At 41.9% G+C, this 144,179-nt stretch overlaps 1 protein-coding gene and 1 long non-coding RNA gene across 2 annotated transcripts; one reads left to right on the top strand and one right to left on the bottom strand.

Moving 5' to 3' along the window:
* The first annotated feature begins 27,866 nt into the window (after positions 1–27,866).
* Positions 27,867–98,743, top strand: abhd5b (abhydrolase domain containing 5, lysophosphatidic acid acyltransferase b). The gene is made up of 7 exons (XM_084131918.1): positions 27,867–27,919; positions 29,214–29,299; positions 29,379–29,787; positions 80,414–80,562; positions 97,587–97,698; positions 97,800–97,986; positions 98,061–98,743. Exons 1-7 carry the CDS (start codon positions 27,879–27,881, stop codon positions 98,145–98,147), a joined length of 1,071 nt encoding a protein of 356 aa, XP_083988044.1. The 5' UTR covers positions 27,867–27,878; the 3' UTR covers positions 98,148–98,743.
* A 15,412-nt stretch (positions 98,744–114,155) lies between these two features.
* LOC311094221 lies at positions 114,156–116,746 on the bottom strand. The gene is made up of 3 exons (XR_014608607.1): positions 115,224–116,746; positions 115,010–115,179; positions 114,156–114,650 (listed from the first exon to the last, which is right to left on the bottom strand). It is a non-coding gene; the product is annotated as an uncharacterized lncRNA (long non-coding RNA).
* Positions 116,747–144,179: the final 27,433 nt, after the last annotated feature.

Raw genomic sequence — 144,179 nt, 5'->3', positions numbered from 1 at the left:
TAAACGCTGATGGCGTTCACATGCCCATTTAGAATTGGTTCTATAGTTATGTGCGTTTGAATATATGTGCGCAGGTTTGGAAATCCCTACAAGCCAAGCCTAAACAAAGTACTTGTCTTTCCTTATAAATTTTGATAAAGAATTTTATTTTATTTTGTCGCTTTGGGGTAGGAACGCGAAACGGATTTTCGCGACAACGCCTTATCTGTAGAGTGGTAAAGGGATCCTCCATAGGGAGAGACTAGTTGGCACTTCAGCACTGCGTTGTCATCGGGTCCAGGCGAAGGTCCTTCGTCAGATCTGGATACGGCCCGGATCCGGCAGGCTGCAGGAAAACCTCAGGATAAACACAGACACTAAAATTAGCGTAGATGCCATTCTTCTCATGATGTAACGAGTACATCAGGATTTATGGGAAGTGTTCCCGGTTCTGGCTGACCTAATCTATGCAGCCTAACATTGAATTATAGAAGTCTATAATGTATTATGTGAATGCTAGGTCAAAGAGATGTGTCTTTAATCTAGCTTTGAACTGACAGAGTGTGTCTGCTTCCCGGACAATGGTAGGAAGACTGTTCCAGAGTTTTGGTGCTAAATAGGAAAAAGATCTACCGCCAATAGTCGATTTTGATATTCTAGGTATTATCAACTGGCCGGAATTTTGAGATCGCAATAGACGTGAAGGACTATAATGCGTTAAGAGCTCGCTCAAGTACTGCGGAGCTAAACCATTTAGTGCTTTGTAAGTAATCAGCAATATTTTAAAATTGATGCGATGTTTAATAGGGAGCCAATGCAGTTTTGACAGAACTGGGCTAATATGGTCATACTTCCTGGTTCTGGTAAGGACTCGAGCTGCTGCGTTTTGGACCAGCTGTAGTTTGTTTATTAAGCGTGTAGGGCAACCACCCAGTAGAGCATTACAATAATCTAGACTTGAGGTCATGAACACATGAACTAATTGTTCCGCATTTGTCAATGAGAGCATATGTCGTAATTTAGATATATTTTTAAGATGGAAAAATGCAGTTTTACAGATACTAGACACATGACTTTCAAATGAAAGATTGGTATCAAAGAGCACACCCAGGTTCCTAACCGACGACGAAGACTTAACAGAGCAGCCATCAAGTGTTAGACAGTATTCTAGGTTATTACGTGAGGAAGTTTTTTGTCCAATAATTAGAAACTCTGTTTTTTCAGAATTTAGAAGTAGGAAATTACGAGTCATCCAATTTTTTATATCAGCTATGCATTCCGTTAATTTTGTGAATTGATAAGTTTCGTTGATAAGAAATATACAGCTGAGTATCGTCAGCATAACAGTGAAAGCTAATTCCATGTTTCCTAATGATATCTCCTAATGGTAGCATGTACAGAGTGAACAGCAGCGGTCCTAGTACTGAGCCTTGTGGTACGCCAAACTGAACTTGTGGTCGATGAGACATCTCATCATTTACTGCTACAAACTGATAACGGTCAGATAAGTATGATTTAACCCTCTGGGGTCTGGGGTGTTTTTGTGGTCCTTGAGATGTTCTGACATGCCCTGACATTTGTGCTTTTTTCAGTTGCTTATAAACATATTAATGGCAAAGGTGTAAATTCACTCTATATAGCACAAACAGGACTTCCATAATATGTGAGCCACATGTATGTACATGTTTTCATTTTTGAGAGAATAATGTTTATGCAAGGTTATCGAAAAAACTAAAAATTAAAGTTTCTGAAATAAGGCCACAAAACACATACTAAATATGTGGCAATAAGACTTTTGACTAATGGATGTCATCGCCTAGAGTTTTTTCTTCAAAATGATGTGAAAATCATCCTGCCTAATCATTCACATAAAACGATACATTGATTTTAGTTTTGTGAAACACTTTTAGTTTGGAAAGCCAATATGCGGATGGGGCGTAAACGCTCCAACAGCATCATGCATATTTAGTAGTTCACACCTGGTGAGACAATGTCCCTGCATACTTAATGAGCCATTCATTCAGGTGTGTCACCTATAGCTAACTTAAATATACAAGCTTCATAAAAATGATCATTCTAGAAGAAAATTTCAGATGGCATTTAGAGGCTTTTGCATCTGAACTCTTCATATATACACACACATATATATATATGCATGCACATACATACTTTATAATCTTTTCAAAACTAGTCAATATCTTTCAAAACTAAAGTATACATTTTATCATACGTATTTCAAAGTAAAGCATTCATTAGTTAGTTGATGACTTTATTTTTGACAAAACACATACAGTATATATTCCTCATCTCAGTATAGCAATAGAGTTTGCTAAAAGCTGTTCAATACAGCAGTATTTGAAAATCGATCATATTTTGTAAATTACATTTATATTTGCATTTATGTCAAAACCTAGACACTTTTAAACATCAAAAGGACATTTATTAATATGTATTCGTGTCAAAATGACATATAAACAGATTTTCCTATTCAATTTTACATGGAAACGCTTCCAAGACGCTTGCGTGTCGCGTGAAAAATAGGCGTCGGTTCTATTTCTAGAATGCACGCGTTTTCCACGCGGCTTGTGCAGCGCCTGAGACGCGCGTCTCACACAGGCAGTGTACAAACTCTAAACTGTTAACATGGGAGCCAAAATAAAAACAGACACGCCACGCAGCTGAGACGCTTACGCCACGCATCCAGTGTTTCACCGGCCTTATCCAGCGTGTGGGCGTTTCACAGGTTTGTATGGATCGCCTCACATTTGCGTTTGAATAGCGCGGTCTCCGTAGGCGGAGTCACATTAAAACTTAATTAGCTGAGATGAGAACGACTGACATCTCTCTCTTTACATACATATTATATAAACTGTGAATATTTGTTTTTTATAAAAATTACTTCATTTAAAAGAAGAGAATTCAAGCTTCATGCCTGTGTGTCGGTATGCCTGTTTGACTGAGTATTCGCTGAGTTACAGTTCATTTTCGGACGCGTTTCAGAATTGACTTCACTGACGGAGAGTAGGCAGAACTCGCATCATGTTTATTTTTCTTTATTTGGCGAAAAGCACAACACTTTGTTTTTATTATGAGCATACACAAAAAAAATACACACTAAACAGGATCGATTGATGTATAACACAAGCATATAAGATAAAAATTAATATATATATATATTTTTTTTTTTTGCACTCATACGGAAAAAAACGAGCCTATCGCGCCGACCCCAGGGGGTTAAACCATGCTAGTGCATTTCCCCTAATGCCAACATAATATTTGAGTCTATTTAAAAGAACGTTGTGGTCAATGGTGTCAAATGCAGCACTAAGATCGAGTAACACTAATAGAGAGATACAACCACGATCGGATGATAAGAGCAAATCATTTGTGACTCTAACGAGAGCCGTCTCGGTACTATGGTACGGTCTAAATCCTGACTGGAAATATAGATATCATTTATTTCAAGAAAGGAACACAGTTGTGAGGATACCGCCTTTTCTAGTATCTTTGACAGAAAAGGTAGATTCGAGATCGGCCTGTAATTGACTAATTCTGTAGGATCAAGTTGCGTTTTTTTAACAAGCGGTTTAATCATAGCTAGCTTAAAGTTTTTTGGTACGTATCCTAGAGACAAAGACGAATTAATGATATTAAGAAGAGGATCTATGACCTCTGGAAGCATCTCTTTCAGTAGCTTAGTCGGTATAGGGTCTAACATACATGTTGTCGATTTAGATGATTTAATGAGTTTAGTAAATTCTTCCTCTCCTATAGCAACGAATGAATCAAATTTTTCCTCAGGGAGACTACAATGCACTCCCTGATGCGATACTGTAGAACCGTCTACTACAGCATAGTTATAATTTTGTCCCTGATATTATCAATCTTATAAGTGAAGAAGTTCATAAAATCATTACTGCTGTGTTGCTTGGAAACTTCGGTGCTTGAAGCTTTATTTTTCGTTAGTTTAGCCACTGTTTCGAATAAATACCTAGGATTATGTTTATTTTCTTCTAATAGGGTTGAAAAATAAGCAGATCTTAAAGCCTCTCTGTAAGTAATCGAGCTCTCCTTCCATGAAATGCGAAATACCTCTAGTTTTGTTTTCTTCCAGTTGCGTTCCATTTTTCTGGCTGCTCTCTTAAGGGCCTGAGTGTGCTCGTTGTACCACGGCGTTGGACTATTTTCTTTAATCGCCTTTAAGCGCAACGGAGCAACTGTGTCTAAAGTGCTGGAAAAGAGAGAGTTAAACGTTTCTGTTGCAATATCTAGTTCTTCTAAGCTATCTGGGATGCTGAGATGATGAAACTGATCAGGAAGATTATTAATAAAGCAATCTTTAGTGGCAGAAGTGATAGGTCTAACATATTTGAAACACGGAGTCGGCTTTGCAGCCTTGGCTAAATGTAATTTACACGAGACTAGATAATGATCTGAGATGTCATCGCTCTGCTGCAGAATTTCAACGGCATCAACATCTATTCCGTGTGATAATATTAGATCTAGAGTATGATTACGACAATGAGTAGGTCCTGACACGAGTTGTCTAACTCCAATTGAGTTTACAATGTCTTTAAATGCCAATCCCAATGCATCTTTTTCATTATCGATGTGTATATTAAAATCACCAACAATTAGTACTTTATCTGCAGTCAATATTAATTCTGATAGAAAGTCCGCAAATTCTTTTATAAAGTCTGTATGGTGCCCTGGTGGCCTGTATACAGTAGCCAGCACAAATCTCAAACGTGACTTATCGTTTACACTATATATTTTTACATTAAGCACCAATGCTTCAAAATAATTATATTTAAAACTTGATTTCTTAGTGGTTTTGAAACTATTACTATAAATTACAGCAACACCACCCCCTTTGCGTTTCAGACGAGGCTCATGTTTATAACAGTAATCTTGCGGGGTGGACTCATTTAAAGTAATGTAATCGTTTGGTTTTAGCCAGGTTTCTGTCAAACACAGCACATCTAGTTTATTATCTGAAATCATATCATTAACAATGAGTGCTTTTGAAGTAAGCGATCGAATATTCAGCAACCCAAGCTTTAGCATTTGCTCATCTGTATTATAGCTGTTTTTTATTTGTTGAACATCAATTAAATTTTTAACCTTAGATGGGTTTAAACGTTTTTTGGATTTCCAAGTTCGGGGAACAGACACAGTCTCTATATGATGATAGCTAGGTGAAAGAGGCTCTATGTGATGGGATTTATCTGACCTTGGTGACGCGAGGCCGCTAGCAGACGGTCGGTTTAGTCAGTCTGTCTGCTTCCTGACCTGAGCCCCAGATTGTCATGTTTGAGCTCTAAGACTATGAGCCATATTACTAGAGAGAAGAGCAGCACCATCCCAGGAGGGATGAATACCATCTCTTTTCAACAGGTCAGGTTTGCCCCAAAAACTTTTCCAATTGTCTATGAATTCTATATTGTTTTGCGGACACCACCACAGCCAGCCGTTAAGCGAACACAATCTACTAACTATCTCATCACTCCTGCGAACAGGAAAGGGGGCCAGAGCAAATTACAGTCCTTGACATCGTACTTGCAAGTTCACACACCTCTTTAATATTAATTTTGGTGATCTCCGACTGGCGAAGTCGAACATCATTAGTGCCGACATGAATAATGATCTTAGAGAATTTACGATTAGCATTAGCCAGCACTTTTAAATTTGCTTTGATGTCAGGCGCTCTGGCTCCCGGCAAACATGTGACTATGGTGGCTGGTGTCTCTATTTTCACGTTCCGTGTAATAGAATCGCCAATAACTAGGGCACAATCATTCTCAGTGGGTGTTTCACTGAGCGGGGCAAATCGATTTGTTATGGTAATCGGAACGGAAGAGTGGTTTTTAGATCCGCGACTAGAGCGATCCCTTACTGTCACCCATTTGCCCGGCTGCACAGGCTCTACTTCAGCTGGAACCGACTCATGTAAAGAGTTCACTATGCTAGGCGCATCCAAAGCATCTAAAGCTCTAGCACTCTTACTATCCTCAATTAAGGTTTGGATGCGTGTCTCTAATTCTGAAATATTCTCCGTCAACCTAACTGTCTCCTTACATTTATCACATATAAATCCTATATTGCCGACAGAGAAGGCTATGCTAAACATGTGACATGAAGTGCAGGTGACAATAACAGGACAAGACATTACTCACCGTGTTTGTTGACTGATTCTTACTCACCTGAGCTTTTTATGAACTCAAAGGCGCGGGCGCGCGAGAGAAAAATAAATAAATAAAAATAGCTGAGCGCACGGGTGGCGCGTTAACAGGCTAGCGAATTACTAGCGTGTTGTGCTAGTAGTACTAGTAACGGAAGCTAGCGATGTCAGGTTAATCTGAGATGTTGGGTAAGATGTATTTTAGTAGTATAAACAACTATAAATTGTAGTAAATGATGGTTCAAAACAAAGAAATACGAGGCTTAAACGGAGCTTACAGCACTGAAGCAAACACACTCACAGCAGGCAGCGAGGCAGACAGGAGCAATCGATCAGCGATGGGGCAGTATTTCAAATGGGGCAGTATTTACTACCAATCAGCCGCACTCCACTGACAAGCTGCGCATAAAATAATCGCAGCCTTTGCCAAATCGCGTGCGGTTTTATTGCGATTAATCGTTCAGCCCTAGATCCAAATGCAGCTTTAATTAAGGGGCAATCCAGACACGTAATCCAGTATACAGGCAATAGGTCAAAACACAGTTAGGCCGTCCAAATGTGGTAAGCGGTTATTGTTACAATTTGCCTTTTAAAGTACAGATGCATGTTTTGCTATGTTAAATTGTTCTTTTATTTACCACTGTCCATTGGTATTAATTCAAAGACATTGTGAATAAATGCAGAGCACTATCAGGCGCAGGTTGGACAGCTAGAGAAAGTTTCCCGGGGTCCTGAAGCACCACGAGAGAGGAAGTGAATGAGATGCATTGAATGTGCTCTGTTTTGATTTGTGTTGTTTAATAAATACGAATTTGATTTTCATTTCATCACGCTTGTCTACAGTCTCGTACTTAAAGTGTGCAACAAATATTGGCGAGCCATAAGCCTGGAGAGATCTCAGAGAAAAAGTGTAATTTGAGACGAAACAATAACAGCCGGAGCAGCGCGAGGAAACTAGGCGGAGCTGAAGCGCGAGTGAGAGGCGCGATCGGGAGACGCGATCGGAAAAAGCATGGATCTAGAACAGATGCAGGATAAATTTGCAGAGAGTTTAGTCCAGCTGGATTTAAACCAACTGAAAGAGGTATGTTTCTTCATGAAAATTCCTGTAGAGGAAGGAAGAAAGAGACGTGCATTAATAAGACTGATGAGTGAGGCACTGGAAGAAAGTGTTGAAGAGGAGGAGGAAGATGTTGCAAAACACTATCTTGCAGAATTGTTAGCCTTGTGTGGTCAGCTGAAAAAAAAACAAAGAGGGGGATGCTCAAATAGCTGAACAGAGTTTGGAGGGTGACATGACTGAACTACAATGCCTGCAAATACAATACTCAGAGCTGCAGATTAATTTCCAATCAGCCACCAAGCTTTTGGAAAAGGAGATGAAACGTCTGAGTGACAAAGTGAGCAGACATAAAAATAGTCAGCCACAACCACAACAAAATGTCTCTCCCGAGCAAAGAGCACCTATACAACCACCAGAAGTGACAATACGACGTGAATTCAGAATTTGTGGCCAAATCGGCGAGAGAGGGCAGAAAGAAAAATTATCATACACAAATCTCATGCATCAAATGAATGTTGGCCTCAAAAAGGGACACAGTGAAACTGAGATTATAGAGGCAGTGGTGAAAGCAAAGCCCTGGATTGAGTTTGAGAGACATGCTGGAAATCAAGAGTGGGTTGACTCTCTCACAACTAAAGACAATTTTGAGAGGCCACTTTAAGGAAGACAGTTCAACTGATCTGTACCACAGATTAGCTAGTATTACTCAAGATGTTCGAGAATCCCCTCAGAATTTCCTGTTCAGAGCAATTGAGCTAAAGGAGAGGCTCCTTGTTGCTGCTCGAGAAGTTGAGTCAGACGAGCAGTATAGTCCAGAGCTAATTCAGAGGAAATTTTTGAGATCACTGAGTACTGGACTTCTGAGTGACCAAATCAAGTTCCAGCTGAAGAGTTGTCTCGATGATCAAAATACTTCGGATGAAATTCTGATTGACAAGATGAATGAAGCAGCAAGTTTTGATTGGGAGAGACAACAAAAATTAAAAAGAAACACTGGTGGTAAAGGGGTGAAAGTAAATGAAATGCAAATGGAAGCAGGTGCCTCAGCACACAACACATTATTGGGGGCTGCAAGCTTAGTAGAAAAAATAGCACCAACTAAAATTAATGTCAAAAGTCAGAAAACAACACACAGAGATGCTGAGTGGATGGAAATAGTGAAGGAGCTGAGAGAGGAGATGGCCGAATTAAGGAGGATAGTACAAAGTGCATCACAACCTTTTCACACGCCCCCCTGCACTACAAAAAAAAATAGTACAAGGCCTGCCAGGAAAGTAGCACAGGTGAACCATGTGACCACTGCTTCAAATGTGGCCAACAGGGTCATTATTCCAAGGGCTGCCGCATGGCCAGAAAATCAGGGGGGAAAGTCAACATCACCAGTCACACAATAACTCACCTCCCCACAGAAAATCTTGAGCTCACTGAATCCATTGAGGTATCCAAGGAAGACCAGCTTAGTGCAGTGACTGGGCTAGGCTCTACTTACATCAGTCACATCTCACCCAAACACCACTCAGAGCTGTTGGGCCTCATTGGAAAAAGATGTATGGTGAGTTGTTACCTTGAAGGTGTGTCAACCCAAGTCTTATGGGATACTGGGTCTCAAGTCTGCCTTCTGAATGAGAATTGGAGGACCGAACATATTCCCCACATAAAAGTCCAATGCCTAGAAGAAATCCTGGGACCTGGCACACTTGTGGGTAAAGCAGTCAACCAGACAACCATCCCATTCATAGGCTGGGTTGAAGTGAGATTCCAGCTTGGAGCAGATAGGACAGCCCCGTTAGAGCTCAAGGTTCCCATGCTAGTCACTGCAGAGGCTAATATAGCAGAAGAACCTGTAGCGACAATGACAATGACATCCGGTCAGCTGCTGTTCAAATTAGTGTATCCTGATCTCGCAAACACATTCTTCGTTGTCTAAGAAGACAACGAGTCTGTTCATGGTGCCTCTAAGTCTGCTTGAACGGTCAAAATTGCATCTTTGTGGCTCCCCAGAGAGACATTTGAGTCATACATTGCCGAAAACAGAGGGAACCCTGTTGTTAAAATCCCCCCTCTCTGTAAAAAAAAACGCACGCCTGTGAATCACGTGACAAGCCTCAAAGACATTCCAGATACTCCACACACACACACACACACACACACACACACACACACACACACACACCATTCATGGAACTTTTCAGAGAAAAGTACCCCTAAAATGTTTGATATGTATTCCTTTGTTTCTCAAGTGTCGTCACTTGCCATAACGGAAACACTGTCAATTTTATTGTGTGTTTAATCAAACTTTATTTGTGTGAAATTATGCATATGAATGTAACGTTATGTTTCTCCTATCTTTACCTGTCATCCTTGGTATCTGTCTGACCGTCCTGTTTTAATTCAACCAGTCACACATAGGAGATTACAGTAAAATGTATTGTTCTGTGTGTACAATCTTAAGAGGAAATATGAATTCTATCGCTCATAAGACATATGGTCAAGGTAGGCGTTTCTTCACAAACAAAGAAACTTTTTCCCGCTTCAGATCAGAAGATCTGATTTGCTGTTGTCCCAAAAAGAGGGAGTAAACAGATGTCTTTTAAAAAGAAGAGACCTCCACTTCTCGCTCTCTCTCATCTCTCACCCCGCTCTCTCTCATCCCGCTCGCTCTCACCCTTCCTCCTCTTCTCCCCGGCTTCAAGGAACATCTGAAGAAGGCTCCGGCCTTCTCTATCGAACGAACACATGTTCGAGTCGTAGCTGCCGTTTTTACAACTAAGATATATATATTTGCCTCTTCCTTCACGGGAGATGAATCTTATTTTCCGGTAAACGTTACATTCAGTGAGCCTTTCAAGCTTCCCGCGACACCAGAAGACGCAGCAGCACTCGAACAGAGACCAAACTTGCAAGTATATTTATCTGTCTAAAGCTGATTCCCGGTGTCTCGTGAAATTAGGTTCTGTATGTAATAATTACTAGCTTTTCCCTTCTCTCTATATCCTTCTTCCTTTCTTTCTTTCATTCATTCTGATCATGTATGTTCTTGTTTGGTTAAATGTTTGTTTGTTTTATTGTTTGCATTTTTACGTACGTTTATATTTGTAGCTCATATAATCTCTCTAGTTTTGCATTTATTAAAATCCATTTATACTTTTCACTGTCTCTGTGTTTGAAAACCCACCTTATAAAGTCAATGAAATTAAAAGATCTAATTAAGCTACAAGCTCGATATTATAGACTACATTGAGTAGTTTTAATTAATAAACTCAGAAAGTTTGATGTTCGTGGCCAGAAGATAAACTTTCTTGGAGTTTGTAAATACCCCTTCCTAACTGTGATAATCTTACATTTATTCGCTGGACGAATGACTGATGACCAGACCAGTTACGGAACAAGGTAATCTCGATAATTGATAAAGTAAATGTACATGCGATTTCTGAATTATGACCATGAGTTATGATTATTAATATTTCCAAAATCCCTATATCCTTGAGCTAATTCGCATTTACCCAGAGTCGTTTATGTTACATGTTTGGTGGAGTCATTTTAGGCAGTTTCAAACTTTATTTGGTGGACAAATTCAGTTTCAGTTGAATGTGTATTATGGCTATTAATAATGGTGCACGCGCGTTTTGAATTGTGAGATAAGTCGCTAAAGCGAACTCACTCAGCTGACGGTAGGCACAAAGCCAGCTCAGCTCTGCAAATTAACAGTCTCAAAAATGTCTAAGCATTTTTATCACTGTTAAGTGCTAAAACTGCAGTTCATAATATTACATTTGTCCCTGTAAAGACGAAGCAAACTCTTTGCAGTTGGTACATGTAATATGATTTAAACCGACTAAATAAGACGAAGAAATCTCTTTTTAGTGCGAAGACGTAAATCTGATCTGAGCAGATGCCTCAGTTTTCAGTCGTAATAGGCCTTATTATATCGTTAGCAACGATAAAACTCCTGGTCAAAAGTTGGCCTAGCTACCCAATTTTGTAAACCTAATGCATTTAAATCATAAAGTGCTATTTTGATTAATGTTTATGGGAGGTGAAACAGATGCATAATTCCTGTTCACAGCTGTATTAATTAAACAGAAGAATAATCCCTGTTTTGCTCACATCTCTATTAATTAAAACAGATGATAATCCCTGTTTTTATTTAAACCGTTTCATGTATAATGTGTAATTAAACAGAAGTTTAATGCCTGTTTTGCTCACATCTCTATTAATTAAAACAGAAGTTTAATTCCTGTTTTTATTTAAACCGTTTCATGTATAAGGTGTAATTAAACAGACGTGTAATTCCTGTTAGTCACATGTTGTGAAACTCGCGTCATTTTTCGCATGCAACCGAGCGCAAAATGAGCCCATGTATTGTGATTCCACAGATAAAAATCTGCCGTCTCAATTGCTGAATCACTCCACTCACTGACCAACACTAGAGGGCAGCCTTTAGGTGTGTGGCAGTTCTCAAATTACGCGCCCCCACCGACGTCATCCTGCGTGAGCGCCACCTCCCACTGACGTCAGCCTGCATGAGCGCAATAACGCCACCTGGTGGACGCTCTCAGATAATACCTGCTTTCATTTTTTTTTTCCTGCATTAATTTTCTCTTCTTTTCCCCGATTATAGAATGAACGGTCTAACTCTCAGATACTTACCTGCATTCAAAGCTTAGCTTATGCTGATATTATTTGGAGTTAGACAATTCTCTTTTCTGTTTTTGACTGTCACACTTTAAGTGAAGTTCGAAAAAAAAACTTTTCGAATTAAAGCTTAGATTTGATTCACTCAGTTCATTGATAGTCCACCTAGGAAGAAGCACGCCACCGTGTGGCCATCTTGGGTCGACTTATCAATATCTGTTTCACCCCCAGTCTCATTGAAGTGTCTCAACATTGCTACCCTTCTCGTTTGATTATTTTATAATCAATACTAATAACTTCAGTGTTATTGTAAGGATTATAGGAAGTCATTCTGAATTTCAGTTTTAATTATTTTTAGTATTGATACTTCACTGTTATCATTCTAATTTTCTTTCCTTCCTTATTATTATTATTTGGACCTCTCCTTGCATGCTTATTTGAATTTTAATTTAAAATTGTGTCTACTCAACCAGGTGGACCACTGAGAGGAAATACGCCCCTCACCCTTGTGGCACAAACCCACTGCCGGGGCCTATCCCTCTGCCTGCGTCTCAAGCCTGTGTTGTTTATTCAAATTTTATTTCATTGATAATTTTGTTTTCTTCCCTCTTTCTCCAGTCTCTTCAAGGGGGGGTAGGTTATTCCGATAATTACCATCAGTTATCATAATTCCCTTTCGTTGTATCATTATTTTAGTAAAGCCTTTGCCTCTGACTCCTGCATACATATTTACTCAATTTGATGAAACCAGAAAGCCTTAATTTACTTTAAGTCTAACATCTTAATCCCTTATTGTGTATCTATTGGCAGGACTCAGTCAGTGCACTGTGGTGATTGAGACGTCATCACTGGTTGGTTTCCGGTGGGCGGGGATCATCTGTCCGGCGTTACTGACACTGCGCTCCGTCTGGTGTTGGGACCTTCGGAGGGCCTGACCGCGCCCGCTGGTTTCCACCTGGATGACCTCTATTCACCCCAGGTAAACTAAAATTTGATAGAACCCATCCACTTATTATGAACCACGGAATACTAGATATTCCTCCGGGTATATTTTAAGTGTTTGGCCCACCTTTCTCTCTCTAAGACACACCTTCTTCCGAGGTCCTGTCCCGATTATCCACGCATCTCCTGGCCCTATCAGGAACTCTAGCAGTGTTAATAGGCTTAGGCCTCTTTATTTTTTTATTTTTTATTTTTTATAACGCTCCCCGTGTTATTGTTTGTGACATTTCATTGCAGACCAATTCACTTCCTTGTGTTGTGTTTCCCTTTGATCTTCCCGACCTTCAACTTTGTCTTTTTCTCCATTCTGTTGTGATTTGTTTCTCTCATTTCACTTAGAGACAGAACCTAAGAGAGACCCCAGGAAAGCTGAATAATAGTGACGATCAAAGCCGGCGTCACTAGACGACCCCCAGGCTACCGCCTGTCAAAATCTCTATTCTCATACCCACGAAATTGGCTCCGCTAACTGTCGGCAACAGTTAGCCCCGAAATTCTCATAGACGGCATAGCCCGTATGAGTATAGCTCATTAACCCTAAAACAAACTTGCATTTTGTCTCTTTTTGTGTGTGCTGTGCTTCTCTCACCACAGTAAGCCGAGATGTCGAGCTCACCCAGTCCCGCAGTCCGCTGGCACGACCTCGAGACATGGCTGCGAGAAATGACAACAACCGTTCTACCCCAGGACGCCGCTGACCCACAGTACCTGGACCAGTTTGAGACCTACGATCCAACCAAGTACGACCATGAGCAGCTGGCCAAAATCCTCGGAAAACTCGCACTCAACCTCGTCACCAAGGCCCGGGCCAGCGAAAGGACCAACCTCGACCTGGAGCAGAAGGCAGCCGCACTACAGCTCCAGGCCACGGAGGCCCGGAAGGACCGAGCACACACACAAATCCATCAGCTCGCTCAGCAGAGACACGATCTCAGAGACGAACTTGACATTGTTCGCAGAGAACTGAGACATTCTTACAGACTTAACAGTGACCGGGAAGGGGAAGAACATCTCACACCATTTCCCCCTTCCAGCGAGTCCGCGCCTTTCAGCCACACACCCAGAGCTGAAAAGGCGGGCGAAAGCCCACTGCACGAAACCACGCCTGTCAGCCATTCTCTGACCCAGAATCAGACCAAGGGTTTATCACGGCACTTGACGTAAAACAGGCCCGACTTGAACACCCACACTCCTATTATGGCCGACTCCGACAAACGTTCTTCGGAGCAATCAACACACCAGATATGGAAGAAGATGTAAACTTTAGAACTTTGTTTCTGTGGAATCTACATAACACCGTGAGTGGACATCTCGGTGTGCTCGTCTGCCCACGAACCATGTCTACTCGAAAACTCAGAGACTTAGCCCACAAGGCTTACACCAAGAAAAGGGCTATGGATGAAAAGACTGTAAAAACACACACAATCTACTCCGTCTCTGAGCACTGCTCAGAGCTAGACACAGAAAGTGCCCAACAACCCCTCAGTCACAGACCTTACCACAGAGAATCAAAACCGTTCCAGGCCAGCAGATGGCAGCACGACTGTGACGGTGCTCATCCAAAGCATCGGACCGAGCACTCGGAAAGATTCTGGAACCAGCATCACTCGCCGTCCAGAACTCCAAGCCCAGACCGTCGAACCTGGAACCACTCTCTCCAGGACACTGGTGAGCCCAAGTCTTCTTACACAACAGATGAAGACAGTGCAGCCACGTCTGACACAGACACAGAAAACAAACACTGACACCTACTGCTTCAAGGTCATGACTGACCTGCAGTTGAGTAACCAGACCAATGTCTGTGCCACATACAGACCAACCACCCTCACGATTGCAGTGACTACACAGCACAAACAAACTTTTACCAACTACACTGCACGCCTCAGAGCCGCTTACGCTACCTCCGCTGTGTACAAACAAGGTCATGCGGGCCTCTGACGAACAGACTTTTCCTATGCCACCAATGACGCCCCATGTGCTGAACACCGCAGCACCAAAGCCACGCATGGGACATCAAAGCATGTGGCATACCAACCTCAGCGAAGCAAAAAGACTGTCCTAGCCAACCAAGGACATCCATCGCTGAAATTTTTCCTCCCTTTCTCTCTCTCTCCCTTTTGCCTCTAACAGGATGCTGTGGTGGTTCGCGAGAAAGCAGCCACAATCGGACATCACCAGGTCCGGCATCCGGCATCGCATTGAGGGAGAACACCCCCGACTCCTGATTACCAAGGCAGGACTCACACTCAGATAGTCTAACACTGTGATGTGCATCTCCACGGTCACCGACCACGCCCCGACACTCGTCTTGGCTTTCATCCTGTACCAGACTCAACGAGACGTGAGCATCCACAGCCAAGCTCACAAAGCCGTGTCTGGCGGTTTCCTACGAACCCTGGAAAAGGGGGTCCCACACGGTCCACCGGTCCTAGGGTACCCTGACTTCGATGCTCCATTTGTGCTTCACTGTGATGCCTCACAGGACGGGCTGGGGGCCATCCTCTATCAGAGACAAGAAGGAAGGTTAGTAGTCATTGCTTATGGCTCTAGAACTCTTTCCGCTGCCGAAAAGAATTACCATCTTCACTCTGGCAAGTTAGAGTTTTAGTTATGAAATGGGCAATCTGTGAGAGGTTTCGAGATTACCTATATTATGCCCCTTCCTTTGTAGTATACACTGACAATAACCCCCTGACCTATGTCCTCACCACAGCCAAGTTAAATGCCATAACACACAGGTGGGTAGCGGAGTTAGCAGACTTCCGGTTCACAATAAAATACAGACCTGGAAAAACAAATGCAGACGCTGATGGGCTGTCCAGGATGCCTCTGGACATGGACAAATATATGCTGACCTGTACCCAGGATGCTCCAGCCGAGGTAATTTCCATTGTAATGAAAGCAATATCTGTAAAGAGAGATGAAAGAGAGCCATGGTTGTGTCCAGCAGTCATTACAACAGTAATGTTATACAACAATAACACAAATATCCAGTGAGGAACTGAAAACCGAGATGTGATGATCTCGAAGATCTCGCAGTATCTGAAGACAAACCAGTGGCCTAGGGTGAAGAACAGTGATGAGACCATAAAGGCATTCTTGCGGGAGAGAAGTAAATTGTATCAGGATGATAGTGGGGTCCTATACCGAAAGACTGCTACACGCTCACAGCTGGTACTGCCCAAAAGTTTTCATAATTTAGTCCTCCAACGAACAATTCACCTAATCAGGGAACGGTTTTACTGGCCACACATGCAGCGAGATGTAGAGCATCATGTCACTAAAAAGTGCTACTGCCTGAAAAGTAAGAGACCGAATAAACCTACCAGAGCCCCACTTACCAACATCGTGAGTACATACCCCCTTGAGATAGTGTCCATTGATTTCCTGAGAGATGAGATGATTTAGAGAGATGTAAGGGAGGCTATGAGTACATACTGGTCGTGATGGACCACTTTACCCGGTTCGCACAGGCTTATGCGTGCACTAACAAAGCCTCCAAAACTGCAGCTGAAAAGATCTTTGGAGAATTTGTCCTTAAATTTGGATTTCCAGCTAAGCTCCATCACGACCAGGGAAGAGAGTTTGAAAATCAGCTGTTTGCCAAGCTCCAGCAATACTGTGGGATTCGTGGCTCACGCACCACCCCTTACCATCCACAGGGGAATGGTCAGGTCGAAAGATTTAATAGAACCCTGCTGGCCATGTTGAGGACATTAAGGCGAGACACTACAGGTGAATAGGGTAAAAAATTTAACTAGCAGATATCACCATGAAACTTTCCCAGTTGATTACCTACATTAAGATGAGAAAAAAATGTATTACAAGTTTCCTGTAATTTAATGTTTAAATATGCAAATTAGGCAATATCTAATTAAATATGTGCTATTTTGCATATATTTTAAAAAATGAAATCTGAGTATTGGATAAAGCCAGGTTAAAAATTATTTTTTCATTGTGTTCACATATTAGATGGGAAAAAAATACAGAGGGATTTATGCATGTCTACTTCTGTTATCCTGTAAATCAGAATATACTGTCAATAGCCTTAAAAAAATGATTTTCGCCATGTTTTTTGGAATAAAATGTTATATAAATCCGGCTAGGAATAATATATTTACAAATCCCTCTGTAAATGTCTTCATAATATAACTAGGTACAAGACTGGAAAGTTTGGTGTATATAGGTGCTACTGAAGTGGAGATTTCGGACTTGGAGTATGAGAGAAAGGTCATTTTGAGAAAACGGGCTTTAAAGATTTATCATCAGCCAGTGAGATTGCGCATTCAGCCCTTTTACTTTCGCAATTGGTTGCTGATAAAAAGGAAATTACCATATTTGGATCCGACAGCATTGTACAGTGAAGAGAGAGCTTTCCAACGGTGCCTGTGATGACAGAGAGCAGACAGAGATCGCGGATCGGCGGGATGATTTACAACGACAACTTTTGTTGAATTTACGCAAAATCTACAGACACAAACAGACAAAGTGTAATAAAATAAAGACCTAAATGTGTATTTCAGACTTTTTTTCACCACAGTCTGAAAGAAGACATGTTATTGAAGACAAATATCCAAAAATCTCAAAATTGACCAGTAAAAAAAAAACAATGTTTTTGCCTGCCGTGTCTCGCCTTAACAGAGGATGAGAAATCAGATTGGAAAAGTTCCCTTGCTAAGGTGGTACATGCATATAACTGTACATGAATCCACAAGCTTCTCGCCATACTATCTCCTCTTTGGCCGTCACCCGAGATTCCCAATTGACCTCATGTTCGGTTTGAGCCCCAATGATGCAAGTTCTTCACCTCAGGAGTATGCAATCAAGTGGAAAGAGAGAATGGAGGAGGCGTACCAACTGGCTTCCCAGATGGCTCGCAAGAGTGGGGACAGAGGGAAAGAGAACTATGACAGAAAGGTATATGGCGCATCCTGGAGTTGTATCCAGGATGCAGAGTCCTTGTCCGAAATCTCACAGAGAAAGGTGGCCCAGGTAAACTCAGATCTTTCTGGGAGGAAAAAGTTCACATAGTAACTTCAAACAAATACCCAGGCAGCCCAGTGTATGAAGTACAACCAGAAAATGGGCAAGGGCGAAAACGAGTGCTTCACAGAAATTTGCTGCTACCATGTGACTTTCTGCCTATGGAAGAACAAGAGACACCAAGAATGAGGAAAAGACAGGAAAAAAAAAAGGCCACACATAAGTATAAACTGTAAGGAACCTGAACTTACCAGTTCGGATGAAGAGGATGAATGGGAATACATTGATGGAGTTCAGCTTGTGTCAGCTAATGAGCCTGAGAGAAGAATTCTCAGACCAGACGCAGAGGAGTTCCAGCCACAGAAGGAGACGACAACCCCGGAACAGTATGACTGGGATAGGAAACAGCTCCAGATGCCATCGGAGGTGGACACGATGGAGGAGCATCCTGAAAGGGAAGAAGAGGAACTACAGGAGGACACTATACAGACCGAACAGGTTGAAGAGGATTTGCAGCTGAAACTCACCTTGAACCAAGAAGAAAGAGAGAATACAGAGGATAAAGAGCTGACCAGTGATGATATGCACAACGAGCACCATCAGCAGCGAAAGTATCCTTTGAGAACTAGAAAAAGCACAAAGACTTTCACATATGATATTCTAGGCCAGCCTACACTCACTTAAGGTTAGAATGTAGGACTTAAGTACTTAACCCTCTGGGGACCACAAACGCGCCTGCGCGTTTTGCTCGTTTTTTTTTTTTAGCAATGAAAATAAACACTAAATGCTCTGTTAATTTTGATCTTTCATTTTCGTGTAATACATCAATCGATCCTGTTCAGTTTCTATTTTTTTTCTGTATACTCACAATAAAAATAAAGTGTTTTGATTTTTGACAAATAAAGAAAAATTAACATGATGCGATTTCTGCCTTCTCTCTGTCAGTAAACTCCCATTTGAAACGCGTTCGAAAATGATCTATAACTCCGCGAAAATTCAGTCAAACAGGCAAACAGACCCACGGGCATAAAGCTTGAGATCGCATCTTTTAAATGAAGTCATTTATATAAAAAACAAATATTCTCAGCTTCTGTAATCTGTATAAAAAGAGAGCGACTCCTGTCGAGCTCATTACGAGCTAATTCACAGTAATGTGACCACTCCCCGGAGAGCGCGTGCTATTCAAACGCAAATTCTGAGAACTATTTCAGAGCTGTGAAACGCCCACATCAGCTGTAAACAAAGCGCGTCGCGACTCCTCGCGAGTGAGACATTATAGCCTACCTTATGGAGAAAATATTCCTCAGAACAGTGCTGATGAGGAGCAATATCTCCTGAAATGAGGAGCAGATTCCGCTGAGGAGTGAGGTAGGCTGTTTTCTTTTCTCACGTGTGGAATAACGTTATGGAATAACGTTAGTGTAGGCCTATGTAAACCGCAAAAAGATGAATCGCATTTCTATAATATGACTCGCCTTTCTGTGAGATGAATGAAGGGGACATATTTGTAAAGACTGTTTAGCCTAAATATGAATCGCGCGTCTGTGTGTGAAAGAATAAACTGCTTTGCTATAGCCTACTGAGATGAGTAAAAATCGACTGGAATATGTTGAAATAAAATGTATTTGTATAAGCAACGTATTAAACTGCAAAAAAAATTAATATTTTTGTCAAAAATAAATTCATAGACTAAGATGTTAGATGTTCCAATGTTGGCTATATTCAAACTAATGAATACATATGATAAAATGTAGGCCTATAATCTTTTTTTTTTTTTTTTTTACAAAGAAAGAGTACACTTGAAATATTGTTGAAATTGTAATTATTGTTGTAATTGTAACATTTTGAATAAAATAGCAAAACATATTTACAAGAGAGATGTAAGCGAAATCTTAAATGGTCAATATAAGTATTATTCTAAATACATCTTTTGTCCTTGCATTGTGGCTCAGTCAGTTTCACACCTGAGTGAATGGCTCATTATGCAGAGTGGGTGGGACATTCATAATCTAAGGTGTAAACTACTCCTCCCCCTCGCATATTGGCTTTCCAAGCAAAACCTGTTTTACACCATTTAAATCAATGTATTTTTTTTTGTGAACGATAAAGCAAGACTATTTTTACATCATTTTGAAGCTAGAACTCAAAGGGACAACATCCATTAGTCAAAAGTCTTGTGGACACATATTTAATATGTGTTTTGTGGTCTTAATTCAGCAACTTTCATTTTAATTTTTTCCAATAACCACGCATAAACATTATTCTCTTAAAAATACAAACATCTACATACACGTTGCTCGCATATTATGGTAGCCCTGTTTGTGCTATATAGAGTGAATTTACACCTTTGCCATTAACATGTTTATAAATAACTGAAAAAAGCACAAATGTCAAGGCATGTCAGAACATCTCAAGGACCCCAAAAACAGCTTGGTCCCCAGAGGGTTAAAATAGAAATGTGTGAAAAGTAGTCTTTAAGTTGGGGCATTAATAGTTATTGTTAGGTATGGAAGAGTTATGGGATGTTCAGGTATTTGTATTTTTGTAGAGGTAATTGTAGATAAAGTGAAGTTGCTAAATGAAAATACCCCGTTTTTTGGATGCAATTCAGTTCCTGTAGGTGAACAATTAGGCACAAACTCAAGATGACAACGTGGAACAGAAGGAAGAATGATTTATAATGGACTCTGGCAGAATGTGATTGTATGTTGTTATTTGGAAGATTGAAAAGTCGTGGCCAGAGGTATTCTTCATTGATGTATTCTTGAGGAAGATGAATATTCAGGTAAAAAGGTTTAAACCTATTTTCAGTACATTACCTGTGAGTATTCCAGAGTGAGTGGTGGTTTATCATAGTGCACAATGATTTCTACTACGGCCATGTTATGTTGAATAGGGTTAAACGTGATATGTTAAAATTGAGATGAATCAGTCAGCAGTACTCTAATTGACCCCTGAATCTGTTTATTTCATTCATTAGAAATGTCAAGGACATGGTGTGCTCAGAAAATTGTACAGTAATGTCGGGGCGACATTTAATTTTTGAGGGGAGAGTGTGGTAACTATAGCGGTTATTGTTACAATTTGCCTTTTAAAGTACAGATGCAAGTTTTGCTATGTTAAATTGTTCTTTTATTTACCACTGTCCATTGGTATTAATTCAAAGACATTGTGAATAAATGCAGAGCACTATCAGGCGCAGGTTGGACAGCTAGAGAAAGTTTCCCGGGGTCCTGAAGCACCACGAGAGAGGAAGTGAATGAGATGCATTGAATGTGCTCTGTTTTGATTTGTGTTGTTTAATAAATACGAATTTGATTTTCATTTTATCACGCTTGTCTACGGTCTCGTACTTCAAGTGTGCAACACAAACAAACAAATAAACAAACAAACAAATAAACAAACAAACAAAACAGGCAGGGGTCAGAGGCAAAAGAGTAATCCACGGAACAGGCAAGAAATCCAAAAACCAAGAGACATGAAACCAGGGAAAACGCTCGGAAATGCAGTGCAACGACATACAAAACTTTGCAGTGAGTGAATGAGTGAACATGGTATAAATAGGCTGAGACTAACAAGGTAATGAGACACAGGTGAATGCAATCAGTGATGATCAGTCTGGGCAGTGAGTTATGGGAAATGTAGTTTGTGAGGGAGTGATAATAGTCTGGTGTGGAGTGCCAATTCTCTCCAATTCTTTTGTTGTTTTTGTTTGTTTGCTCTGTGTTTAGTCATTCTTCTTCTATACGTTTTACCAGAGACAAACGTGTGGTCAGACTGGTTAAGCTTCGCGACCGCTGCTTTTGCCCTGCGCTCTCAAGTATTCATCTTCCGAATGTCTGATCCCTTCCTAACAAAAGGGATGTTCTCCTCACAAGGACTATTAACAAGGACTTTTCAAACTGCTGGATTGTGCTTCACTGAAACCTGACTGAGTGAATCTATTCCGGACAACGCACTATATCTGCCGGTCTTCCAGCTGTTCTGAGCATATCGCATCACAGAGTTAACGGGGATAACGAGAGATTAATCTAGATTAAAGAAAGTTGGTGTTGGCGTTGTTAGTAGCTCTTCATAAATAGCAAACCTTTCTACTCGCCGCAGGAGTTTTTCCTCTTTATTTCTCGTGAATGTGTACATCCCTCCAGATGCATCTTTGAGCGTGGCGCTGCAACAACTTGCTGAACAAATAACTGAAATGGAGCAAAAGTGGGTACCCAGTTTTAATCATTCTTGGGGATTTTAACAAAGCAAATCTCTCCTGTGAACTGCCAAAATACAGACTGCACATTACATGCACGTTACACCTTAAAGGGATACTCCAATTTAAAATGAAAATTCTGTCATCATATACTCACCCTCATGTTGTTTCAAACCTGTATGAATTTCTTTCTTTTGCTGAACAGAAAGGAAGATATTTAGAAGAATGTCAGTAACCAGACAGTTTCTGGTCTCATTGACTTCCATAGTAGGAAAAAAATATACTATGGAAGTCAATGAGACCAGAAACTGTCTGGTTACTGATATTCTTCTAAATATCTTCCTTTCTGTTCAGCAGAAGAAAGAAATTCATAAAGGATTGAAACAACATGAGGGTGAGTATATGATGACAGAATTTTCATTTTAAAGTGGAGTATCCCTTTAATAAAGAATGCATATCACTCTGTCCCAAGTGCAGCTTTGGGGCTCTCTGATCACTGACTAGTTCATCGTATACCGGCCTACAGACAAAAACTGAAATCAGCTAAACCTGTAACAAGGACTGTAAAAAGATCAGAGCGGGATTTACAACCCTGCTTCAATAGCACTGACTGGAATATTTTTGAAGCTGCTTCCACTGATCTGGACGAGCTCACAGAGACTGTAACATCATACATCAGTTTCTGTGAGGATATGTGCATTCCTACCAGGACATTCTTATCATTCAGTAATTATAAACCATGGTTTACTGGGAAATTAAAACAGCTTCGTCATGCCAAAGAGAATGCTTACAGAAGTTGGGTTAAAATTGTGTATAACCAGGATGAAACAGACTAACAAAGGAGATCAGAGTGGCTAAAAATAACTACTCTGAAAAGCTGAAAAAACTGAAGTCAGGTGAAGTCAACAACCTGGCGTCAGTCTGGACAGGCCTGAGGACAATCCCAGAGTACAAGTCACCATCCCCCCTGATTTGTGGAGAATCAACAAATGGCTAAGGATCTGAATGCATTTTACTGCAGGTTTGAGAAGCCCATACTCACACCCCTGCTGTGATCTGCACTTCACACATACACATACATAAACATCTCCTGCAACCCCCCTGCTGCCATCCAACCTGTGCTTAAGGTTTGTGTGGAGGACGTGCGCTGAGTCTTCAAAAAACAGAAGAATAGGAAAGCTTTAGGCCCAGATGATGTCTCACCTGCTTGTTTAAAAGCCTGAGCTGTCCAACTGGCCCCAATCTTCACGCAGATCTTCAACAGATCACTGGAGCAGTATGAAGTTCCCTGCTGCTTCAAATGCTCCACTATCATCCCAGTCCCCCCAAAAATCCAATTCACTGGACTTAATGACTACAGACCTGTCGCTCTCACATCTGTGGTCATGATGTTGTTTGAAAGACTGGTGTTGGCCTACCTGAAGAACATCACTGGACCTTTGCTGGACCCCCTGCAGGTTGCCTACAGAGCATGCATATCTATATTAAGCCTGAACAATTAAACTCTCACAACTGTGTATTTTTTTACCATAACTGTACATTTGTACATAACATTTAAAATTGTACATGTGTAAATTACATCATAAACTGTACACTTGTAAATAACACATCTGTATATTAATTAAAACAATTATATAAATATATATTTTCTCTATATTTCTACTACTGTATTATATTGCATTATTTAAATATGTGTTTCTTATATTATTGTTATATTTCATTTCTACTGTGTACTATTCCTGTCTGTCTGCACTATGTCTGTACTTTCTTCTGCACAAACTGCGAACACATACTTGATACTTGGCAAATAAAGTTCATTCTGATTCAGTTTCTGATTCTGTCAACTTGTGCAAGAAATACAGACAGTTCAGGACAGTGGAGACAGCACAGCCAATAAAAGGGCGTTATATAGGCCTACTGTCCCTCTGTAGAGGCAATTCCTAAGGAGCAGATTGGAGTAGATTAAAAAAGAAATGACACTGGGCTTGTGTTTTTTTAGTGGTTGCTTTGCTAAAGTATGTGAGTGCAAAAGTAATAGGCACTTGTGAAAAAACACGATGTGAGGATGTTTTAAAAAATAAATGTATAGACTAGTTTTTACTAGTTTTTAGAAAATAACTGGAGCAGAAATATCCAGAATCCAGAATCGGTCTGTCTTCGCCGGCCAAAAGTGGTCAGCGCAGACCACAACGATCTGCCCAGGTCTGTCGGTCCTGGGCGAGCCTCATCCAATTGTGTCCCAGATCTTGTCGTAGCGAGTCGCGCCATCGTGTTGCAGGGCGTCCACGTGGCCGCTTGATGTCGATCGGCAACCAGACGGTGACTTCGCGCGTCCATCTTTCGTCCGTCCGCCGCATCAGGTGCCAGGCCCAGCGCTTCTTGGCCTTGTTGGCCAGGTCCACCGCGTCGTCCACCCTGGTCATGGCCCGCAACTGCTCGTTGCGGACGTGGTCGGTCTGTTGGACCCCGATCATGCGGCGCTCGATTGCGCGTTCAGTCATGGCCAGCTTTAGCCGGTCGGCCGCCGTCATTGTCCAGGTCTCAGCCCCATAGAGCATGGCCAGCAGGACGGTGCTGTTGAATAGGGCAGCCCTGATGTCCGGGTCAATGGCTCTGTTGTTGGCCGTCTCGGCAATTGAGCCGAAGCTGACCCAGGCTGCTCGGCGTCGTCGTGCCAGTTCTCGGCCAATCTTGTGGTCGATGGTCAGCTCCTGGCCCAAGTAGATATAGCTATCTACTTGCTGGAGCTGATGCTGGTCGACATGGAGGGTGGTGTCGGCCACCTGGTCGTTGCGCATCCACTTAGTTTTGGCCAGATTGATTTTGAGGCCGAACCGGGCACCAGCCTGGTTGAGCTGGTCAAGCCACTGCTGTACATCGACCGCCGAACAGCCTATCAGCACGATGTCATCGGCAAAGCGCAGGTGATTGAGCCAGCGGCCGTTGATCTTGATGCCGACCTCGTCCCAGTTGAGCTGCCGGAAAATTTGCTCGAGACAGGCGGTGAAAAGCTTGGGCGAGATGGTGTCTCCCTGCTTGACCCCGCGGCCGACCTTGATATTAAGCGGCCGGTCGAACAGGGTGATGGTGGTGGCGCAGTTACTGTTCAGCTCCTGCAGCAGGGCCACATGCTCGTCACCGATGCCTTGTTGTTGGAGGGCGAGCAACACGGCGTTAATCTCGACCGAGTCGAAGGCCTTCTCGTAGTCGACGAAAGCCAGGACCAGCGGCATCTTGTACTCCCTGGTCCGCTCGAGCAGCTGGTTCAGCACCTGCACATGATCCATGGTGCTAAAGCCAGATCTAAATCCGGCCTGCTCGACGGGTTGTTGTTCGTCTAGCTGCTTGGCCAACCGATTGAGCAGCACCTTAGTGAAGATCTTGTACACGGCCGACAACAATGTGATCGGCCGGTAGTTGCTGAGCAGCTCGCGGTCGCCCTTCTTGAACAGCAGTACTGTCTTGGCCGTCTTCCACTGTTTGGGGATTTGACATTGTGCCATGTAGCGGCTGAATCGGGCCGCCATGGCCATCCAAAGTGAGTGGCCGCCGGCTTTGAGTAGCTCGATCTCAACGCCGTCCAGGCCAGGCGCCCGGTCTGCCTGTGCCTGTTCGACTGCATGTCGGACCTCACTTTCCAGTACTGGCAAAAAGGACGGCAGCTGGTCGAGCTGAAGGTTAGGTGGGGGGATGGGGATCTTGCTGGCAAATAAGTCACTATAGAAGCGCCTGCACTCGGCCTCAATACCGGACCGAGTCCTGATCGTCCGCCCGTCTACAGTCTTCAGTGCTGGTATTTGGCCGCGCTGCTGTTGCATTGCCCGCCTACACTTTTTCAGGCTCTTGCGGTCCTCGGCTGTTACCAGCAGGCGCCTCTGTCTATATTGATCGAGGTCGGTCTTGAGCTGCTGCCGGATCTGCTTGCACAGCAGGCCGTACTCGACGTGTGTGGGTCCGTCAGCGCGCATCTGCCGCCGCCTCTGCATCAGGGCCTTGGTGGCGTCCGAAATTCGGCTGGTCCGGCTGTTGGTCGGCACTGCGGCTGCATCGCGGCTTGACTTGAGCAGGCCAATGAAATGGTCATAGTCCTGGTCGATGTCCGTTTCAAGCTGGGCCCAGTTAGTGTGGTCAATCAGAGTGTGGAAAACGGCCGGATCAGTGGTGACCGGCTGCTTTGCCCGGTTGCTGGCTGCCAGTGCACGCTTTTCAGTCCTGCCGTTGATGACCAGCTTGGCCCTTACCGGCCGATGGTCGCTGCCCGTGTCAAAGAACTTGCGGCCGATGACAGTGACGTCCTGCAGGACATAGTCGATCTCGTTGGTTGTCTCTCCATTGGGGGACATCCATGTCCATCGGCGACCAGGGCGCTTTTTGAACAGACTGTTGCCGATGAACAGCCGGTTGGTCTCGGCCATTGCAACCAGTCGCTCACCCGGTCCGTTCCTGTTGCCGCAGCCGAACGGGCCGACAAAGCGTTCGCCATCCAACCCCTTGCCCACCTTGGCGTTGAAGTCGCCCATCAGGACGAGGTAGGTGGCACGGGGGGTAGTGGCTGCCTCGACGGCCTCGTAGAACTGCTCAAGCACATCCTCCTCTTGCTCGGCCGCAGCTGCTGCTGTTGGTGCATATATCTGTACGATCCGGATGGTGGTTTTATTGTGCAGGCGCAGGGTGAGCACGCCGACTCGGGGTTTGGTCACGTCGACCAGGTCAATCATCGGCGACCATCGTTTGGATACAATGAAGCCGACGCCACCGACAGGCCGCGTCTCTTCCCTGGCGCCCAAGATGACCGTCCTGCCGTCGTCATAGCGCACGTGCAGCGGCTCCCGGCGCTTGGTCTCGCACAGCCCTAGCACGTCGCAGTGGATGCTGTTCAAACCTTCCAGGATGGCAGCCAGGTTTGCCTCACTCGATACAGCCCTGGCGTTGAAGGAAGCAATGTCGAGCACCATGGTGTTAATAGTCCGGTCCTTTAGTCGGTTCCCAGATGGCGGCCTGGTACCTGAGATTCTTAGCAGCCTCTCGTCCCTGGCCGGATCGTTCCGCCGCCGTAGAACGGGCACAGGGGCGTGCAGGGTACTGAGGCCCTTGTTTGTCGTTGTCGTTGCAGTTGGGTTCAGACCTCGGCTTGCAAGGCCACTAGGTCTGTGCCCTCGTCCTTAGCCAGGCGTCTGTCATCTTCTCAGCATGGTTTAACCTACCAGGAATTTGCTTCCCGCTGTGTATCGATGACAGACTCCTGTTTCACCCCCCCGCCACGGTGAGCAGAAATATACTTTAAAAAAAAACTAAAAGTGCATAAACTCAGAACTGTAAATAAAATATCTAGAATCAGTAATATATCATTAATTAAGTGTTAATTTATATTGTAATATGCCATTAGCAGCATTAATTTCAGTAATGTGAAAATCTGTTTTTTGATTAAATTTTTTTGATGATTAAAACATAATTCACAGCATAAAATAACAACCTTAATTTCTTGCAAAAGTGAGATTTTAACTGGGAACCTTGTGATCAACTTTACTCCCATATTAAATAGAGGGGGAAAAAATTATGATAATTTATGATAAACGTAGACTTTCAGAAACATTAGTGTTGGAGGACACAAGTTAATAATAGCAAATGCATAATAGCAAATGGCCCTTGTGGCCCTACAGATATGTGACCTCTATCCGCTATAAATGAAAATGAATATGTGTTTTAATCAAGAGTGGGTGAAAGGTGCTTCTTTGGCCCTTGGGGATCTTCTTTGACCACTTCCCTATTTGCACTGCCTGTGTAGCAAGATCACATTCTCACAAAAATAATATGTCAGTGATGAAAGAGGAACAATGAGAACAAATCAAGTGGAATTTGTACTTACAGATAGGAGGTAAGCTGTGCATGTAAACAACTCTGTATATGTGTATGTTTCTGAAATAAATAGATTCAACAAGACAAAAATGTTAGCTCATGCAAGTAGAACTAACAATAGTAGTAGTAGTAGTAGTAGATGCTTTTTGTGCATCCAAAATATAATTTCTTATATATTTTTTTATACATAATACATATTTTCTTAAATTATTTAACATTTTTAAATTACTTTTTCCATTTTGTTATATATATATATATATATATATATATATATATATATATATATATATATATATATATATAACAAAATGGAAAAAGTATATATATATATATATATATATATATATATATATATATATATATATAACAAAATGGAAAAAGTAATTTAAAAATGTTAAATAATTTAAGAAAATATGTCTATTTAAAATGTTTGATCATTTTAAGAATTTAGATTTTAGTAGTAAAAAACTTGTTCTCATCAATGAGAACAGATAATGTTACACATTGTTAGATTGGATGGATCTCCACATCAGAAATATCAGATATATTAGATCAGATAAAAAAAAAAAAGAGCAGAATTTATTGAATAAACTTATGTGCATATGTGTTTCATTGCTAAGACTCTGTCTGGTTGTTTCAATGCTCAGACTTCGCCTGAATGTCTCAATGCTCAGACTTTGTCTGGATGTTTCAATTCTCAGACCTCGTTTGCATGCACAAATCTAACAAGCTTTACCACAGCAAAAACAATGGAAAATTACTGCTTGTTTACTGCACAATCATAAGATTATAAGACAATCATAAGATTAAACAACAAAAACATTGCAAGAGCAAGTAAAATAAGTAATATAAAATGTAAAAACATAAAATTACATAAATCAAATAATAATACAAATAATAATATGAATAAATTATTAAATGATGAACCAAATGACAACATAAATGACTAAAGATTGTAAATGATTATAAAATTAAACCAAAGAAAACAAAGAAAATAAAACACAATACATATGGTCGCTCTCTTAAAAGACAGACACAGGTTGTTACTGAGAATCCTTAGATCCTTCAACATTTAGGTTCAGGATTGTCATCATGACATTTGTAAAATGCAGATAAATAAAAGTAGGGATCATGTAAAAACCCTTGTGAAATACCAGAAGGGCATGTCTTAGTTGCCTGTTGGACAGAAAATGTTCTGAGACAAGAGCCAGAGGGATGATGAGAAAGTCAAGGGAAATAAACTAAAAACGGAATAGTTCTAGGCTTCATTATGTCTTCTTGTCAAATGGGCATTTGTTCACTGTATATTATAGATCAGGGTGTATCTCCAGTTGGCTGCCGTCCTGGTGTCCCACCTCACTCTCCCATCTTATAAAATCAGAAGACAGAATCCTGAAACGTAAGTATATATGTGTAAGCGTGTAACTCTAAAAAGATTCTGATCTCCATACAAACTATTCAACATATTGTATTTTCAGCCATCAAACTGAAGTTTACTCAAGGACATGTTCCAATTTCGTATGGCAACTACATTTGGACTCTGGGCTTTAATGAAACAGAGAGCTCATCTGACCTGTCAGCCTCTGGGGTGCAACACCTTCAGGTTCCTTTAGTGCTGCTACATGGTTTTGGGGGTGGAGTGGGTCTCTGGGTGAAAAACCTGTCTACCCTTGCAGGGGAAGGAAGGCCTGTGTACGCACTGGACATGCTGGGTTTTGGACGCAGCAGTCGACCAACCTTTGGCAGGGATGCCAAGGATGCAGAGGACCAGTTTGTAGAATCCTTGGAGGACTGGAGAAAGGCAGAAGGTTTGGAACATATGATTCTCCTGGGCCATGATCTTGGAGGTTATGTGTCTACTGCCTATGCCCTGAAATATCCTAATAGGTAAATGTGTGTGTGGTTTTTAAGTAAGGGATAATCCACGGCTATCTGTTTTAACTATTTTAATGCACAATGTGTTGGGCAGTTGCCTCCATGGAGTGCATTCAAATTGTTTAATTCACAGTGAGCTTTGGATTATCATGCTTATACCATGGTCATTTGCCAGCACTGACAAGTTAATACTGTCATTAAGTTGGCTTGAGAAAGCCAACTTACTGATATTGTATTTAAACTTATTATTAAGTTGGCTTGAGAGAGCCAACTTACTGAAATCCTATTTAAACTTATTATTAAGTTGGCTTGAGAGAGCCAACTTACTGAAATCCTATTTAAACGTATTATTATTAAGTTGGCTTGAGAGAGCCAACTTACTGATATTGTACTTAAACTTATTATTATTAAGTTGGCTTGAGAGAGCCAACTTACTGATATTGTACTTAAACTTATTAAGTTGGCTTGAGAGAGCCAACTTACTGAAATCCTATTTAAACTTAAGTTGGCTTGAGAGAGCCAACTTACTGAAATCCTATTTAAACTTATTAAGTTGGCTTGAGAGAGCCAACTTACTGAAATCCTATTTAAACTTATTATTATTAGTGGTGCTTGCTGAAAGCAAGGCATCACTATTGTTATTGCTCATACTTATTATTAGTGGTGCTTGCTGAAAGCAAGGCATCACTATTGTTATTGCTCATACTTATTATTAGTGGTGCTTGCTGAAAGCAAGGCATCACTATTGTTATTGCTCATACTTATTAGTGGTGCTTGCTGAAAGCAAGGCATCACTATTGTTATTGCTCATACTTATTATTAGTGGTGCTTGCTGAAAGCAAGGCATCACTATTGTTATTGCTCATACTTATTATTAGTGGTGCTTGCTGAAAGCAAGGCATCACTATTGTTATCCTCCATACTTATTATTTTTATTAGTGGTGCTTGCTGAAAGCAAGGCATCACTATTGTTATTGCTCATACTTATTAGTGGTGCTTGCTGAAAGCAAGGCATCACTATTGTTATTGCTCATACTTATTAATGGTGCTTGCCAAAGGCAAGGCATCATTAGTGTTCTCTTGCATACTTATTAATGGTGCTTGCCAAAGGCAAGGCATCATTAGTGTTCTCTTGCATACTTATTAATGGTGCTTGCTGAAAGCAAGGCATCATTAGTGTTCTCTTGCATACTTATTATTATTATTAGTGGTGCTTGCTGAAAGCAAGACATCACTATTGTTATTGCTCATACTTATTATTAGTGGTGCTTGCTGAAAGCAAGGCATCACTATTGTTATTGCTCATACTTATTAGTGGTGCTTGCTGAAAGCAAGGCATCACTATTGTTATTGCTCATACTTATTAGTGGTGCTTGCTGAAAGCAAGGCATCACTATTGTTATTGCTCATACTTATTATTAATGGTGCTTGCTGAAAGCAAGGCATCATTAGTGTTCTCTTGCATACTTATTATTAGTGGTGCTTGCTGAAAGCAAGGCATCACTATTGTTATTGCTCATACTTATTATTATTAGTGGTGCTTGCTGAAAGCAAGGCATCACTATTGTTATTGCTCATACTTATTAGTGGTGCTTGCTGAAAGCAAGGCATCACTATTGTTCTCTTGCATACTTATTAGTGGTGCTTGCTGAAAGCAAGGCATCACTATTGTTATTGCTCATACTTATTATTATTAGTGGTGCTTGCTGAAAGCAAGGCATCACTATTGTTATTGCTCATACTTATTATTATTAGTGGTGCTTGCTGAAAGCAAGGCATCACTATTGTTATTGCTCATACTTATTATTATTAGTGGTGCTTTTTTAAAAGCATCACTATTGTTATTGCTCATACTTATTAGTGGTGCTTGCTGAAAGCAAGGCATCACTATTGTTCTCTTGCATACTTATTAGTGGTGCTTTTTTGAAAGCATCACTATTGTTATTGCTCATACTTATTATTAGTGGTGCTTTTTTAAAAGCATCACTATTGTTATTGCTCATACTTATTATTAGTGGTGCTTTTTTGAAAGCATCACTATTGTTATTGCTCATACTTATTATTAGTGGTGCTTTTTTAAAAGCATCACTATTGTTATTGCTCATACTTATTATTAGTGGTGCTTGCTGAAAGCAAGGCATCACTATTGTTATTGCTCATACTTATTATTATTCTTCTTTTTATTATTATTCCACACAAAGTTTGGCGCGTAACTCGTCCCGCACCGTTTGTCACAGATTCATGAATGAGGTGTCAAATCGACCGGCTCATTGAGGAGAGGTGTGCTATGACTTTTATAAGCGATCGGGGGGGCGGTGTTCGCCCCAGGGGTGAAAAAGTGGCCCAAAAAGTCCCAATGACTTAACATTGCGACGACCTTTGAGCACTCGTAGCTCGGAGCGAGGATTTCGCAGAAACGTGTGATTTGCCACATTTGAAGAGGCTAACAGGCTCTGTAAGAGCATACCTCACAATGGGGTAAAAGTTGCACCCCTGGGGGGCAGGAGCTGCCCAAAGTTGCCCCATTGACTTACTATGGGGAAGGAACGTCCCGTGAAACACACATGCTTTTCCTACTATGGTAAATTGCATAGGGATTTTCTATTGAACGTAGCTCTGGATCACAGTGTCATAGAGACAAGGGGGCGGGCTCATTTTACTCAGACGACCAATCAGTCTCTCAGGCTCATTGTGAAGCTATCAAGCCACGCCCTAGCAACCATTTAGAGAACCTTAGCAACAAGTCCCATAGACTTCCATTGAAATAGATCAAAGGGATATCTCCAGACTGAATTGTCATACAAACACGAGGGTGGTCTCATTTGACTCGGGGCAGCAAACGGCCAATCATGAATCACCTCAACACTTCCTAGCCCCTCCATAGCAACCATTGTCGAGCACCTTAGCAACCAAAATCCAAAGAGGGATATCTTCCATTCTGAATGTCACAGAGGCATGGGAGTTGGTTTATATCATTCAAAGTGTCAAGAAGCCTTTGCAGTTTCATCATTGGCAGCTGTCAAGCAACTCCATAACAACCAAAAAGAGTACCCTAGCAACCGTTTAGCAAAACGTATATCTCTGCATCAAAACATAGTATAGAGATGGGACTTGGCTCTTTTGACTAAATCATGGTAAACTATGGTAAATCATCCTAGAATCATAGTAAATCATACTAAAACATGGTAAATCATGGTATACTATAGTAAATCATAGTAAACTATGGTAAATCGTGGTAAATCATGGTAAACTATGGTGAATCATGCTAGAATCATAGTAAATCATACTTGAACATGGTAAATCATGGTATACTATAGTAAATCATGGTAAACTATGGTAAATCATGTTAAACTATGGTAAATCATGGTAAACTATGGTAAATCATGCTAGAATCAGTAAATCATACTTGAACATGGTATATCATGGTATACTATAGTAAATCATGGTAAACTATGGTAAATCATGGTAAACTATGGTATATCATGCTAGAATCAGTAAATCATACTTGAACATGGTAAATCATGGTATACTATAGTAAATCATGGTAAACTATAGTAAATCGTGGTAAACTATGGTAAACCATGCTTGAATCAGTAAATCATACTTGAACATGGTAAATCATGGTATACTATAGTAAATCATGGTAAACTATGGTAAACTATGGTAAATCATGGTAAATCATGGTAAACTATGGTAAATCATGGTAAACTATGGAAAAGCATGGTAAACTATGGTAAATCATGCTAGAATCAGTAAATCATACTTGAACATGGTAAATCATGGTCTACTATAGTAAATCATAGTAAACTATGGTAAATCATGGTAAATCATGGTAAACTATGGTAAATCTGGTATACTATAGTAAATCATGGTAAATCATGGTAAACTATGATAAATAATGCTAGAATCAGTAAATCATACTTGAACATGGTAAATCATGGTATACTATAGTAAATCATGGTAAACTACGGTAAATCGTGGTAAATCGTGGTAAATCATGGTAAACTATGGTAAATCATGGTAAACTATGGTAAATCGTGGTAAATAATGGTAAACTATGGTAAATCATGGTAAACTATGGTAAATCATGCTAGAATCAGTAAATCATACTTGAACATGGTAAATCATGGTATACTATAGTAAATCATGGTAAACTATGGTAAATCGTGGTAAATCATGGTAAACTATGGTAAATCATGGTAAACTATGGTAAATCGTGGTAAACTATGGTAAATCATGGTAAACTATGGTAAATCGTGGTAAACTATGGTAAATCATGGTAAACTATGGTAAATCATGCTAGAATCAGTAAATTATACTTGAACATGGTAAATCGTGGTATACTATAGTAAATCATGGTAAACTATGGTAAATCGTGGTAAATCATGGTAAACAATGCTAAATCATGCTAGAATCAGTAAATCATACTTCAACATGGTAAATCATGGTATACTATAGTTAATCATGGTAAACTATGGTAAATCGTGGTAAATCATGGTAAACTATGGTAAATCATGCTTGAATCAGTAAATCATACTTGAACATGGTAAATCATGGTATACTATAGTAAATCATGGTAAGCTATGGTAAATCATGGTAAACTATGGTAAATCATGGTAAACTATGCTAGCCACATGGTAAAAGCATGCTAGCATCATCCTAGCAACATAATAATCATGCTAGCAATATGCTAATCATGCTAACATGGTGCTAGCATTATGTTAGTCACATGCTTATCATGTTAATTTTGTTATCATCTTGCTAAAATCTAGCTAACCGCACCCTAGCAACCGAGTGGCGAGTTTTGCCACTGCAAGCACCACTTCACATTTTCTTCAGGAAATGTACATTCTAGTTATTATTATTATTCTGGACAAAGTTTGGCGCGAAACTCGCCCCGCATCGTTTGTCACAGACCCCTGAGTGAAGTGTCAAATCGACCGGCTCATTGAGGAGAGGTGTGCTATGACTTTTCTAAGCGATCGGGTGTACGATGTTCGCACAGCGGACGAAAAAGCGGCCAAAAAAGTCCCCATTGACTTTACATTGGGCATTCTAAAAAAATTCAAATCCCAACCGACGTTTTCACACACACACCACTCCAAAGGGCCTGACACCCCTGCATCTCTCCCTCTCTCTCTCCCTCAGAGGATTTATATTATCAAGCAGCCAATAAGTAATGGCCTAAAATCTTCATAGCCACACCCTAGCAACCAGTTTCAGCACCCTAGCAACCACTAAGAGCTCCCTAGCAACCACCCTAAACCAAAAAAAAACATTTTTTTACATTTTTTTTATTTTTTAAAGCAATTTTACTCTCGTGGCCTTGCGATAACGCTCCATGCTTGTGCCTATTCGGCCATAGGCACGAGGCCGCAGGCCTCGTGCCGTACTGAAGGCACTCGTTATTAAAGATTTTAAGAACTCTATAAAAACTCCATAGTAACCATATTTGACAACTACCAACCACCTAGTAACACCATAGCAACTAACAAAAACACCTTAGCAACCACCCTGAACACCCTAGCAACGTCTAGAAATGCTCTAGTAACCACAAAAATCTCTAGCAAGCACCCAGAACACCCTAGCAACTGCCTAGCAACCACCTAGAACACCTAGCAACTGCCTAGCAACCACCCAGAACACCTAGCAACCACCCAGAACACCCTAGCAACTGCCTAGCAATGCCCTAGTATCCACCCAGAATACCATAGCAACTGCCTAGCAACACCATAGCAACCACCCAGAACACCCTAGCAACCACCTAGCAACGCCCTAGCAACCACCAAGAATACCCTAGCAACTGCCTAGCAACCACCCAGAACACCTTAGCAACTGCCTAGCAACACCATAGCAACCACCCAGAACACCCTAGCAACCACCTGGCAACAGCATTTTGCTAAAAACATGCTGGCAACAAGCTTATCAAGCTAGCATCATGCTAGCAACATGCTAATCAAGCTAGCATCATGTTAGCAACAAGCTAATCATGCTAGCAACATGCTAATCAAGCTAGCATCATGCTAGCAACATGCTAATCATGCTAGCATTATGCTACCAACATGCTAATAAAGCTAGCATCATGCTAACAACATGCTAATCAAGCTAGCATAATGCTAGCATCATGCTAATCAAGCTAGCATCATGCTAGCAACATGCTAATCATGCTAGCATTAGGCTACCAACATGCTAATAAAGCTAGCATAATGCTAACAACATGCTAATCAAGCTAGCATAATGCTAGCATCATGCTAATCAAGCTAGCATCATGCTAGCAACATGCTAATCATGCTAGCATTATGCTAGCAACATGCTAATCAAGCTAGCATCATGCTAGCAACATGCTAATCATGTTAGCATCTAGCTAAAAGCATGGTAGCAACATGCTAATCATGCTAGCATCATCCAACCAACATGCTAATCATGCTAACAACATGCTAATCCTGCTAGCATCATTCTAACAACATGTTAATCATAGTAAATCATGCTGGAATGTGTTAAATCGTAATAAATCATCTTAGAAACATGGTAAATCGTGGTAAATAATGCTAAAATGTGGTATATCATGGTATCACAACATGTCAATTGTGTTAGCATCTGCCCAGTGGCGAATTTTGCCACTGCAAGCACCACTTCACATTTTCTTCAGGAAATGTACATTCTAGTTCTTATTAGTGGTGCTTTTTTAAAAGCATCACTATTGTTATTGCTCATACTTATTATTAGTGGTGCTTGCTGAAAGCAAGGCATCACTATTGTTATTGCTCATACTTATTAGTGGTGCTTGCTGAAAGCAAGGCATCACTATTGTTATTGCTCATACTTATTATTATTCTTCTTTTTATTATTATTCCACACAAAGTTTGGCGCGTAACTCGTCCCGCACCGTTTGTCACAGATTCATGAATGAGGTGTCAAATCGACCGGCTCATTGAGGAGAGGTGTGCTATGACTTTTATAAGCGATCGGGGGGGCGGTGTTCGCCCCAGGGGTGAAAAAGTGGCCCAAAAAGTCCCAATGACTTAACATTGCGACGACCTTTGAGCACTCGTAGCTCGGAGCGAGGATTTCGCAGAAACGTGTGATTTGCCACATTTGAAGAGGCTAACAGGCTCTGTAAGAGCATACCTCACAATGGGGTAAAAGTTGCACCCCTGGGGGGCAGGAGCTGCCCAAAGTTGCCCCATTGACTTACTATGGGGAAGGAACGTCCCGTGAAACACACATGCTTTTCCTACTATGGTAAATTGCATAGGGATTTTCTATTGAACGTAGCTCTGGATCACAGTGTCATAGAGACAAGGGGGCGGGCTCATTTTACTCAGACGACCAATCAGTCTCTCAGGCTCATTGTGAAGCTATCAAGCCACGCCCTAGCAACCATTTAGAGAACCTTAGCAACAAGTCCCATAGACTTCCATTGAAATAGATCAAAGGGATATCTCCAGACTGAATTGTCATACAAACACGAGGGTGGTCTCATTTGACTCGGGGCAGCAAACGGCCAATCATGAATCACCTCAACACTTCCTAGCCCCTCCATAGCAACCATTGTTGAGCACCTTAGCAACCAAAATCCAAAGAGGGATATCTTCCATTCTGAATGTCACAGAGGCATGGGAGTTGGTTTATATCATTCAAAGTGTCAAGAAGCCTTTGCAGTTTCATCATTGGCAGCTGTCAAGCAACTCCATAACAACCAAAAAGAGTACCCTAGCAACCGTTTAGCAAAACGTATATCTCTGCATCAAAACATAGTATAGAGATGGGACTTGGCTCTTTTGACTAAATCATGGTAAACTATGGTAAATCATCCTAGAATCATAGTAAATCATACTAAAACATGGTAAATCATGGTATACTATAGTAAATCATAGTAAACTATGGTAAATCGTGGTAAATCATGGTAAACTATGGTGAATCATGCTAGAATCATAGTAAATCATACTTGAACATGGTAAATCATGGTATACTATAGTAAATCATGGTAAACTATGGTAAATCATGTTAAACTATGGTAAATCATGGTAAACTATGGTAAATCATGCTAGAATCAGTAAATCATACTTGAACATGGTATATCATGGTATACTATAGTAAATCATGGTAAACTATGGTAAATCATGGTAAACTATGGTATATCATGCTAGAATCAGTAAATCATACTTGAACATGGTAAATCATGGTATACTATAGTAAATCATGGTAAACTATAGTAAATCGTGGTAAACTATGGTAAACCATGCTTGAATCAGTAAATCATACTTGAACATGGTAAATCATGGTATACTATAGTAAATCATGGTAAACTATGGTAAACTATGGTAAATCATGGTAAATCATGGTAAACTATGGTAAATCATGGTAAACTATGGAAAAGCATGGTAAACTATGGTAAATCATGCTAGAATCAGTAAATCATACTTGAACATGGTAAATCATGGTCTACTATAGTAAATCATAGTAAACTATGGTAAATCATGGTAAATCATGGTAAACTATGGTAAATCTGGTATACTATAGTAAATCATGGTAAATCATGGTAAACTATGATAAATAATGCTAGAATCAGTAAATCATACTTGAACATGGTAAATCATGGTATACTATAGTAAATCATGGTAAACTACGGTAAATCGTGGTAAATCGTGGTAAATCATGGTAAACTATGGTAAATCATGGTAAACTATGGTAAATCGTGGTAAATAATGGTAAACTATGGTAAATCATGGTAAACTATGGTAAATCATGCTAGAATCAGTAAATCATACTTGAACATGGTAAATCATGGTATACTATAGTAAATCATGGTAAACTATGGTAAATCGTGGTAAATCATGGTAAACTATGGTAAATCATGGTAAACTATGGTAAATCGTGGTAAACTATGGTAAATCATGGTAAACTATGGTAAATCGTGGTAAACTATGGTAAATCATGGTAAACTATGGTAAATCATGCTAGAATCAGTAAATTATACTTGAACATGGTAAATCGTGGTATACTATAGTAAATCATGGTAAACTATGGTAAATCGTGGTAAATCATGGTAAACAATGCTAAATCATGCTAGAATCAGTAAATCATACTTCAACATGGTAAATCATGGTATACTATAGTTAATCATGGTAAACTATGGTAAATCGTGGTAAATCATGGTAAACTATGGTAAATCATGCTTGAATCAGTAAATCATACTTGAACATGGTAAATCATGGTATACTATAGTAAATCATGGTAAGCTATGGTAAATCATGGTAAACTATGGTAAATCATGGTAAACTATGCTAGCCACATGGTAAAAGCATGCTAGCATCATCCTAGCAACATAATAATCATGCTAGCAATATGCTAATCATGCTAACATGGTGCTAGCATTATGTTAGTCACATGCTTATCATGTTAATTTTGTTATCATCTTGCTAAAATCTAGCTAACCGCACCCTAGCAACCGAGTGGCGAGTTTTGCCACTGCAAGCACCACTTCACATTTTCTTCATGAAATGTACATTCTAGTTATTATTATTATTCTGGACAAAGTTTGGCGCGAAACTCGCCCCGCACCGTTTGTCACAGACCCCTGAGTGAAGTGTCAAATCGACCGGCTCATTGAGGAGAGGTGTGCTATGACTTTTCTAAGCGATCGGGTGTACGATGTTCGTACAGCGGACGAAAAAGCGGCCAAAAAAGTCCCCATTGACTTTGCATTGGGAGTTCTAAAAATATTTGAATCCCAACTGCCGTTTTCACACACACAGACTCCAAAGGGCCTGACACCCCTGCGTCTCTCCCTCTCTCTCTCCCTCAGAGGATTTATATTATCAAGCAGCCAATAAGTAATGGCCTAAAATCTTCATAGCCACACCCTAGCAACCAGTTTCAGCACCCTAGCAACCACTAAGAGCTCCCTAGCAACCACCCTAAACCAAAAAATTTTTTTTTTTACATTTTTTTGTATTTTTTAACGCAATATTACACTCGTGGCCTTGCGATATTGCTCCATGCTTGTGCCTATTCGGCCATAGGCACGAGGCCGCAGGCCGAGTGCCGTACTGAACCACCCAGAACACCCTATTCGGCCATAGGCACGAGGCCGCAGGCCGAGTGCCGTACTGAAGGCACTCGCAACCACCCAGAACACCCTAGCAACTGCTTTTTTTTAAAAAATTAAAGCAATATTACACTCGTGGCCTTGCGAAATTGCTCCATGCTTGTGCCTATTCGGCCATAGGCACGAGGCCGCAGGCCGAGTGCCGTACATAAGGCACTCGCAACCACCCAGAACACCCTAGCAACTGTCTAGCAACCACCCAGAACACCTAGCAACTGCCTAGCAACCACCCAGAACACCCTAGCAATGCCCTAGCATCCACCCAGAATACCATAGCAACTGCCTAGCAACACCATAGCAACCACCCAGAACACCCTAGCAACCACCTAGCAACGCCCTAGCAACTGCCTAGCAACCACCAAGAATACCCTAGCAACTGCCTAGCAACCTTAGCAACTGCCTAGCAACACCATAGCAACCACCCAGAACACCCTAGCAACCACCTGGCAACAGCATCTTGCTAAAAACATGCTAGCAACATGCTAATCATGCTAGCATCATGCTAGCAACATGCTAATCAAGCTAGCATGATGCTAGTAACATGCTAATCAAGCTAGCATCATGCTAGCAACATGCTAATCATGGTAGCATCATGCTAGCAACATGCTAATCAAGCTAGCATCATGCTAGCAACATGCTAATCATGCTAGCATTATGCTAGCAACATGCTAATCCTGCTGGCATTATGCTAGCCACATGCTAATCAAGCTAGCAACATGCTAATCATGCTAGCATTATGCTAATCATGCTAGCATTATGCTAGCAACATGCTAATCAAGCTAGCATCATGCTAATCATGCTAGCATTATGCTAGCAACATGCTAATCAAGCTAGCATAATGCTAGCAACATGCTAATCATCTTAGCATCTAGCTAAAAACATGTTAGCAAAATGCTAATCATGCTAGCATCTTGTTAAAAGCATGCTAGCAACATGCTAATCATGTTAGCATCATCCAACCAACATGCTAATCATGCAGGCAACATGCTAATCCTGCTAGCATCATTCTAACAACATGTTAATCATAGTAAATCATGCTGGAATGTGGTAAATCGTAGTAAATCATCTTAGAAACATGGTAAATCGTGGTAAATAATGCTAAAACGTGGTGTATCATGGTATAACAACATGTTAATTGTGTTAGCATCTGCCCAGTGGCGAGTTTTGCCACTGCAAGCACCACTTCACATTTTCTTCAGGAAATGTACATTCTAGTTAGTGGTGCTTTTTTAAAAGCATCACTATTGTTATTGCTCATACTTATTATTATTCTTCTTCTTTTTATTATTCTGGACAAAGTTTGGCGCGAAACTCGCCCCGCACCGTTTGTCACAGACCCCTGAGTGAGGCGTCAAATCGAGCGGCTCATTGAGGAGAGGTGTGCTATGACTTTTCTAAGCGATCGGGTGTACGATGTTCGCACAGCGGACGAAAAAGCGGCCAAAAAAGTCCCATTGACTTTACATTGGGAGTTCTAAAAATATTTGAATCCCAACCGACGTTTTCACACACACACCACTCCAAAGGGCCTGACACCCCTGCGTCTCTCCCTCTCTCTCTCCCTCAGAGGATTTATATTATCAAGCAGCCAATAAGTTATGGCCCAAAATCTTCATAGCCACACCCTAGCAACCAGTTTCAGCACCCTAGCAACCACTAAGAGCTCCCTAGCAACCACCCTAAACCAAAAAAAAACATTTTTTTATTTTTTTAATATTTTTTAAAGCAATTTTACTCTCGTGGCCTTGCGATATCGCTCCATGCTTGTGCCTATTCGGCCACAGGCACGAGGCCGCAGGCCGAGTGCCGTACAGAAGGCACTCGTTATTATAGATTTTAAGAACTCTATAAAAACTCCATAGTAACCATATTTGACAACTACCAACCACCTAGTAACACCATAGCAACTAACAAAAACACCTTAGCAACCACCCTGAACACCCTAGCAACGTCTAGAAATGCTCTAGTAACCACAAAAAACTCTAGCAAGCACCCAGAACACCCTAGCAACTGCCTAGCAACCACCTAGAACACCTAGCAACTGCATAGCAACCACCCAGAACACCTAGCAACCAACCAGAACACCCTAGCAACTGCCTAGCAATGCCCTAGTATCCACCCAGAATACCATAGCAACTGCCTAGCAACACCATAGCAACCACCCAGAACACCCTAGCAACCACCTAGCAACGCGCTAGCAACCACCAAGAATACCCTAGCAACTGCCTAGCAACCACCAAGAATACCCTAGCAACTGCCTAGCAACCACCCAGAACACCTTAGCAACTGCCTAGCAACACTATAGCAACCACCCAGAACACCCTAGCAACCACCTGGCAACAGCATCTAGCTAAAAACATGCTGGCAACATGCTAATCAAGCTAGCATCATGCTAGCAACATGCTAGCAACATGCTAATCATGCTAGCAAACATGCTAATCAAGCTAGCATCATGCTAGCAACATGCTAATCATGCTAACATTATGCTACCAACATGCTAATAAAGCTAGCATCATGCTAACAACATGCTAATCAAGCTAGCATAATGCTAGCATCATGCTAATCAAGCTAGCATCATGCTAGCAACATGCTAATCATGCTAGCATTATGCTAGCAACATGCTAATCAAGCTAGCATCATGCTAGCAACATGCTAATCATGCTAGCAACATGCTAATCAAGCTAGCATAATGCTAATCAAGCTAGCATCATGCTAGCAACATGCTAATCATGCTAGCATTAGGCTACCAACATGCTAATAAAGCTAGCATAATGCTAACAACATGCTAATCAAGCTAGCATAATGCTAGCATCATGCTAATCAAGCTAGCATCATGCTAGCAACATGCTAATCATGCTAGCATTATGCTAGCAACATGCTAATCAAGCTAGCATCATGCTAGCAACATGCTAATCATGTTAGCATCTAGCTAAAAACATGCTAGCAACATGCTAATCATGCTAGCATCTTGTTAAAAGCATGCTAGCAACATGCTAATCATGCTAGCATCATCCAACCAACATGCTAATCATGCTAACAACATGCTAATCCTGCTAGCATCATTCTAACAACATGTTAATCATAGTAAATCATGCTGGAATATGTTAAATCGTAATAAATCATCTTAGAAACATGGTAAATCGTGGTAAATAATGCTAAAATATGATGGTATCACAACATGTCAATTGTGTTAGCATCTGCCCAGTGGCGAATTTTGCCACTGCAAGCACCACTTCACATTTTCTTTAGGAAATGTACATTCTAGTTAGTGGTGCTTTTTTAAAAGCATCACTATTGTTATTGCTCATACTTATTAGTGGTGCTTTTTTGAAAGCATCACTATTGTTATTGCTCATACTTATTATTATTAGTGGTGCTTTTTTGAAAGCATCACTATTGTTATTGCTCATACTTATTATTATTCTTTTTATTATTCTGGACAAAAGTTTGGCGCGTAACTCGCCCCGCACCATTTGTCACAGACCCCTGAGTGAGGTGTCAAATCGACCGGCTCATTGAGGAGAGGTGTGCTATGACTTTTCTAAGCGATCAGGTGTACGATGTTCGCACAGCGGACGAAAAAGCGGCCAAAAAAGTCCCATTGACTTTACATTGGGAGTTCTAAAAATATTTGAATCCCAACCGACGTTTTCACACACACACCACTCCAAAGGGCCTGACACCCCTGCATCTCTCCCTCTCTCTCTCCCTCAGAGGATTTATATTATAGCAGCCAATAAGTAATGGCCTAAAATCTTCATAGCCACACCCTAGCAACCAGTTTCAGCACCCTAGCAACCACTAAGAGCTCCATAGCAACCACCCTAAACAAAAAAAAAAACATTTTTTAATTTTTTTTTATTTTTTAAAGCAATTTTACTCTCGTGGCCTTGCGATATCGCTCCATGCTGGTGCCTATTCGGCCATAGGCACGAGGCCGCAGGCCGAGTGCCGTACAGAAGGCACTCGTTATTAAAGATTTTAAGAACTCTCTAAAAACTCCATAGTAACCATCTTTGACAACTACCAACCACCTAGTAACACCATAGCAACTAACAAAAACACCTTAGCAACCACCCTGAACACCATAGCAACGTCTAGAAATGCTCTAGTAACCACAAAAAACTCTAGCAAGCACCCAAAACACCCTAGCAACTGCCTAGCAACTGCCTAGCAACCACCCAAAACACCTAGCAACCACCCAGAACACCCTAGCAACTGCCTAGCAATGCCCTAGCATCCACCCAGAATACCATAGCAACTGCCTAGCAACACCATAGCAACCACCCAGAACACCCTAGCAACCACCTAGCAACGCCCTAGCAACCACCAAGAATACCCTAGCAACTGCCTAGCAACCACCCAGAACACCTTAGCAACTGCCGAGCAACACCATAGCAACCACCCAGAACACCCTAGCAACCACCTGGCAACATGCTAATCAAGCTGGCAACATGTTAATCAAGCTAGCATCATGCTAGCAACATGCTAATCAAGCTAGCATCATGCTAGCAAAACATGCTAATCATGCTAAAATCATGCTAGCAACATGCTAATCAAGCTAGCCTCATGCTAGCAACATGCTAATCATGCTAGCATTATGCTACCAACATGCTAATAAAGCTAGCATAATGCTAGCATCATGCTAATCAAGCTAGCATCATGCTAGCAACATGCTAATCATGCTAGCATAATGCTAGCAACATGCTAATCAAACTAGCATCATGTTAGCAACATGCTAATCAAGCTAGCATCATGCTAGCAACATGCTAATCATGCTAAAATCATGCTAGCAACATGCTAATCAAGCTAGCCTCATGCTAGCAACATGCTAATCATGCTAGCATTATGCTACCAACATGTTAATAAAGCTAGCATAATGCTAGCATCATGCTAATCAAGCTAGCATCATGCTAGCAACATGCTAATCATGCTAGCATAATGCTAGCAACATGCTAATCAAACTAGCATCATGTTAGCAACATGCTAATCATGCTAGCAACATGCTAATCAAGCTAGCATAATGCTAACAACATGCTAATCATGTTAACATCTAGCTAAAAACATGCTAGCAAAATGCTAATCATGCTAGCATCTTGTTAAAAGCATGCTAGCAACATGCTAATCATGCTAGCATCTAGCTAAAAACATGCTAGCAAAATGCTAATCATGCTAGCATCTTGTTAAAAGCATGCTAGCAACATGCTAATCATGCTAGCATCATCCAACCAACATGCTAATCCTGCTAGCATCATTCTAACAACATGTTAATCATAGTAAATCATGCTGGAATGTGGTAAATCGTAGTACATCATCTTAGAAACATGGTAAATCGTGGTAAATAATGCTAAAATGTGGTATATCATGGTATCACAACATGAAAATTGTGTTAGCATCTGCCCAGTGGCGAATTTTGCCACTGCAAGCACCACTTCACATTTTCTTCAGGAAATGTACATTCTAGTTAGTGGTGCTTTTTTAAAAGCATCACTATTGTTATTGCTCATACTTATTATTCTTCTTCTTTTTCTTATTATTCCGGACAAAAGTTTGGCGCGTAACTCGCCCCGCACCGTTTGTCACAGACCCCTGAGTGAGGTGTCAAATCGACCGGCTCATTGAGGAGAGGTGTGCTATGACTTTTCTAAGCGATCGGGTGTACGATGTTCGCACAGCGGACGAAAAAGCGGCCAAAAAAGTCCCATTGACTTAACATGGGGAGTTCTAAAAACATTTGAATCCAAACCGACGTTTTCACACACACAGACTCCAAAGGGCCTGACACCCCTGCGTCTCTCCGTCTCTCTCTCCCTCAGAGAATTTATATTATCAAGCAGCCAATAAGTAATGGCCTAAAATCTTCATAGCCACACCCTAGAAACCAGTTACAGCACCCTAGCAACCACTAAGAGCTCCCTAGCAACCATCCTAAACCAAAAAAAATAAATTTGTACATTTTTTTGTATTTTTTAAAGCAATATTACACTCGTGGCCTTGCGATATCGCTCCATGCTTGTGCCTAATCGGCCATAGGCACGAGGCCGCAGGCCGAGTGCCGTACTGAAGGCACTCGTTATTAAAGATTTTAATAACTCTATAAAAACTCCATAGTAACCACATCTTTGACAACTACCAACCACCTAGTAACACCATAGCAACTACCAAAAATACCTTAGCAACCATCCTGAACACCCTAGAAACGTCTAGAAACGCTCTAGTAGATCATATAAACACAAAGTTGGTCTCGTTTCACTCAGGGCATCAAATGGCCAATCATGAATCACCTCAACACTTCCTAGCCCCTCCCTAGCAACCATTGTCGAGCACCTTAGCAACCAAAATCCTAGAGGGATATCTTCTATTCTGAATATGACAGAGGCATGGGAGTTGGTTTATATCATTCATACTGAAAAAGCAGCCTTTGGAGTTTCAGCATTAGCAGCTGCCAAGCCACTCCATAGCAACCAAACAGAGTACCCTAGCAACTATTTAGCAAGACCTATATCTCTGTATCAGAGCATCGTATAGAGATGGGGGTTGGTTTATAAAATTCATAGTGACAAGAAGCCTTTGGAGTTTCATGATTGGCAGCTGCCAAGCCACTCCCTAGCAACCAATCAGAGTACCCTAGCAACCAAAATCCAAAGAGGGATATCTTCCAGTCTGAATGTCACAGAGGCATGGGAGTTGGTTTATATCATTCACAGTGACAAGAAGCCTTTGCAGTTTCATCAGTGGCAGCTGTCAAGCAACTCCATAGCAACCAAACAGAGTACCCTAGCAACCAAAATCCAAAGAGGGATATCTTCCATTCTTAATGTCACACAGGAATGGGAGTTGGTTTATATCATTCATAGTGACAAGAAGTATTTGCAGATTTATCATTGGCAGTTGCCAAGTAACTCCATAGCAACCAATCAGAGTACCCTAGCAACCAAAATCCAAAGAGGGATATCTTCCATTCTGAATGTCACACAGGCATGGAAGTTGTTTTATATCATTCATAATGACAAGCAGCCTCTGGAGTTTCATGATTGGCAGCTGTCAAGCAACTCCATAGCAACCAAACAGATTACCCTAGCAACCAAACTCCAGAGAGGGATATCTTCCATTCTGAAGGTCACAGAGGCATGGGAGTTGGTTTATATCATTCATACTGACAAGAAGCCTTTGGAATTGCATCATTGGCAGCTGCCAAGCCACTCCCTAGCAACCAAAAAGAGTACCCTAGCAACCAAAATCCAAAGAGGGATATCTTCCATTCTGAATGTCACAGAGGCATGGGAGTTTGTTTATTTCATTCATAGTGACAAGAAGCCTTTGCAGTATCATCAGTGGCAGCTGTCAAGCAACTCCATAGCAACCAAACAGAGTACCCTAGCAACCAAAATCCAAAGAGGGATATCTTCCATTCTGAATGTCGCAGAGGCAAGGTAGTTGGTTTATATCATTCATATTGACAAGCAGCCTATGAGTTTCATGATTGGCAGCTGCCAAGACACTCCCTAGCAACCAAACAGAGTACCCTAGCAACCAAAATCCAAAGAGGGATATCTTACATTCTGAATGTCACAGAGGCATGGCAGTTGGTTTATATCATTCATAGTGACAAGAAACCTTTGCAATTGCATCATTGGCAGCTGCCAAGTAACTCCATAGCAACCAAACGGAGTACCCTAGCAACCAAAATCCAAAGAGGGATATCTTCCATTCTGAATGTCACAGAGGCATGGGAGTTGGTTTATATCTTTCATACTGACAAGAAGCCTTTGGAATTTCATCATTGGCAGCTGCCAAGTAACTCCATAGCAACCAAAGAGAGTATCCTAGCAACCGTTTAGCAAAACGTATATCTCTGCATCAAAACATAGTATAGAGATGGGACTTGGCTCTTTTGACTAAATCATGGTAAACTATGGTAAATCAACCTTGAATCATAGTAAATCATACTAAAACATGGTAAATCATGGTATACTATAGTAAATCATAGTACACTATGGTAAATCGTGGTAAATCATGGTAAACTATGGTAAATCATGCTAGAATCATAGTAAATCATACTTGAACATGGTAAATCATGGTATACTATAGTAAATCATGGTAAACTATGGTAAATCATGGTAAACTATGGTAAATCATGGTAAACTATGATAAATCATGCTAGAATCAGTAAATCATAATTGAACATGGTATATCATGGTATACTATAGTAAATCATGGTATACTATAGTAAATCATGGTAACCTATGGTAAATCGTGGTAAATCGTGGTAAACTATGGTAAATCATGGTAAACTATGGTAAATCATGCTAGAATCAGTAAATCATACTTGAACATGGTAAATCATGGTATACTATAGTAAATCATGGTAAACTATAGTAAATCGTGGTAAATCATGGTAAACTATGTTAAATCATGCTAAAATCAGTAAATCAGACTTGAACATGGTAAATCATGGTATACTATAGTAAATCATGGTAAACTATGCTAAATCGTGGTAAATCATGGTAAACTATAGTAAATCATGGTAAACTATGGTAAATTATGCTAGAATCAGTAAATCATACTTGAACATGGTAAATCATAGTATACTATAGTAAATCATGGTAAACTATGGTAAATGATCCTAGAATCATAGTAAATCATACTAAAACATGGTAAATCATGGTATACTATAGTAAATCATAGTAAACTATGGTAAATCGTGGTAAATCATGGTATACTATAGTAAATCATGGTAAACTATGGTAAATCATGGTAAACTATGATAAATCATGCTAGAATCAGTAAATCATACTGGAACATGGTAAATCATGGTATACTATAGTAAATCATGGTAAAGTATGGTAAATCGTGGTAAATCATGGTAAACTATGGTAAATCATGCTAGAATCAGTAAATCATACTTGAACATGGTAAATCATGGTATACTATAGTAAATCATGGTAAAGTATGGTAAATCGTGGTAAATCATGGTAAACTATGGTAAATCATGCTAGAATCAGTAAATCATATTTGAACATGGTAAATCATGGTATACTATAGTAAATCAGGGTAAACTATGGTAAATCGTGGTAAACTATGGTAAATCATGCTAGAATCAGTAAATCATACTTGAACATGGTAAATCATGGTAAACTATGGTAAATCGTGGTGAACTATGGTAAATCATGGTAAACTATGGTAAATCATGGTAAACTATGATAAATCATGCTAGAATCATAGTAAATCATACTTGAACATGGTAAATCATGGTATACTATAGTAAATCATGGTAAACTATGGTAAATCATGGTAAATCATGCTAGAATCAGTAAATTATAATTGAACATGGTAAATCGTGGTATACTATAGTAAATCATGGTAAACTATAGTAAATCGTGGTAAATTGTGGTAAACTATGGTAAATCATGCCTGAATCAGTAAATCATACTTGCACATGGTAAATCATGGTATACTATAGTAAATCATGGTAAATAGGGATGCACCGATGCATCGGCTGAACATCGGTAACGGCCGATATTTGCCTCGTTAACTGCCATCGGCCATCGGGAAATAAAAATGACATTCGCCGATGTCACATGGGCGTCAGTTTGGTTTGATATGCTGGGGACAGAGACGCATTCGGAAGTGCATTTTCAGAAGTGCTGGTTACAATGACGCATTTATTTTATTTTTTTTCTATGAGAAAACTCCTTTTCTCGAGAAAAGAACGACCATGGTGTGTAGCAGAAAAAGCGGCGGAGTATGCACGATCCGCAAGTGCTGAAGACGTTCTGCACGGCTTTGATGGGTGCGCAGGAGGGCACAAATGGGCGGCGACCGCTTCTTCCAGTGGCGGGAGCTTTTCCCTCAGCGCCGTCAACAGATAGAGCGTTAACTGCACACACCGCCGCCGACTTGAGCTGCAAAGAAGCTCTGGCCTCCCTGTCAAGGACGCTTGTCAAAAAGTACGGGGAAGCTTGACCGCTCTGAATAGTGAGTGACAGCGCGCGCGCCGTCGGGCGGGGCTCTCTCTCTCTCTCTCTCTCTCTCTCGCAGAAGAGCGCGTGCGCGCTTAAAATTTAATATTTTGGTATGAACATTCACCCGTGTTTTTTCCCTCATAAATGCGAACACGAAAAATAAAATGAATATTATAATGTTTTTTTTGTTGGGTCAGACAATGATTACCACATTTCTCTCTCATATTGCTCCTCATAACAACTGAAAAAGAACTTATAAATAAGGTTATAACTGTCAACCAGAAAGTGACATTAAAGGTTTTTTTTGTTTCATAAATTGGTCTGATTGAATTTGTGCTCATTCTAGGATAGTGTGATCAAGAGCCGAAAGACTTGTATGTTTCCGTGGCACAAAAGGAATAAATAACAAAAAGAAAAAACATCGGCATCGGCATCGGCCATCGGCCAAGTTGTTATGTTAAACATCGGTATCGGTATCGGCCCAGAATTTCCCAATCGGTGCATCCCTAATGGTAAACTATGGTAATTAGTGGTAAATCGTTGTAAATCATGGTAAACTATGGTAAATCATGCTAGAATCAGTAAATCATACTTGAACATGGTAAATCATGGTATACTATAGTAAATCATGGTAAACTATGGTAAATCATGGTAAATCATGGTAACTATGATAAATCATGCTAGAATCAGTAAATTATACTAGAACATGGTAAATTGTGGTATACTATAGTAAATCATGGTAAACTATGGTAAATCATGCTAGAATCAGTAAATCATACTTGAACATGGTAAATCATGGTATACTATAATAAATCATGGTAAACTATGGTAAATCGTGGTAAATCATGGTAAACTATGATAAATCATGCTAGAATCAGTAAATCATACTTGAACATGGTAAATCCTGGTATACTATAGTAAATTATGGTAAACTATGGTAAATCGTGGTAAATCATGGTAAACTATGGTAAATCATGCTTGAATCAGTAAATCATACTTGAACATGGTAAATCATGGCATACTATAGTAAATCATGGTAAACTATAGTAAATCGTGGTAAATCATGGTAAACTATGGTAAACACCTTAGCAACTGCCTAGCAACCACACTGAATACCCTAGCAACCACTTAGCAACGCCCTAGCAACCACCCAGAATACCTTGGAAACCTCCCAGAACACCATAGCAACCACCTAGTAAAACCCTAGCAACCGTGCCGAATTTTGCCACTGCAAGCACCACTTCACATTTTCTTCAGGAAATGTACATTCTAGTTATTAGTGGTGCTTTTTTAAAAGCATCACTATTGTTATTGCTCATACTTATTATTCTTCTTCTTTTTCTTATTATTCCGGACAAAAGTTTGGCGCGTAACTCGCCCCGCACCGTTTGTCACAGACCCCTGAGTGAGGTGTCAAATCGACCGGCTCATTGAGGAGAGGTGTGCTATGACTTTTCTAAGCGATCGGGTGTACGATGTTCGCACAGCGGACGAAAAAGCGGCCAAAAAAGTCCCATTGACTTTACATTGGGAGTTCTAAAAACATTTGAATCCCAACCGACATTTTCACACACACAGACTCAAAAGGGCCTGTCACCCCTGCATCTCTCCCTCTCTCTCTCCCTCAGAGGATTTATATTATCAAGCAGCCAATAAGTAATGGCCTAAAATCTTCATAGCCACACCCTAGCAACCAGTTTCAGCACCCTAGCAACCACTAAGAGCTCCCTAGCAACCACCCTAAACCAAAAAAAAACATTTTTTTACATTTTTTTTATTTTTTAAAGCAATTTTACTCTCGTGGCCTTGCGATATCGCTCCATGCTTGTGCCTATTCGGCCATAGGCACGAGGCCGCAGGCCTCGTGCCGTACTGAAGGCACTCGTTATTAAAGATTTTAAGAACTCTATAAAAACTCCATAGTAACCATATTTGACAACTACCAACCACCTAGTAACACCATAGCAACTAACAAAAACACCTTAGCAACCACCCTGAACACCCTAGCAACGTCTAGAAATGCTCTAGTAACCACAAAAATCTCTAGCAAGCACCCAGAACACCCTAGCAACTGCCTAGCAACCACCTAGAACACCTAGCAACTGCCTAGCAACCACCCAGAACACCTAGCAACCACCCAGAACACCCTAGCAACTGCCTAGCAATGCCCTAGTATCCACCCAGAATACCATAGCAACTGCCTAGCAACACCATAGCAACCACCCAGAACACCCTAGCAACCACCTAGCAACGCCCTAGCAACCACCAAGAATACCCTAGCAACTGCCTAGCAACCACCCAGAACACCTTAGCAACTGCCTAGCAACCACCCAGAACACCTTAGCAACTGCCTAGCAACACCATAGCAACCACCCAGAACACCCTAGCAACCACCTGGCAACAGCATCTTGCTAAAAACATGCTGGCAACATGCTAATCAAGCTAGCATCATGCTAGCAACATGCTAATCAAGTTAGCATCATGCTAGCAACATGCTAATCAAGCTAGCATCATGCTAGCAACATGCTAATCAAGTTAGCATCATGCTAACAACATGCTAATCAAGCAAGCATAATGCTGGCAACATGCTAATCAAGCTAGCATCATGCTAGCATCATGCTAATCAAGCTAGCATCATGCTAGCAACATGCTAATCATGCTAGCATTATGCTAGCAACATGCTAATCAAGCTAGCATCATGCTAGCAACATGCTAATCAAGCTAGCATAATGCTAAAAACATGCTAATCATGTTAGCATCTAGCTAAAAACATGCTAGCAACATGCTAATCATGCTAGCATCTTGTTAAAAGCATGCTAGCAACATGCTAATCATGCTAGCATCATCCAACCAACATGCTAATCATGCTAACAACATGCTAATCCTGCTAGCATCATTCTAACAGCATGTTAATCATAGTAAATCATGCTGGAATGTAGTAAATCGTAATAAATCATCTTAGAAACATGGTAAATCGTGGTAAATAATGCTAAAATGTGGTATATCATGGTATCACAACATGTTAATTGTGTTAGCATCTGCCCAGTGGTGAATTTTGCCACTGCAAGCACCACTTCACATTTTCTTCAGGAAATGTACATTCTAGTTATTATTCTACTTCTTTTTATTATTCTGGACAAAAGTTTGGCGCGAAACTCGCCCCGCACCGTTTGTCACAGACCCCTGAGTGAGGCGTCAAATCGAGCGGCTCATTGAGGAGAGGTGTGCTATGACTTTTCTAAGCGATCGGGTGTACGATGTTCGCACAGCGGACGAAAAAGCGGCCAAAAAAGTCCCATTGACTTTACATTGGGAGTTCTAAAAATATTTGAATCCCAACCGACGTTTTCACACACACAGACTCCAAAGGGCCTGACAGCCCTGCGTCTCTCCCTCTCTCTCTCCCTCAGAGGATTTATATTATCAAGCAGACAATAAGTAATGGCCTAAAATCTTCATAGCCACACCCTAGCAACCAGTTTCAGCACCCTAGCAACCACTAAGAGCTCCCTAGCAACCACCCTAAACCAAAAAAAAACATTTTTTTACATTTTTTTTATTTTTTAAAGCAATTTTACTCTCGTGGCCTTGCGATATCGCTCCATGCTTGTGCCTATTCGGCCATAGGCACGAGGCCGCAGGCCGAGTGCCGTACTGAAGGCACTCGTTATTCAAGATTTTAACAACTCTATAAAAACTCCATAGTAACCATATTTGACAACTACCAACCACCTAGTAACACCATAGCAACTAACAAAAATACCTTAGCAACCACCCTGAACACCCTAGCAACGTCTAGAAATGCTCTAGTAACCACCAAAAAACTCTAGCAACCACCCAGAACATCCTAGCAACTGCCTAGCAACCACCCAGAACACCTAGCAACTGCCTAGTAACCACCCAGAACACCTAGCAACTGCCTAGCAACCACCCAGAACACCCTAGCAACGCCCTAGCATCCACCCAGAATACCATAGCAACTGCCTAGCAACACCATAGCAACCACCCAGAACACCCTAGCAACTGCCTAGCAACGACCTAGCAACCACCCAGAATACCCTAGCAACTGCATAGCAACCACCAAGAATACCCTAGCAACCGCCTAGCAACCACCCAGAATACCCTAGCAACCACCTAGCAACACCATAGCAACCACCCAGAATACCCTAGCAACTGCCTAGCAACGCCCTAGCAAACACCCAGAATACCCTAGCAACCGCCTAGCAACACCATAACAACCACCCAGAACACCCTAGCAACTGCCTAGCAACGCCCTAGCAACAACCCAGAATACCCTAGCAACCGCCTAGCAACACCATAGCAACCACCCAGAACACCCTAGCAACTGCCTAGCAACGCCCTAGCAACCACCAATAATACCCTAGCAACCGCCTAGCAACCACCCAGAATACCCTAGCAACTGCCTAGCAACGCCCTAGCAACCACCCAGAATACCCTAGCAACCGCCTAGCAAAACCATAGCAACCACCCAGAACACCCTAGCAACTGCCTAGCAACGACCTAGCAACCACCCAGAATACCCTAGCAACTGCATAGCAACCACCAAGAATACCCTAGCAACCGCCTAGCAACCACCCAGAATACCCTAGCAACCACCTAGCAACACCATAGCAACCACCCAGAATACCCTAGCAACCGCCTAGCAACACCATAGCAACCACCCAGAATACCCTAGCAACTGCCTAGCAACGCCCTAGCAAACACCCAGAATACCCTAGCAACCGCCTAGCAACACCATAACAACCACCCAGAACACCCTAGCAACTGCCTAGCAACGCCCTAGCAACAACCCAGAATACCCTAGCAACCGCCTAGCAACACCATAGCAACCACCCAGAACACCCTAGCAATTGCCTAGCAACGCCCTAGCAACCACCAATAATACCCTAGCAACCGCCTAGCAACCACCCAGAATACCCTAGCAACTGCCTAGCAACGCCCTAGCAACCACCCAGAATACCCTAGCAACCGCCTAGCAACACCACAGCAACCACCCAGAACACCCTAGCAACTGCCTAGCAACGCCGTAGCAACCACCCAGAATACCCTAGCACCCGCCTAGCAACACCATAGCAACCACCCAGAACACCCTAGCAACCGCCTAGCAACACCATAGCAACCACCCAGAACACCCTAGCAACTGCCTAGCAACGCCCTAGCAACCACCAATAATACCCTAGCAACCGCCTAGCAACCACCCAGAATACCCTAGCAACTGCCTAGCAACGCCCTAGCAACCACCCAGAATACCCTAGCAACCGCCTAGCAACACCATAGCAACCACCCAGAACACCCTAGCAACTGCCTAGCAACGCCGTAGCAACCACCCAGAATACCCTAGCACCCGCCTAGCAACACCATAGCAACCACCCAGAACACCCTAGCAACTGCCTAGCAACCACCAAGAATACCCTAGCAACCGCCTAGCAACCACCCATAATACCCTAGCAACTGCCTAGCAACATCATAGCAACCACCCAGAATACCCTAGCAACCGCCTAGCAACACCATAGCAACCACCCAGAACACCCTAGCAACCGCCTAGCAACCACCCAGAATACCCTAGCAACCGCCTAGCAACCACCCAGAATACCCTAGCAACCGCCTAGCAACACCATAGCAACCACCCAGAACAACATGAATAAGCCATATCTCAGCACCAGAACATCGTACAGACATGTTTGTTGGCTTGTATGCAATCATGTACCAAACTCTAGCAACCAAGTGGCGAGTTTTGCCACTGCAAGCACCACTTCACATTTTCTTCAGGAAATGTACATTCTAGTTAGTGGTGCTTTTTTAAAAGCATCACTATTGTTATTGCTCATACTTATTATTCTTCTTCTTTTTCTTATTATTCCGGACAAAAGGTTGGCGCGAAACTCGCCCCGCACCGTTTGTCACAGACCCCTGAGTGAGGCGTCAAATCGAGCGGCTCATTGAGGAGAGGTGTGCTATGACTTTTCTAAGCGATCGGGTGTACGATGTTCGCATAGCGGACGAAAAAGCGGCCAAAAAAGTCCCATTGACTTTACATTGGGAGTTCTAAAAATATTTGAATCCCAACCGACGTTTTCACACACACCACTCCAAAGGGCCTGACACCCCTGCGTCTCTCCCTCTCTCTCTCCCTCAGAGGATTTATATTATCAAGCAGCCAATAAGTAATGGCCTAAAATCTTCATAGCCACACCCTAGCAACCAGTTTCAGCACCCTAGCAACCACTAAGAGCTCCCTAGCAACCACCCTAAACCAAAAAAAAACATTTTTTTATTTTTTTTATATTTTTTAAAGCAATTTTACTCTCGTGGCCTTGCGATATCGCTCCATGCTTGTGCCTAAGGCACTCGTTATTAAAGATTTTAAGAACTCTATAAAAACTCCATAGTAACCATATTTGACAACTACCAACCACCTAGTAACACCATAGCAACTAACAAAAACACCTTAGCAACCACCCTGAACACCCTAGCAACGTCTAGAAATGCTCTAGTAACCACAAAAAACTCTAGCAAGCACCCAGAACACCCTAGCAACTGCCTAGCAACCACCTAGAACACCTAGCAACTGCCTAGCAACCACCCAGAACACCTAGCAACCACCCAGAACACCCTAGCAACTGCCTAGCAATGCCCTAGCATCCACCCAGAATACCATAGCAACTGCCTAGCAACACCATAGCAACCACCCAGAACACCCTAGCAACGCCCTAGCAACGCCCTAGCAACCACCAAGAATACCCTAGCAACTGCCTAGCAACCACCAAGAATACCCTAGCAACTGCCTAGCAACCACCCAGAATACCTTAGCAACTGCCTAGCAACACCATAGCAACCACCCAGAACACCCTAGCAACCACCTGGCAACAGCATCTTGCTAAAAACATGTTGGCAACATGCTAATCAAGCTAGCATCATGCTAGCAACATGCTAATCAAGCTATCATAATGCTAGCAACATGCTAATCATGCTAGAATCATGATAGCAACATGCTAATCAAGCTAGCATCATGCTAATCAAGCTAGCATCATGCTAGCAACATGCTAATCATGCTAGCATTATGCTACCAACATGCTAATAAAGCTAGCATCATGCTAACAACATGCTAATCAAGCTAGCATAATGCTAGCATCATGCTAATCAAGCTAGCAACATGCTAATCAAGCTAGCATAATGCTAACAACATGCTAATAATGTTAGCATCTAGCTAAAAACATGCTAGCAAAATGCTAATCATGCTAGCATCTTGTTAAAAGCATGCTAGCAACATGCTAATCATGCTAGCATCTTGTTAAAAGCATGCTAGCAACATGCTAATCATGCTAGCATCCTCCAACCAACATGCTAATCATGTTAACAACATGCTAATCCTGCTAGCATCATTCTAACAACATGTTAATCATAGTAAATCATTCTGGAATGTGGTAAATCGTAGTAAATCATCTTAGAAACATGGTAATCCGTGGTAAATAATGCTAAAACGTGGTATATCACGGTATCACAACATGTTAATTGTGTTAGCATCTGCCCAGTGGCGAGTTTTGCCACTGCAAGCACCACTTCACATTTTCTTCAGGAAATGTACATTCTAGTTCTTATTATTATTATTATTCTGGACAAAGTTTGGCGCGAAACTCGCCCCGCATCGTTTGTCACAGACCCCTGAGTGAAGTGTCAAATCGACCGGCTCATTGAGGAGAGGTGTGCTATGACTTTTCTAAGCGATCGGGTGTACGATGTTCGCACAGCGGACGAAAAAGCGGCCAAAAAAGTCCCCATTGACTTTACATTGGGCATTCTAAAAAAATTCAAATCCCAACCGACGTTTTCACACACACACCACTCCAAAGGGCCTGACACCCCTGCATCTCTCCCTCTCTCTCTCCCTCAGAGGATTTATATTATCAAGCAGCCAATAAGTAATGGCCTAAAATCTTCATAGCCACACCCTAGCAACCAGTTTCAGCACCCTAGCAACCACTAAGAGCTCCCTAGCAACCACCCTAAACCAAAAAAAAACATTTTTTTACATTTTTTTTTTTTTTTAAAGCAATTTTACTCTCGTGGCCTTGCGATATCGCTCCATGCTTGTGCCTATTCGGCCATAGGCACGAGGCCGCAGGCCGAGTGCCGTACTGAAGGCACTCGTTATTAAAGATTTTAAGAACTCTATAAAAACTCCATAGTAACCATATTTGACAACTACCAACCACCTAGTAACACCATAGCAACTAACAAAAACACCTTAGCAACCACCCTGAACACCCTAGCAACGTCTAGAAATGCTCTAGTAACCACAAAAATCTCTAGCAAGCACCCAGAACACCCTAGCAACTGCCTAGCAACCACCTAGAACACCTAGCAACTGCCTAGCAACCACCCAGAACACCTAGCAACCACCCAGAACACCCTAGCAACTGCCTAGCAATGCCCTAGTATCCACCCAGAATACCATAGCAACTGCCTAGCAACACCATAGCAACCACCCAGAACACCCTAGCAACCACCTAGCAACGCCCTAGCAACCACCAAGAATACCCTAGCAACTGCCTAGCAACCACCCAGAACACCTTAGCAACTGCCTAGCAACACCATAGCAACCACCCAGAACACCCTAGCAACCACCTGGCAACAGCATTTTGCTAAAAACATGCTGGCAACAAGCTTATCAAGCTAGCATCATGCTAGCAACATGCTAATCAAGCTAGCATCATGTTAGCAACAAGCTAATCATGCTAGCAACATGCTAATCAAGCTAGCATCATGCTAGCAACATGCTAATCATGCTAGCATTATGCTACCAACATGCTAATAAAGCTAGCATCATGCTAACAACATGCTAATCAAGCTAGCATAATGCTAGCATCATGCTAATCAAGCTAGCATCATGCTAGCAACATGCTAATCATGCTAGCATTATGCTAGCAAAATGCTAATCAAGCTAGCACCATGCTAGCAACATGCTAATCATGCTAGCAACATGCTAATCAAGTTAGCATAATGCGAATCAAGCTAGCATCATGCTAGCAACATGCTAATCATGCTAGCATTAGGCTACCAACATGCTAATAAAGCTAGCATAATGCTAACAACATGCTAATCAAGCTAGCATAATGCTAGCATCATGCTAATCAAGCTAGCATCATGCTAGCAACATGCTAATCATGCTAGCATTATGCTAGCAACATGTTAATCAAGCTAGCATCATGCTAGCAACATGCTAATCATGTTAGCATCTAGCTAAAAGCATGGTAGCAACATGCTGATCATGCTAGCATCATCCAACCAACATGCTAATCATGCTAACAACATGCTAATCCTGCTAGCATCATTCTAACAACATGTTAATCATAGTAAATCATGCTGGAATGTGTTAAATCGTAATAAATCATCTTAGAAACATGGTAAATCGTGGTAAATAATGCTAAAATGTGGTATATCATGGTATCACAACATGTCAATTGTGTTAGCATCTGCCCAGTGGCGAATTTTGCCACTGCAAGCACCACTTCACATTTTCTTCAGGAAATGTACATTCTAGTTATTATTATTCTTCTTATTATTCTGGACAAAGTTTGGCGCGTAACTCGCCCCGCACCGTTTGTCTCAGACCCCTGAGTGAGGTGTCAAATCGACCGGCTCATTGAGGAGAGGTGTGGTATGACTTTTCTAAGCGATCGGGTGTACGATGTTCGCACAGCGGACGAAAAAGCGGCCAAAAAAGTCCCATTGACTTTACATTGGGAGTTCTAAAAATATTTGAATCCCAACCGACGTTTTCACACACACACCACTCCAAAGGGCCTGACACCCCTGCGTCTCTCCCTCTCTCTCTCCCTCAGAGGATTTATATTATCAAGCAGCCAATAAGTAATGGCCTAAAATCTTCATAGCCACACCCTAGCAACCAGTTACAGCACCCTAGCAACCACTAAGAGCTCCCTAGCAACCACCCTAAAACAAAAAAAAAATATTTTTTAATTTTTTTTTATTTTTTAAAGCAATTTTACTCTCATGGCATTGCGATATCGCTCCATGCTTGAGCCTATTCGGCCATAGGCACGAGGCCGCAGGCCGAGTGCCGTACTGAAGGCACTCGTTATTAAAGATTTTAAGAACTCTATAAAAACTCCATAGTAACCATATTTGACAACTACCAACCACCTAGTAACACCATAGCAACTAACAAAAATACCTTAGCAACCACCCTGAACACCCTAGCAACGTCTAGAAATGCTCTAGTAACCACCAAAAAACTCTAGCAACCACCCAGAACACCCTAGCAACTGCCTAGCAACCACCCAGAACACCTAGCAACCACGTAGAACACCTAGCAACTGCCTAGCAACCACCCAGAACACCTAGCAACCACGTAGAACACCCTAGCAACTGCCTAGCAACGCCCTAGCATCCACCCAGAATACCATAGCAACTGCCTAGCAACCCCATAGCAACCACCCAGAACACCCTAGCAACTGCCTAGCAACGCCCTAGCAACCATCCAGAATACCCTAGCAACTGCCTAGCAACGCCCTAGCAACCATCCAGAATACCCTAGCAACACCATAGCAACCACCCAGAATACCCTAGCAACGCCCTAGCAACCACCCAGAATACCCTAGCAACCGCCTAGCAACACCATAGCAACCACCCAGAACACCCTAGCAACCGCCTAGCAACTGCCTAGCAACCACTAAGAATACCCTAGCAACCACCCAGAATACCCTAGCAACCGCCTAGCAACACAATAGCAACCACCCAGAATACCCTAGCAACCGCCTAGCAACACCATAACAACCACCCAGAACACCCTAGCAACTGCCTAGCAATGCCCTAGCAACCATCCAGAATACCCTAGCAACCACCTAGCAACATCATAGCAACCACCCAGAATACCCTAGCAACTGCCTAGCAACGCCCTAGCAACCATCCAGAATACCCTAGCAACACCATAGCAACCACCCAGAATACCCTAGCAACCGCCTAGCAACACCATAGCAACCACCCAGAACACCCTAGCAACCGCCTAGCAACTGCCTAGCAACCACTAAGAATACCCTAGCAACCACCCAGAATACCCTAGCAACCGCCTAGCAACACCATAGCAACCACCCAGAATACCCTAGCAACTGCCTAGCAACCGCCTAGCAACCACCCAGAATACCCAAGCAAACGCCTAGCAACACCATAGCAACCACCCAGAACACCATAGCAACCACCCAGAACAACATGAATAAGCCATATCTCAGCACCAGAACATCGTACAGACATGGTTGTTGGCTCGTATGCAATCATGTATAACACCCTAGCAACCGAGTGGCGAGTTTTGCCACTGCAAGCACCACTTCACATTTTCTTCAGGAAATGTACATTCTAGTTATTATTCTTCTTCTTTTTATTATTCTGGACAAAGTTTGGCGCGAAACTCGCCCCGCACCGTTTGTCACAGACCCCTGAGTGAGGCGTCAAATCGAGCAGCTCATTGAGGAGAGGTGTGCTATGACTTTTCTAAGCGATCGGGTGTACGATGTTCGCACAGCGGATGAAAAAGCGGCCAAAAAAGTCCCATTGACTTTACATTGGGAGTTCTAAAAATATTTGAATCCCAACCGACGTTTTCACACACACACCACTCCAAAGGGCCTGACACCCCTGCGTCTCTCCCTCTCTCTCTCCCTCAGAGGATTTATATTATCAAGCAGCCAATAAGTTATGGCCCAAAATCTTCATAGCCACACCCTAGCAACCAGTTTCAGCACCCTAGCAACCACTAAGAGCTCCCTAGCAACCACCCTAAACCAAAAAAAAACATTTTTTTATTTTTTTAATATTTTTTAAAGCAATTTCTCGTGGCCTTGCGATATCGCTCCATGCTTGTGCCTATTCGGCCATAGGCACGAGGCCGCAGGCCGAGTGCCGTACAGACGGCACTCGTTATTAAAGATTTTAAGAACTCTATAAAAACTCCATAGTAACCATATTTGACAACTACCAACCACCTAGTAACACCATAGCAACTAACAAAAACACCTTAGCAACCACCCTGAACACCCTAGCAATGTCTAGAAATGCTCTAGTAACCACAAAAAACTCTAGCAAGCACCCAGAACACCCTAGCAACTGCCTAGCAACCACCTAGAACACCTAGCAACTGCCTAGCAACCACCCAGAACACCTAGCAACCAACCAGAACACCCTAGCAACTGCCTAGCAATGCCCTAGTATCCACCCAGAATACCATAGCAACTGCCTAGCAACACCATAGCAACCACCCAGAACACCCTAGCAACCACCTAGCAACGCCCTAGCAACCACCAAGAATACCCTAGCAACTGCCTAGCAACCACCAAGAATACCCTAGCAACTGCCTAGCAACCACCCAGAACACCTTAGCAACTGCCTAGCAACACTATAGCAACCACCCAGAACACCCTAGCAACCACCTGGCAACAGCATCTAGCTAAAAACATGCTGGCAACATGCTAATCAAGCTAGCATCATGCTAGCAACATGCTAATCATGCTAACATTATGCTACCAACATGCTAATAAAGCTAGCATCATGCTAACAACATGCTAATCAAGCTAGCATAATGCTAGCATCATGCTAATCAAGCTAGCATCATGCTAACAACATGTTAATCATGCTAGCAACATGCTAATCAAGCTAGCATAATGCTAATCAAGCTAGCATCATGCTAGCAACATGCTAATAATGCTAGCATTAGGCTACCAACATGCTAATAAAGCTAGCATCATGCTAACAACATGCTAATCAAGCTAGCATAATGCTAGCATCATGCTAATCAAGCTAGCATCATGCTAGCAACATGCTAATAATGCTAGCATTATGCTAGCAACATGCTAATCAAGCTAGCATCATGCTAGCAACATGCTAATCATGTTAGCAACATGCTAATCATGTTAGCATCTAGCTAAAAACATGCTAGCAACATGCTAATCATGCTAGCATCTTGTTAAAAGCATGCTAGCAACATGCTAATCATGCTAGCATCATCCAACCAACATGCTAATCATGCTAACAACATGCTAATCCTGCTAGCATCATTCTAACAATATGTTAATCATAGTAAATCATGCTGGAATATGTTAAATCGTAATAAATCATCTTAGAAACATGGTAAATTGTGGTAAATAATGCTAAAATATGGTATATCATGGTATCACAACATGTCAATTGTGTTAGCATCTGCCCAGTGGCGAATTTTGCCACTGCAAGCACCACTTCACATTTTCTTCAGGAAATGTACATTCTAGTTCTTTTTATTATTCTGGACAAAAGTTTGGCGCGTAACTCGCCCCGCACCGTTTGTCACAGACCCCTGAGTGAGATGTCAAATCGACCGGCTCATTAAGGAGAGGTGTGCTATGACTTTTATAAGCGATCGGGGGTGCGGTGTTCGCCCCAGGGGCGAAAAAGCGGCCAAAAAAGTCCCATTGACTTAACATTGAGACGAACTTTGACCACACGTAGCTCTGAGCGAGGATTTCGCAGAAACGTGTGATTTGCCACATTTGAAGAGGCTAACAGGCTCTGTAAGAACATACCTCACAATGGGGTAAAAGTTGCACCCCTGGGGGGCAGCAGATGCCCAAAGTTGCCCCATTGACTTACTATGGGGAAGGAACGGCCCATGAAACACACATGCTTTTCCTACTATGGTAAATTGCATAGGGACTTTGTATTGAACGTAGCTCTGGATCACAGTGTCATAGAGACAAGGGGGAGGCCTCATTTTACTCAGACGACCAATCAGTCTCTCAGGATCATTGTGAAGCTATCAAGCCACGCCCTAGCAACCATTTAGAGCCCCTTAGCAACAAGTTCCATAGACTTCCATTGAAAGAGTTCAAAGAGATATCTCCAGACTGAATTGTCATAGAAACGTGGGGGTGGTCTCATTTGACTCGGGGCAGCAAACAGCCAATCATGAATCACCTCAACACTTCCAAGCCCCGCCCTAGCAACCATTGTCGAGCACCTTAGCAACCAAAATACAAAGAGGGATATCTTCCATTCTGAATGTCACAGAGGCATGGGAGTTGGTTTATATCATTCGTAGTGACAAGAAGCCTTTGGAGTTTCATGATTGGCAGCTGACAAGCCACTCCCTAGCAACCAAACAGAGTACCCTAGCAACCAAAATTCAAAGAGGGATATCTTCCATTCTGAATGTCACAGATAAATGGGAGTTGGTTTATATCATTCATAGTGACAAGAAGCCTTTGCAGTTTCATAAATGGCAGCTGCCAAGCCACTCCATAGCAACCAAACAGAGTACCCTAGCAACCAAAATCCAAAGAAGGATATCTCCCATTCTGAATAATGCAGAGGCATGGGAGTTGGTTTATATCATTCGTAGTGACAAGAAGCCTTTGGAGTTTCATGATTGGCAGCTGCCAAGCCACTCCCTAGCAACCAAACAGAGTACCCTAGCAACCAAAATCCAAAGACGGATATCTTCCATTCTGAATGTCGCAGAGGCATGGGAGTTGGTTTATATCATTCATACTGACAAGCAGCCTTTGAGTTTCATGATTGGCAGCTGCCAAGACACTCCCTAGCAACCAAACAGAGTACCCTAGCAACCAAAATCCAAAGAGGGATATCTTCCATTCTGAATGTCACAGAGGCATGGGAGTTGGTTTATATCATTCATAGTGACAAGAAGCCTTTGGAATTGCATCATTGGCAGCTGCCAAGTAACTCCATAGCAACCAAACAGAGTACCATAGCAACCAAAATCCAAAGAGGCATATCTTCCATTCTGAATGTCACAGAGGCATGGGAGTTGGATTATATCATTCATACTGACAAGAAGCCTTTGGAATTTCATCATTGGCAGATGACAAGCCACTCCCTAGCAACCAAACAGAGTACCCTAGCAACCAAAATCCAAAGAGGCATATCTTCCATTCTGAATGTCACAGAGACATGGGAGTTGGTTTATATCATTCATACTGACAAGCAGCCTTTGGAGTTTCATGATTGGCAGCTGCCAAGCCACTCCCTAGCAACCAAACAGAGTACCCTAGCAACTAACATCCAAAGAGGGATATCTTCCATTCTGAATGTCACAGAGGCATGGAAGTTGGTTTATATCATTCATAGTGACAAGAAGCCTTTGGAATTGCATCATTGGCAGCTGCCAAGTAACTCCATAGCAACCAAACAGAGTACCCTAGCAACCAAAATCCAAAGAGGCATATCTTCCATTCTGAATGTCGCAGAGGCATGGGAGTTGGTTTATATCATTCATAGTGACAAGAAGCCTTTGGAGTTTCATCATTGGCAGCTGACAAGCCACTCACTAGCAACCAAATAGAGTACCCTAGCAACCGTTTAGCAAAACGTATATCTCTGCATCAGAACATCATATAGAGATGGGGGTTGGCTCATTAGTTTCGGTTGTAAAACAGTCTGTAAATATCACCATGGTAACTGTGTATTCACACCCTAGCAACCATTTAGAGCCACCTAGCAACCATATTGCAACATATAGAAGCCATATTTCAGCTCCACAACATCATACAGACATGGTTGTTGGCTCGTATGCAATCATGTACAACACCCTAGCAACCGAGTGGCGAGTTTTGCCACTGCAAGCACCACTTCACATTTTCTTCAGGAAATGTACATTCTAGTTATTAGTGGTGCTTGCTGAAAGCAAGGCATCACTATTGTTATTGCTCATACTTATTATTATTAGTGGTGCTTGCTGAAAGCAAGGCATCACTATTGTTATTGCTCATACTTATTATTCTTTTTATTATTATTCTTCCACACAAAAGTTTGGCGCGTAACTCGCCCCGCACCGTTTGTCACAGACCCATGAATGAGGTGTCAAATCGACCGGCTTATTGAGGAGAGGTGTGCTATGACTTTTCTAAGCGATCGGGGGTGCGGTGTTCACCCCAGGGGCGAAAAAGCGGCCCAAAAAGTTCCATTGACTTAACATTGCAACGAACTTTGAGCACTCATAGCTCGGAGCGAGGATTTCGCAGAAACGTGTGATTTGCCACATTTGAAGAGGCTGATAGGCTCTGTAAGAACATACCTCACAATGGGGTAAAAGTTGCACCCCTGGGGGGCAGGAGCATCCCAAAGTTGCCCCATTGACTTACTATGGGGAAGGAATGTCCCGTGAAACACACATGCTTTTCCTACTATGGTAAATTGCATAGGGATTTTGTAATGAACGTAGCTCTGGATCACAGTGTCATAGAGACAAGGGGGTGGGCTCATTTTATTCAGACGACCAATCAGTCTCTCAGGATCATTGTGAAGCTATCAAGCCACGCCCTAGCAACCATTTAGAGCACCTTAGCAACAAGTCCCATAGACTTCCATTGAAAGAGTTCAAAGGGATATCTCCGGACTGAAATGTCATAGAAACTTGAGGGTGGTCTCGTTTGACTTGGGGCAGCAAACAGCCAATCATGAATCACCTTCACTCTTCCTAGCCCCTCCCTAGCAACCATTGTCGAGCACCTTAGCAACCAAAATCCTAGAGGGATATCTTCCATTCTGAATGTCACAGAGGCATGGGAGTTGGTTTATATCATTCATAGTGACAAGAAGCCTTTGCAGTTTCATCATTGGCAGCTGTCAAGTAACTCCATAGCAACCAAACAGAGTACCCTAGCAACCAAATTCCAAAGAGGGATATCTTCTATTCTGAATGTCACAGAGGCATGGGAGCTGGTTTATACCATACATACTGACAAGCAGCCTTTGGAGTTTCATCATTGGCAGCTGCCAAACCACTCCATAGCAACCAAACAGAGTACCCTAGCAACTATTTAGCAATACATCTATCTCTGTATCAGAACATTGTATAGAGATGGGGGTTGGTTTATATCATTCATAGTGACAAGAAGCCTTTGGGGTTTCATGATTGGCAGCTGCCAAGCCACTCCCTAGCAACCAAACAGAGTTCCCTAGCAACCGTTTTGCAAGACCTATATCTCTGCGTCAGAACATTGTATAGAGATGGGGGTTGGTTTATATCATTAATACTGACAAGAAGCCTTTGCAGTTTCATCATTAGCAGCTGCCAATCAACTCCATAGCAACCAAACAGAGAACCCTAGCAACCAAAATCCAAAGAGGGATGTCTTCCATTCTGAATGTCACAGAGGCATGGGAGTTGGTTTATATCATTCATAGTGACAAGAAGCCTTTGCAGTTTCATCATTGGCAGCTGCCAAGCCACTCCTTAGCAACCATTGTCGAGCACCTTAGCAACCAAAACCATAGAGGGATGTCTTCCATTCTGAATGTCACAGAGGCATGGGAGTTGGATTATATCATTCATAGTGACAAGAAGCCTTTGCAGTTTCATCATTGGCAGCTGCCAAGCCACTCCTTAGCAACCATTGTCGAGCACCTTAGCAACCAAAACCATAGAGGGATATCTTCCATTCTGAATGTCACAGAGGCATGGGAGTTGGTTTATATCATTCATTCTGACAAGCAGACTTTGCAGTTTCATCATTGGCAGCTGTCAAGCAAATCCATAGCAACCAAACAGAGAACCCTAGCAACCAAAATACAAAGAGGGATATCTTCCATTCTGAAAGTCACAGAGGCATGGGAGTTGGTTTATATCATTCATAGTGACAAGAAGCCTTTGCAGTTTCATCATTGGCAGCTGTCAAGCAAATCCATGGCAATCAAACAGAGAACCCTAGCAACCAAAATCCAAAGAGGGATATCTTCCATTCTGAATGTCACAGAGGCATGGGAGTTGGTTTATATCATTCACAGTGACAAGAAGCCTTTGCAGTTTCATCATTGGCAGCTGCCAAGCAACTCCATGGCAACCAAACAGAGTACCCTAGCAACCAAAATCCAAAGAGGGATATCTTCCATTCTGAATGTCACAGAGGCATGGGATTTGGTTTGAATCATTCATACTGACAAGCAGCCTTTGGAGTTTCATGATTGGCAGCTGCCAAGCCACTCCTTAGCAACCAAACAGAGGACCCTAGCAACCGTTTATCAAGACCCATGTCTCTGCATCAGAACATCGTATAGAGATGGGGGTTGGCTGTTTTGTTTTGGTTGGGAAACAGTCTGTAACTATCACCATGGTAACTGAATTCACACCCTAGCAACCGTTTAGAGCCACCTAGCAACCATACTGCAACATATAGAAGCCATATTTCAGCTCCACAACATCGTACAGACATAGTTGTTGGCTCGAATGCAATCATGTACAACACCCTAGCAACCAAGTGGAGAGTTTTGCCACTGCAAGCACCACTTCACATTTTCTTCAGGAAATGTACATTCTAGTTAGTGGTGCTTTTTTAAAAGCATCACTATTGTTATTGCTCATACTTATTATTATTCTTCTTCTTTTTATTATTCTGGACAAAGTTTGGCGCGAAACTCGCCCCGCACCGTTTGTCACAGACCCCTGAGTGAGGCGTCAAATCGAGCGGCTCATTGAGGAGAGGTGTGCTATGACTTTTCTAAGCGATCGGGTGTACGATGTTCGCACAGCGGACGAAAAAGCGGCCAAAAAAGTCCCATTGACTTTACATTGGGAGTTCTAAAAATATTTGAATCCCAACCGACGTTTTCACACACACACCACTCCAAAGGGCCTGACACCCCTGCGTCTCTCCCTCTCTCTCTCCCTCAGAGGATTTATATTATCAAGCAGCCAATAAGTTATGGCCCAAAATCTTCATAGCCACACCCTAGCAACCAGTTTCAGCACCCTAGCAACCACTAAGAGCTCCCTAGCAACCACCCTAAACCAAAAAAAAACATTTTTTTATTTTTTTAATATTTTTTAAAGCAATTTTACTCTCGTGGCCTTGCGATATCGCTCCATGCTTGTGCCTATTCGGCCACAGGCACGAGGCCGCAGGCCGAGTGCCGTACAGAAGGCACTCGTTATTATAGATTTTAAGAACTCTATAAAAACTCCATAGTAACCATATTTGACAACTACCAACCACCTAGTAACACCATAGCAACTAACAAAAACACCTTAGCAACCACCCTGAACACCCTAGCAACGTCTAGAAATGCTCTAGTAACCACAAAAAACTCTAGCAAGCACCCAGAACACCCTAGCAACTGCCTAGCAACCACCTAGAACACCTAGCAACTGCATAGCAACCACCCAGAACACCTAGCAACCAACCAGAACACCCTAGCAACTGCCTAGCAATGCCCTAGTATCCACCCAGAATACCATAGCAACTGCCTAGCAACACCATAGCAACCACCCAGAACACCCTAGCAACCACCTAGCAACGACCTAGCAACCACCAAGAATACCCTAGCAACTGCCTAGCAACCACCAAGAATACCCTAGCAACTGCCTAGCAACCACCCAGAACACCTTAGCAACTGCCTAGCAACACTATAGCAACCACCCAGAACACCCTAGCAACCACCTGGCAACAGCATCTAGCTAAAAACATGCTGGCAACATGCTAATCAAGCTAGCATCATGCTAGCAACATGCTAGCAACATGCTAATCATGCTAGCAAACATGCTAATCAAGCTAGCATCATGCTAGCAACATGCTAATCATGCTAACATTATGCTACCAACATGCTAATCAAGCTAGCATCATGCTAGCAACATGCTAATCAAGCTAGCATAATGCTAGCATCATGCTAATCAAGCTAGCATCATGCTAGCAACATGCTAATCATGCTAGCATTATGCTAGCAACATGCTAATCAAGCTAGCATCATGCTAGCAACATGCTAATCATGCTAGCAACATGCTAATCAAGCTAGCATAATGCTAATCAAGCTAGCATCATGCTAGCAACATGCTAATCATGCTAGCATTAGGCTACCAACATGCTAATAAAGCTAGCATAATGCTAACAACATGCTAATCAAGCTAGCATAATGCTAACATCATGCTAATCAAGCTAGCATCATGCTAGCAACATGCTAATCATGCTAGCATTATGCTAGCAACATGCTAATCAAGCTAGCATCATGCTAGCAACATGCTAATCATGTTAGCATATAGCTAAAAACATGCTAGCAACATGCTAATCATGCTAGCATCTTGTTAAAAGCATGCTAGCAACATGCTAATCATGCTAGCATCATCCAACCAACATGCTAATCATGCTAACAACATGCTAATCCTGCTAGCATCATTCTAACAACATGTTAATCATAGTAAATCATGCTGGAATATGTTAAATCGTAATAAATCATCTTAGAAACATGGTAAATCGTGGTAAATAATGCTAAAATATGATGGTATCACAACATGTCAATTGTGTTAGCATCTGCCCAGTGGCGAATTTTGCCACTGCAAGCACCACTTCACATTTTCTTTAGGAAATGTACATTCTAGTTATTCTTCTTATTATTCTGGACAAAGTTTGGCGCGTAACTCGCCCCGCACCATTTGTCTCAGACCCCTGAGTGAGGTGTCAAATCGACCGGCTCATTGAGGAGAGGTGTGGTATGACTTTTATAAGCGATCGGGGGTGCGGTGTTCACCCCAGGGGCGAAAAAGCGGCCAAAAAAGTCCCATTGACTTAACATTGCGACGAACTTTGACCACACGTAGCTCTGAGCGAGGATTTCGCAGTAACGTGTGATTTGCCACATTTGAAGAGGCTGACAGGCTCTGTAAGAACATACCTCACAATGGGGTAAAAGTTGCACCCCTGGGGGGCAGGAGATGCCCAAAGTTGCCCCATTGACTTACTATGGGGAAGGAACGTCCTGTGAAACACACATGCTTTTCCTACTATGGTAAATTGCATAGGGACTTTGTATTGAACATAGCTCTGGATCACAGTGTCATAGAGACAAGGGGGAGGGCTCATTTTACTCAGATGACCAATCAGTCTCTCAGGATCATTGTGAAGCTATCAAGCCACGCCCTAGCAACCATTTAGAGCCCCTTAGCAACAAGTTCCATAGACTTCCATTGAAAGAGTTCAAAGAGATATCTCCGGACTGAATTGTCATAGAAACATGGGGGTGGTCTCATTTGACTCGGGGCAGCAAACAGCCAATCATGAATCACCTCAACACTTCCAAGCCCCTCCCTAGCAACCATTGTCGAGCACCTTAGCAACCAAAATCCAAAGAGGGATATCTTCCATTCTGAATGTCACAGAGGCATGGGAGTTGGTTTATATCATTCATAGTGACAAGAAGCCTTTGGAGTTTCATGATTGGCAGCTGACAAGCCACTCCCTAGCAACCAAACAGAGTACCCTAGCAACCAAAATCCAAAGAGGGATATCTTCCATTCTGAATGTCGCAGAGGCATGGGAGTTGGTTTATATCATTCATAGTGACAAGAAGCCTTTGGAGTTTCATGATTGGGAGCTGACAAGCCACTCCCTACCAACCAAACAGAGTACCCTAGCAACCAAAATCCAAAGAGGCATATCTTCCATTCTGAATGTCGCAGAGGCATGGGAGTTGGTTTATATCATTCATAGTGACAAGAAGCCTTTGGAGTTTCATCATTGGCAGCTGCCAAGCCACTCGCTAGCAACCAAATAGAGTACCCTAGCAACCGTTTAGCAAAATGTATATCTCTGCATCAGAACATCGTATAGAGATGGGGGTTGGCTCATTAGTTTCAGTTGGAAAACAGTCTGTAAATATCACCATGGTAACTGTGTATTCACACCCTAGCAACCATTTAGAGCCACCTAGCAACCATATTGCAACATATAGAAGCCATATTTCAGCTCCACAACATCGTACAGACATGGTTGTTGGCTTGTATGCAATCATGTACAACACCCTAGCAACCGAGTGGCGAGTTTTGCCACTGCAAGCACCACTTCACATTTTCTTCAGGAAATGTACATTCTAGTTCTTCTTATTATTATTCCACACAAAGTTTGGCGCGTAACTCGCCCCGCACCGTTTGTCACAGACCCATGAATGAGGTGTCAAATCGACCGGCTCATTGAGGAGAGGTGTGCTATGACTTTTATAAGCGATCGGGGGTGCGGTGTTCGCCCCAGGGGCGAAAAAGCGGCCAAAAAAGTCCCATTGCCTTAACATTGCGACGAACTTTGACCACACGTAGCTCTGAGCGAGGATTTCGCAGAAACGTGTGATTTGCCACATTTGAAGAGGCTGACAGGCTCTGTAAGAACATACCTCACAATGGGGTAAAAGTTGCACCCCTGGGGGGCAGGAGATGCCCAAAGTTGCCCCATTGACTTACTATGGGGAAGGAACGTCCCATGAAACACACATGCTTTTCCTACTATGGTAAATTGCATAGGGACTTTGTATTGAACGTAGCTCTGGATCACAGTGTCATAGAGACAAGGGGGAGGGCTCATTTTACTCAGACGACCAATCAGTCTCTCAGGATCATTGTGAAGCTATCAAGCCACGCCCTGGCAACCATTTAGAGCCCCTTAGCAACAAGTTCCATAGACTTCCATTGAAAGAGTTCAAAGAGATATCTCCGGACTGAATTGTCATAGAAACATGGGGGTGGTCTCATTTCACTCGGGGCAGCAAACAGCCAATCATGAATCACCTCAACACTTCCAAGCCCCTCCCTAGCAACCATTGTCGAGCACCTTAGCAACCAAAATCTAAAGAGGGATATCTTCCATTCTGAATGTCACAGAGGCATGGGAGTTGGTTTATATCATTCATAGTGACAAGAAGCCTTTGGAGTTTCATGATTGGCAGCTGACAAGCCACTCCCTAGCAACCAAACAGAGTACCCTAGCAACCAAAATCCAAAGAGGGATATCTTCCATTCTGAATGTCGCAGAGGCATGGGAGTTGGTTTATATCATTAATACTGACAAGCAGCCTTTGGAGTTTCATGATTGGCAGCTGACAAGCAACTCCCTAGCAACCAAACAGAGTACCCTAGCAACCAAAATCCAAAGAGGGATATCTTCCATTCTGAATGTCACAGAGGCATGGGAGTTGATTTATATCATTCATACTGACAAGAAGCCTTTGGAGTTTCATGATTGGCAGCTGACAAGCCACTCCCTAGCAACCAAACAGAGTACCGTAGCAACCAAAATCCAAAGAGGGATATCTTCCATTCTGAATGTCGCAGAGGCAAGGGAGTTGGTTTATATCATTCATAGTGACAAGAAGCCTTTGCAGTTTCATCATTGGCAGCTGCCAAGCCACTCCATAGCAACCAAACAGAGTACCCTAGCAACCAAAATCCAAAGAGGCATATCTTCCATTCTGAATGTCGTAGAGGCATGGGAGTTGGTTTATATCATTCATACTGACAAGCAGCCTTTGGAGTTTCATGATTGGCAGCTGTCAAGTAACTCCATAGCAACCAAACAGAGTACCCTAGCAACCAAAATCCAAAGAGGCATATCTTCCATTCTGAATGTCACAGAGACATGGGAGTTGGATTATATCATTCATAGTGACAAGAAGCCTTTGGAATTGCATCATTGACAGCTGACAAGCCACTCCCTAGCAACCAAACAGAGTACCCTAGCAACCGTTTAGCAAAACGTATATCTCTGCATCAGAACATCGTATAGAGATGGGAGTTGGTTTATATCATTCATACTGACAAGAAGCCTTTGCAGTTTCATCATTAGCAGCTGCCAAGCAACTCCATAGCAACCAAACAGAGTACCCTAGCAACCATTTTACAAGGCCTACATCTCTGCATCAGAATATTGTATAGAGATGGGGGTTGGCTCATTAGTTTCAGTTGGAAAACAGTCTGTAAATATCAACCTGGTAACTGTGTATTCACACCCTAGCAACCATTTAGAGCCACCTAGCAACCATATTGCAACACATAGAAGCCATATTTCAGCTCCACAACATCGTACAGACATGGTTGTTGGCTCGTATGCAATCATGTACAACAACCCAGCAACCAAGTGGCGAGTTTTGCCACTGCAAGCACCACTTCACATTTTCTTCAGGAAATGTACATTCTAGTTATTATTCTTCTTTTTATTATTATTCCACACAAAGTTTGGCGCGTAACTCGTCCCGCACCGTTTGTCACAGATCCATGAATGAGGTGTCAAATCGACCGGCTCATTGAGGAGAGGTGTGCTATGACTTTTATAAGCGATCGGGGGGGGCGGTGTTCGCCCCAGGGGCGATAAAGCGGCCCAAAAAGTCCCAATGACTTAACATTGCGACGAACTTTGAGCACTCGTAGCTCGGAGCGAGGATTTCGCAGAAACGTGTGATTTGCCACATTTGAAGAGGCTAACAGGCTCTGTAAGAACATACCTCACAATGGGGTAAAAGTTGCACCCCTGGGGGGCAGGAGCTGCCCAAAGTTGCCCCATTGACTTACTATGGGGAAGGAACATCCCGTGAAACACACATGCTTTTCCTACTATGGTAAATTGCATAGGGATTTTCTATTGAACGTAGCTCTGGATCACAGTGTCATAGAGACAAGGGGGTGGGCTCATTTTACTCAGACGACCAATCAGTCTCTCAGGCTCATTGTGAAGCTATCAAGCCACGCCCTAGCAACCATTTAGAGAACCTTAGCAACAAGTCCCATAGACTTCCATTGAAATAGATCAAAGGGATATCTCCAGACTGAATTGTCATACAAACACGAGGGTGGTCTCATTTGACTCGGGGCAGCAAACGGCCAATCATGAATCACCTCAACACTTCCTAGCCCCTCCATAGCAACCATTGTCGAGCACCTTAGCAACCAAAATCCAAAGAGGGATATCTTCCATTCTGAATGTCACAGAGGCATGGGAGTTGGTTTATATCATTCATAGTGACAAGAAGCCTTTGGAGTTTCATGATTGGCAGCTGACAAGCCACTCCCTAGCAACCAAACAGAGTACCCTAGCAACCAAAATCCAAAGAGGGATATCTTCCATTCTGAATGTCGCAGAGGCATGGGAGTTGGTTTATATAATTCATACTGACAAGCAGCCTTTGGAGTTTCATGATTGGCAGCTGACAAGCCACTCCCTAGCAACCAAACAGAGTACCCTAGCAACCAAAATCCAAAGAGGGATATCTTCCATTCTGAATGTCACAGAGGCATGGGAGTTGGTTTATATCATTCATACTGACAAGAAGCCTTTGCAGTTTCATCATTGGCAGCTGCCAAGTAACTCCATAGCAACCAAACAGAGTACCCTAGCAACCAAAATCCAAAGAGGCATATCTTCCATTCTGAATGTCACAGAGACATGGGAGTTGGTTTATATCATTCATACTGACAAGCAGCCATTGGAATTTCATCATTGGCAGCTACCAAGTAACTCCATAGCAACCAGACAGAGTACCCTAGCAACCAAAATCCAAAGAGGCATATCTTCCATTCTGAATGTCACAGAGACTTGGGAGTTGGTTTATATCATTCATTCTGACAAGCAGCCTTTGGAGTTTCATGATTGGCAGCTGCCAAGCCACTCCCTAGCAACCAAACAGAGTACCCTAGCAACCAACATCCAAAGAGGGATATCTTCCATTCTGAATGTCATAGAAGCATGGGAGTCGGTTTATATCATTCATAATAACAAGAAGCCTTTGCAGTTTCATCATTGGCAGCTGTCAAGCAACTCCATAGCAACCAAACAGAGTACCCTAGCAACCAAAATCCAAAGAGGGATATCTTCCATTCTGAATGTCACAGAGGCATGGGAGTTGGTTTATATCATTCATAGTGACAAGAAGCCTTTGGAATTGCATCATTGGCAGCTGCCAAGTAACTCCATAGCAACCAAACAGAGTACCCTAGCAACCAAAATCCAAAGAGGCATATCTTCCATTCTGAATGTCACAGAGACATGGGAGTTGGATTATATCATTCATAGTGACAAGAAGCCTTTGGAATTTCATCATTGACAGCTGACAAGCCACTCCCTAGCAACCAAACAGAGTACCCTAGCAACCGTTTAGCAAAACGTATATCTCTGCATCAGAACATCGTATAGAGATGGGAGTTTTATACACTTATAAACTCTAAACTCATAAACTCTGAGTGTGTGTGTGTGTGTGTGTGTGTGAACACACACACACACACACACACTCTAAACTCATTTAAACTTAAACTCTAAACTCATTTAAACTTATAAACTCAAAACTCAAAAACTTGTAAACTACTTTAAACTTCAAACCACTTTAAACTTCTTAAGTTTAAAGCTCCCAGCTCCCAAGCAACTCCATAGTAACCAAACTTGAGTACCCTAGCAACCGTTTTACAAGACCTATATCTCTGCATCAGAACATCGTATAGAGATGAGGTTTGGCTCTTTTGACTCATGCTAGCAAACAGCACTTCCAACATGCTACACATGCTAGCAGTGAATAGCTACATGCTAATAGCAATTAGTTAAGTGCTAAATCACACCAAGATCATGCTAAGGACTCTATAAAAACTCCATAGTAACCATCTGTGACAACTACCAACCACCTAGTAACACCATAGCAACCGCCCAGAACACCCTAGCAACTGCCTAGCAACCACCCAGAATACCTTAGCAACCGCCTAGCAACACCATAGCAACCACCCAGAACACCCTAGCAACTGCCTAGCAACCACCCAGAACACCCTAGCAACCAACCAGAATACTCTAGCAACCACCTAGCAACAGCATAGCAACCACCCAGAAAACCCTAGCAACTGCCTAGCAACACCATAGCAACCACCCAAAATACCTTAGCAACCGCCTAGCAACACCATAGCAACCACCCAGAACACCCTAGCAACCACCTAGCAACCACCCAGAATACCTTAGCAACCGCCTAGCAACACCATAGCAACCACCGATAACACCCTAGCAACCGCCTAGCAACCACCCAGAATACCCTAGCAACCGCCTAGCAACACCATAGCAAACACCCAGAACACCCTAGCAACCACCTAGCAACCATCCAGAACACCCTAGCAACCGCCTAGCAACCGCCTAGCAACCACCCAGAACACCCTAGCAACCGCCTAGCAACCATCCAGAACACCCTAGCAACCGCCTAGCAACACCCTAGCAACCGCCTAGCAACCACCCAGAATACCCTAGCAACCCCCTAGCAACACCATAGCAACCGCCTAGCAACCACCCATAATACCCTAGCAACCACCTAGCAACACCATAGCAACCACCCAGAACACCCTAGCAACCGCCTAGCAACCACCCAAAACACCCTAGCAACCGCCTAACAACAGCATAGCAACCACCCAGAATACCCTAGCCACCGCCTAGCAACACCATAGCAACCACCCAGAACACCCTAGCATCCGTCTAGCAACCACCCAGAACACCCTAGCAACCACCTAGCAAAAAACTTTCTGGTCCAAACTTTCTCAAGCCAACTTAAAGTTTGTCTCGACGAACTTTCGCATCTAGTTATTCTTATTCTTCTGACCCAAAAATTTTCTATTCTAACTCCTCCTAGAGCTTTAACTCTACAAACTCCAAACTCGGGTCAGACCTTCAGACTGTTCTGACTCGAGTTGCTATATCTTTTCAGACTGATTTGACTTTCAGTTTTCTTAAAAATTAATATTAAAAACCATAAAAATCCCATAGACTTACATTGCAGACTGTTCAAATTGAGCCAAGACTACGGTGGCCCATTAGTGTACAAGCCAAAAACTCAAATCTAAACTCTCTGAAGCATTAGACTCAATTAAACTACCATTCTATGACCTAATAAACTTATCTATCTATCTATCTATCTATCTATCTATCTATCTATCTATCTATCTATCTATCTTTTGTTCTAACTTATCTATCTTTCTTTCTTTTTAACTAATCTATCTATCTTTCTAACTTATCTATCTTTCTTTCTTTCTTTCTTTTCAACTAATCTATCTTTCTAACTAACTTATCTATCTTTCTTTCTTACTAATCTATCTATCTATCTTTCTAACTAACTTATCTATCATTCTTTCTTACTAATCTATCTATCTTTCTAACTAACTTATCTTTCTTTTTTTAACTAATCTATCTATCTTTCTAACTTATCTATCTTTCTTTATTTCTTACTAATCTATCTATCTACCTATCTTTCTAACTAACTTATCTATCTTTCTTTCTTTCTTTCTTACTAATCTATCTATCTTTCTAACTAACTTATCTTTCTTTTTTTAACTAATCTATCTATCTTTCTAACTTATCTATCTTTCTTTATTTCTTACTAATCTATCTATCTACCTATCTTTCTAACTAACTTATCTATCATTCTTTCTTACTAATCTATCTATCTTTCTAACTAACTTATCTTTCTTTCTTTCTTACTAATCTATCTATCTTTCTAACTAACTAACTTATCTATCTTTCTTTCTTTCTTGCTAATCTATCTATCTTTCTAACTAACTTATCTATCTTTCTTTCTTTCTTTCTTACTAATCTATCTATCTTTCTAACTAACTTATCTTTCTTTTTTTAACTAATCTATCTATCTTTCTAACTTATCTATCTTTCTTTATTTCTTACTAATCTATCTATCTACCTATCTTTCTAACTAACTTATCTATCATTCTTTCTTACTAATCTATCTATCTTTCTAACTAACTTATCTATCTTTCTTTTTTAACTAATCTATCTATCTTTCTAACTTATCTATCTTTCTTTCTTTCTTCCTTTCTTTCTTTCTTTCTTTCTTTCTTTCTTTCTTTCTTTTTAACTAATCTATCTATCTTTCTAACTAACTTATCTTTCTTTCTTTCTTACTAATCTATCTATCTTTCTAACTAACTTATCTCTTTCTTTCTAACTAATCTATCTATCTTTCTAACTAATTTATCTATCTATCTTTCTTTCTTACTAATCTATCTATCTTTCTAACTAACTTATCTATCTTTCTTTTTTAACTAATCTATCTATCTTTCTAACTTATCTATCTTTCTTTCTTTCTTCCTTTCTTTCTTTCTTTCTTTCTTTCTTTCTTTCTTTTTAACTAATCTATCTATCTTTCTAACTAACTTATCTTTCTTTCTTTCTTACTAATCTATCTATCTTTCTAACTAACTTATCTCTTTCTTTCTAACTAATCTATCTATCTTTCTAACTAATTTATCTATCTATCTTTCTTTCTTACTAATCTATCTATCTTTCTAACTAACTAACTTATCTATCTTTCTTTCTTTCTTGCTAATCTATCTATCTTTCTAACTAACTTATCTATCTTTCTTTCTTTCTTCCTTTCTTTCTTTCTTTCTTTCTTTCTTTTTAACTAATCTATCTATCTTTCTAACTAACTTATCTTTCTTTCTTTCTTACTAATCTATCTATCTTTCTAACTAATTTATCTATCTATCTTTCTTTTTAACTAATCTATCTTTCTAACTAACTTATCTATCTTTCTTTCTAACTAATCTATCTTTCTTTCTTTCTAACTAATCTATCTATCTTTCTAACTAACTTATCTATCTTTCTTTCTTTCTTACTAATCTATCTATCTTTCTAACTAACTTATCTATGTTTCTTTCTTTCTTTCTAATCTATCTATCTTTCTTTCTTTCTTTTGAACTAATCTATCTTTCTAACTAACTTATCTATCATTCTTTCTTACTAATCTATCTATCTTTCTAACTAACTTATCTTTCTTTCTTTCTTACTAATCTATCTATCTTTCTAACTAACTAACTTATCTATCTTTCTTTCTAACTAATCTATCTTTCTTTCTTTCTAACTAATCTATCTATCTTTCTAACTAACTTATCTATCTTTCTTTCTTTCTTACTAATCTATCTATCTTTCTAACTAACTTATCTATGTTTCTTTCTTTCTTTCTAATCTATCTATCTTTCTTTCTTTCTTTTGAACTAATCTATCTTTCTAACTAACTTATCTATCATTCTTTCTTACTAATCTATCTATCTTTCTAACTAACTTATCTTTCTTTCTTTCTTACTAATCTATCTATCTTTCTAACTAACTAACTTATCTATCTTTCTTTCTTTCTTGCTAATCTATCTATCTTTCTAACTAACTTATCTATCTTTCTTTCTTTCTTTCTTACTAATCTATCTATCTTTCTAACTAACTTATCTTTCTTTTTTTAACTAATCTATCTATCTTTCTAACTAACTAACTAACTAACTTATCTATCTTTCTTTCTTTCTTACTAATCTATCTATCTTTCTAACCAACTTAACATTCTTTCTTTCTTTCTTTCTTCCTAACTAATCTATCTATCTCTCTAACTAACTTATCTATCTTTTTCTTTCTAACTAATCTATCTTTCTTTATTTCTAACTAATCTATCTATATATCAAACTAATTTTTCTTTTCCTTTTTAACTAATGTGTTTCTTTTTTTCTAACTATTCTTTCTTTCAAACTAATCTATCTATCAAACTTTAACCTACTTTAAACTTCAAACTACTTTAAACTTCTTCAAACTCTCTGGTCCGGCTTTCTCAAGCCAAATTAAAGTTTGTCTCAACAAACTTTTTTTTCTAGTTGATGTTTGCAGCTCTAAATTTGACTGGAAGGGTTAACATGTTGGTTAAGTTTGTCAGTTACCACTTGTTTACTATACAGTTACTCAATGTCTGCTATAAAGAATATTGTCTAAATTAATTTACACAGATTGAAGCACTTGGTGTTGGTGGAGCCATGGGGTTTTGCAGCAAGACCAAATGTTCAGGAGCGTTGGGTTCCCATTTGGATTAAAGCCTTTGGGACAGCAATGAATCCATTCAACCCTCTTGGTCCGCTTAGGCTGGCAGGCCCACTGGGTATGAAACTGTTTTCATTGTTTACTAATTGTTTTACTATTGTTTGATTAAAACTATTCAAAATAGTAATAGTTATGTAGCTGAAATAAAATAAAATATAAATATTAAATGAAAAACATAAACTAAAAAAACATAGAAATGTTGCCTTGGCAAATAAATGAAATAAATAAGTGAAAGTTGAAGCAGGTACATCAATAGGCCAATTTTAAATGTTAATTTATGAAAAGCTAAATAAATAAAACAGATTTTAAAATGGGCAAAATTGTTTGTCAGCTGTTTACATAGCAGTTAATATTTTAGTCAAATCAGTAGTTAGTAGTTAGTTAATCAATCAATCAGTTGTTAAAGGAGACCAAAAAAAATTAATACAACAAACACTTTTGGTTTTCTGTCTGACTTGCCTACAAGTAGGCCTAGGTATTGTTCAAAAATGTTAAATACTGATACCGATACCGATACCATGTCTTCGATACCGGTTCCTGAACGATAACAATTTTATGAACAGATAATGTTATAGCAGGGGCTGTTACATTAATGTGAAGAGGGAAAAAAACAAGAAAGCTAAACTGTTAATGCAGCTAACCTTGAGGATAAGCACACTTTACAAGATGCCTAGTTTCACGAGTTCACATGTTAATGAAATCTGATATAAAATTATAATGCGTATTTGGCTTGCTGTCCGGGGGGAGGGCTCCGGGCTCGGAATTCGGCCCGACCCCAGAGTACTCCCCCCCCTATGAATGTATAGATCATAGGTATCTATGAGTAGACCCAGCCGAATGTGAGGTGATGGGGTGGTGGCGGGATGCTGAGAAAATTGTCATGAGACAGGAGGTAAGGGAAGGCTTTATTTATACTGGTTTCTTCTTGTGCTGATTGGATGATTACCTGAACATGCTCCTCCCGAACTTTGTTACATAAAACTTCATTTAATGTGAGTTAATTCCGTTTTTCCCGTTAAGATTCTTCTGGATTCCTTCTGGATTCATAAAAATTTTCTGGTTGGTTAAATAAAATGTTATTAATCAAAAAGCATGTGTAATTCATTTAAATCATGAAACTTGTTCAATTTAATAGAGCCCGACCGATATGGATTTTTGGGGGCCGATGCCGATATTAGGTAATAAAAAAGCCGATATCGATATAACGGCCGATATTATTTATGTGTACATTATAATACAGTAGCAATATTATTTATGTGTATATTATAGTTCAGTATCAGTCAAAAGTTTGGACACACTTTCCCATTTGTGTCTGCAAACTTTTGACTGGTACTGTATATAGAATACAGTATACATAAACAGAATATATATATATAAACACATTTTTTGCAATGATCACTCAAATGTGGTGATCAAACACTTGTGTGACAAAGATATGTGGAGGCAGGGTGAATGATAGAATGAGAATGATACATTTGAGCTGTAACCAAACTAGTTTGCATTGCTAGCATTGCTATTCTATATTATATTCTAAATACTGTTGCATAATCTTCACTAATGACTTTGTCTTTTTATTTAGTCACGTTATATAAAAAATTACTTTTATCAATAAATTTATCAAAAGTGTCACTGGCAAAACCTTGTTATCTTCTATTATTAGTCTTAACTCCTCTAGTCTCTACCAGTGGAGGAAGTACTCAGAGATCTTTTTACTAAAGTAAAAGTAATAATACCATAATGAAAACATGTTTAATTACATGTACAATAGGCTACTTTTACTTAAATACTATTTTAAATAAGTAAGTAGTCAGCAAAATGTACTAAACGTGAAACTACTTATTATGCAAAATGGCCCTAAAGTGTTAGAATTATATAAATTATTGGAATGTTGCTTGATGTTGTAACGTAGCGTTATAAGCAGAATGGGCTTTAACACTGTGTCTACACCGGACTTATGGGATTATTTTTGTGCCTTTAAAATTGAACGAACTTTTCTAGAAATGTCTTTAAAACAGGAAATCGCAGGCAAAATTTTTACTTTGTTTTTAATTCACTGCATGTTTTACTAATTGTTTTCTCTTTTTTCTTTCGCTGATCTGTACTTACAAATGTGCTTCTGAAGTTTTCGTTTACGCTCCCTGAGTTTTTGTTCGCCATTCAGGCACATAACTCTCGTGGGGGCGGGGCTAACAGCGGTGTGTTCTCATTGGCTAATGGGTTTTTGATTGACAGATGCTTGACCTGGAAGTGAAGATGTCAGTGTTGTGTTTACATGTGAGCGGCTTCCCATTTAATTTTAGTGATATAAAGTTAGTTTTGTTTTTTAATTGTATCTGTATTTATCTTCTACTACTATGTCAGCATAAGCTTTCAGGAGCAGTATTTGCAAGAGAGAATGAATGTCTAGAGGTATAATTGTCGTAGGCTACATTAAAATATTGTATAATAATGAATAATGTCCAATTTTTTCAGAGAATATTTGTTTGTTCCTGATAATGTTAAATGTCATTTTTTTATGCATTGTAGGCTTTTATTAGATTGTGATGTAACAATTTAAAGAGAACACTAGTGTCATATACATGTGTGGGATATTTTCAGCCATCAAGAAAGTCTCACTCTAACCTGATAATCAAAGTTAGCAACCCTGGCCATCACGCTACCCATTGTTAGCATATGCACCATCACAATTAATGATCACTTAATTCTGAAGAATTCAAACAATATGAGAATTGCAACCAGATGGTGGCTTGCTGTCAGAAGGTACAGACCTTCAAGGATATTTCATTATATTATTTATTTTCGCTATACTTAAGTATGAAAGTGAAAGTCTTGGATTTTGTAACAGTCCGACCTCAGTATTCTCATAATACATATATAGTACTAAAAATGCACAAATACATAATATACAAAATTTGTGTAAAATGAATTTATATTTTAAATTATGCAATGATCATTTGAACAGTTCTTGTTACAGTAAATGTAAAAAAGCAGTGACTGGGTACATTGTAATGAAGTATACACAAGTCTAAATAGATACTCCAAACAAAAAATGAAAATTCTCTCATCCTTTACTCACCTTCGTGCCATCCCAGATGTACTATATGACTTTCTTTCTTCACATTAACACAAACAAAGATTTTTCAGAAAATATTCCATCTCCGTGAATCCATATACAGGTAGATTGTAGTCCATGTGCGTATGACAGTTGGTCAGAAGCGATGGTTAAAACAGTTTAAATTATTAGTATTTTTATAATCTATTGTTTTACTTCAGAAAACATTGATTCATCCACTGGGGTTGTATTAATAACCCATTACAGTCACTGTGTGGGGTTTTAAAAGTGTCAACTTTTAAATACCCATTCATTTGCATTATATAAACTCACCGGATGGATTCTCTTCATTCGTGTTTATCTAAAGAAAGAAAGTCATATGCATCTGGGATGGCATGAGGGTGGGTAAAAGATGAGAGAATTATTATTTTTGGGTGGACTATACCCTTAACATTCATATGCTGTCGGTGTGTTAATCCAAGATCAGCGTAGACTTATAAGAATAAAGTGCAACCTCTTGTGTACTTGTGAACTGTGTTTGTTTTAATCTAGAGCTCCAAAGAAAATAAAATAGTTGCATTATATCTGGTGTCTGAAGATCAAGATCCCAGTCATTCAAAAGTGATGTGTCATGTGTCTGAAGAAAGTAAGATTTCTGTCTGATGGGGACAGTGGATCTCTGGTACTACCACTCCACCCTCTGGGTCAGCATCTTATGTTCTTAGGTTTTGTACCTATGAAAAAGCAAACATTATGATGTAATCGAAGAAAGACTGTGTAATTGTATGCAGATAAGGTTATGTAACGATTGGGCTAAATAAAGTCAACACTGCTGTATAATGTTGTGGGCTCTCAATGAGCTTTAAAATATCTCTCCACCTTTATAACAAAAACAAATGACTGACTTACTGCGAGTCTCCAGCATCTCCATTATCCTGATAATTGACGATTGATGATAATGATGATATTATTCATCAGTGCTATTTCTAGGAACTCATCTCAACCATGTAGTGTAGCAGTAGATAAATACAGATAAAAAATAAAAACAACAACAACAAAAAAAAACTCCTAACTTTATATCACTAAAATGAAATAGCAAGCCGCTTACAGACGCTCACATGTAAACACAACACTGACGTCTCCACTGCCAGGTCAAGAATCTTTCAATCAAAAACTCAGTAGCCAATGAGAACATATCGCTGTTAGCCCCGCCCCCACAAGAGTTATGTGCCTGAATGGCGAATGAAAATTCAGGGAGCGTTAATGAAAACTTCAGAAGCATAAATGAAAACTCTGGAAGCACATTTGTAAATACAGATCAGCGAAAGAAAAAAGAGGAAACAGTAAAACATGCAGTGAATTAAAAACAAAGTATCTCTCTCTGCAAGACATTTTAATAAGTTTCAATTTATATTTTCATTCATTTCTTGAAAAGTTACGTTCAATTTTAAAGGCACAAAAATAATCGCATACGGACGCTGCCGTTGCTGCTCGCTTCGCAACAGCTGTTTACCCTGGATGCAGAAAAGCATTACAATGCATTTCTCCTTTGCGTCAGTACGTCATAAATAGAATGAGGCATCAGATTTGTCGCTCACGTCGCATCCAGTGTAGACAACATCACTGATTATAATGGGTTCAACTGTCTTTTGTCGCATCGCGCCACTCACGTCTTGTTCAGGCAGCAGCAGACAAACAGTCAAGTGGTGTCTTAATGGTAAATTGCTAACTAGTTACCAGTGCGGTGGTGGCATGAGTCTGTTGAATGGTGATTTGACGCTGCGCTGTCACCTGGTGAGACGCAATGCTATAAAGTAAATAAACAAAGTCCCCGTATTTTACTCTCACAACGAGCTTATCATACTCGTTTGCTACATTAGCTTGCTAGCCATGTTTCATACCCTGTGGAGTGGAAGCTAATGTGGTGTCACTACAGTGACATGGGTCGTCATTAGCAAACAACGGAGCGCATTCTGCTGGACAAACTACGTAGTTACACAATTTACAAGCATTTTATCCGCGTTATATGTTTTATAAAAAAAAAATTCATAACGGCGGCATATCTGCGTCATATACGCCGATACCGATATATCTGTAACAAACAACAGAAACGCCTCGGTTACGTACGGTAACCCTCGTTCCCCGAGGAGGGAACGGAGACGTGCGTCAGAAGTGATTCTGACGAACTGGGGTTCTCGCTTGAGAGACCAATCCACTTATAGTGTAAACTAAACAAGCCAATGCACATTGGCGTGTGATAATTGCAACAGCTGCTGTGCATCGCGGCGCAAGCATATAATGAGCAGCGGGTGCATCGCATCTTTGTTTCCGCTGAGGAGCCAGACTTTGTGACTCGGCCATACAGTGGAGGCTCAGCAACCGAGGCGACGGGACGTACGTCTCTGTTCCCTCCTCGGGGAACAAGGGTTACCACACGTAACCAAGACATTCCCCTTTATCAGTCACTCTCTACGTACGTCAGAGTTGATTCTGACAAACTGGGGATACCTACCAACATGCCACTGCTGCTGGCCCTTCCAGCATTCCGCTTGAGTCTCCTGGCCTGACCGCAGTGTTGGGCAGAAAGTAGGAGCTCTAAGCAGAGAAGGCCAGTCACTGCTGTTCCGCAAGATCTACTCAGTGTGACTTAATGGATAATGCTGGGAAAGCGTGCCCTTGGAGAAGGGGACGCTGCGGAAGCCACATCCTCCCCCGGAGGGAGGTACTGTGGTAGTAACACAAATGGACTAGCCGAGCAGGGTAGCACAACATATGGCATTCTCCGGGATGGTTCAGGCCTAGTTCTAGGGGGGAAAGAACACCAGCAGAGACGACAGAGTGGACTCTGTCGAGGGAATGACACGGGCTCGTCCGCAAAGGAGCTGATCGTGGAAGAATGCACATATGGGGTCACTGCAGGGACCACTACATATGGACACCCAGCCTAGCACAGGTTCCACAAAGCATATGAGTGTAGGCCTGGCGTCAGACACTTCACAACGTCTGACTGCCGCAGGGGTGACGGAAGAACTCGAACAGGGTTAGCCATTACTGGGGAAAACTACTGGAGCAAATAGACGCACGCATCCGGCCCAGCGGGCGGGAGTGGCGTTGCAAGCCGTCACTAAGAACAGGTCCTTCACGCTACTGGCCACTGTGGCGAGTACATGGGAAGATACCGGCTCTACACAAAGATAATAGAATCTAGCGAATGTGTTGGGTGTTGCCCAGCCCACAGCTCTACATGTATCTGTCAGCAAGGTGCCTTGAGTCAGCACCCAGGAGGAAGTAACAATTCTAGTTGAGTGTGCTCGCAACCCGAACCCGAGGCAGATTCAGTCTCCTAACTCCCCTCAGGAACCTGATGATCAGGTCATGCTTTTCCAATGACTTACCTTCAACTGCATCGTGATGTGCGGCAATAGTGGCAACATACACTTTGAGGGTGGAGGGAGACAGCCTTCGCTCCAACCCCTATTGCAGGAAAGAAAGCACGACTCTGATTGGACATCTTCGGGGGTCTTCCCGGTGTAAAGAAGGCCATTCAACGAACAGGTTCCACTTCAGTGCATAGAGGCGCCTTGTAGAGTGATGGTGTCTACCACCGCCTGGGGTAGGTCACCTAGAACCTCCACGTCCCGTCCAGGGACCAGACATGGTCCCGAGAAGGCTCACTGGGGGAAACGCATACTTGCGCAGATCCTGGGGCAAGCTGTGTGCCAGTGCATCCATGCCGAGGGTCCCCTCGGTCAGGGACTAAAACAACTGGCAATGGGTCGAGTACGGAGAGGCAAACAGATCTACCTGTGCGGCTCCAAAGAAGTCCCATATCAGCTGGACCACCTGGGGATGGAGTCACCACTCTCCCGGAAGCGTAGGCTGTCGTGAGAGCTCGTTGGCTGCATGATTGAGCACTACTGGGATGTGAATGGTACGAAGCGACCTCAGATGCTTCTGACGCCAAAGGAGGAGATGGCGGGCGAGTTGCAACATGCGGCGGGAGCGTAGAAAACTTTGACAGTTGATGTATGCAACGGTCGCAGTGCTGTCCGTACAGAACATTACATGCTTGCCATGTAGCGGCCCCTGAGAAGGCCCAGCGCAAGGCGTACTGCAAGCAACTCGAGGCAATTGATGTGCCAATGCAGTTGGGGCCCTGTCCACAGACCTGAGACTGCATGCCCGTTGTACGTGGCCAGCCCAGCCGGTGGCAGAGGCAGTTTAACACCAACCGGACGCGCTCCTTTGTAGTCGTGCTGTCTGGTTGACCGAGTCTAACTCCATAACGTGTCAAGTCAAATCAAGTCACCTTTATTTATATAGCGCTTTTTACAATACATATTGTGTCAAAGCAGCTTCACAGTGATAACACAGTTAAAATAATACTACAAAGTTTGTTTCTAGAAGAAAATTGCATCATCTTCCACCTGTAAGGCAGATCAATAATATTGTTGAATATTAAATGTACCCAACTAAGCAAGCCAAAAGCCAAGGCAATAGTGGCCAAAACTCCATCAGGTGACAGAATGGAGAAAAAAACCTTGGGAGAAACCAGACTCAGTCGGGGCCAGTTCTCCTCTGGCCAACGAGCGAACAGTGTATGATTATGGTTCAGGCAGCATTACAGGTCAGAAGTCAGATTGGATCAGAACATTCAGAATATTTATCTAGTTCCATCTGGTTGGAAGTCGGAGTCATCACGCCAGTATGGAGACAAGTTTGTTGAGGATCAGTGCCAATGGCTGTCGTGTCGATGAGGCCTTCAAAGGGCTGATGAGGCTGGCACCTCAGGGATGCATCATGGATGGGTCCAGGCGCAGGTCCACCATCTAATCTGGATACGGCCCAGATCCGGCTGACTTCAGTAAACCTCGGAATAAACAGAAAGACTAAAATTAGCGTAGATGCCATTCTTCTTATTATGTAACGAGTACATCAGGTGTTATAGGAAGTGTCCCTGGTTCCGGCTGACCTAATCTATGCAGCCTAATAATCATTTAACTGATTTGAATAATAGAAAGGTATAATGTTCTATATGAATGGCTGGTAAAAGAGATGCGTTTTTAGTCTAGATTTAAACTGACAGAGTGTGTCTGCTTCCTGGACAATGTTAGGAAGACTGTTTCAAAGTTTAGGTGCTAAATAGAAGAAGGATCTACCGCCTGCAGTTTTTGATATTCTAGGTATTATCAACTGGCCGGAATTTTGAGATCACAGTAGAGGACTATAATGCGTTAAGAGCTCGCTCAAGTACTGGGGAGCTAAACCATTTAGTGCTTTGTAAGTAGTCAGCAATATTTTAAAATGTATACGATGTTTAATAGGGAGCCAATGCAGTGTTGACAGAATGGGGCTAATATGGTCATACTTTCTGGTTCTAGTGAGAACTCTAGCTGCTGCGTTGTGGACCAACTGGACTTTGTTTATTAAGCATGCAGGGCAGCCACCCAGTAGAGCATTACAATGATCTAGCCTTGAGGTCATGAATGCATGAACTAACTGTTCCTCATTTTTCATTGAAAGCATATGTCCTAATTTAGATATATTTTTAAGATGGAAGAATGCGGTTTTACAGATCCATTTCAAATGAAAGCTGAGAAAAGAGATCCCAACAGGACCACGGACGTACCCGGGGTGGAGCAGTGAGGTGGAACACAAGAACTCGACATGGGAGGCACTGAGGCGGCCAGAAGTGGGGTCTGAGTGTGCTGTGCAACACTAACCTGGTTCCAGGGTGGGCAGAGGGTGCGTGGGAAGGCCTGGTAGTGTCCCCGAACCGCACACTGCTGCCTGCTGGCGATAGAGGAGCGGGACGGGAGTGGCAAGGCATGGAAGCGTCGCTCACTGCCATCCGCTCCCTCTTGAGACCCAGAGATAGAGAAGCTGCTCTTACTGAGAATTTGGGTACCACTGACTGAGACACCAATGGCGGAACAGAATTTGATTAAACAAAAGATTCTCCGCTCGGCCCTCCACCAGGGAAGAGCAGCTGTGTCCAACTCTGGGTCGCACATCTCAGGCTGCTGAGACAGGTGGCGCCGTCTTCCTGCGAAGACTCAACGTCACAGAAGAGTTGGCTGTGACAGAGTTTGTTTGTTTTTTTCGCAGGGGACAGACACCCTTGGTGACAAACAGTCGGAGGGGCAGCCCACGAGTGACTCTGGTAGCACATCGGGACAAGCTGCAAGCTTGGTTACCTCAGCCTGCTTCTGAACTGTGGAGAACTGCTGGTCACAGTCTCCAACAGTGTCGCCGAAAAAGGCCACCTCGTGAGATGGGAGCATAGAGAAAGCGAACTTTGGCGATGTCTCACACCTCTGCAAGGTTTAGCCATGGGGCACTTCTGGACCACCAGGGTGGACATCGTCTGACCGAGGGCCAGCGCTGTAACTTAAACCACGGTCAGTCACTATGCACAGCTCAACCCTGACTCAGAACTACCCTCGTGCATTGAGTGTTTTGGCCTTCCACAGACTTGTAGGATGGCCATCACATGCAGGAAAGAGGCGGTCTGCAATTAGCACAGCCGCCCCACCACCAAGGGTAGTGAGAGAGGAAAAACTTTTTCTGCAGATTTTGGCATGTTTGGCTTGCCATATTGGCGCCAATATGCTTCCATACTGCCAAAGTTTTTCACACACATCCGGGCAGGCACGGAGGCAGGGCAAGGCGATTACGCGTCGCACTGCGCCCCCAGAGAAGCCCGCGAAAGTATGGCTGTCAAGTCTGAATCTGATTCAGCATGAGCACACCCACCATTATAGTGGGAACTCAGCATCATCTTCATTTACAGAGCGTAACAGCCCTCTCTCCGATGGAGCGATCGACATCTGATCCTACCCTGGAGCCCAGAATGAAATGCTTGGTCCCTCATGACCAGTAATCCCATCTGGAAGCTGCCAGGCATGCAAGACAGTGAACGTGGTCGTCAAACTCGATGGCACACTGCACGCTGAGCGCTTTATGAGAAAGGCAAGAGCAACCACGTGCCAACGTGGTCATGCTCTCTTGGGAGAGCATAAACCACCCACGAACGTGGTCTCAGCATGTTTGCGATGCGCTAGAGGAGTGAGGGGCCCAAGGAGGTGGTCTCGTCGGGGAACGCTCACTGTAATCCTCAGATCACCAGTGCTATTAGCCAAAGTAGCCCTTTTCTGGTGGCCACCAGAAGAGGAACTAGATCGGGGAATAGGCAAAGGGACTCCACCTCATTTGAGGCACTTGAGTCTCGACCGGCGTCATCTAGTCATCTAGAGCGGCGAACGACGCACGCTGGGTTGCCGTGCCGTGTCAGCTGGCAGCTCGACGGCACACGGCACGTTGAATGCTCAAGCCTTTACGAGAAAGGGTAGACGAACAACATGCCGATGTGGTCATGCTCTGATGAGAGAACATGAACCACCCACGAGCGCAGTTTCAGCATGCTTAAGCCCAGGCATGTGAAACAGTGATCGTGGCCGTCAAATGAGGACAGGAAACGACCGCATCCAGAACCACACGGTTTGAATGACATCTTGAAAAAGACGCAGTGTCAAACCATGAATGCTCTTTCAGGAAACTGCTCTTTCTGGTGCTGAAGCACCCAGGGATGGCCACGGCTACACAAACAGGACGATAGTGCAAGCCTGATGTGAGCACTCACATTCTCATTGAAGGCGCAACACTGTGAAAACAGCTGTTTTGCCGGCTGTCTGTGAGATCGCGGCCAGCGCTGTCTGTGCTTGTAACACCAACACCAGTTTGAAGAGGCGTTCTCCTGAAGAAGCAGACTCGTTTTTTGAAATTAAAACACTCTCAGATAAAATTGCAGAGCAGGAACAGCAAAGATGCGATGCACCTTCTGCTCATTATATGCTCGCGCCGCGATGCACAGCAGCTGGTGCAATTATCGCATGCCAATGTGCATTGGCTCGTTTAGTTTACACTCGAAGTGGATTGGTCTCTCAAGCGAGATCCCCAGTTTGTCACAGTCAACTCTGACGAACGTAGAGAGTGACTGATGAAGGGGAACTGATGCATATTTTTATATATTTCTGTATGTCATTAGGATTAATGAAAACTTCCGGACAGGTGCAGGAGCTAAACTCTTAATGAAGAGGAATAAACACCTCTGAGCTATGGCCATTAACTATATCTCAATAATTTTCTATCAAAGTTTATCTTGAAGAATAAAAGAGATTAGTTGTTTGTTTTTTTTAAATGAAAATTTCTTTAAAGAGAAAGATCAAACCAAAAATGAAAATTCTGTCATCATTTACTCACCCTCAAAGTGTTCCAAATCTCCAGTTTCTTTCTTCTGTTGAAAATATTAAGAATAATAAGTGTTCTTAATATCATTTGCCCGGATATTAAATAGGAAACATAAACTAAGGTCAGGGGAATTTTTGCTATGATCAGTACAGTTCACTCTCTATCCAGACACAGGCTGTTCTTTAAAAGCCACACAATATCACTTAACTTGGCTGAATACTTGTTGTAGCCTACTAGTACATGTGTATTTGATAGTAAGTTTATGATAAATCATGAGCTGAATTTGGTAAGTAGTTACAGTGAATTAATTATGATGTGCCCCCTTCAAGTTAATTCATGACACAATAATGCATTAACAAGCCATTAGTTGATGTTAATGTATGGTTTGTTAATAATAAGTTATTTATGATGTGCCCCATCAAGTAGTCATGACACAGTCATGCATTAACAAGCCATTTGTTGATGTTAGTGTATGGTTAGTTAAAGGAGTAGTTCACTTTAAAAGGAAAATTAGCCCATGATTTACTCACCCTCAAGCCATCCTAGGTGTAGGCTATATGACTTTCTTCTTTCAGACGAATACAATCTGAGTTAAATTAATAAACACCCTACCAAGCTTGATAATGGCAGTGGATTGCAGCCATTGCAACCATCAGATTGAAGCTCAAAAAAGTGCATCCATCTATTAAATAAGAACTCCACGTGGCTCCGGGGGGTTCATTAAGGCCTTCTGAAGCAAAACGATGAGTTTGTGCAAGAAAAATATTCATATTTAAAACTTTATATTTTTGTACAAACGAACATACGGATCTGACTTAAGTGTAAAGCTACTCATTTAATCATGAGTTAGTAATGATGTGCCCCCTCAAGTAAAATCATGACACAGTGACTTTACGTTTACGTTTACATGCAACCAAATAATCCATTAGTAATTGGATTGACAGCTCAATCGGCCTGAAAAGCCTTAAACACCTTAATCGATCCAATTGAAAGGGGGGGGGGGGGGATTCCTTTTCTAATCCGATCGAGAGAACATGTAAACACTTGATTGGATTGAAAACCGAAACTGAAACGACTGCGCATGTGCAATGACGTAGAACTAGCTTAATGATGTATGATGCGTGTGTCACGGTGTGGGTTTTGTGTCTTGTTCCTTGTTCTTGTCTGTCATGTAATTCCCTGCTTGTCATGTGATCCTGCCATGTGTCTTGTCCCATGTTCAACTGTTCCCCGTTATGTTGATTAGTCTTCCCAGGTGTTTCAGTTTAACCACACCCCCTTGTTATCTTGTTTAGCTTGTTTTCCCTGTGTATATAACCCTGTCTGTTTTAGTATGTGTTACGGAGTCCTTGTTATTGTTACACCACTTCTTTGCTCTGTTTTTGCCTGTTTATTGTTTTGTGTTTTTGGATTGCCTCATTTGGATTTTGACCCTTGCCTGGACTAGTTGTGAGTACGGATTTTCCCTAATAAACATACTGCGATTGGATCCCCTGTTTCCTGTGTGTGGGTACGTGACAGAAGGACTCCGTCATGCAAGGATCCAGCAGTACGGGTTTCCGAATCTGTCCCCCTACCACCAAAGAAGAGAGGAGGGGACGACTCAGTAATTTAATGGCTTTACGCCAACAGGGACAGTCGGTGGGTGGACTGGCTCAATTTTTTTGGACTCTCTCAAGAGGTATGGGTTACAATGAGGCGGCACTAAAAGACCTTTTTAATAATTGCCTTGATAACCCATTACCTCGCTGTGAGATGATGGGGCTGGAGACTCTGGACTTCTGGGGGTTCACTAATTATCTGCAGAGACGTAGCCGGTGGATTACGTCAGACCGGTTTGTTTTTTCTGACAGGATGACTGAGTCCACATCTGCGTTTCCTGATGGGAGGGCGGACCCTGCACCTGTGTCTCCGGAAAAGATGGCCACCGCCGAGCCAGTGTCTCTGTCGGCCGCAAAGCGAGACCCTCCATGGACTGCCCCATCAGCCAGCATGGCTGCCTCCATTGGACCCCTCCGAGGTTGGAGTGGACTGATATCAAAACTGGCCGATCGGCCGCTGGCATCTGTCCGAACAGCCGATAGCCTGGGAATTTCACGGGTCTCAGCGCTATCAATTCCCCAGCCCGCCAGGCCAGAGTCTCTTTCTGTCGAGACTATCGTTCCGGAGGTCGTGCCTGAACAGCCCGCTGTCGTCCCGGAGGCTGTTTCCGCGCAGCCCGCTGTCGTCCCGGAGGCTGTGCCCGCGCAGCCCGCTGTCGTCCAGGAGGTCGTCCTCGAGCAGCCCGCTGTCGTTCAGGAGGTCGTCCTTGAGCAGCCCGCTGTCGTCTCGGAGATCGTCCTCGAGCAGCCCGCTGTCGTCTCGGAGGTCGTCCCCGAACAGCCCGCTGTCATCCTGGAGGCCGTCCTCGAGCAGCTCGCCCTGCCAGCCCTGCCCAAGCTGCTCACCCTGCCGACCGCCGTCGAGCCTGTGTCCCCGGACAAGATGGCCGCCGCCGAGCCTGTGTCTCCGGACAAGATGGCCGCCGCCGAGCCTGTGTCTCCGGACAAGATGGCCGCCGCCGAGTCTGTGTCTCCGGACAAGATGGCCGCCGCCGAGCCGGTGTCTGTTCCTGAGCCTGAGCCGGAGCCAGTGTCTGTTCCTGAGCCTGAGCCGGAGCCAGTGTCTGTTCCTGAGCCTGAGCCGGAGCCAGTGTCTGTTCCTGAGCCGGAGCCAGTGTCTGTTCCTGAGCCGGAGCCAGTGTCTGTTCCTGAGCCGGAGCCAGTGTCTGTTCCTGAGCCGGTGGTGCCAGTTCCAGTGCCTGAGCCGGTGGTGCCAGTTCCAGTGCCTGAGCCGGTGGTGCCAGTTCCAGTGCCTGAGCCGGTGGTGCCAGTTCCAGTGCCTGAGCCGGTGGTGCCAGTTCCAGTGCCTGAGCCGGTGGTGCCAGTTCCAGTGCCTGAGCCGGTGGTGCCAGTTCCAGTGCCTGAGCCGGTGGTGCCAGTTCCAGTGCCTGAGCCGGTGGTGCCAGTTCCAGTGCCAGTTCCAGTGCCTGAGTCGGTGGTGCCAGTTCCAGTTCCAGTGCCTGAGCCGGTGGTGCCAGTTCCAGTGCCAGTTCCAGTGCCTGAGACGTTGGTGCCAGTTCCAGTGCCTGAGCCGGTGGTGCCAGTTCCTGTGCCTGAGCCGGTGTCTGTTCCAGTGCCTGAGTCGGTGGTGCCAGTTCCAGTTCCAGTGCCTGAGCCGGTGGTGCCAGTTCCAGTGCCAGTTCCAGTGCCTGAGACGTTGGTGCCAGTTCCAGTGCCTGAGCCGGTGGTGCCAGTTCCTGTGCCTGAGCCGGTGTCTGTTCCAGTGCCTGAGTCGGTGGTGCCAGTTCCAGTTCCAGTGCCTGAGCCGGTGGTGCCAGTTCCAGTGCCAGTTCCAGTGCCTGAGACGTTGGTGCCAGTTCCAGTGCCTGAGCCGGTGGTGCCAGTTCCTGTGCCTGAGCCGGTGTCTGTTCCTGTGCCCTGGCCGCCCGAGGGAGAGTCTCCGCCCTGGCCGCCCGAGGGAGAGTCTCCGCCCTGGCCGCCCGAGGGAGAGTCTCCGCCCTGGCCGCCCGAGGGAGAGTCTCCGCCCTGGCCGCCCGAGGGAGAGTCTCCGCCCTGGCCGCCCGAGGGAGAGTCTCCGCCCTGGCCGCCCGAGGGAGAGTCTCCGCCCTGGCCGCCCGAGGGAGAGTCTCCGCCCTGGCCGCCCGAGGGAGAGTCTCCGCCCTGGCCGCCCGAGGGAAAGTCTCCGCCCTGGCCGCCCGATGGGTCGTCTGCTTCACCATGGCCACCCGAAGGGTTGTCTCCTCCCTGGCCCCCCGATGGACTTTCTGCTCCACCCTGGCCGCCTGAAGGGTTGTCTCCGCCGTGGCCGCCCGATGGACTATCTGCTCCACCCTGGCCGCCGGCTAAACCATCACCCCCTGTTTCTGTTCCCTTCCATGGACCTGGCCCCCCATCCCTCCCCCTGATCCTCCACCAGTCCACCTCCCGCCCTGGACTCTTGTTTTGTGTTTTGGGTTTTGTTGTCTTGGAGTGTCTGGTAGCCACTCCGTAGAGGGGGGGTTATGTCACGGTGTGGGTTTTGTGTCTTGTTCCTTGTTCTTGTCTGTCATGTAATTCCCTGCTTGTCATGTGATCCTGCCATGTGTCTTGTCCCATGTTCAACTGTTCCCCGTTATGTTGATTAGTCTTCCCAGGTGTTTCAGTTTAACCACACCCCCTTGTTATCTTGTTTAGCTTGTTTTCCCTGTGTATATAACCCTGTCTGTTTTAGTATGTGTTACGGAGTCCTTGTTATTGTTACACCACTTCTTTGCTCTGTTTTTGCCTGTTTATTGTTTTGTGTTTTTGGATTGCCTCATTTGGATTTTGACCCTTGCCTGGACTAGTTGTGAGTACGGATTTTCCCTAATAAACATACTGCGATTGGATCCCCTGTTTCCTGTGTGTGGGTACGTGACAGAGTGGGTCTTCCTGTTGAATATAGGGTCATATAAATGAGTGTCTCGTCCCGTCATTATAAAGTTTTCTTTTCACTCAGCGTCTGTGAAGTGAAGCAGGACAACATCCAACCAGTCCTTGTTTCAGATTCTCATCCAGAGACGATTGGTTTTAGGTGCAGGGAGAGCCGTAAAAAACAGAGAAGTGACATTGTATGGGGATGGGAGAAACCCACCCAAATTAGCTTCGGTTAAACAGGCGAATAATAATTTTGGTAAATGTGTAAGCTAGATTTATCCCTATTTTTTCACATCTTCATGGACACCACAATGATTTCCCTCATGTGGAATATTTTTCCTTGTAATTATGTATGGTTTGCAAAAATGGCAACTGCTGCGTCTGTGTGTAGATGAGAGAAGCAAAGTGTATGCGCGTTGTGCACACGCTGCATTATGGCCAAGCATGTGCCCTTAAAATAGCATCTGAACGCGCCACTGAAAACGCGCCACTGACTTTAGACTAGGTTTTTCTCGGTCTGTGGCAGAATTGTTTTCTGGAACTGCAAAATAGCACCAGGGAACGTTTGCGCCGGAACACACCTCCTCTTTTTGCTGAACCACCCCCGGGAGCGCAAGTTCATTCACTAATTTACTGATGTGCGTCTGTCGAGGGAAAAGTCCGCTGTGCGTCGGGTGCAAAATAGGAATGATACATGCATCGGTGTACAAAGTCAATTGCGCTGGGTGCAAGATAGGGCCCTATAACTTTCAACACACTCAAATGCAGTTTAGTATGATGTAGACCAAGTGAAACAGCGCTGCGTTACCTCACAATTTTTAATTTGTTACATAAACTGAGCATTTGCGGGTAGTTCGGTAGAATGCAATGTCCTCATTCCTTTATATCCACGGGACTTGCGTGTGGCGCTGATATCTGTCTCTCATTAGCAATTGCAACATGTTAAAAAACATGAATGTAATCACTCAGCCATTATTTCCCATAAACATTATTAGATCCATTGGCATGACGACAAATTCCATGATTCCGCTTATTCACTGCGTCATCAACATACGCCTTTGTTATTGTAAGAGGTTAGCGACCCCAGCGGAGAAATAAATAACATATTGCAGCTTTAATTCAGGTATTAGTACATGTTTATTCATGTACTGTTATTGTAAAGTGTTACCAATATTTTTAACGTGCTAACATTGACAGCACTAAGATGCATCTCAACTGCGGAGTAGTAATATTGTGAGATGTAAGATCACCACCAGAAATAAAGAAATCCCATAGGCCTTATACGGTATTTGATCTTTCTTTACAAATGTATTTTTCTTTCAGGTCCTTTGTTCCTGCAGCTTTTGCGATCAGATTTTAAGCAGAAATACGCTTCTGTATTTGACGACGACACTGTGGCTGATTACATATACCATGTGAATGCACAAACGGCCAGGTAAACTGTGAACCCAGGCAGAATACAAGCTATTTTCTGACCTAACAGACAGAGGTTAAAATAAAAAAAAACTTTTACAAATTTGTCTTGTGATTGGGCAGTGGTGAGACAGCATTTAAAAACATGACAATCCCATATGGATGGCCTCAGCACCCCATGATGGACCGCGTGGAGATGATCAGTCCCTCTCTTCCCATGACTTTCATCTACGGATCACGTTCCAGCATTGATGGCCAATCAGGAAAAGCCATTCAAGAAATGAGACCTGACTCGCACACAACAATCATAGTGAGTTTTATTCCATTGATCGTTTCCCCTCAAAAACTCGAAATAGTAACAGTTTTCTTTTTAATTCCTTCAAGGTCATCCAGGGTGCAGGTCACTACGTATTTGCAGACCAATCAGAAGACTTCAACCAGGCTGTGCTTAAGATATGCAATAATGAATAAATAAAGGAGAGAAAATATGAGTCAGGTGTGAGTTAGAGGAGGATCAGATGAAGGTGATAAGGGAGAGATAGATGCCTGAAAGGTACTATTTAAGAGGAAAAGGAGGCAGAAAATATGAAGGAAAGGAAGGAGGAAAAATTGCATGATCATTTATGGCTTTCTACAAATGTGCATTTAAAAATTAATATGTATACATGAATAAATTTGTGCTTATGAACTATATTTAAAATGCATCTGCTATATGAAAGTGTGATGGATTTTTAAATTAATCATAACTAACATTTGTTTTTCTTGCAGGAACAACATTCATATGCTTTTAAATGTTTCCCCCTTTGGTCGAAAACTTTGGTTGTGTGAGTGTAAAAATAACAAATATGGGAAATGAAACTAGACAGATGTCTAAACTTGAAACCTTGTGATTATGAAGTAACAAGAGGGCTTGTCTATGAAGAACCAATCAAATTGTAGGGAAATTATGTAATGTTTCATATAATTTTTGCCATTTTCCTATTCTATTAAAACTGTTGTATTTGTGTTTACTGGTGGGATTTTCGGGAAATTCTCCCGGCCGTGATTAAAACATTTAAAGGACATTTGCTGAAGTCTGTTTGTTTATTGCTGCGCAGCAAATTCAGATAGGGGAGCAAGCTAGTTAGGAGAACAAGTTAGGGTAAGGAACTCAAAGCCAGTTGTCGACTGTAGACACAAGAGCTAGAGTATAAAGATTTTTGGGTGTCAATTGTAGACGCCCCAGATATATTTATTAAGTGTCGACTGTAGAAGCTTGGGTGTCGACTGGAGATGCCCCAGGTAAATTTAGACGCAGGTAATTAGGTTCCCGATACGTAGTTAGGTTTAGGGGAAAATCTACCACAAAAGCAACAAAAAAGTGTTTTTTATTTTATTTTATTTTATTTGTGGAAATCTCCAGTACTTCTAATTAATTAATTATTCAAGCACAAGCATGCACATTGTAAAAAATAAATAAATAGCGGCAGAAATGATCCACACCTCTTGAACGCCGCTGGGTGGGAGTAAGCACCACGTAGTGGCTTTGATATGATTCACTTGAAACGGGCCTCGCAACAGGGGCCACCAGGGGTCGTTTTACATGCCCTAAACTACTAATTAAATATATCCAGAACAAATGATTATACCATTAAATAGTCAGCTCAAAAGGCCTACCTGGTTTCACGCAAGCCACCCTAATTAAAGGACGCAGATGGAAGCTAGTGTATCAAAAATATACATTTATTTCACAATAGTTCAATGTAATACCCCATGAAACTTCCCTCAATCAAAACACCAAATGTTTAAGAGCATGTACCGAGTTTCCCTCCCGAGACGTGTCAGAATTTATTCACACCACATGTCACTCTTAATAAATAAAGTTTGAGAAGAATACCACAGGTAAAATAACCACAGTTAAATCCAGTACACGTGATACACAGCATACACTTAGGGCTTGATCTTGTATAGTACCCCAATCTCATCCAGGCATTGTACTACTTCGTATACAATAGGCTCCCATTGGTCTTGGATTTTATGACGACCAGGAGGATTACTTCGCCTGTACACAAATGAACCAATAAGCAAAATTGGCCGAGGTACAGAATGATGTTGCGCTCGAGAAGCGGCTACAGCTTCCAATTGAGTTTGTGCCTTAAGATAGGTTGATGTTAATTGCCTCTGATGTTCTCGAAAACAATCTTCTGCTGTCCCACCCAATGTCACATCCTCGGTTAGTCCCAGAAGTGAATCTATAGGAAGAAGAGGCTTTCTCCCAAACATCAACTCATAAGGAGAAAATCCTGTAGAGTTATGCACTGAGGTGTCAAATGTTGAGGCAATCTCTTTTTCTGTTCTGGGGGTAGAGTGCGCAACAAATCGTGCAATGTCCGGTTGAACCGTTCACATTGCCCATTACCTTCTGGGTGGTGGTAAGGGCTAGTATGTGACTTCTCGATTCCATACAACTGACAAAGGTGTTTTTGTAACTCTCCCTCAAAATTTCGTCCTTGGTTTGAATGGATCCATTTTGGAACACCATAGGTGTAAAACCATCATTCCGTAGTACGTTCCACCCCTTGATGACCATGATGGTCATGGAGATTAGTAAGTACTTCACTTCTCAGCCTCTGTGGTAACAGCAGCTGCAACACTTCCTCTCTACCCCCAGGGACATGACTCCGATGATACAAGACTCCCTGCTGTTCTTGACTTCTACTCCATTGGCGAACCATTTCCAAAACTGCTGGAGATTCCTTTGTCCACTCCAGAGCTGTGGGAACCCCGCCCCATTTCCAATACACCAAGAAAGCCCTTATCACTAGATCTTCTGTCTGCAACACTTGTAGGTCAGCTTTACATCTCGCTGGGGCTGCCTCAGTAATTGATGTAAAAGCAGACAACTGCTAATGGTGTCTAGTGCAAGCCCATTCCACATCTTCGGGAACCGTAATGCCAGGGGCAACCTCTCCCAAAGAACTTGGCAGAGGGGATGGAGGCAAGCGAGAGAGTGTATCTGGATTCTTATTAGATGTCCCAGGTCCCATTAGGGTGAAATCAAAAAGTGCCAGCTGTGATGCCCAGCATTGATCTACGACACCCATTTTGGTAGTGCGGAGATAACCAAGTGGGTTGTTGTCTGTGAATACTATAAATTAAGAGCCAAGAAGATAATCTCTAAATTTTTCTGTTACCGCCCATTTACGTGCAAGCAGTTCTAATTTCATAGCTGAATAATTTGTCATATTCCTCTCTGTAGGTCTGAGCCCACGGCTTGCATATGCGAGTGGCCGACGTTGCCCTCCTTCCTGCTCCTGGGACAGGACTGCACCCAACCCCAGATTGCTATTGCATCCACCTCAAGGAAAAACGGACTAGCAAAATCTGCATACCCCAATACTGGGGCCCCAATCAGCTTCTCCTTAAGAGCATGGAATGCCTGTTCGCAACTCCAAACCCAGTGATCACCCCAGGAGCTATTTGATCTTGGCCTAGCTCTTTTACTGGAAGGCTGTAACTTTGCTACTAATTTGTGCAAATTTGCAATTTGCAAATAGTTTGCAAAATCTTCCACAAATCTCCTGTATCAAGAGGCAAAACCCAGGAAGGACCGCAGTTCTATAACAGTAGATGGAGTCTGGAGATGGAGTGCTGATCTTTTCGGGATCATAGACAACCCCAGATGCTGAGATGACATGCCCAAGGTACTTTACCTCTGGCTGGAAGAAGTGACATTTTCTGAGCTTAAGTTTCAGGCCATTCTGTTGCAACCGGTGTAACACACAAATTTAATTGATGTCAACAAATAAAAAAACAGATATAATACAGATGAGCAAATGCTAAAGCTTGGGTTGATGAATATTCGATCGCTTACTCCAAAAGCACTCATTGTTAATGATATGATTTCAGATAATAACCTAGATGTGCTGTGTTTGACAGAAACCTGGCTAAAACCAAATGATTACATTACTTTAAATGAGTCCACCCCGCAAGATTACTGTTATAAACATGAAGCTCGTCTGAAACGCAAAGGGGGAGGTGTTCCTGTAATTTATAGTAATATTTTCAAAACCACTAAGAAATCTAGTTTTAAATATACTTCTTTTGAAGTGTTGGTGCTTAATGTAAAAATATATAATGCAAACGATAAATCACGTTTGAGATTTGTGCTGGCTACTGTATACAGGCTAGGGATGGCCCGATACCGATACTGGCATCGGGGATCGGGCCGATACTGTCCTCATATACTCGTACTCGTACTCATAAAAATTCGCCGATACCACGCACCGATACCACGTACATATTGCGAGCACATCCCTTTAAACAGACATCAGTGGAAAGTTTGTTCAGTCGGATGTCAATGGCAAAGAAAATAAAACGAGGCATGTAGATTATTATTAACGTTAACTGACGAGAGAGAGAGAGCGAGAGAGAGAGAGAGAGCGAGAGAGAGCGAGAGAGAGAGCGAGCGCACTTCTGTTGCTCTTGATTGCTGATCGTTCACTCAGCACATGTTATTTGGATGAAAACTAAATCGTATATGCAAGTAAAGTAAAACATGAACTGTTACCTGATTTAAGTATAATGAGTGGTTCCCTACAATATTTCAGGACGTGTGCAGGTCAAGAAGTTCCATGAATGCAAACATCCAAAGCGCGCGCCCCGCAAACCAGCGTCTCAGCGCGCGAATACTGAATTAAATTGTCTTCCACGTCTTGCGCTTGTACGGACGAATTCACACAAAATTATGTAAAAACGCCAACAAAGTCGGTTATATCTCAAATGAACGTAGCCATGTTCAAATGCGGTCCGTGCGTTCGGTCTGATAGTTTGATAAACCTGCTTCTGTGTTTTAATGTTAATCAAACAAAGGACAAATAAATACTCACTGCTCTTGACTAAATACGCTACCCTTTTCAACTTTACAAAAATATCTATCTATATATTATTTATACAGTAATGAATATGCTTTTTTCACATTTGATTACTTTATTCAAATTTCTGTACCTGCTGGATCTACCTGAAAAACTCTAAAAACACTGTTTATTTCATTTGTAGCCTTTCTTTGCTCTATTGTATTTATTTGTCCTATTTGTAATTCGATTGTTTGTTCTTATTTTGTTACTGACTGCTTACTTGTTTTAAATTCACATTAATTAGGCTGGTAGTTTTTGTTGTAGTATCAAAATTGGATTAAATAATTGGGATCAGTTATGGTATCGGTATCGGCGAGTATCAAAAATTAAAGTATCAGTATCGGACTCGTTCTGAAAAAAAGTGGTATCGGGACATCCCTAATACAGGCCACCATAAAGATTTTATTAAAGAATTTGCGGACTTTCTATCAGAATTAATATTGACTGCAAATAAAGTACTAATTGTTGGTGATTTTAATATACACATAGATAATGAAAAAGATGCATTGGGATTGGCATTTAAAGACATTGTAAACTCAATTGGAGTTAGACAATACGTGTCAGGACCTACTCATTATCGTAATCATACTCTAGATCTAATATTAGCACATGGAATAGATGTTGATGCCGTTGAAATTCTGCAGCAGAGCGATGACATCTCAGATCATTATCTAGTCTCATGTAAATTACATTTAGCCAAGGCTGCAAAGCCGACTCCGTGTTATAAATATGTTAGACCTATCACTTCTGCCACTAAAGATTGCTTTATCAATAATCTTCCTAATCAGTTTCATCATCTCAGCATCCCAGATAGCTTAGAAGAACTCGATATTGCAACAGAAACTTTTAACTCTCTCTTTTCCAGCACTTTAGACACAGTTGCTCCGTTACGCTTAAAGACGATTAAAGGAATTAGTCCAACGCAGTGGTAAAACGAGCACACTCAGGCCCTTAAGAGAGCAGCTAGATAAATGGAGTGCAACTGAAAGTAAATGAAGAGATGTCTTATCGATCACAAGTTCAGTATGGTGTACCACAAGGCTCAGTACTAGGACCGTTGCTGTTCACTCTGTACATGCTACCCTTATGAGATATCATTAGGAAACATGGAATTAGCTTCCACTGTTATGCTGACGATACTCAGCTGTATATTTCTTCAAAACCTAATGAAACTTACCAATTCACAAAATTAACGGAATGCATAGCTGATATAAAAAAATTGGATGACTAGTAATTTCCTACTTCTAAATTCTGAAAAAACAGAGATTCTAATTATTGGACAAAAATCTTCCTCACGTAATAACCTAGAATACTGTCTAACACTTGATGGCTGCTCTGTTAAGTCTTCGTTGTCGGTTAGGAACCTGGGTGTACTCTTTGATACCAATCTTTCATTTGAAAGTCACGTGTCTAGTATCTGTAAAACTGCATTTTTCCATCTTAAAAATATATCTAAATTACGCCATATGCTCTCATTGACAAATGCGGAACAATTAGTTCATGCGTTCATGACATCAAGGCTAGATTATTGTAATGCTCTACTGGGTGGTTGCCCTGCACGCTTAATAAACAAACTACAGCTAGTTCAAAACGCAGCAGCTCGAGTTCTTACCAGAACCAGGAAGTATGACCATATTAGCCTGGTTCTGTCAACACTGCACTGGCTCCCTATTAAACATCGCATAAATTTTAAAATATTACTTACAAAGCACTAAATGGTTTAGCTCTGCAGTACTTGAGTGAGCTCTTAACGCATTATAGTCCTTCACGTCTATTGCGATCTCAAAATTCCGGCCAGTTGATAATACCTAGAATATCAAAATCGACCGCTGGCGGTAGATCCTTTTCCTATTTAGCACCAAAACTTTGGAACAGTCTTCCTACCATTGTCCGGGATGCAGACACACTCTGTCAGTTCAAAGCTAGATTAAAGACACATCCCTCCCCTGTGAGCGGCTCCTGACGCGAGGAGGCAAACGACGCCGGGGTCTTCCTCGAGGTCTTGGGGCAGGTTTGTCCGGGTGGTCTCTGTGGAAATCAGTAGTGAGTGAAGGGTCTAGAACATCATCAGCATTGATCCAGGACCTCTCCTCTGGACCGTATCCCTCCCAGTCCACGAGGTACTGGAGGAACCTGCCCCGACGACGAGAGTCCAGGATTTCACGGACCCGGTAAGCTTCCTGGCCGTCGATGATGATGGGAGGAGCTCTCTGGTCACCAGCCTCATCTAGGACCTCCTCTCCTCTCGGACCACCAGCGGGCTTGAGCAAGGAGACATGAAAAGTGGGTGAGATACGGTAATGGGCAGGTAAGGCTAATCTAAATGAAACTGGAGTGATTTGTCTAATGATTTTGAAAGGACCCACGTACCTGGGACTGAGCTTCTTGCAGGGTAACCGGAGCCGTATGTCACGGGTGGACAATGGACAATCAAACCCATTGCCCTGGTTGGTAGTTGGGATTGGTTCGCCGATGACGATTGGCCTGTTCTCTGGTGCGATGAACTGCTCTTTGTAGATGGACATGAGCATTGTTCCACATCTCCTCACTGCGTTGTAACCATGAGTTAATCGCAGGTAAGTCCGAGGGTTCTCCAGACCACGGAAACAATGGGGGTTGGAAGCCTAGGATGCATTGGAAGGGAGTGAGACCTGTAGATGGCTTGCGGAGTGAATTTTGAGCATACTCGGCCCATAGCAGATAGCGACTCCAGTCGGACTGATTCTTCTGGCAATATGAGCGAAGGAAGCGGGTGAGTTCTTGATTTAATCTTTCCACTTGACCGTTGGCTTGAGGATGGTATCCGGAGGTTAGGCTGACATTAATGTTCAGTAGCTGACAGAAAGCGGACCAGACTCGGGAGGTGAACTGCGGACCCCGATCAGAGACTACATCCTCCGGTAGACCATAGAATCTAAATACATTATTGCAGAGAACTTCAGCAGTTTCCAGGGCAGTGGGGAGTTTGGGAAGAGGTATCAGCCTGCAGGCTTTAGAGAAACGATCAATTACCGTGAGAATGGTAGTGTGGCCCTGAGAGGGTGGTAGGTTAGTCACAAAGTCAATGGCGATGTGTGACCATGGTCTTTGTGGGATGGGTAATGGATGAAGAAGGCCGGCAGGTAATTGACGCGGAGATTTGGAGGTATTGCAGATGGTGCAATTCTGAATGAACGTGATGGTGTCAGTTCGTATAGAAGACCACCAGAACTTATTGTTGAGGAGTTGTATTGTAGCCATTATACCTGGATGACCGGAACTAGGGTTATTGTGTACCATTTGCATTACTCTCTGTCTTAGGGCCTGTGGAACGTACGTGAGGTTGGGTGGGGTTTCAGCCGGTGGTGGCTCGATGACCTGGGCTTCTGCGATTTCAGTTAGTATGTCCCACTGCACAGGTGCGAGAATGATAGTGGATGGAATGATGGGTTCTTGATCTGGGGATAGGAGGTCCGACTCATGAAGTCGAGAGAGAGCATCCGCCTTGGTATTTTGAGAGCCTGGACGATAAGTAACTCTGAAATCGAATCTGGTGAAAAAGAGTGACCATCTGGCTTGTCGATGGTTGAGTCGTTTGGCTGATTTTAGATACTCTAGGTCAGGGATGGGCAACTTCGGTCCTGGAGGGCCACTGTCCTACAGAGTTTAGCTCCAACCCTGAAAAAATCACCTGCCTGTAATTTTCTAGTAATCCTGAGGACCTTGATTAGCTTGTTCAGGTGTGTTTGATTAGGGTTGAAGCTAAATTCTGTAGGACAGTGGCCCTCCAGGACCGAAGTTGCCCATCCCTGCTCTAGGTTACGATGATCAGTGAGAACAGTGAACGGATGTTTAGCCCCCTCCAGCCAGTGACGCCACTCCTCGAATGCTGCCTGCATTGCGAGACGTTCGCGGTTGCCAACGTCATAATTCTGCTCGGTAGAGTTCAATTTACGGGAGAAGAATGCACAGGGGAAAAGTTTGGGAGGTTCACCCTGGCGTTGTGAAAGCACTGCCCCAATGCCTGTGCTGGAAGCATCTACTTCCACTATGAATTCACGTTCGGGATCGGGATGGTGCAGGATGGGAGCGGTCGTGAATTTCTCTCTTAGAGAACGGAACGCTGCAATAGCTGCTGAAGACCAGGTTAGACGTTGGGTTCCCTTTTTGATCATGGATGTCATAGGGGCAGCGATACTGCTGAAGTTACGGATGAACCGGCGATAGAAATTGGCAAATCCTAAGAAGCGTTGTAGTTCCTTGAGAGTGGTAGGTTGGGACCAGTGAACTACCGCCTGTACCTTCCTCTCATCCATGGCGACCCCTCCAGAGCTAATCACATACCCGAGAAAGGAGATGGTCTCTTGGTGAAACTCGCACTTCTCTGCCTTGGCGTACAGTTGGTGTTGAATGAGACGTTTCAGGACTGCTCTGACGTGTTTAACATGCTCCTCATAAGTTTCGGAGTAAATCAGGATGTCATCAATGTAAACAATTACCCTTTGGTTCAGCATGTCTCTGAAAACGGAAAACCTGAAACACGGAAGGACTATTGGACAGACCGAACGGCATAACAAGATATTCGTAGTGCCCCGTCGTGGTGGAGAATGCTGTCTTCCACTCGTCCCCTTCACGAATGCGAATGAGATTATAGGCACAACGAAGGTCCAGTTTGGTGAAATATCTTGCTTGTCTGAGTTGTTCGAGAGCAGCAGGGACGAGTGGTAGAGGATAACGGAACTTGGTTGTGATGTCGTTGAGAGATCGATAGTCGATACAGGGACGAAGACCTCCATCTTTCTTCTTGACGAAGAAGAAGCCTGCTGATGCGGGTGACGTGGAGGGACGGATGAAACCTTTGGTGAGTTCCTCCTGAATGTAGGATCTTATAGCCTCTGCTTCGGGTTGTGACAGCGGAAAAACTCTGCCCTTGGGAGGTTGTGATCCTGGGAGGAGATCTATGGCACAGTCACTGGCTCGGTGAGGAGGTAAGTGTGATGCTTTCACCTTGCTGAATGCCTCGGCTAGATCCTGATAGACACTGGGAAGTGGATCTGTTAAAGCAGTCTCGCTCCTCTTCTTGACAGGCATGTTGTAAAGACAGTTGTGAAGACAGAAGTCTGACCATTGAGTGATTTGTTTCTTAGCCCATGAGATAGAGGGGTTGTGCAGCTCCAGCCATGGAAGACCGAGGATGATGGGATTTTGTGGTGATTGAAAGACAAACAGACGGATGGTTTCAGTGTGGAGGACACTGGTGCTCAACTGCAGATCTTCAGTGGTGAATTTGATACAACCGGAGCCCAGAGGTCGGCCATCTAGCGCTGCGACTGCCAAGTGAGAGTCATAGGGAACAAGGGGAATATTATTATTTTTCGCAAAAGACATATCAATGAAGTTTCCTGCAGCCCCCGAGTCAATCAATGCTACTGTCTCAACGACCCTCCCATTTAACTCCAGAGTGACTGCAATCTCTCAACTAGTAGTGGATTTGGGAATTGAACTCACCACAGTGGGATTGCGAGGTGGACGAGTGGGACAGGTTGCTCTTAGATGTCCCGGTAATCCGCAGTACAAACATAAGCTCTGTCGAATGCGTCTCTCTCTCTCCTCCTCGCTGATGCGTGTTAAGCCAATTTGCATGGGTTCTACATCTGAGTTAACTGTTGAAAGTGTCATGGGAGAAGTGGGCAGACGGTTGGTGCGACGAGATCGAAAGAGATTGTCGATCTTGATGGATAGCTCGATGAATTGCTCCAGTGATTTTCCCTCGTCGCGACAGGCAAGTTCAGACTGCAACTCCATAGACAAGCCTTTACGGTAGTGGAGCTTGAGAGGATCGTCTGGCCACCCCGTCTGAGCTGCGAGAGTGCGAAATGATAGAGCATAATCCGCCGCCGAACCCCTTCCTTGCCGGGGAGATAGCAATTGCTCACCCACTTCCTTTCCTCCAACAGAGTGCTCAAACACCTCTTTGACACCTCTTTGAATAAATGCTCTAAATGAAGGGAAGGTTGGTCTATCCTCACTCCATACTGCAGTAGCCCAATCCAACGCTCTCCTCGTGAGAAGCGAACACATGAATGCGATGCGGTTCTTATCTGCAGGGTACAACATGGGTTGTTGATTGACAAACATAGAACATTGAAGTAAGAATCCCTTACATCTGTCTGGAGATCCATCAAATTTCTCTGGGAAGGCGAGACGAGGGCTGGAGGTGTTGGGAATAGCATGTGCCTGAGGTGGAGTTGGGGGTGAAGCAGGATCGCTGGGTACTTGGAGACGAAGTGTTTGTAATGCCTTTACCAGTTCTTCAGTAATCGAGGTCAATCAGTTGAGCTGCTGCTGGTGTGTGGCCAGGACCAATGCTTGAGCAGTGACCTTGGTGGTGAAGTGGTAGAATGCTGCTGGATCGAGATCTGGCGAAGTCTTCTGTAACGAGGAGTCAGTGTCGTGACTCGTGAGGATCCATATGCAGCTTTATTAAAACAGAATGCAAGTCAAACAGGAAGAGCTTCAAACACAATGTAGATAAGGCAGAATCAAAGTCAGAGTTCAGGCTGAAGATCAGGGCAGGCGGCAAACACACAGGATAATCAAATGACAGGGCAGATGGAATCAGAATAGGCAGGCGGCAAAGAATCAGAGTCCAGTAACCAGTAGTGATGTTACATATGACACTGAAGCTTCGATGCGCGTATCACACAAGCAAAACAATTTCTAGTGAAGCCCCGTATCGGGGTGTGTATTGGTTTACTAGAGTCACGTGATCGATGACAAACGAAGCCTCACTTTCTCTCCAGTCACGTGCGCGTTTCACTTTGGGTGTCAGAAGGCTCGAACTCCAGATCGTATTTAATGAGTCTGTCTGTTGCCTCAGTCTGGTTGATGGGTTTGTGAGGAGAGTGCTGTACTTTGAAAGTTAATCAATATATTACATTTAAATAAGCAAAATTTATTTTTCGCTACTTGGGCTATTATTTTTTGTTGTTGTGTCCTTTTGTTTTTGTAAAATCTTTGCACTTTTTGGTGATTTTAGGTAATTTGGTGTTGGTATTTGGGTTTAGGGTGGGATTAGGGGAGAGGGGTGTTGGTGTTTGGTGAATGGTTTGTATTTAGAGCAATGGCAACAGCCAAAAATAATAAAAATAATAAAACACTTTATCAACTTTCTGTCATTCCTACAGTTGATTAAGTACTATCAGTAACAAGTGTCATAAACACATTTAATAACAGATGATCCTATAAGACAATGTCCTTATTCATTGTGTGTGTGTGGAGAGAGAGAGAGAGAGAGAGAGAGAGGCCTACATTAGATCTTATTGAATCATATAAGCTCATTTTATATTTTAATTGTCACACTTTAATGGGTAAAATAATTTATTTAATGAACAAATCAAACACAAACATGTAAGGCTTTTATTTGTACACATAACATTGAAACTATGGAGTGTGTTGTGGTTGCTTCATCTGCCAGAGCTTCTAACACAGGCTTCTGGCTGCTTTATTTTAAATAAGCACCAGATGGCACTGTTCTCGACACTCTCGAAGCTTTGAATCTTTTCCCAGAACAGTTAGGGGAAAGCTTTAGTGATTCATGAGGCTTCATTTCCCCATCCATAGTAACCAGTCCAGGTCATACACGGGAAATCATACACGGAATAAACGCTCAGAAATGTTTGCATGGCAAGACAAGACTTCGCAATGAGGAAGCTGGGAGAACAGTTTAAATAGTTCAGAGTCAATGGAAAACACCTGTGAGTGAAATCAGCCACAGGTACGGGGTATATGGGAAATGAAGTCCAAAGAGTTAGTACTCAGGTGATGGTGACCTCTGGTGGTGTGTGGAGGGAGCCACAGAGGCTGAATTCGTGACAACCACATATCGCGCTATTGAGCCACTCAAAATTACCGCATGGGAAAATCCTTCACCGCGACAGCCCTACCCATCACGCTGGCGTCATTGAATTTTTTTTTCTGTGCTTCAATATAAGATTGAGGGTAACCAAATGTTTCAAGCAAAATAGCCAGGATTCGATCAGGGGCATTTCTATCTGCAGTGGGACGAAATCAGATCTCTGACTTAGCCTCCCCATCAGGATGGTAATACAGAAACAGTGCCTGCTCAGTAGAGGTCATATATTTAGAATTTAAACATCTATGGGCTTCTTCTACCCACTCAAACCTTGGGCATTTGGGTTTACTAAACTTTCTTGCTGACTGCTGGTTACCCCTCCCTGTCCTGATACGAATTCGTATGATTTGTCTAAACCCTAGTGATGGGTAGGTTTAGGGGTGGGGTCAGGGGTAGGTCATTCGTGCGGATTAATATGAATTGGTCAACTCGTAAAGTATGTACGATTTAACAAAAATCATACAAATTCGTACGAGTGAGGTAGTATGAATTCGTACGAATTAGCCACCTCGTACTTTAGGTAAGAATCGTTAGCTTAATTACCTAACTGTTGTTGTTTTTAAATCACTGTCATTGCAGTAGTTATTTTATATATACAGGGGTTGTGGAAGAATGTAAAAATAAACCTAAAAAAGCTGAAGACCGAAGAGAGAGATTTAGGACTGGCGGAGGACCTGCAAATAAAGACGCTGACCAGTTGGATGAGTTACTGACAGGAATAATGGAGAGCCAGCAACATTTGGAGAACAAACCAGATGATGATCATCTAGATAGTTCAGATGATGTATCACACACACCTACGTTAACTATAATACATTTCACTTTGCCTTTTCTTTCTTTCTCTCTCAAACTTTAATTTGCTTCTGTGTCATCAAACACCTTAGCATTAATCTGCATTTATTTGACCATATATATATGAACTTGTCTTGTTTCAAGGATAAAGTCATATGGACAGAACTGAACATCCTCAGAAGCAATGGCGGCAATGTCTGCCAGTACTGATCACCCTAGCAAAAGACTCACTGTCAATGAAAGGCTGGCTATTGAATTCCATGAACATATGTTGAAGTATCTTAAAGGCGTCATCGAATGCATTGAATGCCCATTTTGCACAAGTTGGTATGATTGTTTAGGGTCTTCATGTAAAGGATGCGAGGGAAGGCTGCAAGGAAAGAAAATGAGGACGGAGGAATCGAATGAAAGCTTTTTTATACATTGGAATACTTGATCACTCGAGCGTCACTTCATAGCATCATCAGCTTTGCTCAAAGTATCTGCCCTTATGTTGTATTAGTTTGGTTATTTAATAAATTCATAACAAATAATAATAAAGCAAGGTACCCTGTTGAAATATGTGAGATGTGTGGTTTATATAAACTGCAAAGGTAAAGTATAAATTCAAATTATCGTGACCAATGTGAAGGGGGAGGATAATGTATATGTGCGTCATGTTTAGTCAATAAAGCTCTTCCGCAAAGGATACACCTGTGGTCGATCGGTTTCCGGGTCATAGGATGGAGGACAGAGGAGCGAGGAGGGATATTGAGAAGCACCCCGTGACAATCTGCCTTGGTGGACAGTATAAAAATGGCTGAGGGCGGAAATATGTTAATACGGGAAAGTCCATCAGTGGTTGTGCAAACGGCTTGATTATTGAGAGTGTTAAGGCTTTTTGAGGATTAAAAGAAAGGATTGGATTTTTTTCATTGTATGGTGGTTGTGTCCACAAACTGCAAAGACATATTTATATGCAAACCAATGACTCCTTTAAGAAGGAGCATGAAATAAAGATAAGAGACCCCTAGTATGCTTATGAGCCTGGTTGTAGTGAAGTCAAGTCACCTTTATTTATATAGCGCTTTTTACAGTACAGATTGTATCAAAGCAGCTTCACAGTGATAACATGAAAATAATACAACAAAGTTTATTTCTAGAAGAAAATTGCGTCATTGTCCACCTGAAGTAATGCAGATAAATAATATTTTTGAATATTAAATGTACCCAACTAAGCAAGCCAAAAGCCAAGGCAACAGTGGTAAGGAACCAAAATTCCATCAGGTGACAGAATGGAGAAAAAAACCTTGGGAGAAACCAGGCTCAGTCGGGGGCCAGTTCTCCTCTGGCCAACGAGCGAACAGTGTATGATTATGATTTAGGCAGCATTACAGGTCAGAAGTCAGATTGGATCAAAACATTCACAATATTTATCCAGTTCCATCTGGTTGGAGGTCGGAGTCATCACGCCGGTATGGAGATGGGTTTGTTGAGGTGTCCATGAGGCCTTCACAGGGCTGATGAGGCTGGCACTTCAGGGATGCGTTGTGGTTGTGTCCAGGCGCAGGTTCACCGTCTGATCTGGATACGGCCCGGATCTGGCTGACTTCAGTAAACCTCGGAATAAATGGAAAGACTAACATTAGCGTAGATGCCATTCTTCTTATGATGTAACGAGTACATTGGGTGTTATAGGAAGTGTCCCCGGTTCCAGCTGACCTAATCTATGCTGCCTAATAATCATTTAACTGATTTGAATAATAGAAATGTATAATGTTCTATGTGAATGCCAGGTAAAAGAGATGCGTTTTTAGTCTAGATTTAAACTGACAGAGTGTGTCTGCTTCCCGGACAATGTTAGGGAAACTGTTCCAAAGTTTAGGTGCTAAATAGGAAAATGATCTACCGCCAGCAGCTGATTTTGATATTCTAGGTATTATCAACTGGCCAGAATTTTGAGATTGCAATAGACGTTAAGGACTATAATGCGTTAAGAGCTCGCTCAAGTACTGGGGAGCTAAACCATTTAGTACTTTGTAAGTAATCAGCAATATTTTAAAATGTATACAATGTTTAATAGGGAGCCAATGCAGTGTTGACAGAACGGGGCTAATATGGTCATACTTCCTGGTTCTAGTGAGAACTCAAGCTGCTGCGTTTTGGACCAACTGGACTTTGTTTATTAAGCGTGCAGGGAAACCACCCAGTAGAGCATTACAATAATCTAGCCCTGAGGTCATGAATGCATGAACTGACTGTTCCGCATTTTCATTGAAAGCATATGTTGAAATTTAGAAATATTTTTAAGATGGAAGAATGCGGTTTTACAGATGCTAGAAACGTGACTTTGAAATGAAAGATTGGTATCAAAGAGCACACCCAGGTTTCCTAACCAACGACAAGGACTTAACAGAGCAGCCATCAATTGTTATACAGTATTCTAGGTTATTAATTGAGGAAGTTTTTTGTCCAATAATTAGAATCTCTGTTTTTTCAGAGTTAAGTAGTAGGAAATTACTAGTCATCCAAATTACTAGTCATTCAAATTTTTATATCAGCTATGCATTCCGTTAATTTGTGAATTGGTGTGTTTCGTCGGGGTGCAAAGAAATTTAGAGCTGAGTATCATCAGCATAACAGTGAAAACTAATGCCATGCTTCCCAATGATATATCCCAAGGGTAGCAAGTACAGAGTGAACAGCAACGGTACTACTGAGCCTTGTGGTACTCCATACTGAACTTTTGATCGATATGACATCTTTGTTTACTGCTACAAACTGATAACGGTCAGATAAGTATGATTTGAACCATGCTAGTGCAATTCCACTTGTCACAGGCCGGGGTGGCCTTCCCTCCCCTTCTGAACGTACCACCTCGAGGAGTTACCCAGAGACACAACAGACCAGACAAGATAATTATCAAAAACTTGTATTTTATTTAGTTAAAATAAGTCCAATCTCAAGCTAAAATCCACCGACTGATCCACCTCTCTCTTCCACCAGGTTGCGTGGGAAGTTCGCACAACGGTTCCTCTCAGCCAGACATAAGTAATGGAGCAGACACTGGTAAGGATTCACACAACAGCTCCTCTTCGGCCAGAGGTAAGTAATGAAGCAGACACAGGTAAGGATTCGCACAGCGGTTCCTCTTCAGCCAGACATAAGTAATGGAGCAAGCACTGGTAAGGATTCACACAGCAACTCCTCTTCGGCCGGAGGCAAGTAATGGCACAGGCACTGGCAGGGGTTCACACAGCAGTTCCTCTTCGGCCGGAGGTAAGTAATGAAGCAAGCACTGGTAAGGATTCGCGCAGCGGTTCCTCTTCAGTCAGACGTAAGTAATGGAGCAGGCACTGGTAAGGATTCACACAGCAACTCCTCTTCAGCCGGAGGTAGGGGTTACGGCAGGCACTGATAGGAAATTGACAACAAAGGAAGGGGTTACTCTTCTCACAGGACAACATCAACCATTTGAGTGTCACCTCTCTTTGGGATAGGGGGGAGGTTCGGGCAGGGAATCATCCGACGCAATACAATAGTCCGTCGTAGATGGCAATCGGGGAGCTCTCTCGTTCCCTCCACGAGACACACCCGCTAGCTGGGGGCCACTCCCCTTCCACAGGCCGACGGCAGTTGAGATACAGCGACGGACAGTAATTTCCCCACGGAACGGTGATGGCCGCCTCCACTGACAGAGGACAATTTCTCTACGTTCACAGAACAACCGTGGTGAGTACAGGATTTGACAATCAACAACTGGATCTTCTTACCACAGAGCAGTGATGGCAGCATTCGATGGCAGAGGGCCGTTTCTCTATGTTCACAGAACCACAGTGGGGAGTACAGGTTTCAACAGTCAGCAGCTGGGCCTTCTTTCCACAGGACAGTAGTAACAGCATTCAATGGCAGAGGACAGTTTCTCTATGTTCACAGAACAATCCTGGTGAGTAGAAGATTTAACAATCAACAACTGGATCTTCTTACCACAGAGCAGTGATGGCAGCATTCAATGGCAGAGGGCAGTTTCTCTATGTTCACAGAACCACAGAGATGAGTACAGGTTTCAACAGTCAACAGCTGGGCCTTCTTTCCACAGGACAGTAGTAACAGCATTCAATGGCAGAGGGCAATTTCTCTATGTTCACAGAACCACAGAGGTGAGTACAGGTTTCAACAGTCAGCAGCTGGGCCTTCTTTCCACAGGACAGTAGTAACAGCATTCAATGGCAGAGGACAGTTTCTCTATGTTCACAGAACAATCATGAGGAGTAGAAGATTTAACAATCAACAACTGGATCTTCTTACCACAGAGCAGTGATGGCAGCATTCAATGGCAGAGGGCAGTTTCTCTATGTTCACAGAACCACAGAGGTGAGTACAGGTTTCAACAGTCAACAGCTGGGCCTTCTTTCCACAGGACCGTAGTAGCAGCATTCAATGGCAGAGGGCAGTTTCTCTATATTCACAGAACAGCAGTGGTGAGTACAGGATTCAACAGTCAACAACTGGGTCTTCTTACCACAGAACAGCGATGCATAGATCTCTCATAAATCCTCTTCCACTCAGACAGGATAGAGCTGCATTCCTGCACAGCATATGCTCAACACACAGCAGTTTAATTCATTTCAGTTTGACCTTCGAAACCCACGAGTAGTCAACTGGGGAACGGGCAGACATAAAACTACAGTTTCCACACCAGTGCACAATTCAGTCACTTCAAATGATCACACGTGTTCACTTCACATTAGGCACTGCAACTCACATCAACTCACAGTGAATAAGGTCTCTTCTCGTGGTCCCAGCCGACTCTCTCCGCTCAACTGACAAACTGTACATCCAAGCTGCGTAGGTGGTTGACTATGGAAACACAACTGACATTGACAAGCTTCAGAACAGAACTCACTGAACGCCGGGGCGGTTTCACCAAATCATGGCAGGTAGCAGGCACTACAGGCATTAACTTCCTAATAGGACTGGCAGATAACACTTATCTGTTCGATGAAATAACACAGTTCAATCATACCGCTGCTCTCCAGCTCTTCCTTCTTTACATGCAGTCTTTCCCGTCCTTTAACGATCTGCCCTCTCGTGTACTGCTCGACGTGATCACAACCACAACAACCACAACAACCACAACAACAACAACCACAACAACAACCACAACAACAACCACAACAACAACCACAACAACAACAACAACAACAACAACAACAACAACAACAACAACAACAACAACAACAACAACAACAACAACAACAACAACAACAACAACAACAACAACTTTCCTCCAGTCTGCATCCACCCAAAAGATTTCGCTCCAAAGTTTCTTCCCCCAAAACTTCTCCCCTGCTGCACATCAACCGGATCCTTTTATAATCCCCCTCACAAATCCATATCCCTCGTGGCTCAATCTCTGCTCATCGCCCAGCTGCCACTCATTCCCTCATTAGTAAGCTCCGTCAGACTGTTTACACGGAAAGACCCGGAACCGTTCTGGTGTTACATCAAACTCGCTCCCCCCCGGAAACAAGAATAGAGAGGGACAGTTCCGCTTATTCGTCACCCTGTGACACACTAATGCCAACATAACTTTCGAGTCTATTCAAAAGAATGTTGTGGTCGATGCTATCAAATGCAGCACTAAGATCCAGTAACACTGAGATACAACCACGGTCAGATGCTAAGAGCAAATCATTTGTAACTCTAATGAGAGCGTTCTCAGTACTATGGTATGGTCTAAATCCTGACTGGAAATCCTCGCAGATACCATTTTTTTCTAAAAAGGAACATAGTTGTGAGGATACTGCCTTTTCTAGTAATTTTGACAGAAAAAGGTTTAACAACAGCCAGCTTAAAAGTTTTCAGTACATATGCTATTGACAAAGATGAATTAATGATATTAAGAAGAGGATCTATGACCTCTGGAAGCATCTCTTTCATTAGCTTAGTCGGTAGGTCTAACATACATGTTGTCGATTTAGATGATTTTACGAGTTTAGCGAATTCTTCCTCTTCTATAGCAATGAATGAATCGAATTTTTCCTTAGGGAGACTACAATTAGGCCGGGAGCCAGGTCCACTCCTCAGGATGTTTTTTGCTACCTTTTTTTCACTATTATTTCCCATTATCTTATACCTTGGGCCATCACAAGTTGATAATGACCACCCCCAACTCGGCCCCGTTTGGTCTCAGGGGCCAAAAAACACCCTTTTTGGGGAAAAGCTTTTGGCGGAATGATGTAATTGTGAATATAAAGGTACTGCAGCTACATAAATGGCCATATAACCCTAAAATTTTGCATGGTGTATCCTGACACATAGGGGAAACTAGCAGAAAAAAGATTCTGGGCATTGCTGCCTTTTTTCTGTCAAATATCACCCTCAACATACCCCAAAAGACTAAAAAATGGCTGTCCGCCTGACAAATTGTCATCAAAAGTGATCATTTTCAAGCATTTTACTATATATATCACTGCCTCAAATGTACATGAAAAACTTCCCAAGTTTATAAGCTTAAATTTAAGTCCAAGATGACCTTTCTATCTAGAGGATTATAGCTGGTATAACCAAAGTTCTCCACTGTACCTCAAATCGGAGAAAACAGAAATTTCAAGCATTACCATTCCATATTGGATTAAGCATATTTTTTACATATGAACAATGTCTTAAACAAGAGTTGAGACTTGACTTATGAGCTATACTATATGAAATGAATTGCATGAAAAGTGAGCAATGTTATGCCCCTAGGTCAGGGCTATTCAATTAGCTTCATTCAAGGGCCGGATTATTAAATCGAAATGTTGAGGAGGGCCGGTGGGTTTAGCTTATTTATTGAAACATTATTTATGACTTATTGAAACATAACAGTATCAATAAATAAGCTAAAGTAAACCTAAAAAAAGTATTGTATTTACTTGGAAATGTGGTACCCAACAGTATGCAGATTTATGAGTATTTAATAAATAACTTATTTACAGCTATGTACAAAAATATGAATTATACAAGATCATAGCTATTGGTAAGAATTATTTTATTTATAATTATTATAGGCTTAAATGAAAATATTCTAACAGTGAGACTTGATAACCACAGGTAAAACCATACATGGTTACTCACTCACTACCACTGTATAACAAAATCCCTAAACACAGGTAAAAACTATACACAAAATGAATTGTATATTCCTCTACCAACCAATTAATCTACTGCAATATAGGCCTAAATGACTATAAGTTAGTATTCAGTATAAATATTCCACATTTCTGAAACATAGGACGTGCGTACGCACAGAAATATTCGGATTTATAAAACTGTGCGCACGCACATTCTACGCAGTTTTCCCTTAATAAATCACAATCAATTCTAAATGTAGCGCAGCTTTTGCGGCTTCATGTCACGCCCATAGTTGCCCATAAATAGTCCGTGAAACGCCCACAAGTTAATATTCATCGATTGCGAAATCATGGCAAACACAGAGGAAAACCAAGAAACGTAACTTCACTCACGCGCAAACGTGAAGCGCATGATCAGCCATTGTGCATCATTACGCATTGTGATGGCATCATGGCATTTTATTACCATCCATTTGATTGCATCTGACAAGCTACAGATGTGTTATGAGGATGAATTGCATAACATGCTAATATTATTGCAGAACATATTTATATCTTTTTGCAAATATGTGTTAATTTGCATTTCTGTTGTAATCTTTGTTTGATTTTGTTTGTTTTACACTGCAGGTCGATCAAACGGGTGTTCGTGTAGGCTGTTAATTGTAAGACTTGCTTTGTGAAGTCTTCATGTTATTTATGAGAGGCAGTATTGCCATTTCTTTTACACAACGGTCTACATTTTCACACACTTTCACGTGTTTCTTCCATCTGCCGATGGTGTCGCCATTTCTCATTTCACCCGTTTTTGTGCGTACGCCTGGGTCAGAGTTTGCGTGAAGGACCGCACATTTTCCCGTCAAGTTTGCTTTTTATTAATACCAATTATTGCGTAGAGAGCAGCGTACGCCTTCTTTTGTGCGTACGCAACGTTTATAAATGAGGCCCCAGAACCGGGAGTAAATGCAACTCCTTTAAGCTTGCGTTCCGTTATCTACTGGGCGGTGCTGCGTAGTTCAAAGTAAACTAAACTGCGAGTTGAACTAAAACTAAACTGAAAACAGCGCTATTTGTTCTATATTTGTTGTTACTGACTGAGAAACAGCTTCAGATGATTCAGTGACAGAGCGGTCCGAACGAATCTGAATCGTTTCAGACCATAATGCAAGCGCATTTAGCCAATTCATGGAAAGGAAATAATTGAACCAAAGATCGAACAAAAGATTCGCACCATTCACAAATGATTGGTATCGCTGGTTCAGTCGACAGAAATATGGGACACACATAATAACTGCTGAAATATTCGGACTGAAAACGTTTCTCAGGTTAGTCGGAGCGTTCATGGTATGCACAGTGCGTATAGACGTACAGCTGCACGCGCCACTACGGCCACTCGCATATCTAACCAAATGTAGCCACACCGCCAGGAAAAGAGGCGGAGGGAGGCTGGAGTGCCTTTGGGACAGATAGAGATGATTGGCGGGCCGTATGTGGCCCACAGGCTGCCAATTGAATAGCCCTGCCCTAGGTGGACTGGGGTCAGGGTGCAACATAGGGTACATTCACACAAAATCAATTAGCCAAATGTGAGATTTATTAAAGTCCACAAAGTCCTCACAACACAAGGAATAAAGATGACCCTAGTGTGCTGTCTGTTATCAAAAAGCCAACCTTCAATAGAGTAAACGTTAGTAACCTTCTGTACAGGTAAACATTGTTTACAGCCAAATGGTGAAACGTCTCGGTTACATATGGTAACCCTCGTTCCCTGAGGGAGGGAACGGAGACGTACGTCGTGACCGGCTGATAGGAATCTCGCTAGAGAGGCCAATCTACTTTGAGTAAAACTAAAATGAGCCAATACACATTGGCATGCAGTCATTTGCATCAACTGTTAAGCCTCGCAGCGCAGCTATATGAGCAGCAGTTGCGAGGTGAGCTCCTTTTTTGCTGAGGAGCCAAGCCTGGTAAGCTGGCCGCCCCCGTGGGCAGCAGCAGATGTGATGATGGGATGTACGTCTCCGTTCCCTCCCTCAGGGAACGAGGGTTACCATATGTAACCAAGACGTTCCTTTATCGGTCGGTCACTCTCGACGTATGTCTTGAACGACTGATAGGAATCCCTACCAAAGCGCCACAGCTGCTGCACCCCATCCAGCGCCCGGTGTAAGCCTGTACCCCTTCTTGCCTGGACGGACGATAGGAAAGGGCTTACACAGAGCGTATCCATCACTGTTGTTCCATGATAACCCATACAGTGAGATTATTGGATAACACTGGGAAAGCGTGCCCATTCTATGGAAGGGGAACGCTGCGGAAGTCACTTTCTTCAAGGGAGTTATGTGGAAAAATACATATGGACTAGTCCGAAGGTTGTACTGCATATGAATATTGGGTAACTTAGCCCAAGGGAAAGACACAGGGCTTCTATTAGAAGCAGCCATGGAAGTATACACATATGGAACCCAGCCTAACACCTGATCTCTGAAGGGAGTGGTAGGAACCTTGGGCACATAGCCAGGCCGGGGTCTCACTGGCCCGAACTATAGGCACGATTCGTCGACCGAAAATGCTTGCAGGCCCCCTACCCTCTTGATAGAGGCCAGTGCAATCAGCAGCAAAGTCTTCAAAGAGAGAAGCTTTAAGTCTGCTGACTGCAAAGGCTCAAAGGGAGCATCCTGAAGAGCTTGAAGCACCAGGGAAAGGTCCCAAGAGGGTATGGAGGGGGGACGAGGAGGGTTTAACCTTCTCGCCCCCCAAGGAACCTGACGACCAGTTCGTGCTTTCCATAGATGGCACATAGATGGCAACTGATTTGCCATCTATGTGGTCGTGATAAGCTGAAATGGCAGCAGCATGTACTTTGAGGGTGGATAGAGCCTTCACTCCAACCCTTGCTGCAAAAAGGAAAGCACGGACCCTATTGAACATCTTCGGGGGTCCTCTCGGCGAGAAGAAAACCACTTGACGAACAGGTTCCACTTCAAGGCACACGTCTCGTGGACGGCGTCCGTGCAGAAGTGATGGTGTTAAGTACCTCTGGGGGTAAGTCACCTAGAACCAGAGATTGAGTTTCCAGAGGTCCGGACGCGGGTGCCATAGGGTGCCCCGTCTCTGAGTCAGAAGATCCTTCCTCAGAGGAATGGGAGGGACTGTCACGAGGAGCATGATTTCTGGGAACCAGGTCCGGGTGGGCCAATAGGGGGCCACCAGAAGGACCTGCTCCTCGTCCTCCCTGACTTTGCACAGGGTCCTACCTTTGAAGGTGTTCAAGCAGTTCAGCACCGACTGAGCGCGTTTGCTCTGTGAGGCGTGCTGTCTGTGCAACCGAATCCAACTCCATACCGAGAAAAGAGATCCTCTGCATGGGGGCGAGTTTGCTCTTCTTCCAGTTGGCCAGAAGACGCAACTGGCTGAGGTGCCTGAGCACGAGGTCCCTGTGTTCGCATAACTGATCTCGAGAGTGTGCTAATATGAGTCAGTCGTCGAAATAGTTCAGGATGTGCACGCCCTGTTCTCTCATGGAAACAAGGGTCCCCTCCGTGACTTTTGTGAAGACACGGGGAGACAGGGACAGCCCGAAGGGCAGGACCTTGTACTGATAAGCTCGACCCTCGAACGCAAAGTGCAGAAATGGCCTGTGTCGAGAAGAATCAAGACATGAAAGTACGCGTCCTTCAGGTCGATCGCTGCAAACCAATCTTGGGGACGGATGCATTCGAAAATGTGTTTCTGCATGAGCATTTTGAACCCACCACATTTCTTGGGTGCAATAAAGTAGGGACTGTAGTGCCCTGACCTCATATTGGCTGGAGGGACTGGCTCTATCGCGTCCTAGTAGGACTGCGAGCTCTCACTGTAGTGGAGTGAATGGCCCGATCCATCTCCGGGTCGCCCGTCCTAGGGCTGCTTGCTCTTGGCTTTACCGCCCTGCTTGGCAGGGGCCTGGACGGGTGGGGGGGGCCTGCCTGCGACTGGCTCCTTGGCTCCGCTTAGGTGAAGCCTTATGCTGCGGCGCGGGAGCGAAGGCAGACACAGAAGGCCGCCCCGGCGACGAGCAGACTGAGGGGCTGCGGGCAATTGGGTGGAGGCAGCAGCTGACCGCCGCGGCAGGATGTGCTTGATGGTCTCAGTCTGCTTTTCAGCCAGTTTCTGCTGGGCAAAGTTCTCGACCACGTTGCCTTTGAGTGCTCTCAAGCGCACCTTACCAGCTGTGAGAACAGCTTTTGTTTGCTCAGGTCAAAACAAAAGCAAAAAGAAAAGAAAGAGAGAGAAAAAAGACCGCTCGCGCTGCTGTGCTGTCACCCGCACCAGTGTGGAGAGGTCCGAAGAAGAAGCTCGCTCAGTTTCACAATCTCCTTGAAGGTATGTAGAACACATCGAAGTGCTTGGCTCCAAAAACTGATGAAATCCATACAAATATAGATGAAGATGAGGAAAATGATGATTAAGAGTTTATATTCTACACTAATACAACACACTAACATGACCAGTCGTCAAAGTACAGCATGGATAAGCAGCAAAAAGATCTAAGAACCAAATAAATGTTTTCTATTTTATGTTTGAGCTGTATTTTAGTTTCGCCATTTGGCTGTAAAGAATGTTTACCTGTACAGAAGGTTACTAACGTTTACTCTTTTGAAGGTTGGTTTTTTGATAACAGACTACACACTAGAGTCATCTTTATTCCTTGTGTTGCGAGGACTTTGTGGACTTATGGAACCCATAAGGAATGGTAATGCTTGAAAGTACTGTTTTCTCCGATTTGAGGTACAGTGGAGAACTTTGGTTATACCAGCTATAATCCTCTAGATAGAAAGGTCATCTTGGACTTAAATTGAAGCTTATAAACTTGGGAAGTTTTTCATGTACATTTGAGGCAGTGATATAATAAAATGCTTGAAAATGATCACTTTTGATGACAATTTGTCAGGCGGACAGCCATTTTTTAGTCTTTTGGGGTATGTTGAGGGTGATATTTGACAGAAAAAAGGCAGCAATGCCCAGAATCTTTTTCTGCTAGTTTCCCCTATGTGTCAGGATACACCATGCAAAATTTTAGGGTTATATGGCCATTTATGTAGCTGCAGTACCTTTATATTCACAATTACATCATTCCGCCAAAAGCTTTTCCCAAAAAGGGTGTTTTTTGGCCCCCGAGACCAAACGGGGCCGAGTTGGGGGTGGTCATTATCAACTTTTGATGGCCCAAGGTATAAGATAATGGGAAATAATAGTGAAAAAAAGGTAGCAAAAACATCCTGAGGAGTGGACCTGGCTCACGGCCTAAATGCACTGCCTGATGCGATACTGTAGTAGACGGTTGCATGGTTATAATTTTCTCCCTGATATTATCAATCTAATAAGTGAAGAAGTTCATAAAGTCATTACTGCTGTGCTGCTTGGAAACTTCTGGGCTTGAAGCTTTATTTTTCATTAGCTTTATGTGGTAGCTTTATGTGGTAGCTTTATGTAGCAGCTTTATGTAGCATTCTAAATCCTGCTGTTATGTAGGCCTACAGCTAAATCCACTGCTATGTACAAGATAAGATAAAAGCAGTTTGTGAAAACATTTAAAACAGGTAGTCTAGCAGTTTCCTGCCATAAAGTAATATATTTATTTGTAATGCGCTTTTCACAGTACACACAGCTTTACAGAAAGACAGACAGCTATTAAATAGTAACTGTCAACTGAATTGTATAAGTTAACTAAAAAAAAAACTAAGAACAAGAAATGTTTGATTTCACAATCTATAGCTTCGGTTATATATTATGAAACATATAAGTTAAAATACATGAATGGTCGTTATAACGTAGTTCAAACATCTTATATAATAAAGTGATTTTGTCTGATTTGTAACCAGGCACTAAAGCGATTACCCATAAAACGTGCTTTGAACCAATCAGATTGCTTGGGTTCTAAGGTGGGACTCATCTCTACTGTGGGACTTTCACCACAGCTGTACCAGGAATGCACAAATATTTTGTTGGTAGTACCAGTTTGCAACAATTATTAGTTAACACTAAGTTGTCAACACTTTTTACAAATTTTTGGATATATTTCTATGGAGTGTTAAATTTACTAGCTGTTCCCTTACACTTGTGAGTTTTGCAAAGGACTTTTAAAGGCTTTTCCCAAATCACGGAAGTGACCTAGCGTTACACCACACTAGCGTTTTCAGCCGTTTCCCGACATTATAAATAATAAAGTTATCGCACAATTTTTCTGACAGGATAATTTTATGTAGCAAAATATCTCACCATCCATTGATGCGTCCAGGTCGCATTTAGTCACCATATGTTTGGTCTAAAACGCAACTGCTCTCATGTATTGCCGCAGGACAGCAAATATGAGTAAATTTCCTGTCATCTTTGCAGGACTGTGATATGAAAAGTGTGGCAGTGTGCAAATTAACATATTTTAGCAACAGTATGAAAGTGAATAGCACATAACAGGCACAATACCGGTATAAACATGAATATCTATTGGTACAATATGCGTCACATGACTCAATTTACATCATCGTTTTTAAATACCTCCGTTTTGACAGTCCACACTAGGCCTACAACTCGAAAACATAGTTTTCAAATTTATCCACTTTGGAGAGCATTTTTTTAAAAAAAGCTTTGTTTTCATTAATAAAAACACTGTCTCAGTTAGGGCAGAAAGCCAAAACAGAGAGAAAAAAATAAGCGTTTCCCAACGAAAACATATTAGTGTGGACAAGGCCTTTGACTCCAACACTAATTAAACACACCTGGACCAGGATTGGACACCCCTGTAGGATATGCTGCCTGTGCTGATTAGATTTCTTTTTTTAAATATGACTTCTTGTTCTTTGATTGACAGGGTGACTTTATTTAGTAATTAGATTTTTATTTATTTAGATTTAGTAGGGTGACTGATATCTGTAAAGAACATTCATATGCCTGTATGACATCCCTTATCCAGCAATTTCCTATAAACATTCGGTGTGGAATTTCTTGCCTTAATTTAGTCTTCGCAACGTGAGCACTTTTACAACTAAATTACTTTACAACTAAATTGTATTTCATTTGAAGATTCAGGAGAAGTGACTTCTCAATTTTAGTACATTCTTGCAGTCACTGGTTCAAATTTGTAGTGTTTCATCAGCCTATAGCTTCCAGAAAGATTTTTTATTTTTTTATTTACTATAAATAAAAGAGGTTCATTGCAAAATCAGTGAAAGATTAAAAATTAGATTAAAAATTAAAAAGCCTTAGAAATGGAAACTACCTTTCTATAATTCATAATGTTTTGTTATTCAGATCAATAAAATATTTTTTTTTCCCTTTTTTGAAAAAAAGAAAAAAGAAAAAAAAGACTAACGTTAAACCACGCGGCGGCAGTATTCATCGAACACTCTACCATCAATTGCACATGTCTTAACTCGAAATTGGAAGTGGGAGGGTGTTTTTTTGTTTTAGTAATAATCGCAAAGTGACACGGACAGGTATTGAGGAACATATATTTCATTATATTGTCTTTAAAAAATAGGTTTTGACGTGCATCTGTATATTACCTATTGCCATTTTAGTCTATAGCTTTATCGCGATTTATGCACGTCTCGCTGGAAACAGCGAATTTAATGCGACGCTGTCTTTAACAGTCTCTGTGTGCCTTACATCGACAATTTGTGCTAAGTATAAATTGTAACATGCTGATTTTTAAGTGCATTGAGGAGAAAAAGATTTGAGTTAATTTATGCGTGACAAGTTTTTCGTTAACGTTAGTTAATCGCAGTTGGCTATAGTAATGTTTCCATGCAACGGCGTTTCGAGGATCAAATTAAAGAGGGATTCGTTTAAGCAATATAACAAATTAGAGCAGAATAAACGGCGATGGACTGGGCCTAAAACTGTGTCTGGTTTAAATCCACTTGCCGATCGTGGCATACAGGTACAAGGCCAAGACAGCTATCCAGCTCCGGAGGCAGCAGATGTCGTTTCCTCAGAGCTAAACGCCCACGAAATCTGCGCTACCGCCGACCCCCAACCACCGCCCTATTTTGACGGGCAGGCGAGCTCCAAACAAGACGCTTATGCTCAACATGACAACTGCCGAGGGCATTATAATCAAGGTACTTTCACATCCAGAGTCAGTGGCTTTAGTAACTGTGGAGGTGGAATTACTAAAGCTCAAGTTACCTGTACAAGGAGTCGGTCAGCGTCCAAAAAAGCACTGAAAAAATTGTCTGAACATAAAAAAGAAATTTTCTACCGTTTGCGCTTAGCTTTGTGCTTTGCCAGGAAAAAACATCTAAGTGGCGGGAAGCGCGTTATACACGGGCCAACGGGAACGCCATGTCGCGCACTGTCGTATATAAACAGTAAAGTGTCGGTTGAGTCAGATAATATTTCTATTAAATCCACCGTCTGTGGAGAATCAGCGGATCAAACTCCACCTGCCCAACTAGATCCAAAATACGAAAAAAAAACTGGCAGTCAAGAAAACCAAAAATCTCGTCGGGGAAGGAAACCATGGAAACTCTTTATTGATCATTTTGGTGGGTCTGATGGACAGGTGAAAACCAAGACGGAAGTCCGGAGAGCTCATGCAAGTAAAGCCAGACCCACTATATCTGGACGAACACCAAGTAAGGGTCAAGACATCCTTATACATTCAAATAAAGGTGGAGGTAATTTAGTGAGGAACATGTTTCCCAGTCAATTTCCAGGCCTCATGTTTCACAGGCAGCAAAGTTAGTTGGGTTAACTATACATCCCTTCAAGAGGCAGAGATGAGCAACAGATTTGTTATAAGTGCATTGATTTAAACAAAAATGAAAATTCACATCATTTACTCACCATCGTACTGTCCCAGATATGTATGACTGTTTCTTTAGATAAACACAAATGAAGATTTTTTTAGAAAAATAATCCATCTCTGTAAATCCACAAAATACAAGTTGATAGTAACCCAGAAGTCAACACTTCAAAAACCACATAAAGCCATCACAACAGTAATCCATATGATCCTAGTGTCAGGTGACCAGAAGTCTCTGTTTTCTGGGGACAGTCCTGGTTTTTGGTGTCCCGTCCCCCACTGGAGCTGTCTCCTGAATTGTCCCCGGTTTACAACTTGTTCAAAACAACCCACAAATCCACAAATAGCCTACATTGCATAAAAGCCCAACCAACATACAGCAGCCTGCTGATTATAGGAGCAATCATGTTGATTATTTTCACCAACAGATGGCGCAGTGAGTTACTGTACTTGGTCATGCTAGGGTAGTAACATGCTACTGTTACTTCTTGTTTATATAAAGTAGGGCCTAATACTGTTTTGTATGTGCTTTTATAACAGGGCCTCAACAGGGTGCAGGATTGTTTTGCACAATTTTAAAGTCTCAAAGTCTCAACGCAGTAATTTCCACACTTAACTATATGTAATTAAAAAAACAACAAACAAAACAATTACACTTGCAACAAATAGCCTACATTTGCAGAATACACACACTTTGTGCTTAAAATAGGTCTAAGCCTAAAATGCAAAATAACAAGCCCAAATAAGAATAGTAAGAGTAATTTTCAAGCACAAATGTAACAAAACATTTGAAGTTAAAAAAAGTGGTGAGGTGAATTGTATTAAAACTAGACCAAAAATCCCAATAATCAAACGAACTTAATAATTATTTATGTTAATAATAATATAGGGAACCCACAACAATTAAAAAAACAAACATGTTTTTTAAATAATGGATAATAACAAATGTGATTTCAGTGATATTTTGACTACTCAAATTTCTATTTCAGAAATCTGGTCTTCTGGTCAGAAATCTTCACGTTCACAGTGTGCTAACATAGTGCTTCATGATGCTCTTTGACAGTTGGACAGAAGTGATGTTTATTGTATAAGCTTCCTTGTAAACTATAAACTATCATGCATGTTTTGAGTTGATGTAAATGTCAGGAACGTGTGAATGTGTTGTGAAGGTCCTCTGTGCTTCCATGTTACTTCTCGTGCGAGGTTCACAATGCACTTATTTTACGTTTCACAATGTGCTGATGTAGTGCTTCATGACGCTCTTATAAACGGCCATATGGGTAGTCATCATCGCTTGGTGTGGTTTTTGAAGTGTCAACTTTTGGGTTACAATTCACTTGTATTACATGGACTGTTTTTTTAAAGTTCATCTGAAGAAAAAATTCATATACATCTTGGACTCCATGAGGGTGAGTAAATGATAGCATAATTTCGTTTTCTGGGTGGAGAATCCCAAGCATTTTGATTGATATGATTTAATGGAGAAATTTGTCAGCGTTTTGGGAGAAAGCAGTTATAGGGAGGCTCTTTATATTCATATTGCATTTTTACTCTCACCCTTTTCACATTCTTTGTCTCTGATTGCAGATATCAGTTCAAAAGTTGAGCTGAGACGACGACTTAGGTCAGACTCGAGGAAAGACCGCAAACGATTGGTGAAAAATTCGTGCTGTGCTTTGTGTGGTGATGTAAAATACACTCCTCCCCCTAGTAAGAATCTGGCCCGTTTACTCAATCACAGATCGAGAGCTGGCCGCCCCAGCCCGACTGCGTGGCAGAAAGGTGCCTGTCATAACTCTGAGTCCCGTCGGCCCCCGACCACACCGATTTTCCGCTTTGAGAAAAACCCCATGGTGAAACTGTGTGATGTAGCCCGAGTGTTTGACATAGCCTCACGTGATTTCTCATGTGTCTTGCCAGCTGTACTAAGACAAAAGAGGAAATGCAACAGAGTGAGGTGCTTAATGAAAGAATTCAGTTTTCTCGTGCAACCTCATCTCCATGGCATCAGGAAGCAAAGAAGTAAGATTGCTAACCAATCCTGGAAAGTGTCCACTCCAACCCATAGCTGTGCTTCTTTCTCATCAGGTGATCCTCCATCTGGAGCTACAGGCAGCACATACATTTCAGACACAGCAGAGACTCCAGATGGATCTGTAAAGGAATGGGATGCTTGCCTTGTAAGGAATCCAGACTGCGAGAGGATGAGACAGACCGACATTGAAGGAACTGCCTCGGTACTCCCACGTTGTGAAGACAACGGTCCTGTTGTGCGTTTCTGTGAGAAAGACAAGGCCTGTCAAATGAATAACATCTCTGAAAGTCCTTCCAGCCCAGTGCGTCGTGTACCACCTTTAATACTCAGACGAGTTACTGTCAATGGTTTTGGCTTCGGACATGACATTGAGAACAGGGGTCTTTCACTGGATGAAGAGGAGGAGGACAGAAGAAATGAGGATTCTGATTGTGAAGTGAACTCACCTGAGAGTTTCTCCTGCCAGCGAACGCAAGCCTACATATTTTTCCCTCAATCATCATGTGCACGCACATGCAAAATCTGGCCCTTCCCCAGAATGGGCCCTCCTAACGAAATCAGACCATCGCATCTAACTGGACCCCGGTGGATTGTGACCACTTCATTTCCTGCCACCTTTCAGACTTCTCACGGTGTAGCACCTGAATGCTTATCAGATAAGGATGTTCAAAACAAACTTTCCAAACCCACAAAGCAAAGCAAGAGCAGTGATGACGCAAGAGAAGTACTGGAGGGGCAACTACTTTCTTCTGCACCAGGTGAGAAGCCACCCATTGACACGTTAGCTGTGTTGGAAATGACTTCAAAATATCGAGCACAAAGTCTTAACAATCCAAGAGGTACAATGACTCAAGATATTTTCCATATTTCGAAACTTGCAGAACACAGCACTTGCAGTGCGTTTGGCGAAAAGCCACCCACTTGCACACCAGAAAGGGCTTGGAAATGTCTAGTAGACAGTCCAAGAGTCATATTCACTCATGTTTCCAAACCGGCAGAGCTTAAGTCAAACCAAAGTCTGAAGAAAGCTTTTGAGGATGTTCTTCAGTACTCTGCACCTGTAATGACTGAACAGGGTAACAACTACAAACTTAATGGTCTTGACTATGCAGCGTCATTAGAAGGGAATGGTCTTTTAAAAAAACATTCCCTTCTCAAGAAGTCTAATCAGGAAATGCTTTCAAGTGGGTCTAACAATCAGTCTGATGTTCCTGTCATCAGGGACGAAGATCAAAAATTGCCCAAAGATTCGTTGTATCCCAAACCTGTTAGCCAAACCTCAAGAGCAACGTCATTTGAGGATCAGGAGGGGGTCGAAAATGGTGGTAGACGAGTTCTCTATAACCCAGGGTCACTCTCGCAAATATGTCTTAAAGTAAAAATGCTAAAAGCACAGCATTCTTCTTTAGTGACAACCTCTTCCTCGGTGGCCCAGGAGATCAAAAGTGTTACTCCAAATTCGGTTGTGCATACACCCGACAGCAACCCTGACTGTTCAGGAGAAGGGAAAAGAATGCAAGTATCTGACAGCTACACAATCACAGACTCAACTTCTGAAGATGAAAACAAGAATTTCGCTAGTCTGTCTTCAGATGAGGAGTCAGTGGAACATCATGCTGTTGAGAGCTTGTTGTCTGATGATGATGGGGCATGTCAGATTAAAGATAAAGAACAAGGCTCCACCCCTCCACCATCTCTTGTGGTTGCCGACAGCTTCCTGGATGTTTCTCGAGCATATGAAGAAGATGCCCTTATACTGGATGTGATACAGGATGATCCAGAGTTGTTCGGGGCTGTTGTCACTGAAACTGTGAGTAACGAAGATGCGTCAACAGAGGAGAATGAAGAGACGAAGAGATCGAAGTCGAAACTTCAAACTGGAAATCCCTGCAAGATTGTCTGGGACCTGAGCACAGACCGGTAATTCATTTAAGACTTAATAAACAATGATGGATCTTTTTAAATGTGTGAAGAAAGTCTTACTACTGTAAGATTGCTGTTTGTATTTAATTGAATTTCTTCTTTCTTGGTGATGCATTCAAGTTTAGAGTTTTTTTTTTTCTTTTTTCTACTGAATATGGTTCTGTTTCTTAATCTATAATTTATTTTAAAGCATCAGCGAACCTCACTCAACTGCTGTAGACGCCAAGACGGAAGATTTGAAAGATGGTGGTACTGTGATAGGTATGTGACCTTTGAACTGTTTGACAGAAATATTTTAAGCATAAATGTCTTAATTTAAGTTTAATTTTTAATTAATTAATTATTAATTCAAGTTTAATTAATAATTGAGTTTAATTTGTGTCCTAATTCTGATTTTTTTATTAGTTTAATTAAAGGGATAGTTCACCCAAAAATGACAGTTCTGTCATCATTTAACTCACCCTTGTCACAAGTTGTTCCAATCTTGTATGAATTTCTTTATTCTGCTGAGCACAAAAGAAAATATTGTGAATAATAATGGGAAAAAAAATAATACTATGGAAGTTAATGGGCCTGTTTGGTTACCAATATTCTTCAAAATATATTCTGTAGTGTTCTGCAGAAGAAAGAAATTCATACAGGTTTTCAAATAACTTTAGAGTGAGTAAATGATGACAGATTTTTTTTGTGCAAACTATCCCTTTAAGGTGTCCGAAGGTCTCATTCTCTATATGGACAAAATTTTGTTGTCCATCAAATATTAGAGCTTTTTCTTAACTTTTTTTTTTATAAGAAAGTGACTTATATTCTGTTTCTCACCTACAGTAAAGGAGACACAGAGTTACATAGCTCAGCCTGCCCAGTGTATGAATACTTTAAAGTCAGAGGTCAGTTTGCATTGCTCCAAAACATTTGCGCATTATATTGTGATGATTTTATTTTAAAGTGTGCCGTTATACTAATTGTGTGGCTTCTCCTCAAGCAAAAGAGACACAAGTTTTTTGGGGAAAACTGCTTCTTATCCTTTCAATTCTGTTTGTTGCTGCTAGTGGCACAGAAATTAAACTTTTAACACTTATTTGATGTTTGGTTCTGAACATAAATTGTGATGAACAGAGGGTTAATATTTCGTGTCCTCATCTTGCAGCATGCCACAGACTCCAATAACAACCAAGAGATGAGAGAAACAAACAATCTGTGTGCTATTACAGTAAAAAACACAAGAGCAACAAATCTTGTAATGACCACATGCGGTAATGGTAGGTCAAACTCAACACCAACCTAAGATCTGAGATTAATTTGCCTGAAATGTTCAAGTTTGCTTATGAATATATGTAGTGTATCGGAATATACGGTCAATTTAAGCAATTAAGCAGTCTAACCATAAATGTCACATGCAACATGTTTTATGCTCAAGGGGTTGAAGTGACTGCAAAAGAGACTTCTGCTTTGAGAAATGTAAACGGCAGTGTGAGTATACTCAATCTTTGACACGGATAGATAAGAGCACACAAAATGTTAGTGTTATATTCATTTTACCATTACCTTTCTGTTTTATTTTTATTTTTATGCATTATCCACATGTTGTACATTTTGTACCAAACTTCTGTCTGTCTTCAGTATTGTTGGTACTACTTTAGTGAATATAGCACCTGCCTGCGAAGTGTCTGTTGGTTCCTGCACATGCCAAGAGATGGAGACGAAAAGGTGTGTGTTGTAATATAATTCTGGTTCAGTTTTTTGACATGACTGCCCCCTTCTGAAAAAATTTAGATTGTTTCAGTATCATCTGAGTTTGTGTTTATGGTTTGCATTGTTTTGTTTCAGTTCTGCATGGATACAGTGAAGAAGTTCTGTCATGTTGGTAAACATGCTCTTATTCTACGAGCAGGTAACAGAACTTAACTTATTAAAGAAATAGAGGGTATGCATTGACAACATTTTCCCGATGGGACAAGTCCCCTCAGCCGGACTGTGTGGCAAAACATCCTGCAACATGACTGGTTTTAATAGGGCTTTACTGCGAAAACAGAAGTAAAACAAACAATGATCTTCTCAAATTAAAGGCATTTACAACTTGCCAAAGAACCAGTGGTCCATGGACATTGGCCAGGAATCGAGTGTCCTGACATTTATATGTATTTTGATGGCAGCGAAATACATAGTGCACATACAATATAGGTAGAACTAAATCTGGATGATCACTGTTATGATCATCATTATAATTATCATTGTTATATCCAGGGCTTGACATTAACTTTTTTGCTCACCAGCCACTGTGGCTAGTGGTTTTCCAAAGTTACTAGCCACTCAGCATTTTCAGTGGCCTCTGTTTTGACATTGATACCATAGGAGAAAAACTGCCATATAGATATTTTTTATATTATCTCATAATTTGGAAGCTGTTATATTAGACAGCTGTCACTTTAAGTCATGACGCACAGATCCATTATTCTGTTTTAAATAGCCAATATACTTGTCTTTATGAACACGCACTTTGGTTGTGAGTAGTGCTGGGCGGTATGACCAAAAATCCACATCACGGTATTTTTCTAAATTACACCGGTTTCATGGTATATGACTTTTTTTTTTTTTAGCATGACTGGGTGTAAAACACATTTTTGATCACTGATAGGCCGCTGTACGTGAGCTGTATCGTTCAGTTTCGTTCCGACAAACGGGGCACTACTTTTTCTTTTGCTCAATATGTTCAACGTTAATAAAAGGTATCCAAGCAAAAAGTTCTCCACGCATTATCCTGCAGTTAATGAGAAAAGTGTAATTTATTGGCGCACTATATTGACTGCGTATTGAGACATATAAAACTGTTGAGTTAGATTTTCAACCAATCAGCATCGAAAATGTAAGTAGGTCAGAGCCGATTCAGCCGAAATCAAGCCAATATCACTACGCACATGTAAACATGGAGGAGGACGTAAGCAGCGCATCTTCATCTGATAGCGGCGATCAAGCTCGATTAACACCCGTAAAGTGTATTCTTCATGTCGGAAAAGATGGTGGGAAAGGTCCGCAGCCCTTTACTGAAGTCCGATGGGAAAAAATCAAGCAATGTGCGTAGGAATGGCTCAAAACGTCAGACACTACGGAGCTAACGTTAGCTATTGCTAATAAACATGTTGCCCTCCTGGACAAACTGGTCTCTGATGTCCCAACAACTACGGGTTTCACCCGGCCTGCTATCGGCGTTTTATAGACAAAAAACGCTGACTTGTGTGTATGTGTGTGATGGGTAGGTTTAGGGGTCGGGTTAGTGTGTGTGTGTGTGTGTGTGTGTATGTGAGAGAGAGAGAGATGGGTAGGTTTAGGGGTCGGGTTAGTGTGTGTGTGTGTGTGTGTGTGTGTGTGTGAGAGAGAGATGGGTAGGTTTAGGGGTCGGGTTAGTGTGTGTGTGTGTGAGAGAGAGAGAGATGGGTAGGTTTAGGGGTCGGGTTAGTGTGTGTGTGTGTGTGAGAGAGAGAGGGGTAGGTTTAGGGGTCGGGTTAGTGTGTGTGTGTGTGAGTGAGAGAGATGGGTAGGTTTAGGGGTCGGGTTAGTGTGTGTGTGAGAGAGAGATGGGTAGGTTTATGGGTCGGGTTAGTGTGTGTGTGTGAGTGAGAGAGATGGGTAGGTTTAGGGGTCGGGTTAGTGTGTGTGTGTGTGTGAGAGAGAGATGGGTAGGTTTAGGGGTCGGGTTAGTGTGTGTGTGTGTGTGTGTGTGTGTGAGAGAGAGAGAGATGGGTAGGTAAATAAATAAATCAAAATTAAATCTTGTTTACAATAATCATTCCTGTGAATATGTACATGTAGTGCAGTTACTGCTCGTGTATGCAAATTAACAATTCACCATTAAATGTGTTATTTTTAAAAGTGTTTTTTTTTTTGTATACTTTTGAGTTTAATAAGTGTATTGTGATTGTCAAAACATTTTAGTAACTAAATAAAATGTAAATTTTATTAGGTTTAGTGACAACATGTTACAATGTTTATATGGTACAATTTCTGGTAAGCTACGTTTAAAAAACAAACAAATTTCACGATTTCAATTCAATTCTTGTGATTTGATTTAATATTGACTCATTTGGATAAATATTAGGTACACAAGATAGGCGTTAACTTTTCTCAAGAAAAAAAAATACATAGGCTACATACAGACAGCCCTATCAGCTGGTAGTATTATTTAAGGTTAAAAATAACTCAAATTAAATATAATGCGTTTTTTATTATAATAACAACTTTATTTAATGATATAAGTACAAATATAATAAATATGTAATATAGTACACATATTTAGCAAAATACTCTCTATAGCTCTTTTTCTAGCCAACTAACGTGCCTATATTATGGTCATTAAATGGCTTTCCTGAGGTAAATGTTATGTGACATAATTGTTCTCCAGCTGTTTTATTGACCCCTTTGTTTGATTGATTGATTGATCGATATTATGTATGAAGAATATACATTTCGGTAAGCTGTACTGTTTCTTTCAACATTGTTCATTCGTGTTTATTTACTATTAGCTAGTAGAGATGATCGGGTCACGTGCCGCTAGGGATCTGTCCCGTCACAATTACAAACGCCAAAACGGTATTTATTGTTTGAATTTCGTAATAAAATTGACAGAATCTGAGAGCTGAGATTTTTTTTCATATCATAACTAACCTGCTCTGTCTAGTCTGTTGGTCTCCATGTCCTCTTTGCTTCGCGATTTTTCTGTGCGTGAGAAAATGGATGTGTGGCGTGAGAGCGTGTAAAAAGTGTCAATTGCGTGAGTCTCACGGTGAATGCGTGAGAGTTGGCAGCTCTGTTATTATATTTTGGCTTAATTCTATTTGTTATTCAGATTTTACCTCAAATATTACCTTTGAATTGGAACAACATATTGAGAAGTAATTGGGATGTTAATGCTACAGTAGAAGTTTTCTTGATAATCTTATCATATTTACTGTCCCTAGATAGCAACTTCAGGTATATCACACATTTCAAACTGGTTTATTTTGTACTTCAAGTGGTAATTCGGCATTTTTGGGTTTATATGATAAACAGGTTTGAAAGTGCAAAATTCCCTATGTTTTCCCTTTTTTTCAAAATGGGCACCTTTAGCATCATTTTTCTCAAAAACTGCAAGGTGATTTTGAAATGTGCAGTGCTCATGTTTATTCAACGATGTCAATGCCAACCACAAATAGATTTTCCAAAAGGCTGTGTTGATATTGTGAACCAATGTATGGGAAACACTGTAATATAATTTGACAGCTATCAATTATAGTTTAACCTATCCACCTTCAAAGTCACGCTTAGTAACACGTGCATCACCACAGTGCAACAGTGAAAAAGGACCCTCTCAAACAGTGTTTTGCGCGCTGCGTTCCGATCGTTATTAAAGCGACATACACCGGTACTGCAGTATTTTAAAAATTCATATCATAACAAAAATAAACACCGGTATTCGGTATGAACCGGTACACCACCCAGCACTAGTTGTGAGCACAAAATAAAATTATGCTCAATATGCGCAATCCCACTCGAAAATCGCTGGCAAATGCTCGAAATCGAAATCAAATTGGTGCTTGTTCACACGAGTGATAATCACGCAGTGTGAATTATCAAAGACGCCATCTGAGAGAATCGCAGATGAGTCGCTGTTGCCCGTGAGATATTTGACATTCTAAATATATGGACCTGTTGGCGATTCAAAATCCTGCTATTTGAAATGTGTTTTGACTGAAAATTACGTTGGCGATGACCTGCAGCCAATGAGAGCGCAAGATACAGGGCAGCGGATAGTTCGGGGAGGAGTTATAGAAGAGATATATTTACAATTACTGTATATCAAACAGAAACAAAGCACTAACATTTGCTTAACCTTGCGGCTGGCAGCAGCACATTGCAAAATTATTTATTTACCTCCAACTTTCTTTGCAGGACACACAATACTTGCTCCCCGCATCTCCCCAATCATTTCCTCCTCCATAATCTTTTTTTCTTTTACTCCTTTTCAGTGCACAGACAATTTGGATGACAAGCTTCTTGCAGGCTATAATTTTTTTTTATAACAATTCCAGTCTTGCACGAGAACTCTGGTCTCTAGCACACGTGATCTTGCGTTATTTCCTTATCACTTTTTGCATATTTTGGGTTGTGAAATGTAGTTTGTAGACCAGAGAGAGTTGACTGCGATTCTTCTTATTGTAAAGTCATGCAATGTGAAACCCCCTGTTGCTGATACATCGTGCAGTGTGCACACAGCAGCAACTGAATGCTACCCCAGACAGTCGTGCAGTGTGAAAAGAACAGTGATCTGACGAGTTTGAAAATCGTTCAGTGTGAACTAGGGATGCAAATTATTGATTAATTCATTAATCATTAATTGATTGACCTTATCGATCGATTAACGATTAACTGATAAGCGGCTATTTTCCTGAGAATGTAAATTTCTCACGGTATCAATAGTGTCTTTAACATAAAAAGCAAAATATTGCTTATAGGCTACTGAATAAAAATGCATGTTGTATTGCTCAATTGATGTTTTATTGTAACAGTTGGGATACGGTACAGATAATGGCATTTATGTAGTTTAACAAAATAAATTATCTAGAAAATTAAAATGCATAAAAAATAATTGTGCACTGGCTCACCTGTTGCATGTGAAACATTAAGCAACATAAAATAAATTTTAAATAAAAATCTACATGGGTAGGCTTAGCCTACAATATTAAGCCTACATATAATAATCTATCTGGTAAACTACTTGAATGAAAAACTTGAAACATTAGCAGCAGCAGCACTTATAATCCCCCTTGGTCTGAGAAAGGTAACAGTAAGATTACTAGACCTGGAAACTTCAAATATAGAACTGAACACAACTTAAATCATCCCTGAGGAATGTGACAGTAAAATTAGAGGGCGTCCCTTGTTTACACTGTCAGTGAAATGTGACCAAATTCCGATTTTTTGCTCACATGTGACACAGATCCGATGTGTTCTATGACAGTGTAAACAGGAAAAAAACGCATGCATTCGGATATATCGAGATCGGTTTCAGGCCTCATTCATATGTGGAAATAAATCTGATATGTGCCAATGCGACTGTCATGTAAACAGGCAGGTCGGATTTTCTGAGGCATTAGGCAACGTCTCCGCGGTTTAATGACGAGAGAAACCCATGCGCATCTGCAAAGGGACGGATGACCCGACGAAACGTTGTGTCGTCGTAGGAGAGGAATGTGGACAAACGTTGACACAACATATTGTTGTACACAACAAAATTTCGGACCCACTGCTCCTCGTTAAAGCCAATATTTAAAGCCAGTATGCTCCCACCAGTCCTGAGATCTCTCTCACACACAATAACTGAAGCATATTTGCAATGGTGGCACTTTTCGTCCTCCTTCGCCTCAAATTTGAAATGCTCCCACACCTCCACTCCGTTTTGACCGCCTCATGTTTGGTTTCTTTTTTGCCGCCTCAGGTTTGTGTCGGGTCTCTCGCCGCCCGCGAGAATCTCGTGTCACGTTCGCAATGTTCAATTAGCCGACAATTAATTTAATTTAATCGAGTAAATCGATAATAATAATCGATTAACCGTTTCCATCCCTAGTGTGAACTCAGCATAATGATAGTCTGCGATTTCAGTTAGTTTAATTTAATGATTGAAACGTTAAAGGTTTTACTTTGGTTAGTTTGAGCTTAAACTGAGCCTAAACTAACATAAAACATTAGCTTTGCTTAGGGATGTCCCGATACCACTTGCAGAACGAGTCCGATACCGATACTTTCATTTTTGGTACTCGCCGATACCGATACCGTAACCGATCCCTGAATTTTCACTGCATTTGTAATTTTTAAATGTATTAGTAGATAAACCAAAATAATTTAAATCATATTAGTTGGCTTAATTTGTTCATCAAATATATATTTCTTTCAGTTATTTTCATGCTTAATTAAGCCTGCTAAAATGCATTGTATGAGCTTCTGTTACTGTCACTGTTCATTCTATTGCTCTATCATATTTTATCTTTCATTTAATAGCACAGCACATATTTAGAGCTGCTTCAGCAGGGCTCAGTGCTGAGGATCGGGTCAGCGGTTCAGTTCAAATGTTTGTCAAAACCAGTGAAATACCAATTATTTAATCCAATTTTGATACTACAACAAAAACTACCAGCCTAATTAATGTGAATTTAAAACAAGTAAGCAGTCAGTAACAAAATAAGAACAAACGATCGAATTACAAATAGGACAAATAAATACAATAGAACAAAGAAAGGCTACAAATGAAATAAACAGTGTTTTTAGAGTTTTTCAGGTAGATCTAACAGGTACAGAAATTTGAATATTCATTACTGTATAAATTATATATAGATATATATTTTTGTAAAGTTGAAAAGGGTAGCCTATTTAGTCAAGAGCAGTGAGTATTTCTTTGTCCTTTGTTTGATTAACATTAAAACACAGCAGCAGGTTTATTAGACTGCTGCCCCTTTAAGACCGAATATAACCGACTTTGTTTACTATAGGATACTCGCCAAGACGGGCGTTATAACATAATTTTGTGTGAATTCGTCCGTACAAGCGCAAGACGTGAAAGACAATTTTTTAATTCAGTATTCGCGCGCTGAGACGCTGGTTTACGGGGCGCGCTTTGGATGTTTGTTCATGGAACTTCTTGACCTGCACACGTCCTGTAATAATGTAGGGAACCACTCGTTATACTTAAATCAGGTAACAGTTCATGTTTTACTTTACTTATACATTCAACAGAAGTGCGCTCTCTCTCTCTCTCTCTCTCTCTCTCTCTCTCTCTTGTCAGATAACGTTAATAATAAGCTACATGCCTTTTTTTTTTACATTTTCTTTGCCATTGACATCCGACTGAACAAACTTTCCACTGATGTCTGTTTAAAGGGATGTGCTCGCAAAATGTACGTTGTATCGGTGCGTGGTATCGGCGAATTTTTACGAGTACGAGTATATGAGGACAGTATCGGCCCGATGCCAGTATCGGTATCGGGCCATCCCTAGCTTTGCTGTTATGTTAGTGTTGCGAATAATTTCCTTTGCTAATAAACTGTTCTTATTTGTGTGTTTGAAATGAATTTTGTTTTGCGAGGAGAACTGTTGAATACAATTGAACAGAACAGAACCCAATTTGGTGATTGTAAGAATGGTGCATGCATGTTGATGTCATAGCAATGTGTCTTGCCTATTTTTTTTAACAAGGTCTGATGTTTCTCTTACTTTTTGTTGTTATCGCCTGATTTAATGATAAGTTTAATTTCCTAATTATAACGTGTAGCGCTGTTTTTAAAATTGTATTCAAAGTATAATGTATTTGTTATTTGTCTAAAATCAGGGATTAAAAACTAATTTCTTCGTTTTGCATGAGCAAAAAAACATTTTTTTTTCTCTCTCTCCTTTCTGGTTTTATAGTTCCAATTAGAGGTCTGCGCGGGACTGTTTTTTAAGTCCCGCTCCCGCCCGCTCCCGCTGGGGTTATATCCCGCACCCACCCGTTCCCGCTATATATACACTATTTGTTCACCCGCTGTCTGCTTAGAATAATTTTCTTCCCGACCCGACCATCCCGCTTAATATAGATCTCCCAGAATTTCACATGTAGGCCTACATTTTCACAGAGAAAATAAAAATGTAGTCTGCACAAATTATTATTATTTTTTTTATTCGCCTTGTCAATATACAAAATGTAACATTTTGCTGCAGACAGTAGGGGAAAAAATGTCGCAGCGAAAAAAAAAAATGAAGTGTAGGCTATTATTTTTATTCGTAGCCTATTATCAAAATTCGTAACATTTTGCTGTCAACACAGGAAAAGTGTCAGAGAAAGAAAGAAAATATGACATGTCATTAAGCAAAATATGTAGGCCTTAACCGAACAATATGTAGGGCAGGTCGATAAGATTAAGATTAGGTAAAGCGAAGATATGCTGTTCTTAAAGAACGTCGGCGTCGGGAACGTGATATTGAATGACCGACCGCTCCCGTTCAAATTACACCAGAGTAACCGACCGCTACCGTTTTTTAGTCGGAAATTTAATCCCGCGGCGCAACATATCTGGTCGGGTCCCGCGGGTCCCGCGGGACAGCCGCGGGAATGCAGACCTCTAGTTCCAATGTCTCCTTAAAGGGATAGTTCACCCAAAAATGAAAATTAGCCCATGATTTACTCAACCTCAAGTCATCCTAGGTGTATATGACATTCTTCTTTCAGACGAATACAATCGGAGTTATATGAAAAAATGTCCTGGCTCTTCCAAGCTTTATAAAAGTACATCTATTCATCATAAAAGTGCTCCACATGGCTCTGGGGGGTTAATAAAGGCCTTTTGAAGCAAAGCGATGAGTTTGTGTAAGAAAAATGTTCATATTTAACACGTTACAAAGTAAAATTCTAGCATCCGGCCAAACGGCCATATGCAGTCTACTTGCGCCTAATGCGTAACTTACGCAACTTGTGACGTCATGGCAAAGTGTAAATATCAGCAGCATGTCACATTACTCACATAAGTTGCGCTTTACACTTAAGTGGAATCCGTATGTTCGTTTGGCCGGAAGCAATTTTTTTTTACTTTATAAAGTTTTAATTACGGATATTTTTCGTACACAAACGCATCGCTTCACTTCAAAAAGCCTTTATTAACCCCGCCGGAGCCGTGTGGATCACTTTTATGATGGATAGATGCACTTTATGGACTTTAAAACAGATATAGCAATTCACTGCCATTATTCAGGCATGAAAACTCCTCACCTTTCTGCGAAATTCGCCGTTTTAAAACCTAAAAGGGTCACCTACGTGATTTGTGCAGATCCGATGAGAAAATATTTAGGGGGGGTGTTCAAGCTTTAATTTGTGGCTCGCATGGCGATAAATAATACGGTGATATGATGCATTCACTAGAGATATTTCATAAAAACATTAATAACAATGTATGCCGCATCCTTCTCACCTTTTTTACCCCTGACCTGTTTTCATGCCTGCATTATGAAGCATGGAAGAGCCAGGACATTTTTTAATATACCGTATTATAAGTCTATAAGGATTATAAGTCACACTTTTTTTCATAGTTTGGCTGGTCCTGCGACTTATAGTCAGGTGCGACTTATATATCAAAATTAATTCATACTGACTGACATGAACCAAGAGAAAACATTACCGTCTACAGCCGCGAGAGTACAGATGCTGCTCCTGTAGCCTACCCCTGAAAAAATTAACTGAAAACAGCACAAACAAAATGCCCCCAAAAACAAAAAAATCGCCATGTTTGCATGATGCGGTGGTGACGCGTTCATGTAACATGTAAGAGTGGCGCTGCCAATAAAGCACCTAAAAGCTGTCACAAAGAACCGGCAAAAGTAATGATTATGAATATGTCAAATATAGCAAGAAGACATTTTAATTGTTTATTAATAAACAAGTGTTTTCTGTGTCGGCTGCAAAGATGAAGTTGACGATGCTGACTCGCGATCTTTGCAGTAGTGAACGTGCCAGAGAGAAATGCACATTTCATATGGATTACATAAGCAGAGAACAGTCTGTTTTCTTTCGTTTTGAATTGTTCTGTTTAAAAGTAGACATTTCAAGCTTTCTATATATGTTTCAGGTCTGTGAGGCAAGTAGGCTACCTTATACACTGAGTTTCGGTTCATTTATGAGATGAGCTCCAGTTCACGCACCGGCGCCTCCATGTTGTGATTAGCCTATCTATTGTCTACTATATTTACTTAAATATAATTAAATATATATTAAATCCAGGCAATTGGTTGATGAAACATTGATTAAAAATAAAGATACAATTAATATAAAACAAAATTAAATTTAAAGACAGCCTTTGTGGTTTCTGTTTGAGGTCTCTGTGAACGTTTTAAAGCAGTCTTTTAGTGCTGGTTTCAGAGCAGTCCCGCCCGTAACATTGTTTTTTCCTCAATGCGAACACTGTGTGAGAGCCAACCCTTCTTCATCCAGTGGGTAGTATTACTTTTGGTTTGCGCAGTCTATTTCACAGAATTACTAAAAATTATTTTGCCACCTAAAAGTTTAAGATTTTTTGTGTCACGTCCGTTTTTAAAAATCTTGAACTTTTAGGTGGCAAAATAATTTTTTGCATGTGTATTTCCCTCATATTAAATATAAAACGCATGTGTAGACTGATATTTTTCTAATGCCTGGACTCCTTTATTAACCCTCTGGGGTCTGAGGTGAGTTTGGGGCCCTTGAGATGTTTTGACATGACCTGACATTTGTGCTTATTTCAGCTACTTACAACATACTATTGGCCAACATGTAATTTTGTTGTATTCAGCACAAACTCTGCTACAATAATATGTGAGCAAAATGGATGTACATGTTTGCATTTTATAGAAAAAAAATATTATGCGTGGTTAGTATGTTTTGGAAAAAACATTGTCACTGCAATAAGGCCATTTAACACATACTGAATAGTTTTTTATAAGACTTTGGAATTACTATTCTTGTAGGCTAGAATTTTTTCTACAAAATGAGGTAAATCATTCTGACCACTCTTTCACAAACAACAATATAACGATTTTAATTTTGCATGTCAGTTTTTGTGTCAGCACTGCTGTATGCGTGGGCCATGAATATTAATGTGATTCACACCAGGGGTGTGACTAAAGACACTCCCCCCATGGCTAATGGGCCATCAAGGTGCTGTGAGGCAGCCTGAACAAAGAATGATGAACTAAGAATGATTCACTGATGAATAAAAAGTTAAAAAGAACAGCATTTATTCAAAATAGAAATCTTTTCTAACAATGGAAAGACTTAAAGTTATTACTATCACTTAATACATCCTTTCCAAAAAAGAAAGAAAAAAAGACCAAACTTTAGTTTTTTTATAAAAAAATATTTTTATTCAAAGAATCCTGAAAAAACTATTACAGGTTATAAAAAAATATATTAAGCAGCACAACGGTTTCCAACACTGATTTAAAAATCATTGCCGTTTTCTGTGACACACCACAGAGCTCTGTTATAAGTTGCTCCATAAACTCTTTATGGGACAAGTTACCATGTAGCTCTTTGTGCACAATGAAAGAGTTGGTGGAAG

Source organism: Abramis brama, assembly GCF_963993115.1.
Source record: "Abramis brama genome assembly, chromosome: 12".
In the NCBI taxonomy this organism is placed as follows: Eukaryota; Metazoa; Chordata; class Actinopteri; order Cypriniformes; family Leuciscidae; genus Abramis; species Abramis brama.
This window is presented reverse-complemented; position numbering and strand designations above follow the sequence as displayed.

What these genes read in the sequence shown, in the direction of transcription:
- abhd5b (XM_084131918.1), top strand. Translation starts at nt 27,879, where the DNA reads ATGAGAACAAATCAAGTGGAATTTGTACTTACAGATAGGAG. An exon ending in GTGAATGCACAAACGGCCAG is followed by an intron (nt 97,699 to 97,799) that starts GTAAACTGTGAA and finishes GTGATTGGGCAG; the next exon opens with TGGTGAGACAGCATTTAAAA. An exon ending in ACTCGCACACAACAATCATA is followed by an intron (nt 97,987 to 98,060) that starts GTGAGTTTTATT and finishes AATTCCTTCAAG; the next exon opens with GTCATCCAGGGTGCAGGTCA.